The sequence below is a fragment of the Phyllobates terribilis genome, unplaced genomic scaffold (genome assembly GCF_046119375.1).
Source record: "Phyllobates terribilis strain yellow unplaced genomic scaffold, ASM4611937v1 Scaffold_40__1_contigs__length_11209783, whole genome shotgun sequence".
Classification (NCBI taxonomy): Eukaryota; Metazoa; Chordata; class Amphibia; order Anura; family Dendrobatidae; genus Phyllobates; species Phyllobates terribilis.
The window spans coordinates 9,795-151,957 of NW_027362800.1; positions in this window are offsets into that span (position 1 = coordinate 9,795).

The window sequence follows — 142,163 nt, forward strand, 5'->3', positions numbered from 1 at the left end:
ATCGGGTTTTTATGATTGACAGCTGTCACACACTAAAAGACTCATATTTTGTAAAATCTAGTTTTTGCATATTTTGAGAGCTATAATTTTTCTATATTTTGGCCGAAAGAGTTATGCGATGGCTTGTTTTTTGCGGGATGAGTTGACGTTTTTATTGGTGCCATTTTCAGGCATGTGATATTTTTTGATCGCTTTCTATTCCAGCTTTTGGGAGGCAGAATAAACAAAAACCAACAATTCAGGAATTGTTTTTTTTTTTTACATTTTTTATTCTACTCCGCGAGTGGTAAAATTGATAAGGTAGCTTTATTCTTCTGGTCAGTACGTTTACAGCGGTACCACATTTATATAGTTTTTCTATGTTTTGGCGCTTTTACATAATAAAAGCTATTTTATAGAAAAAATTATTTTTTTGCATCGCTTTATTCTGAGAGCTATAACTTTTTGATTTTTCAGATGATGGAGCTGTATTGCGGCTTGTTTTTTGTAGGACAAGATGATGTTTTCAGTGGTACCATTTTTATTTATATTCGTCTTTTTGATCACGTGTTATTCCATTTTTTGTTTGGCGGTATGATGATAAAGCATTATTTTTTGCTTCGTTTTTTATTTCTTTTTTTTACCATGTTCACTGAAGGGGTTAACTAGTGGGACAATTTTATAGGTCAAGACGTTCTGGACGCGGCCATACCAAATATGTGTACTATTGTTTTGTTTGTTTTTTTTCATAATAATATTTATTGATGGGTACATTATATTTTTATTTTTGGTGGATTATTTTTTTAATTTTGTTTAATATTTTTACAATTTTTTTTTAAATTATTTTCACTTTCTGAGAGTTTTTTTAGTTTTTTACTTTGTCCCACTCTGGGACTTTCACTTTTTTTATTCTGATCGCTTGCATAGCATAGGGATGGAGCACCATCCCTGTGCTATGCAGGCAGTCAGTGCTGCACAGAGAGAAGATTGTTTGGTCATGCACTGTGCATGACCAAAAAATCTTCCTGCTGTCTGGTGACCCGGATGTTGTCATGAAGACATCGGGTCGTCATGGCAACACCCGGGAAGCCATGGCAGACAGCACTGGAGGCCGGAAGAGGAGGTGAGTATTGCGATCACCTCCCCTTAGCCACCGCAATGCTGTGATCGACTTCGGGACCGCTCCCTGCACATAGTATTGGGTGTCAGCTGTAACAATCAGCTGACACCCGGCGGCGATCGCGCCCGCGCAGCCTGTGTGCGCACGCGATCGCGATGACGTACTAATACGGGTCAGGCTCTTAAGTCCCAGGGCACAGATGCGTATTAGTACGTCATGGGATTTAAAGGGGTTAAACATAATGTATCACAGAGCCAAAAGCGTAGAAGATTGTGGGAGAGTATCTTATTCAGATCCATGTGACAATTCTGTACATATACTTACTACATGGATGTATGGTGGGGCCATCCTAAGGGCTTCCACTGAGACCAGGGTCGGTCTGGCCTGGCGGGAAATCGGGAAATTTCCCGGTGGGCCCCGATATGAGAGTGAGAAAATTGGTGGCGGGGCCCTTTAAAAGCGCGGCTGAATCAAATGTAGTGTCGCGCGCACGGCACATTCATTGGTGACAGCGGGCCTGCAGTGACGTGCATGCAGCATACTTACCACGTGAGTCTCTGACACTGAGAGGACGGATTCTTTCTGGGCGGTGACACGCACCGCGCTCTGCTTTCCCGCTGGCTGGCAGACTGTGGTGTCAGGTGACACTGACGCCGCTCTCTTCTGGCCTCTGATACGCGCGCCCGTGCTCTGCAGTGCTCTCTCTCTGCTCCAGGGCCGGCCTCTGAGACGCCGGCGCCACCGAAGCCGACGTCTCGCTCTGCTCTCCCTGCTCCCGGGCTTCTAATACGTCCCATCCCGGCTCCATATCTGCCCTGGCCTGCTCCCCTGTAGTAATACTGGCTCCCGGGTGGTGGCACCGCCCCCTTCTCTCCTACTCTGACTCTGGTTTTTTTTATACCGGTTCCGGGGCTGGATATGTGGACGGTGACCTGCAGCACTCTGCAGTTCAACTCTCCAACCAGGCCTGGCCTGGAATTGGAAACAAGACTGCAGGCCTACAGCTGTCACTGCTTCAATTTCATATCAAGAGCACCGTGCCAAATATTCAATAACGTTTTTATGGGTGAGTCATATGCCTGTGTGTGTGTTACTTTGTATATGCCTGCTGGTGCGTGTATATGCCTGCAGTTCATGTGTGTATATGCCTGCGTGTGTGTGTACAGTGTGTGTGAAAATGCCTGTGTGTGTACAGTGTGTGTGTATATACCTGCGAAGCGTGTGTATATATGCTTGCGTGTGTGTGTGTATATGCCTGCCTGTGTGTATATGCATGTGTGTACAGTTTGTGTATATGGCTGTGTGTGTACAGTGTGTGTGTATATGCCTGCCTGCATGTGTGTGTATATGCCTGCATGCATGTGTGTGTGCGTGTGTGTGTGTGTATTTGAGTGCCTGCATGTCTACATGTGTATATGTGTCTTCACACATGTATGCATGCTTCCCTGCGTGTCTGCATTTTTGTATGTGATTGGTTGAGTGTGTCTGAGCATGACTGCTATTTACGGGACTGGAGATATCCGTGTCCACCTGTGTGTCATCCGTGTGACACATACCAGCGCTTGGGAATCAATGTACAGTTAGCGCTGTTCCCAAGAGCTGGGTGCTGCCCTCATCATAGATCCCTGCCTGCTGCGATCAGCAGCAGCAGGGTCAATGATGAGAGTAGTAGTCTACTCCCGCCGTGTCCAACTGTAAAAATAGGAATAAAATAAAGACATCCTTATACTCACCTCTCCTAAGTGTCACCCGCTGTAATCCGTGCGAGCACTCACGCCGAGGAGAACAACTTCTGCAGCGAGCGGACCCCAGAGCTGTGCTCAGTGATTGACAGGGCACCCCTTGTTGAGCGCAGCTCCGGGGCCCGCTCGCTGCAGGAGTCATTCTCCTCGGCGTGAGCGCTCACACGGATTACAGCGGGTGACACTTAGGAGAGGTGAGTATAAGGATTATTTTTATTTTATTCCTATTTTTACAGTTGGACACAGCGGGAGTAGACTACTACTCTCATCATTGACCCTGCTGTTGCTGATTGCAGCGCCGGCAGGGATCTATGATGAGAGCAGCGTTCAGCACCCGGTGCTTGGGAAGAGCGCTGTCATCAGTGTGTGGGACGTTTTGCGGGAGGTGCAGCTGGTAAAAACATTCATTTGAATGGGTCTGCGTGTACCAATGTCTCTGGTACTTGTGGAAACTGTCATCGCATGTACTGACGTGTGAAAGAGCCCTTAGTATGTGTGTGTGTAAGCACGCTTCTGCATGTCTGTGTGGTCTTCCGAAGATTTATTATATTTGGAGAGAGATGGGAGAGAAATTTTAGGAGACAGAATGGGGAGATGTGTGAAATAACTAGGGGAGGTGTGGGAATGGGTGCGGGAACAGAAGGGGGATGTATGAGGAAACAGTACGGAGAGTGGGGGAATAGTGTGAGGAGACAGTATGGAGGGAGAAAAGTGTGAGGTGACACAGCACAGAGACTAGGTAGTGTGGGGGAAGGTATGGAGATGCGGCAGTATGGGGGAAACAGTGTGAGGGCACAGAAAGGGGGGAACAGTATGCTGAGGAGGGGGAGTGTGATGAAGGGGCACAGTATAGAGACTGGGCAGTATAGGGGGGACACAGTGTGAGAGGACAGTGTGAAGAGGGGGCCCAGTATGGTAAGGAGAGGACAGTGTGGAGAGCAGGTACCATAAGAGGGGTAGAGTGTATGTCATGTTTTGTGCAGGGAGCATTGTAAGAGTTAGGTTTATTCAGGGGCTCAGTGTAGATATTTTTATTCAGGAGCATTATAATGACTCTATCTTTAAGGGCATCGTGTGGGAATGAGCTGCAGAAGACCGGAGAAGATGGAAGTCTGCAGAGACGAGCTGTGGATGAGAAAAGTCCTCAAGGGGTCTGGACAAGATGGAGGCGAAAAGAAGGAGAACGACTCTAATCAGAGAAGACATTCTCAGGTAAGATACCTGGATGTAAATGTTCATTTGTGATCCTGCCTGTGTCTCGCCAGTACTGTGGTTCCTGTATGGTCCACAGTCTGATGATGACTGATAACTCCCAGTATCTCTATTGTTAATTACATACTGGGAGTTGTAGGTTTATGCGATACAAAGATATATGGGGCTGACCTGATATTACAAATGATGGTGGTTCAGATGATGTATTCATGTACTCATGTGTTTGTGCGCGTCTGTGTGTTTGTGCGTGTCTGCATGTTTGTATGTGTCTGCGTATCTGGAATAATATGTATTTTTGTAAGATGCGTGTATGTAACTGTGCATTGTGGTGTGTAATAACATTCATATGCTTGAGGCACCTTTACTACATCTATTAGGTCTCTTTCACATGTGTTTGTGCGTGTCTGCATGTTTGTATGTGTTTACGTATCTGGAATAATATGTATTTTTGTAAGATGCGTGTATGTAACTGTGCATTGTGGTGTGTAATAACATTCATATGCTTGAGGCACCTTTACTACATCTATTAGGTCTCTTTCACATGTGTTTGTGCGCGTCTGCGTGTTTGTATTTGTTTACGTATCTGGAATAATATGCATTTTTGTAAGATGCGTGTATGTAAGAGTCCATTGTGGTGTGTAATAACATTCATATGCTTGGGGCACCTTTACTAAATCTATTAGGACTTGCTCACATGTGTTAGGGAATTCCATTTGTCTTTCCACATTTAGGAACAGACAAGTGAAATTTGCTAACCTTGTCATAACTGTCACCATTGAGATGTGCTTGTATGGAGCGGGTTCAGGAGCTGAGCCTGCTCCATACCGGGCAGATGTCGGCTTTGTTACATAGCCGGCGTCTGCCTGTAACAGCAGTGATCAGAGCTCGCCTTGATTGCAGCTGTTTTGAGTATTTAAGTGCCCTTTTTAATCACTGACAGCGGCATTTAGATAGCACAATGGCCGGTGCATGCAGTCTCCTGTTCCCTTCTGCCCCCTGTGACGCAGTTGCAGGTTGCTGTTCGGTTGCCAGTAGTGCTGAGTGAGCGTGGTCGGATAAGAGACATTACAGTCACCGCGAACTACAAAGTGAGCGTGCTGCAATAACGTCCGGCACCTTGATTGTGACACTTCCATGGAGCCCAACCTCAGGCTGAGCTTCATTGAATGACTAACATGGCAGCCGTACCTGGCAACTAGTGGTGAGTGAGTTTGGTCGGATAAGGTGTGATCCCAGCATGCTCGGGTGTAATCCGAGTATCTTGTAGTGCTCTGCTAATATGCTCGAGTCCCCGGGGTAGCATGTTTTGCGGTGATAGACAGAAGCAACACATGCAGGGATTACCTAAGAAACCGGCAATTCCTGTATGTGTTGCGTCTGTCTACCTCCGTAAAACATGCTACCCCGAGGACTCGAGCATAGTAGCAGAGCACTACAAGATACTTGGATAACACCCGAGCATGCTGGGATCACACCTTATCCAACCACGTTCGCTCAGCACTAGTTGCCAGGTGCTGCTGCCATGTTAGTCATTCAATGAAGCTCAGCCTGAGGTTGGCCTCCATGGAAGATGTCACAATCAAGGTGCCGGACGTTATTGCAGCACCCTCACCGACCCTATGACAGGAAGCGAGTGGCGGCAGGGAGAATAAAATGTAATTTTCTCCGTGTAGCCAATGCTTTTCCAATAAGCCGTCTAACCAGGCTTTACACCCTATTTACCTGCAGATTACCCCTATATCTGCAGATAAATAGCATTTTTCAAGGTGACAAGTTACCATTAAAGGGACTCTGGCAGTACGGAATGACTGTTCGAAGAAAGTCCTGCCGCTTGGTGCTCCACAGCGCGGCCAAACATGTAATTATAGTACATTATAGAAAAACATAACAAGTAATAAAACCGTTTAGGTGGGCTGTAGTGTGGGCCCCTAGAGTCAGTTCCCCTGGTGGGCCCTAGGCACCCCAGTCCGACCCTGACTGAGACCCCATCAATTCTCTGGAAGAAGGGGTGTTCTCGGATGTTACCATTGACTCCTAATCTCTGGACAGGATCTTCCTGGAGGAGCTGTTCAATGATGTCCTTGGCGCCGGAGGATGATTCATCAAAGAGTGAGGGATGGTAGTTACACTCACTGGTAAGCATTTCGTTTAAGATGACTCCAAACGAGTACCAGTCTACTCCGGCGTTATACTCCTCCTTGTCCATGATCTGCCATAGAGAAGCATTATTAGTAGTGCTACCTCTTGTATATCACCGTTCTTACATGTCACTCATATTGTTATGTGATTCTATATTAAATGACAGTAAGTCTTACTACTTAATCAAGAGACAAAAAGGATCTTTCATAATTATGCTCCATAAATGAAATTAATAAATGATATGAAAAATCAGAATGAATGTAATATATACGATTGTGACAACGCTCAGCTCAGTGTGCTACCAGCTCAAACTTTAACCCCTTCAAAATTGGGCGATTTTCAGTTTTTCCTCCCTTTTTACAAGAGCCATAACTTTTTTATTTTTCCATCCACATAACCGTATGAGGGCTTGTTTATTGCAGGATGAGCAGTAGTTTTGAATGACGCCATTCATTTTATCATGTGATGCACTTGAAAGTGGTAAAAAAATTCCAAGCATGTTAAAATTGCAAAAAAAGTGTAATTTTACAATTTTTGTTTTATTTACCATGTTAACTATACTGTATGTTAAATCTGACCTGGCTTTATGATTATCCAGGTGAGTACAATTACGCAGATACCAAACACATGATGACATTTTTATTGATATCATTTTGAGGCAGATACAATGTTTTGATCGCCTTTTATTGCATTTTATTACAATGTTGCGGCGGCCAAAAAAACTTAATTCTGGTGTTTTGATTTTTTCTTTACTGATCAGATTAATTTTAGATTTTGAGTGATCGGACTTTTACAAACACAGCAATACAGAGATACCAGATATGTGTATTTTTATTTTTTTTTAATTGTTTTATTTTTAATGGGGTAAAAGGGGGGTGATTTGAACTTTTCTGTATTTTTTAGTTTCCTTATATTTTTAAAAACATTTTTTTTTACTTTTTTTCCTATATTTATCAGTTGCCTTAGGGGAATTGAAGCTTTGACTGTCTGACTGCTGATGCACAGCTATGTATAGCTAAAATTACAATCTCCTATGAATGCCAGCTAAACGGTGGCCTTCACAGGAGTACTGTCATGACAAGCACGGAGATCTTCAGCGACCCCCGAATGCCATGGTAACCCATCAGCACCCCGTGATCATGTCAGGGGCGCACCGATGGGCATGTAGAAAAACGCGCCCCCCCGCCAGCCATGTTAAATGCCACTGTCAGAGATTGACAGCGAGATCTAACATGTTAATGGCTGCAGGCGGAGTAGTGTTACACCAGCAGCTGTTAAAGATTAAATCAACCATCATCCGCAGGAAAAGATGCGGGCTCGGCGTGCGACCTCGCATCAAAGGCAGGGACATGACATATGACCGACATGTACGCCATATGTCATGAAGGGGTTAAGGAGCGATCTGGGACATAGCTGATAATACTGAGGTGGCGGCTTGTCTTGTATTATATACACAGAGCAGCTTAGTCCGATGTACTTGATATTTCAGATACTTGTTATCTAATAAATGTAATAAGTGCACATAAAATAATAGATTTTCCTGTATCATTATTGCACATGTTATTGCCACTTTAGGACATCTCTGGTCCGGATAACTCAGCATTACACCTGGTTGGTCATAGTTCACCATCCATGTAGACATGCAGGCTAGGAGGAATAGGAGACGATGCTCCTCCCATTTGGCGATTGTGCGGCTCACAGTAGTGAAGCACTCAGAGGTCACACATTTTTTCCCTGTTCTGTGGATGGGTGATATATTGAAAATACTTTCAATGGATTTCTAGTGCTCTAATATTGATAACCAGAACAGGTCATCAATATAAGATTGGTGGGGCCAACGCCCGGCAGTCCCACTGATTAACTGTTATTTCCTCCGCCAGTGGTTGGATATAACCAATAAACAGACATCACAGCACCGGTCACTGGTTAGTGGCGGCTGCTGGTACTACAGATTAGCCCCTATGGAAAGAAACACGGGCTGATCTACATTTCTTGGCACTGACCACTAAACAGTACGGAGGTGCGATGTTCTGCTCTGTTTCCATCAGGTTGCAGCCAGGGGTAAGAACAGCTGATCAGTGTGATCCGATCCTCAATGATTTTATATTGATGAACTCGCCGAAATAAAGCTCATCAATGTGAAAGTATCCGGAATCCTTCTAAATACAACAGATAAAAGCCTTCTATTCTCCCCTCAGGAGCCGTGTAACCCATGGTCCCAGCGAAAGTGGTGGCTGTCCGCTCTCCGTGCATGTTCTCAAGTGCAAGACCGTAATCCATGATCTTAATGTGGCCGTATCAGTCACCAGGAGGTTCTCGGGCTTCAGCTCTCTGTAAGAAAAAGAAAATTACCCTAAGTAAGTGTTCTTCTTCTATCTGTGGTGAAATGATGATATAGGAGAATAAACCTATTTTCTCTCCCTGCTGTACTTTCCTCTGAGATAACTCCTTTACTATATGCCCTGTACCACCGCAGGGATCACTGTATTCCATGTGACCGCCGCTCATCTGCAGCTTCCTGACAGTGATACCATATAGGACTACTAGACACCAGCTACAGGCATCAGTCTGCAGGTCACCAGGGTGGAGGGACTGACTGCAGCTGAGCTTTAAAGGGGTTTTCCCATCAATAAAAGGTAATTTTAATCATTCGATTTTAGAATAATAATAATTTTCACAATTGGATGTGATTAAATAAAATGTTCCTGTGCTTATCAGCAAATGATTATTTCTTTGAAGTAAAACATTGTTTAAAAAAAACCAGGCTGAGTGTGATCTGACAAAACATCGGATATCACTGGAACCAATATTATTTAATGGGCTCGTGTACATGTCTGATTTTTTTCCTTGGACCAATTGCAGAATGCCCAAGTTGGATCCAATCAACGGATCACACTCGGCCATGCAAGTCTATGAGTCCATGGAAAACATCAGACTGCACTCGGATGACATCTGAGTGCAGGCCGATTTCCACAGACTGACAGAATGGAAAAGATGGAGACATTTCTTTTTCCATCTTCTTCACATCAGAAAAAATTGGATGACACTATGATCAAATTCTTTTCAGAGTTTAATCAAAATGTGATTTGTATAATGGTCTGGATTCTCTTAGATGAGAGAATATACGCTGGTGTGACTCAGCCTCACACTGACTACATTACCTGTGGATGACGCCCTTAGAATGGAGGAACTGGATCCCACACACTAGTTCGGCGGCATAGAATCTGACAAAGAGAAAATGAATAAGTATCAGATCCCACAGATTGTAAACTTAGGAATTCATATGAGTCAATAGGAGCATTATTCTATATTATTCCCTCTATGTGACTGCCGAATCGTGATGGTGTAAACAGCGCACAATGTCAATATTGCAGTCTCGAGAATGCACGTATGCAAATTACATACTTATGATTAGATGCCGACTATACTCCTGCACGTCTCTCAATTCTCTCCTATTTGAAGAAGCCGGGTGAGACTAGTTGGCATGTGATCACAAGTATGAAAATTGAACCCGTAATCACAGGATCGCCCACCTGAACGGGGTATACAGGGAAATCTTGACTGTGTGCACGTTGCATACTTTCACAGTTTGTCAGTCTGCAGTCACATAGAGAGACTGCTGATTTTTCTTCTGAGACTGGACAACTCCTTAAACACATTACCTGGCACTGGTGATGTCAAGCGGCCCCTTCCTGTGTAGAAGTTGGTAAAAGTCCCCGCAGCTCATGTATTCCATACCAAGAAAAACATTCATCTGTAACATGGAACATTAGCATTTATTATACAGCAAAGACAAATACACATTTCACTACTTGAAGGGGTTTTCCATCCAAGAAAGTTAAAGCATATTGGTAAGATATGTAGTCACTGAATACAAAAGGTGGCCTAACTGCTGTGACCACTAAAATTCTAAACAATGATATCTAATATATAAATACATGTAGAAATTCTTGTTTCAGCCAATGTTTGGTAATTATTTTTCTTTTAATTATAGACATAGGCCCAGATTCATAATTTGAATAGTTTTAATCACTTTCCTTTTTGGTCTTGTGGTATTTGTTGCTGACTTTTGGTGCCAAATTCTTCAAAATGGCGCACACAATTCAAGAATTTGGTACAAAGTAAAAAATGCTCGTTTTCTGCCTTGAAGTGTTTTTTGCAACTTTTTGGCCCCAAAAATCACACATTTTCGAATAGGTCCAAAAATATGGCAAAAAACCTGGCATACTCAAAAAATACGCCAAAGGGGATTGAAATTAAGACTGCGTCATATTTGCAACTTAAAAAAATCACAATTGATGAATCAGGTAAAAACATCTGGAATCACTAAACTCTGCCCACAAAGTGAAAAAAGCAGAAAAGCTGATATAAAATAGACTGCAAAAAAGGCGCAAATAGAGTAATGAATTGGGTGCAAATAAAAAAAAGGCGAAAACTCACAAAACCAGACGTAAAGGCAATGATGAATCAAAGCCTTAATCTTATCTCTCTGCTTTGTATAGGGCTGCCACACAGTAACTGTTTTCTGTGTATCACGCTTCCCAAAAAGTGGAATTAAAGATAGTTATAAAGTGTTGTGTACTCCCAAATAATACCAACGTAAAGCGCAAGCTGTGCAAAAAAACAGCTGTTAACAACAACAATGTTATGAGTCTTGTAAAACACCAACACAAAAAAATGTTTTTTGTTTTGTTTTATTTTTTCAGTATGCTAATGTAGCAAAACATAAAAATCATATAAATCTGGTTTCACCATTATCATAAAAGTTATCATATTATGTAAGTGCCATAAAACCCTCAAAATACCAGCAAACTTGCTATTTTTTTCAATCCAACCTATAAAAAATGCATACACCTTATCCAATACAATGTGCACTCTATAACGGTGCAGTTAAAAATACTACGCTTCATGCAAAATTAAATATAGACCTTCAAAGAACTACGGTGACAGAAGAATAGAAAAGTCACAGCTTTTAGACTGCGGAGATGAAAAAACAACTGAAAATGCTGCTCTCTTACAGCCTCTGCTGCTTCTTTATGGGGATAAAGGGGTTGTTCAGGTTAGGAAAAAATTGCTTTTCTTCCAGAAAAAAAGTGCTTCTGCCCATGAGCTGTGCCTGGTATTTCAGCTCAGCCACATTCAAGACTATACAGAGCCATTTTGGTCTGAACATTAATACCCCCTCTATATCACCTCTGTAGAGTTTGTCTCTGGCAGAGGTATTGTCCATTGATCAGTGAAGCTTGGTTGCATTCAGTGACATTTCTTAAAGGAGTTTTCCACTCTCATGATGTACCTAGCATTAGAATAGGTCATTAATATCAGATTGGTGGGGTCCGATCAGCTGTTACCATCTCCGCCAAAAGCCGGATGTAAACAGTGTAGGGAGCTAACAAGGTTTAGTGGTCGCTCTTGGTACTGCAGGACAGCCCCTATTCAGACAAATAGGTCATCAACATCAAAGTAGTGGCAAGACCATTCAGCACTAAGCAGTCACAATTCTACCTTGGTCTGGAATCCAAAGTCCGCGTGGACGAGGAAGGGGCTTCCAGATGCCAGCTGAAGAACTCGCCTCTCCACCATCACATCCAGCCTATCACCTCCGGCTAGCAGGGCTCTTTTGCTGATGATCTTAACAGCAAATTCTTGATGGGTTATAGTATCTTCCGCCATCAGGACCTTTCCAAAGCTTCCGAAGCCGAGCACATGGTGGAATAATAATCTCTCCTTGATGGAATGAGAGATTGTGCCGGAGCTGGATGGCCGAACACCACTGCATCCTATCAGGGGAGAAAAATGACAAATATCACAATAAATCTAACATTTACAGGCCATTATTCAGACTGAGGAAATCTTCTGTTCTAAGTAAAGCTTGTATTTCATTTTATGACTTGTGTTAATGGATTTTATTAATACGCAACTTAGTATTCCTGTAAGCAATCTACATAGGTTTGTCTGATAGAGAGAAGTTATAGAATGATTATTTCCATTATACACTTGGCTGTGATGAGGTTGATCAATATGAACATTTAAAGGGTTTTTCCATAATGACACTTATCACTAGAGACAAATCGCATGGATTTTACCGAGACATTCGATTTAGAGTGAATTTATTCTCTGCAAATTCAATTTCCTTTATTAAGCTCTGGGATACTGGGGTATGGGAAGACTCCTAAAGCATAGTAAAGGTAAGATGTCGAAAAAAAAGACCGAAAAAACTAATATTCACCTCACTTCTCACCTTTTCCGCTCTCTGACCTTCAAGGATTTTGGCCCTGCTCCTTACCGCCATTATGCGCTGATGGAACCCGGTCATCTTCACACTAGGCCAGGACTTCCAGCCATAACTAGGCCTGGGATGTCCCTGCGCATGCAAAGAAATGTCCTGGTCCTACTAGCAGCTGGAATTCCTGGTCCAGAGTCATGAAGCAAGTGATGATGTTACGACATGTGCCATGACCTTACGACAAGCACTCTAGACCAGGACTTCCAGACACAGGGACTTCCAGGGTCTACTCACAATCTAGCGGGAAGATGTGTCAGTGCACGGTCATGGTAAGTAAAGGAGTTGAGGACCGTACTGGGGACCACGAGCAGCAGAGACATTCGTTTTTTAACCTTTTGTATAGTTCAACAAGATGGTGGCGACCATTTTGCTGAATTCCTACAGAGCAAACTACAATATGTAAAAGAATACTGATATTTTGTAAAAGTCAACTTCACTTGAATAAATTCTCCCAACTCTAATTATCACCTATATTATTCTGGGACCCTTATGATCACTAGAACAGGACATCTGCAGGTGACCTGCGTGTGTGTGGTGGGGGGGGGGTTGATAGGGTGATGGTGAAACATGCATATTGTTATTTTCAACTCAATATTTATGGGACTGACGGAAACAGCAAAGTGCTACAGTATTCTGCTGGCAACTGTAGATGGGAGATCTGAAAAGATGTTTCACCATGTTGTACCTCTCTGTAGGGCTCTAGCAGCAGTTTACTGTTAACAGTGCTAACAAATGCTTTCTGGGAGTTCCCTAAGACTAGGCATATGGACGGGCATGTGGATGGGCATCAGGAAGGATGCTACAACTGTCTCTCCAGAGCAGAGATGTGGTAAAGCACTTACTGCAGAATGCCAAGAGCATTTCAGAGTCACAGAATTCCCAAAAATCGGAAGCATTATACCCCAGATTAAAGCTACATTTTCTCAGTCACAATGCTGCTAAAAACTTTAATTTGTAGACGGACCTGCTGATAGTCTTCTTTTTAGAAAATCACTCTAGCAATTTTTTTTCCATATACAAAGATTACTTGCCATCAGTATTCTAGCGGTTTAACCAGTTTACAACCAGTCTGTTTCCCCCCATTCCTGTCATACATGCACATTTAAGGGCCCAAAAAAGAATGTTCTCACTTAGATATTTAAAAGTTTTGCCTTTTTTTTGCAATACATGGGGCTTAATTTTCAATGCATTTTTATATGAATTTTTTCTTTGCTTATGACGCGCCCCCAGGGCCGTGGGGTACTCGGCAGCCGGGCCTCTTGTCGCTGCTGGCGGGGGATATCATGGTGGCTGGCCCGGTCCATGACCCACGGCGGTCAGTGCAAAAAGGGGATATAATTGTTAGGGACAGTTCGTGACGCCACCTGTGGTGCCTGGTGAGGATCACCAGCGCTGCAGCAGTCCTCTGAGGCAGGTGTTAGGGCAGCTTGAGATGGAACGGCTCCCCACAGGTGGAGCAGGCCTCAGGGCAGTGAAATGAGAGCGTGGGTTGCGCTGGGCGTTGTAGTGCAGGAATCGGAATGGTGCCGGTGAAAGAAGGGACAGAGGCAGTACAGTGCAGTCATCCAAGATTTTTACTCACAGTTCTTTAGACGGTCCACAGGTGCACTGTACAGGTGCAAGCCTCCCACGTCGCACTGCGTTCACCGGGCAGGGGTTCAGTCCTTCCTCAGGCAGCTTGGGAGTACCTGGCAGAACCCCACTTTCTTGTGTGCCTTTCTAGACCGACTTCACGCTGGGTCTTTCTCCCTCCTGCCCTGAGCTTCCCCACTCTGTATCCTATTCCGGTACTCTGAAGCCCCTCCTGTCCGTCGGAGTTGCACAGACCTGCTTGACCTTACTTGGATTGGAATGGGGGTTTTGACTACTGGCTATAGAAGCCAGAAGCCTCCGGTTTTTCCAGCCGAGGCTTGAAGCTGCACGACTGGGCCAGGGGCCGGCCCCCTTCTTGCGGCCTAGATCCTCCTGACACTTGGCAGGTTCGGGGTGTACGGGTGCCGCATGCACTCGCCGTACCCCCTAGGATCCCTTCTGCAGAATGGAGCTTACTCCCTGCTCCCCTCCTGGGCCTCTGAGACTAGGCCCTGCTTGGGGAGCAGAGCTCTGACTGAGACTCTGCTCCCTGACAGTCCTCCTCTGACTGAACACACTCTCTAAGATGGCTTCTCTATTTATACCTCCTTCTACAAGTGCTTCCTCTAACTACTTCCTCCACCCACACCCACTACTGGTTCCCCCTACCTTTGGTTCCCCCCACTCCAGCCAGGGACAGGGCTCAGCAGAAAACTACATTGCGTCTTGCCCCTCCTGCTGGCCCGGAGCAGTGTAGTGTTGGATGCAGGTGTTTGGGGTTCCGTGCAGCACTCCCTCCTTACCTGAGTGAAGGGAGACACCACACCTCGGGGTGAGGTGCAGTACTGCAGTACCTTTGTGGCAACTGAACCCTAAGGGGCGCCACACTTATATCAGGGGAAAAATGTAAATAAAAATAGGAAATGTGTCTATTTTTCACTTTATTTAAACAAAGGACAAGTAAAACATTTCAAATTGCATTCCCCTTTACATAGAAATGATTTTTAGATATTGAACGTATTTTTCTTTTCAATGGAGGCAGGGCTAGATACAGTGATTCAGACTGGCTGGGTCACTTTTTTTAGTTTTTTCATTATTTATGCTTTTTTTTCTATTTTATTTTTGCTTTTTTCATTTATTGTTTCATATATTTTACACACTCTGTCCCCCATAAGGCCTTAAAAGACCTTACAACCCAGCAGCTCTTGTTCCTTCCCTACAGCTAGCGATCACATGTTTCCTGGATCTGGAGGAGGCAGCATGGTAATTGCTTCCTAATTTCTTGTTAATCTGTAACACAAGTGCTGGTATAGCACTGTGAATACAGCCAAACAGATGGTAAGTCTGAGCATGCTCGTTACTCGAGATTTACGAGCCTGCTGAAGATAATATGTGTTCACCCGAGATGCTCATCGAAAAGGTTAACAGAACATACTCGCTCATCACTAATGGTAAGTATGGTAATAAGCCATGTATTGCCTTATGTCTTGGAAGTCTGGCTGTGTACAGCACTCCCCCACTCACAGATTCACGATCTTGTACAAGCTGCTTACAATCCACTGACGTTTTAGAACGTCAATGCAGAGTAATGAGTGGACTGTCCAGAAATGTATAATCTATGGGTCATCCAGAAGTACAGTACAGACCAAAAGTTTGGACACACCTTCTCATTTAAAGATTTTTCTGTATTTTCATGACTTTGAAAATTGTACATTCACACTGAAGGCATCAAAACTATGAATTAACACATGTGGAATTATATACTTAACAAAAAAGTGTGAAACAACTGAAAATATGTCTTATATTCTAGGTTCTTCAAAGTAGCCACCTTTTGCTTTGATGACTGCTTTGTACACTCTTGGCATTCTCTTGATGCGCTTCAAGTGGTAGTCACCGGAAATGGTTTTCACTTCACAGGTGTGCCCTGTCAGGTTTAATAAGAGTGATTTCTTGCCTTATAAATGGGGTTGGGACCATCAGTTGTGTTGTGCAGAAGTCTGGTGGATACACAGCTGATAGTCCTACTGAATAGACTGTTAGAATTTGTATTATGGCAAGAAAAAAGCAGCTAAGTAAAGAAAAATGAGTGGCCATCATTACTTTAAGAAATGAAGGTCAGTCAGTGCGAAAAATTGGGAAAACTTTGAAAGTGTCCCCAAGTGCAGTTGCAAAAACCATCAACCGCTACAAAGAAACTGGCTTACATGAGGACCGCCCCAGGATAGGAAGACCAAGAGTCACCTACGCTTCTGAGGCTAAGTTTATCTGAGTCACCAGCCTCAGAAATCGCAGGTTAACAGCAGCTCAGATTAGAAACCAGGTCAATGCCACACAGAGTTCTAGCAGCAGACACATCTCTTCAACAACTGTTAAGAGGAGACTTTGTGCAGCAGGCCTTCATGGTAAAATAGCTGCTAGGAAACCACTGCTAAGGACACGCAACAAGCAGAAGAGACTTGTTTGGGCTTAAGAACACAAGGAATGGACATTAGACTAGTGGAAATCTGTGCTTTGGTCTGATGAGTCCAAATTTGAGATCTTTGGTTCCAACCACCGTGTCTTTGTGCAATGCAGAAAAGGTGAACAGATGGACTCTACATGCCTGGTTCCCACCGTGAAGCATGGAGGAGGAGGTGTGATGGTGTGGGGGTGCTTTGCTGGTGACACTGTTGGGGATTTATTCAAAATTGAAGGCATACTGAACCAGCATGTCTACCACAGCATCTTGCAGCGGCATGCTATTCCATCCGGTTTGCGTTTAGTTGGACCATCATTTATTTTTCAACAGGACAATGACCCCAAACACACCTCCAGGCTGTGTAAGGGCTATTTGACCAAGAAAGAGAGTGATGGGGTGCTATGCGAGATGACCTGGCCTCCACAATCACCAGACCTGAACCCAATCGAGAAGGTTTGGGGTGAGCTGGACCGCAGAGTGAAGGCAAAAGGGCCAACAAGTGCTAAGCATCTCTGGGAACTGCTTCAAGATTGTTGGAACACCATTTCTGGGGACTACCTCTTGAAGCTCATCAAGAGAATGCCAAGAGTGTGCAAAGCAGTCATCAAAGCAAAAGGTGGCTACTTTGAAGAACCTAGAATATAAGACATATTTTCAGTTGTTTCACACTTTTTTGTTAAGCATATAATTCCACATGTGTTAATTCATAGTTTTGATGCCTTCAGTGTGAATGTTCAATTTTCATAGTCAAGAAAATACAGAAAAATCTATAAATGAGGTGTGTCCAAACTTTTGGTCTGTATTGTATATACCCCCCAACATTTGGACTATAAGACGCACCCCCTTTTATGCCCATAGCAGCCAGAGATGCAGATGTGTTATGTGCAGCACGAGACGGGGCATTATCATGCATGAAAATGATCTTGCTGCGGAATGCACGGTTCTTCTTCTTGAACCATGGAAGGAAGTGCTGTTTGAGAAACTCAACATACATTATGGAGTTCATCTTTACCCCTTCAGGGATCTTAAAAGGGCCGACAATCTCTCTCCCCATGATTCCAGCCCAAAACATTACTCCACCTCCTCCTTGTTAGCGCCGTAGCCGTGTTTGCATGGGGTGTCCATCAACCAGCCATCCTCCACTCCATCCATCTGGACCATCGAGATCATTTCATGCATGATAATGCCCCATCTCATGCTGCACATAACACATCTGCATCTCTGGCTGCTATGGGCATAAAAGGGGACAAACTTATGGTGTGGCAGCCATGCTCCCCTGACCTCAACCCCATTGAGAACCTCTGGAGCATCATCAAAAGGAGTGTCTATGATGGCGGGAGGCAGTTCACATCTAAGCAACAGCTCTGGGAGGGTATTCTGTCCTCATGCAAAACAATTGAAGCAGAAACCATCCAAAACCTGACAAATTCAATGGACGAGAGAGTTCAGAAGCTCATTTCGAACAAGGGGTCCTATGTGCAAATGTAACATCACCTAGAATAAAGTTTTGAGTTGAAAACTGTTTGATTTCAGTTTGTAATAACCTGCTAATGGTTATAATTTCAAAAATGACCATTTTTTTGTTCTTTATTAAAATGAAAAGGTTGAAAACTCTGCTTTGCATAATTTGGAACATGCATTTTGAGTGCAGTTTGAGTATTTTATTTTTTTTAAAATATACTGTTATCATAGACAGTTTGTACAAAAACCTTTCAATTGTACTTTAATAGTTATTTGACTGGAAAATTACAATGACTGCAATTCATATAGGTAATTTGGGAAAATCTGAGAAAATATTATTTGCATAATAATTTGAAACACAGTGTAAACTTGATTATGATGTAATGTATAATAAAATTCTATGCAATTTATCATATATTGACCTTTTTGAATTGGTATTCCCTGTATGTAGCATGGAGTGCACACTCATCTCCTTCGCCCTGTAACATAATTTTATTCCTTTCCACCCTTTTCTTTCCCCTCCACATAATTTTTTATAACACGTATAACATGTTTTGTGTTTTTAATTGATTTAATAAAGAGATACATATTTTACAATATACTCTTGTTGCCTAATTTATAGATATAATTTTCTAGGTTTATATTATCATATTAGCCCTAATCTATTGCTCACTGTTGTTTCCAGGGACTTATAGGGACTTTGAGGGATAGACGACTTGTGAGTGGGGGCGCCATTGTCGTACTATATTTAGGGTGCCAACCCCTGCAGTCAGGAATGATCATCATAGGGGACAATAGGAGCAGACTAATTCTGCACATTCATTATTTTTCACTTTGATCTTCAGATTGTTTCTTTGTATGGATAATTTTAATTATCTTTAATAAAGGTTGCATGTTAAGGGTTTTTTATGCAAATTATATGGTTATACCCTTTGTTTGATACGCTGTTAGTTGGTTAAAAAATGTAAAAAAATAAAAAGTTCAAATCACCCCTCTTTGCCCCATTGAAAGATATTAAAAAAAAATAAACATATGTGGAATCGTTTTTTTAGTCCCTGCAGTTCCACAAAAATTAGACCACAGACAAAATAAAGTATAAATGTTGAGTGTCCAAGAACAATTGTGCCAAAGAGAAATAACACGTTACAACGATATATAGATGGAATATATTTATGAATTAAAATAAATAATAATGAAAGTCAAAAAATGGGCAAAGGGTACCCAAACAAAGGTGGCACTTGGGGTAAGTATATGCATAATTGTTATTCCATTGATAGGGCAGTAGAATGAATATGCTCATTAGTGGTAAAATACCACAACTATATAATCAAACATAGGGTATGTACATAAGTAGGAATATGGTAAGTATATATCGTTTAAATAGCAGCAAAAAGTACTTTATGTACAACCCTAAAAATTTGGGGGGCCAAACTTCAGAATTTTTTCACCACTAAAATAATTAAAAACTGGACATGTTGGGTATTGCCGTAATCGTATTGATGAGGAGAATAATATTGCAAGGTAATTTTTACTACAATATGTAAACACAATTCCCATAAAACAATGTCATATTGCATTTCTTTTCCACAATTTCACTGCACTTGGAATTGTTTCCCTTTTTCCAGTACACTAGTGGTGAAATGAATGGTGTCATTCAAAAGTAAAACTCGTCCCGCAAAAAAATAAGCCCTCATATGTCTATGTGGACAAAAAAATTGTTATGGCTCTGGGAAGAAGGGGGTGAAAACATAGAAACACAAAAGCGGAAATTAGCTGTGGCGTGAAGGGGTTAAGTCTGCACCAAATCTGCAAGTCACAAATAAGCAACGTGTGAATGAGACTTCAGGATTCTCATTCACTTTGCTGGCATCTGGAAATCCTTCAGGTTTTGTGACAAATCTGCACTGAAAAAAAAAGCAGCATAAAGCATCGTGTGCACACAGCCTTACAGTAGGAGTGTCTATTTACCCATAACAACCAATCAGAAATCAGCTTTCATTTTACCAAAGCAGGTTGAGAAATGAAACCTGAGCTCTGGTTGGTTGCTATGGACAACAAAGACAATGTAATGAACAGTTTTGATAAATAATGATGCTCTGAGACTCCACATTATACATCAGGGGACAGCAGCTCCATGTCACCGATCTATCACTGCTGTCAGGAGATGGGATCAAGAACAATTGATAAGAATCTAGCAATATGGGTGATGTGCTCCGCATTACAGGAACCATATAGGAGAAGAGCTCAATATGGCGGATAACGCAGACATGGCACATCTGCTACAGCAGGTACACAAGGCAGACACAAGGATTTCTAATTGTACGGCGTACGGTGCTGAGAAGCAACTGCAATACTCATGAAATAAACCTAAAAAGAGACGGACAATCCTTTACAAGTATCACTAGGATTATTATTATTCTTTATTATTATGGCGCCATTTATTCCCTGTCGCTTTACATGTGAGAAGGTGTATACATAGTAAAGACAAGTACAATAATCATGAACAATACAAGTTAGCGACTGGTCCAGGAGGAGAGAGGACCCTACCCGCGAGGGCCACAGTCTACAAAGGGATGGGTGAGGATACAGTAGGTGAGGGTAGAGCCTGTCATGCAGCGATGTGGTGGAGCGGTGGTTACTGCAGGGTGTAGGCTTGTCGGAAGAGGTCGGTCTTCATGTTCCTTCTGAAGGTTTCCACAGTAGGCGAGAGTCTGATGTGATGAGGTAGAGCTTTCCAGAGTAGGGGGGATGCACTGGAGACATCTTGTATGCGATTGTGGGAAGAGGCAATAAGAGGGGAGTAGAGAAGGAGATTGCAACATTCTAACATTTGCACACATTTGGCAACTTTTTGGGACCGTTTTCTGCAGAAAGTCATTTAAGGGGTTGTCCACTACATGTCAACCCCTTCTGGAATGCTACAGTGCCCCAAATAAAGTAAAAACACTTCATATTTACCTCAGTGCCAACATCGTTGGAATGGCGCTATTCCAGGAGGTATGTGTTTTATTTTATTTGAGGCACTGCAGCACTTAAAGGTACTATGTCACCAAGGTTTTGAAACCTAATCTGAGATATAATATATATAGAGATATAGATATATAATATACAGAGATAAATGTTTCACTCATTGGGATGCTTGCTGTAGTTTTGATAAAATCACAGTTTTATCAGAAGGAGATTATCACTACTGCTGCCAGGTAGTTATCTATATTCATGAGCTCTGTATAACCCCACCCCCACCACTGATTGGGAGTTTTCTGACTATGCACAGGGTACACACACAGAAAGCTGCCAATCAGTGTTGTTAGCTGGGTTATACAGAGCTCAGCATTCAGAGAACTGGTAAATTTGTAGCAGAGAAAACTGTGATTTTGTCAAAATTATACCATGCAATCCAATGAATAGTACATGCTTAGTAGAAGGGTCTCTGCCCCTATATCATGCTGCTCTCATATAGGGTACCATAAAACTGCTGCCAGATTCCCTTTGAAAAGGTGTCAGCATTTTCCATGTCTTGTGGTAAATTTCGGCAGAACTGAACCTGGACATTACACAATGATAAGAACATTTGGTGACTTTATCCCTGGATTACATGTGGAGGTATAAAACATGCACAATAACGTTCCCTATAATTACTAGTTACATTTCTCTTTTTACCTGAGCCTCCCACGTCTTCTTTCTTCTGGCTATTGGCCTGGATTGATGGTGTCTTTCCTTCCTCTGAACAGTCCAGGCTGATTCTTCTGTTCTTCGGTAATTTTCTCTGGACAATGATGTCTTCATCTGCTTGTGCCATCTCTGGGGTGGGAGACATCTTCCGTCCTGAGTCTGGTTTCTTCCTCTTTTTTCCCTTCCTTTGGGGCTTTTTGATAGAAGGCTTCTCATCAGCCGATGAGCCCAAATGTCTTCTGTTCTTCAATCCTTCACTCTGGGCAATGAAGTCCTCATCCACTCGCTCCATCTCTGGGGTGGGAGACATCTTTCGTCTCGAGTCTTTTTTTTTACCCTTTCTTCCTCTCCATTTGGATTTTTTGATTGAAGACTCCTCATCAGCCGATGAGTCCAAGTGTCTTCTTTTTCTCTCTCTCTTCTTCCCTACAATCTCCTCTTTTTCCATATCATAGATTTGCTCACAGTCCGCAGACAACTTCTTCACTATCACCAGTCAACTCCAACTGTCACTTTCCTCAACTGTCAACTGAGCGCACAGGCACCTGGATGGAACTGGTCATGTGATCAGTAACTGACCAATAAGATTCCAAGGTATATGCTACAGTATAAGTATGGGAATCTATCAGTTTGATATAAGGGTTGTAATAAAATTAAATCTGTTTTTGTTCTACTGTTTTTAGTTAGTTGAAACTTTATCTTTTCCATTTCCATCACTTCAGTATTGTCTCACAGATAATTTTAGGATTTTAGGGCCCATTTTAACAATATGCTGTATTATTTATCCACATCGATGAACTACATACCTGACCATTGTACTTATTGAGAAACAGTTGAGATCTCTATATTATTTGTATCGAGTGGCTACAAACAAAGCAAACAAGATGAATTTCTCATCCACTGCTGTACTCAGCATAAGCAGCGGCTGAAATGACAAATGTTTGTTTTGATTGCTGTCTATGCAGAGCGCAGAAGTCTATGACAAACTCATTTTGACTTCAGTGCTATGTATAAGCAGTGACCAAGATGACAGAAAATGAGCAATAAATTATTGAAGGTAGCTCTACTCATGTGCAGTGCATATAAGCAGTGTTCATTCATTCTCTACTCATTTTCTGTTGTCCCAGTCTCTGTCTACGTAGAGGGAACCACTTGAGATGAGTTTGCCATAGGCTGTTGTGCTCTGCTTAGGCAGAGACTTATATGAGAAAGCTCACTTCATTATACTAAGCTTTGTAATTTCCATCTTTGCTTATGTAGACCAGCAGCCACTGGCAAACTCATCTCCCCTTCTGCGTTCTGCATAAATAGCGTTGGGTGGGCATTCGCTTTGCTACTCAACACGGTCTTCATTTATTACATAGAGCTGCTTTTATAGTTTTACATTTTTACTAACCCGAACTAGTGTTACAAGCAGGTGAAGAGACTGGTTTAGGATTAAGCTAATGGTTAGGGCTAGGAATAGGGCTAAGGTAATAACATTGTTCTATAAAAAATGTATTAAGAAAATAGAAAGCATACAAATAAAATAATGTATTGCGTTTTATATTTTTAAAATTCGAGAGATGACTTCAGCAAAAAACAGAAAAAAAATTAAGAAATGAAATTGCAAAGTATAATTACATCAGTATTCTCCTTAAATTACAATACACGTGCAATACTGGGCTTTTGGAAAGGACTCACGGAGTGCTATTGGTTCACGGGTTAGGGGGCATATACTTGTCTTGTCCTGGGTGCTCGCAACCCATGCTGTGACAGTGTGCTATCAGCAGAGTGCACAGCAACCAGAAAGTTTTTTAATTTACTTTTTTTTTCTGCATTTTTTCATCTGTAGCCTAAAAGACAACAGGTAAATATTAAATGCACTACAAACATCAGGCTTTTTTATTGTGTGATAGCTCACTGTAGGTGTGTTTTTGAACAAGCCCTAATGAGTATGAGTATGCATATGATGATATGGTGAGTATGTGTTATTGTTTTTTTTCATGTATATGGTATATTTGTATGTATATTGGGGGCTATTTGGCACTCACACTGTATATATGGAGGCTATGTGGGGTTCACACTGTATATATGGAGGCTATGTAGGGCTCACACTGTATAGATGGAGGCTATGTGGGGTTCACACTGTATATATGGAGGCTATGTGGGGTTCACACTGTATATATGGAGGCTATGTAGGGCTCACACTGTATAGATGGAGGCTATGTGGGGCTCACACTGTATATATGAAGGTTATGTGGGGCTCATACTGTATATAGGAGCCCATGTGGAGGCTCATACTGTATATAGGGGGCTATGTTGGGGCTCAATCTGTATATACAGAGGCTATGTGGGGCTCATGCTATATATAGGAAGCTATGTGAGGGCACATACTAGATTAGGAGGCTATGTGAGGGCTCATACTGAATGTAGGAGGTTATGTGGGGGTTCATACTGTATGTAAGAGGCTATGTGGGAGCTTATACTGTGTATAGGAGGCTATGTGAAGGCTCATCTTGTATATAAGAGGCTCCTTGGGGCTCACACTATATACAGGGAGGCTATGTGGGGGCTCCTGCTGTATATATAGAGGCTATGTGGTGCTCATACGGTATATAGGAGGCTATTTGGGGCTCATACTGTAAATAGGAGGCTATATATATGGGACACACTGTATATGCAGGCTATGTGGGGCTCACACTGTATATATGGAGGCTGTGTGGGGGTTCGTACTGTATATGGGAGGTTATGTGGGGGCTCATACTGAATGTGGGAGGCTATTTGGGGACTCAGACTGAATGTAGGATTCTATGTGGGGGTTCATACTGTATATAGGAGGCTATATGGGGGCTCATACTGTATATAGGAGGCTATGTGAGGGCTCATATTGTTTATAGAGAGGCTATGTGGGGCTCATACTATATATAGGGGGCTATGCTGGAGCTCATATTGTATATAGGAGATAACCGGGGCTCATACTATATAGGGTGGTCCAAAAGTAGGTGCACAGAAAGTGTAATAAGGTTATGAAGGGGGAGGTTTATCAAACATGGTATAAAGTGAAACTGCCTCAGTTGCCCTTAGCATCCAATCAGATTCCACTTTTCATTCCTCACAGACAAAGTTTATAGTCGAAAACCAAAAAGTGTCAGTGATTTGAAAAATTACATAAGAGATGCATTTCAAGAAATTAATACCCAAAGAGACTTGTGCAAAAAAAAATTGTCGAAGCGTAAGAGGCAGACTTCAAAGCTGTGCAAATTGTAATGGAAAACAGTTTGAGCACCTGCGTTGATAAAATTTAAGGGGTTTTGCATTATTGTTCAGAATAAAATTTAATTGTCAATGTTATGCTTGTGTTAGTAAATATAATTTTATATATAAATCAAAATAAATGTTATTATTTTCTGTCCACCTACTTTTGGACCACCCTGTATATAGGGAGCTGTGTGTGAGCTTTTACGGTATTGAGGTGTGCAGTAGCCCTCTTTTCCTTCTGCTCCAATATGACCACAGGTAATATTTATCCATTGTGATTAGTGATGAGCGAACGTGCTCGCCACTACTCGGTACTCACCGGAGCACCATGGTGCTCGACAAGCTCGGCGAGTATTTCCGGGTTGCTCGGGCGGGAACTCGGGTCCACTCCCTGCATGTTTGGCGCTCTTTAGAGAGCCAATGAACATGCAGGGATTGCCTGCCATGCACTGTAATGCCGTAGCCATGTTGGTTGTGGGCATTACAGTGATTGGCTGGCCGCACAGCGTCATCAGGTCTATATCAGACCTGGCGCCGCCATGCTCGTCACAGTCACTCCGGATCAGACAGTGTAGGGAGAGCGGCTGCTTTGTCAGGGAGAGATTTGATCGTGTATTAGGTAGTGTAGGGAGAAAAACCGTACATTACACATATCCAACTTAACAAACAGTCCTTCTGAGGACTAATCCATCTGCAGAGATATCAGGCAGGCAGGGTGTATAGGCAGGCAGTGTATATAGCAGACTGCAGTGCATATAGCACAAGAGGCTCCATTCCAGGTCTGTCGGCTGCTGCTGTTAAATATTTCTGGAAATAGGCCCAGGTCTCAGGGGCCAGGAATAATTTTTTTTGCATCTTAATCCTCATCATTTGCTTAAAAAGCAATCCAGAGAACACGGTTTTTCTGCACCATTTGCTTGTTGGCACTGCAGAATACAACCAGGTCCTTTCCATATTACAGCGCTAAAAATCCATCTATTTAAAACTGTGTTTTCTCCGTCACACGGATTACATATACGTTTTCAGAAAATACTGCCAATTCTGGCCTCCATTAAATTTTTTTTTCAGTGTGTCAGCAAAGTTTTTGACACTGGTTTGCTGTTCAAAACAGTTAACTACAGGCCAGGTATTTAAAACTATGTTTTCTCCGTCACACGGATCACATATACGTTTTCAGAAAATACTGCCATTTCTGGCCTCCAGTAAAAAAAAATTTCAGTGTGTCAGTGAAGCAATTGAAACCAGATTGCTGTTCAAAATAGTTACCTACAGGCCAGGTATTTAAAACTGTGTTTTCTCCGTCACACGGCTCACATATACGTTTTCAGAAAATACTGCCATTTCTGGCCTCCATTAAAAATTTTTTTCAGTGTGTCAGCAAAGTTTTTGGCACTGGTTTGCTGTTCAAAACAGTTACCTACAGGCCAGGTATTTAAAACTGTGTTTTCTCCATCACACAGATTACATATACGTTTTCAGAAAATACTGCCATTTCTGGCCTCCATTAAAAAAAATTTTCAGTATGTCAGGACAGTTTTTGACACTGGTTTGCTGTTCAAAACAGTTACCTACAGGCCTGGTATTAAAAAGTGTGTTTTGCTTCGGCCTGCCCTTGCCTTGGCTCCGGCCTGCCCTCGCTCTGGATCCGGCCTGATCTCGCAATGGCTCTGGCCTGCCCTTGCCTTGGCTCTGGCCTGCTCTTGCCCTGGCTCCAGCCTGCTCTCGCCTTGGCTCCGGCCTGCCCTCACTCTGGCTCCGGCCTGCCCTCTCCTTGGCTCCGGCCTGCTCTTGCTCTGGCTCTGGCATGCCTTCGCATTGGCTCCGGACTGCTCTTGCTCTGGTTCTGGCCTGCCTTGGCCGTGGCTCCAGCCTGCACTCGCTCTGGCTCCGGCCTGATATCACTTTGGCTCAGGCCTGCCCTCGTCCTGGCTCCGGCCTGCTCTTCCTCTGGCCTGCCCTCGCCTTGGCTCCAGCCTGCTCTCGCTCTGGCTCGGTCCTGCCCTCGCCCTGGCTCCGGCCTGGTCTCGCTCAGTCTCTGGGCTGCCCTTGCTCTGGCTCCGGTCTGCCCTTGCCCTGGCTCTGGCCTGCTCTCGCTCTGGCTATGGCCTGCTCTTGCTTCGGCTCTGACCTGCCCTTGCCTTTGCTCCGGCCTGCTCTAGCTCTGGTTCTGGCCCGCCCTCGTCTTGGCTCCGGCCTGCTCTTGATCTGGCTCTGGCCTGCCCTCGCCTTGGCTCCGGCCTTCTCTCGCTCTGGCTCTGGTCTGCCCTTGCCTTGGCTCTGGCCTACTCTCGCTTTGGCTCCGGCTTGCCATCGCTCTGGCTCAAGCCTGCACTTGCCCTGGCTCCGCCCTGCCCTTGCCTTGGCTTCAGCCTGCACTCGACCTGGCTCCGGCCCGCCCTCGCTCCGGCTTTGGCCTGTTCTCTCCTTGGCTACGGCCTGCTCTTGCACTGGCTCAGGCTTGCCCTCGTCCGGGCTCTGGCCTGCTCTCGCTCTGGCTCTGTCCTGCTCTCGCACTGGTTCCGGCCTGCTCTCGCCTAGGCTCCGGCCTGCTCTCGCCCTGGCTCCGGACTGCTCTCGCACTGGCTCCGGACTGCTCTCGCACTGGCTCCGGCCTGCTCTCGCACTGGCTCCGGCCTGCTCTCGCACTGACTCCGGCCTGCTATCTCTCTGTCTCCGGCCTGCCCTCGCTTTGGCTCATGCCTGCTCTCGCTCTGGCCTGCCCTAGCCTTGGCTCCGGCCTGCCCGCGGTCTGGAACTGGCCTGCCCTCGCCCTGGCTCCAGCCTGCTCTCGCTCTGGCCTGTCCTCTCCTTGGCTCCGGCCTGCTCTCGCCCTGGCTACGGCCTGCTATCTCTCTGGCTCCGGCCTGCCCTCGCCCTGCATCCGGCCTGCTCTCGCCTTGGCTCCGGCCTGCTCTCGCCTTAGCTCCGGCCTGCTCTCACCCTGGTTCCGGCCTGTTCTCGCCCTGGTTCCGGCCTGCTCTCGCCCTGGTTCCGGCCTGACCTTGCCTTGGCTCATGCTTGCTCTCGCTCTGGCCAGCACTCGACTTGGCTACAGTCTGCTCTCGCTCTGGCTCCGGACTGCCATAGCTCTGGCTCCGGCCTGCCCTCGTCTTAGCCCCGGCCTGCTCTCGCCCTGGCTCTGGCCCGCCCTCGCCCTGGCTCCGGCCTACTCTCTCTCTGGCTCTGGCCTGCCCTCGCCCTGGCTCCGGCATACTCTCACACTGGCTGTGGCCTGCTCTCGCTCTGGCCTCGCCCAGTCTCGGTCCTGATCTAGCCCTTGTTCCAGCCTGCCCTTGCCTTGGCTCCGGCCTGCTCTCGCTCTGGCCTGCCCTTGCCTTGGCTCTGGCCTACTCTCGCTCTGGTTCTGGCCTGCTCTCGCTCTGGCGTGCCCTCGCCTTGGCTCCGGCCTGCTCTCGCTCTGACTCTGGCCTGCCCTCGCCTTGGCTCCAGCCTGCTCTCGCCGTGGCTCCGGCCTGCTCTCGGTCTGGCTCTGGCCTGCCCTCGCCTTGGCTCCGGACTGCTCTCGCCTTGGCTCCGGCCTGCTCTCTCTCTGGCTCCGACCTGTCCTCGCCGTGGCTCCGCCTGCCCTTGCTCTGGCTCCCGCCAGCCCTCGCCTTGGCTACGGCCTGCTCTCGCCCTGGCTCCGGCCTCCTCTTGCTCTGGCCTGCCCTCGCCCTGGCTCCGGCCTGCTCTTGCTCTGGCTTGCTCTAGCTCTGGCTCTGGCCTGCCGTCGTCTTGACTCCGGCCTGTTCTCGCCCTTGTTCTGGCCTGCCCTTGCCTTGGCTCCGGCCTTCTCTCGCTCTGGCTCTGTCCGGCCCTTGCCTTGGCTCTGGCCTACTCTCGCTCTGGCTCTTGCCTGCCCTCGCCCTGGCTCCGGCCTGCTCTCGCTCTGGCGTGCCCTCGCCTTGGCTCCGGCCTGCTCTCACTCTGACTCTGGCCTGCCTTGCCCTGGTTCCGGCCAGCCCTCGCCTTGGCTCCGGCCTGCTCTCGCCCTGGCTCCGGCCTGGTCTTGCTCTGGCTCTGGCCTGCCCTCGCCCTGGATCCAGCCTGCTCTCGGTCTGTCACTGGCCTGCCCTCGCCTTGGCTCCGGCCTGCTCTCGTCTTGACTCCGGCCTGCTCTAGTTCTGACCAGTCCTCGCCCTGGCTCCGGCCTGCCCTTGCTGTGGCTCCCGCCAGCCCGCGCCCTGGCTCCGGCCTGCTCTTGCTCTAGCTTGCCCTGGCTCTGGCCTGCTCTTGCTCTGGCCTGCACTAGCTCTGGTTCTGGCCTGCCCTCGTCTTGACTCCGGCCTGTTCTCGCCCTTGTTCCGGCCTGCCCTTGCCTTGGCTCCGGCCTTCTCTCGCTCTGGCCGGCCCTTGCCTTGGCTCTGGCCTACTCTCGCTCTGGCTCCGGCCTGCCATCGCTCTGGCTCCGGCCTGCCCTCTCCTTAGCTCCAGCCTGCTCTCGCCCTGGCTCCGGCCTGCTCTCGCTTTGGATCTGGCCCGCCCTCGCCCTGGCTCCGGCCTGCTCTCTCTCTGGCTCATGCCTGCCCTCGCCCTGGCTCCGGCATACCCTCACTCTACCTGTGGCCTGGTCTCGCTTTGGCCTCGCCCTGTCTCGGGCCTGCTCTAGCCCTTGTTCCGGCCTGCCCTTGCCTTGGCTCCGGCCTTCTATCGCTCTGGCATGCCCTTGCCTTGGCTCTGTCCTACTCTCGCTCTGGTTCTGGCCTGCCTCGCCCTGCTTCCGGCCTGCCCATGCTCTGGCTCCGGCCAGCCATCGCCTTGACTCCGGCCTGGTCTCGCCCTGGCTCCGGCCTGGTCTCGCTCTGGCTCTGGCCTGCCCTCGCCCTGGCTCCGGCCTGCTCTTGCTCTGGCCTGCCCTAGTTCTGGCTCCGGCCTGCTCTTGCTCTCGCTCTGGCCTGCCCTCGCCCTGGCTCCGGACTGCTCTCGCTCTGGCCTGCCCTCGCCCTGGCTCCGGCCTGCTCTTGCTCTGGCCTGCCCTCGTCTTGATTCCGGCCTGTTCTCGCTCTTGTTCTGGCCTGCCTTTGCCTTGTCTCCGGCTTGCTCTCGCTCTGGCTCAGGCCTGCTTTCGCTCTGGCTCTGGCCTGCCCTTGCCTTGGCTCCGGACTGCTTTCTCTGTGGCTCTGGCCTGCTCTCTCTCTGGCTCTGGCCTGCACTCGCTTTGGCTCTGGCCTGTTCTCGCTCTTGTTCTGGCCTGCCTTCGCCTTGTCTCCGGCTTGCTCTCGCTCCGGCTCAGGCCTGCTTTCGCTCTGGCATGCCCTTGCCTTGGCTCTGTCCTACTCTCGCTCTGGTTCTGGCCTGCCTCGCCCTGCTTCCGGCCTGCCCTTGCTCTGGCTCCGGCCAGCCATCGCCTTGGCTCCGGCCTGGTCTCGCCCTGGCTCCGGCCTGGTCTCGCTCTGGCTCTGGCCTGCCCTCGTCCTGGCTCCGGCCTGCTCTTGCTCTGGCCTGACCTAGCTCTGGCTCCGGCCTGCTCTTGCTCTCGCTCTGGCCTGCCCTCGCCCTGGCTCCGGACTGCTCTCGCTCTGGCCTGCCCTCGCCCTGGCTCCGGCCTGCTCTTGCTCTGGCCTGCCCTCGTCTTGATTCCGGCCTGTTCTCGCTCTTGTTCTGGCCTGCCTTTGCCTTGTCTCCGGCTTGCTCTCGCTCTGGCTCAGGCCTGCTTTCGCTCTGGCTCTGGCCTGCCCTTGCCTTGGCTCCGGACTGCTTTCTCTGTGGCTCTGGCCTGCTCTCTCTCTGGCTCTGGCCTGCACTCGCTTTGGCTCTGGCCTGTTCTCGCTCTTGTTCTGGCCTGCCTTCGCCTTGTCTCCGGCTTGCTCTCGCTCCGGCTCAGGCCTGCTTTCGCTCTGGCCTGCCCTTGCCTTGGCTCCGGACTGCTTTCTCTCTGGCTCTGGCCTGCTCTCTCTCTGGCTCTGGCCTGCACTAGCTTTGCCTCTGGCCTGCTGTCGCCCTGGATATGGCCTGCTCTCGCTCTGGCCTGCCCTCGCTCTGGCTCCGGCCTGCTCTCTCTCTGGCCTGCCCTCGCCCTGGCTCTGGCCTACTCTCGCTTTGGCCTGCTCTCGCTCTGGCTCTGGCCTCGCCCTGTCTCCGGCCTGCTCTCGCCCTGGTTCCGGCCTGCCCTTGCCTTGGCTCTGGCCTTCTATCGCTCTGGCTCTGGCCTGCCCTTGCCTTGGCTCCGGCCTGCCCTTGCTCTGGCTCCGGCCTGCTCTTACCTTGGCTCAGGCCTGCTCTCGCCCTGGCTCCGGCCAGCTCTCTCTGTGGCTCTGGCCTGCCCATGCCTTGGCTCCGGCCTGCTCTTCCTCTGGCTCTGGACTGCCCTCGTCTTGACTCTAGCCTGATGTCGCTCTTGTTCTGGCCTGCCTTTGCCTTGGATCCAGCCTGCTCTCGCTATTGTTCTGGCTCTGGCCTCGCCCTGTCTCCGGCCTGCTCTCGTCCTGGTTCTGGCCTGCCCTTGCCTTGGCTCTGGCCTTCTATCACTCTGGCTCTGGCCTGCCCTTGAATTGGCTCTGGCCTACCATCGCCTTGGCTCCGGCCTTCTCTCGCCTTGGCTCCGGACTGCTCTCGCTCTGGCCTGCTTTCGCTTTGGCCTCGCCTTGGCTCCGGCCTGCTCTGGCTCTGGCCTGCCCTCGCCTTGGCTCCGACCTGCTCTCGCTCTGGCCTGCCCTCGCCTTGGCTCCGGCCTGCTCTCGCTCTGGCCTGCCCTTGCTCTGCCTCTGGCCTGCCCTCGCCTTGGCTCCGGCCAGCTCTCACCTTGGCTACGGCCTGCTCTCGCTCTAGTTCCGGACTGCCCTTGCCCTGGCTCCGGCCTGCCATCGCTCTGGCTCCGGCCTGCCCTCTCCTTAGCTCCAGCCTGCTCTCGCCCTGGCTCCGGCCTGCTCTCGCTTTGAATCTAGCCCGCCCTCGCCCTGGCTTCGGCCTGCTCTCTCTCTGGCTCATGCCTGCCCTCGCCCTGGCTCCGGCATACTCTCACTCTACCTGTGGCCTGGTCTCGATTTGGCCTCGCCCTGTCTCGGGCCTGCTCTAGCCCTTGTTCCGGCCTGACCTTGCCTTGGCTCCGGCCTTCTATCGCTCTGGCCTGCCCTTGCCTTGGCTCTGTCCTACTCTCGCTCTGGTTCTGGCCTGCTCTCGCTCTGGCCTGCACTCGCCCTGACTCCGGCCTGCCCTCGCCCTCACTCCGGCCTGCTCTGGATCTGTCTCTGGCCTGCCCATGCCTGGGCTCCGGCCTGCTCTCGCCATGGCCCTGGCGTGCTCTCGGTCTGGCTCTGGCCTGCCCTCGCCTTGGCTCCGGCCTGCTCTCGCCTTGGCTCCGGCCTGCCCTTGCTCTGGCTCCGGCCAGCCATCGCCTTGGCTCCGGCCTGCTCTCGCCCTGGCTCCGGCCTGCTCTTGCTCTGGTCTGCCCTCGCCCTGGCTCCGGCCTGCTCTTGCTCTGGCTCTAGCCTGCTCTTGCTCTGGCCTGCCCTCGTCTTGACTCCGGCCTGTTCTCGTCCTTGTTCCGGTCTGCCCTTGCCTTGGCTCCGGCCTTCTCTCGCTCTGGCCTGCCCTTCCCTTGGCTCTGGCCTACTCTCGCTCTGGCTCTTGCCTGCCCTCGCCCTGGCTCCGGCCTGCTCTGGCTCCGGCGTGCCCTCGCCTTGGCTCCGGCCTGCTCTCGCCCTGACTCCGGCCTGCATTCGCCTTGGCTCCGGCCTGCTCTCGGTCTGGCTCTGGCCTGCCCTCTCCTTGGCTCCAGCCTGCTCTCGCCTTGGCTCCGGCCTGCTCTCGCTCTGGTTCCGGCCTGCCCTTGCTCTGGCTCTGGCCTGACCTCGCCCTGGCTCCGGCCTGCTTTTGCTCTGGCCTGCCCTCATCTTGACGCCGGCCTGTTCTCGCTCTTGTTCTGGCCTGCCCTCGCCTTGGCTCCGGCCTGCTCTCGCCTTGGCTCCGGCCTGCCCTTGCTCTGGCTCTGGCCAGCCCTCGCCTTGGCTCCGGCCTGCTCTCGCCCTGGCTCCGGCCTGCTCTTGCTCTGGCCTGCCTTCGCCCTGGCTCAGGCCTGCTCTTGCTCTGGCTCTGGCCTGCCCTCGTCTTGACTCCGGCCTGTTCTCGCCCTTGTTCCGGTCTGCCCTTGCCTTGGCTCCGGCCTTCTCTCGCTCTGGCCTGCCCTTCCCTTGGCTCTGGCCTACTCTCGCTCTGGCTCTTGCCTGCCCTCGCCCTGGCTCCGGCCTGCTCTGGCTCCGGCGTGCCCTCGCCTTGGCTCCGGCCTGCTCTCGCCCTGACTCCGGCCTGCTCTGGATCTGGCTCTGGCCTGCCTTCGCCTTGGCTCCGGCCTGCTCTCGGTCTGGCTCTGGCCTGCCCTCTCCTTGGCTCCAGCCTGCTCTCGCCTTGGCTCCGGCCTGCTCTCGCTCTGGTTCCGGCCTGCCCTTGCTCTGGCCTGACCTCGCCCTGGCTCCGGCCTGCTTTTGCTCTGGCTCTGGCCTGCCCTCATCTTGACGCGGGCCTGTTCTCGCTCTTGTTCTGGCCTGCCTTCGCCTTGTCTCCGGCCTGCTCTCGCTCTGGCCTGCTTTCGCTCTGGCTCTGGCCTGCCCTTGCCTTGGCTCCGGACTGCTTTCTCTCTGGCTCTGGCCTGCTCTTGCCCTGGCCTGCACTCGCCCTGGCTCCGGCCTGCTCTCGCTCTGGCGTGACCTCGCCTTGGCTCCGGCCTGCTCTCACTCTGACTCTGGCCTGCCTCGCCCTGGTTCCGGCCTGCCCTTGCCTTGGCTCCGGCCTTCTCTCGCTCTGGCCGGCCCTTGCCTTGGCTCTGGCCTACTCTCGCTCTGGCTCTTGACTGCCCTCGCCCTGGCTCCGGCCTGCTCTCGCTCTGGCGTGCCCTCGCCTTGGCTCCGGCCTGCTCTCACTCTGACTCTGGCCTGCCTCGCCCTGGTTCCGGCCTGCCCTTGCTCTGGCTCCGGCCATCCCTCGCCTTGGCTCCGGCCTGCTCTCGCCCTGGTCCGGCCTGGTCTCGCTCTGGCTCTGGCCTGCCCTCGCCTTGGCTCCGGCCTGCTCTCGCCTTGGCTCCGGCCTGCTGTCTCTCTGGCTCCAGCCTGCTCTCACCCAGGCTCCGGCCTGGTCTCGTTCTGGCTCTGGCCTGCCCTCGCCCTGGCTCCGGCCTGCTCTTGATCTGGCCTGCCCTCGCTCTGGCTCCGGCCTGCTCTTGCTCTGGCTCAGGCCTTTCCTCGCTCTGGTTCCAGCCTGCCCTTGCTCTGGCTCCGGCCAACCCTCGCCTTGGCTCCGGCCTGCTCTCGCTCTGGCCTGCCCTCGCCCTGGCTCCGGCCTGCTCTCGCTCTGGCCTGCCCTCGCCCTGGCTCCGGCCTGCTCTTGCTCTGGCTCTGGCCTGCTCTTGCTCTGGCTCTGGCCTGTCCTCGTCTTGATTCCGGCCTGTTCTCGCTCTTGTTCTGGTCTGCCTTCGCCTTGTCTCCGGCTTGCTCTCGCTCTGGCTCAGGCCTGTTTTCGCTCTGGCTCTGGCCTGCCCTTGCCTTGGCTCCTGACTGCTTTCTCTCTGGCTCTGGCCTGCTCTCTCTCTGGCCTGCACTCGCTTTGGCTCTGGTCTGCTGTCGCCCTGGCTCGGGCCTGCTCTCGCTCTGGCTCCGGCCTGCTCTCTCTCTGGCCTGCCCTCGCCCTGGCTCTGGCCTACTCTCGCTCTGGCCTGCTCTCGCTCTGGCCTCGCCCTGTCTCCGGCCTGCTCTCGCCCTGGTTCCTGCCTGCCCTTGCCTTGGCTCTGGCCTGCCCTTGCCTTGGCTCTGGCCTACCCTCGTCTTGGCTCCGGCATGCTCTTGCCTTGGCTCAGGTCTGCTCTCGCTTTGGCTCCGGCCTGCCCTCGCCCTGTCTCCGGCCTGCTCTCGCCCTCGTTCCGGCCTGCCCTTGCCTTGGCTCTGGCCTTCTATCGCTCTGGCTCTGGCCGCCTCGCCCTGGTTCCGGCCTGCCCTTATTCTGGCTCCGGACAGCCCTCGCCTTGGCTCCGGCCTGCTCTCGCCCTGGTCCGGCCTGGTCTCGCTCTGGCTCTGGCCTGCCCTCGCCCTGGCTCCGGCCTGCTCTCGGTCTGGCTCCGGCCTGCTCTCTCTCTGGCTCTGACCTGTCGTCGCCCTGGCTCAGGCCTGCCCTTGCTATGGCTCCCGCCAGGCCTCGCCTTGGCTACGGCCTGCTTTCGCCCTGGCTCCGGCCTGCTTTTGCTCTGGCCTGCCCTCGCCCTGGCTCCGGCCTACTCTTTCTCTGGCTCTGGCCTGCTCTAGCTCTGGCTCTGGCCTGCCCTCGTCTTGACTCCGGCCTGTTCTCGCCCTTGTTCCGGCCGGCCCTTGCCTTGGCTCTGGCCTACTCTCGCTCTGGCTCTTGCCTACCCTCGCCCTGGCTCCGGCATGCTCTCGCTCTGGCGTGCCCTCGTCTTGGCTCCGGCCTACTCTTGCTCTGGCCTGCCCTCGCTCTGGCTCCGGCCTGCTCTTGCTCTGGCCTTTCCTCGCCCTGGTTCCGGCCTGCCCTTGCTCTGGCTCCGGCCACCCCTCGCCTTTGCTCCGGCCTGCTCTCGCCCTGGCTCCGGCCTGCCCTCGCCCTGGCTCCGGCCTGCTCTCGCTCTGGCCTGCCCTCGCCCTGGCTCCGGCCTGCTCTTGCTCTGGCTCTGGCCTGCTCTTGCTCTGGCCTGCCCTCGTGTTGATTCCGGCCTGTTCTCGCTCTTGTTGTGGCCTGCCTTCGCCTTGTCTCTGGCTTGCTGTTGCTCTGGCTCAGGCCTGCTTTCGCTCTGGCTCTGGCCTGCCCTTGCCTTGGCTCCGGACTGCTTTCTCTCTGGCTCTGGCCAGCTCTCTCTCTGGCTCTGGCCTGTACTCGCTTTGGCTCTGGCCTGCTGTCGCCCTGGCTCTGGCCTGCTCTTGCTCTGGCACTGGGCTGCCCTCGCTCTGGCTCCGGCCTGCTCTCTCTGGCCTACTCTCGCTCTGGCCTGCTCTCGCTCTGGCTCTGGCCTCGCCCTGTCTCCGGCCTGCTCTTGCCTTGGCTCTGGCCTTCTATCGCTCTGGCTCTGGCATGTCCTTGCCTTGGCTCTGGCCTACCCTCGTCTTGGCTCCGGTATGCTCTTGCCTTGGCTCAGGCCTGCTCTCGCTTTGGCTCCCGCCAGGACTCGCCTTGGCTACGGCCTGCTCTCGCCCTGGCTCTGGCCTGCTCTCTCTCTGGCCTGCCCTCGCCCTGGCTCTGGCCTACTCTCGCTCTGGCCTGCTCTCGCTCTGGCCTCGCACTGTCTCCGGCCTCCTCTCGCGCAGGTTCCTGCCTGCCCTTGCCTTGGCTCTGGCATGCTCTTGCCTTGGCTCAGGCCTGCTCTCTCTCTGGCTCCGGCCTGTCCTCGCCCTGGCTCAGGCCTGCCCTTGCTCTGGCTCCCGCCAGGCCTCGCCTTGGCTACGGCCTGCTCTTGCTCTGGCCTGCCCTCGCCCTGGCTCCGGCCTGCTCTTGCTCTGGCTCTGGCCTGCTCTAGCTCTGGCTCTGGCCTGCCCTCGTCTTGACTCTGGCCTGTTCTCGCCCTTGTTCCGGCCTGCCCTTGCCTTGGCTCCGGCCTTCTCTCGCTCTGGCTCTGGCCGGCCTTGCCTTGGCTCTGGCCTGCCCTCGCCTTGGCTCCGGCCTGCTCTCGCCCTGGCTCCGGCCTGGTCTCGCTCTGGCCTGCCCTCGCCCTGGCTCCGGCCTGCTCTTGCTCTAGCCTGCCCTCGCTCTGGCTCCGGCCTGGTCTTGCTCTGGCTCAGGCCTTTACTCGCCCTGGTTCCGGCCTGCCCTTGCTCTGGCTCCGGCCACCCCTCGCCTTGGCTCCGGCCTGCTCTCGCCCTGGCTCCGGCCTGCTCTCGCCCTGGCTCCGGCCTGCTCTCGCCCTGGCTCCGGCCTGCTCTCGCTCTGGCCTGCCCTCGCCCTGGCTCCGGCCTGCTCTTGCTCTGGCCTGCCCTCGTCTTGATTCCGGCCTGTTCTCGCTCTTGTTCTGGCCTGCCTTCGCCTTGTCTCCGGCTTGCTCTCGCTCTGGCTCAGGCCTGCTTTCGCACTGGCTCTGGCCTGCCCTTGCCTTGGCTCCGGACAACTTTCTCTCTGGCTCTGGGCTGCTCTCTCTCTGGCTCTGGCCTGTACTCGCTTTGGCTCTGGCCTGCTGTCGCCCTGGCTCTGGCCTGCTCTTGCTCTGGCACTGGGCTGCCCTCGCTCTGGCTCCGGCCTGCTCTCTCTGGCCTGCCCTCGCCCTGGCTCTGGCCTACTCTCGCTCTGGCCTGCTCTCGCTCTGGCCTCGCCCTGTCTCCGGCCTGCTCTCGCCCTGGTTCCGGCCTGCCCTTGCCTTGGCTCTGGCCTTCTATCGCTCTGGCTCTGGCATGTCCTTGCCTTGGCTCTGGCCTACCCTCGTCTTGGCTCCGGCATGCTCTTGCCTTGGCTCCGGCCTGCCCTCGCTTTGGCTCCGGCCTGCCCTCGCCCTGACTCCGGCCTGCCCTTGCTCTGGCTCCGGCCTGCTCTCGCATTGGCTCCGGCCTGCTCTCGCCCTGGCTCCGACCTGCTCTGGCTCTGGCCTGCCCTCGCCCTGGCTCCGGCCAGCTCTCTCTGTGGCTCTGGCCTGCCCATGCATTGGCTCCGGCCTGCTCTTCCTCTGGCTCTGGACTGCCCTCGTCTTGACTCTAGCCTGATCTCGCTCTTGTTCTAGCCTACCTTCGCCTTGGCTCCAGGCTGCTCTCGCTCTTGTTCCGGCTCTGGCCTCGCCTTGTCTCCGGCCTGCTCTCGCCCTGGTTCTGGCCTGCCCTTGGCTCTGGCCTTCTATCACTCTGGCTCTGCCCTGCCCTTGAATTGGCTCTGGCCTACCATCGCCTTGGCTCCGGTCTTCTCTCGCCTTGACTCCGGCCTGCTCTCGCTTTGGCCTCCCCTCGCCTTGGCTCCGGCCTGCTCTGGCTCTGGCCTGCCCTCGCCTTGGCTTCGACCTGCTCTTGCTCTGGCCTGCCCTCGCCTTGGCTCCGGCCTGCTCTCGCTCTGGCCTGCCCTGGCTCTGCTTCTGGCCTGCCCTCGCCTTGGCTCCGGCCAGCTCTCACCTTGGCTACGGCCTGCTCTCGCTCTAGTTCCGGACTGCCCTTGCCCTGGCTCCGGCCTGCCATCGCTCTGGCTTCGGCCTGCCCTCTCTTTAGCTCCGGCCTGCTCTCGCCCTGGCTCCGGCCAGCTCTCGCTTTGGATCTGGCCCGCCCTCTCTCTGGCTCATGCCTGCCCTCGCCCTGGCTCCGGCATACTCTCACTCTACCTGTGGCCTGGTCTCGCTTTGGCCTCGCACTGTCTCGGGCCTGCTCTAGCTCTTGTTCCGGCCTGCCCTTGCCTTGGCTCCGGCCTTCTATCGCTCTGGCCTGCCCTTGCCTTGGCTCTGTCCTACTCTCGCTCTGGCTCTTGCCTGCCCTCGCCCTGGCTCTGGCCTGCTCTCACTCTGGTTCTGGCCTGCCCTCGCCTTGGCTCCGGCCTGCTCTCACTCTGGCTCTGACCTGCTCTCACTCTGGCTCTGGCGTGCCCTCACCTTGGCTCCGGCCTGCTCTCGCTATGACTCTGGCCTGCCCTCGCCCTGACTCCGGCCTGCTCTGGATCTGGCTCTGGCCTGCCCTCGCCTTGGCTCCAGCCTGCTCTCGCTCTGGCCTGCCCTCGCCTTGGCTCCGGCCTGCTCTCGCCTTGGCTCCGGCCTGCTCTCGCCTTGGCTCCGGCCTGCTCTCGCCCTGGCTCCGGCCTGCCTTTGCTCTGGCTCCGGTCAGCCCTCGCCTTATCTCCGGCCTGCTCTCGCCTTTGATCCGACTTGCTCTTGCTCTGGCCTGCCCTCGCCCTGGCTCCGGCCTGCTCTTGCTCTGGATCTGGCCGGCTCTTGCTCTGGCTCTGGCCTGCCCTTGTCTTGACTCTGGCCTTCTCTTGCTTTTCTTCTGGCCTGCCTTCGCCTTGGCGCCGGCCTGCCCTTGCACTGGCTCAAGCCTGCTACATCAGGCTCCGGCCTGTGCTTGCTCTGTCTCCGGCCAGCCTCGCCATGACTCCAGCCTGCTCTCGCCCTGGCTCCGGCCTGCTCTTGCTCTGGCCTGCCCTCGCCCTGGCTCCGGCCAGCTCTCGCTCTGGTTCTGGCCTGCCTTCCTTCGCCTTGGCTCCGGCCTGCCCTCACTCTGGCTCAAGCCTGCTACATCTGGCTCTGGCCTGCCCTTTCCTTGGCTCCGGACTGCTCTCCCTCTGGCCTGCTCCTGCCTTGGCTCCAGACTGCTTTCGCTCTGGCTTGCTCTCGCTCTGGCTTGGGCCTGTCTTTGCCTTGGCTCCGGCCTGCTCTCGCTCTGGCCTACTCTTGCTCTGGCCTACCCTGGCTCTGTCTCTGGCCTGGCTTTGCTTTGGCTCCAGCCTGCTCTCGCTCTAGCTCCGTACTGCCCTCACCCTGGCTCCGCTATGCCATAGCTCGGGCTCCGGCCTGCTCTCGCCTTCGCTCCGTCCTGCTCTCGCCCTGGCTCTGACCTGCTCTCGCTCTGGCCTGCCCTCGCTCCGCCTACTCTCTCTCTGGCTCTGGCCTGCCGTCGCCCTGGCTCTGGCCTACTCTCGCTCTGGCTCTGGCCTCGAACTGTCTCCGGCCTGCTCTCGCCCTGGTTCCGGCCTGCCCTTGCCTTGGCTCTGGCCTTCTCTTGCTCTGGCCTACTGTTGCTCTGGCTCTGGCCTGCCCTCGCCCTGGCCCCGGCCTGCTCTCGCTCTGGCCTGCTCTCGCTCTGTCGTGCCTCGCCTTGGCTCCGTCCTGCTCTCGCTCTGACTCTGGCCTGCCCTGGATCTGGCTCTGGCCTGCTCTTGCCCTGGATCCGGCCTGCTCTTGCTCTGGCCTGCCCTTTCCTTGGCTTCGGACTGCTCTCGCTCTGGCCTGCTCCTGCCTTGGCTCCGGACTGCTTTCGCTCTGGCTTGCTCTTGCTCTGGCTTGGGCCTGTCTTTGCCTTGGCTCCGGCCTGCTCTCGCTCTGGCCTACTCTTGCTCTGGCCTACCCTGGCTCTGTCTCTGGCCTGGCTTTGCCTTGGCTCCAGCCTGCTCTCGCTCTAGCTCCGTACTGCCCTCACCCTGGCTCCGCTATGCCATAGCTCGGGCTCCGGCCTGCTCTCGCCTTCGCTCCGTCCTGCTCTCGCCCTGGCTCTGACCTGCTCTGGCTTTGGCATGCCCTCGCTCCGCCTACTCTCTCTCTGGCTCTGGCCTGCCGTCGCCCTGGCTCTGGCCTACTCTCGCTCTGGCCTGCTCTCGCTCTGACCTCGAACTGTCTCCGGCCTGCTCTCGCCCTGGTTCCGGCCTGCCCTTGCCTTGGCTCCGGCCTTCTCTTGCTCTGGCTCTGGCCTGCCCTTGCCTTGGCTCTGGCCTACTCTTGCTCTGGCCTGCCCTCGCCCTGGCCCCGGCCTGCTCTCGCTCTGCCTCTGGCCTGCTCTCGCTCTGTCGTGCTCTCGCCTTGGCTCCGTCCTGCTGTCGCTCTGACTCTGGCCTGCCCTCGCCCTGGCTCTGGCCTGCTCTGGATCTGGCCTGCTCTCGCCCTGGCTTCGGCCTGCTCTTGCTCTGTACTGCCCTCGCCTTGGCTCCAGCCTGCTTTCGCCTTGGCTCAGGCTTGCTCTTGCTCTGGCTCCGGCCTGCCCTCGCCCTGGCTCCGGCCTGCCCTTGCTCTGACTCTGGCAAGCCCTCGCCTTGGCTCCGGCCTGCTCTCGCCCTGGCTCCGGCCTGCTCTTGCTCTGGATCTGGCCTGCCCTCGCCCTGGCTCCGGCCTGCTCTTGCTCTGGCCTGCCCTCGTCTTGACTCCGGCATGCTCTCGCTCTGGTTCTGGCCAGTCTTCGCCTTGGCTCCGGCCTGCTCTCGCTCTGGTTCAGGCCTGCTCTCGCTCTGGCTCTGGCCTACCCTTTCCTTGGCTCTGAACTGCTCTCGCTCGCTCTGGCTTGCTCTCGCTCTAGCCTGCCCTTGCCCTGGCTCCGGCCTTCTCTGACTCTGGCCTGCCCTCGTCTTGACTCCTGCATGCTCTCGCTCTGGTTCTGGCCTGCCTTCGCCTTGGCTCAGGCCTGCTCTCGCTCTGACTCTGGCCTGTACTCGCATTGGCTCCGGCCCGCTCTCGCCCTGACTCCGGCCTGCACTCGTCCTGGCTCCAGCCTGCTCTCGCTCTGGCCTGCTCTCGCCCTGTCTCCGGCCTGCTCTCGCTCTAGCTCTGGACTGCCCTCGCCCTGGTTCCGGCCTGCCATCGCTCTGGCTCCGGCCTGCCTCGCCTTGACTGTTGCCTGCTCTCGTCCTGGCTCCGACCTGTTCTCGCTCTGTTTCTAGCCTGCCCTCGCCCAGGCTCCGCCTGCTCTCTCTAGCTCTGGCCTACTTTCGCTCTGGCCTGTTCTCGCCCTGGTTCAGGCCTGACCTTGCCTTGGCTCCGGCCTTCTCTCGCTCTGGCTCTGGCCTGCCCTCGCCGAGGCTCCGGCCTGCTCTCACTCTGGCCGACTCTCGCCTGCCCTCGTCCTGGCTCCGGCCTGTTTTCACTCTGGCTCTGGCCTACCCTCGCCTTGGCTCCGGCCTGCTCTCGCGTTAGCTCCGTACGTCTCTCGCTCTGGCTCCGGCATGCCCTCGCCCTGACTCCAGCCTGCCCTTGCTGTGGCTGGGGCCTACTCTCGCCTTGGCTCCGACCTGCTCTCGCTCTGGCCTTCCCTCGCCCTGGCTCCGGCCTCCTCTCTCTCTGGCTCTGGCCTGCCCTTGCCTTAGCTCCGGCCTGCTCTCGCTCTGACTTTGGCCAGCCCTCGCCCTGGCTACTGCCAGCCTGAGCTCATCCTTGCTCCGGCCTGCTCTCGTTCTGGCTCTGTCCTACCTTCACCTTGGCTCCGGCCTCCTCTCGCCTTGGCTCCAGCCTGCTCTCGCTCGGGCTCCGGCCTGCCCTCACCCTGACTCCAGCCTGCCCTCCCCCAGACTCCTGCCTGCCCTTCCTCTGGCTCCGGCCTGCCCTCGCCCTGATTCCGGCGTGCCCTTGCTCTAGCTCCAGCCAGCCCTTGCATTGGCTCCGGCCTGCTCTAGCCTTGACTCCGACCTGCTCTCGCCCTGGCTCCGGCCTGCTCTCTCTCTGGCCTGCCCATGCCTTGGCTCCGGCCTGCTCTCTCTCTGGCTCGCCCATGCCTTGGCTCCAGCCTGCTCTCTCTCTGGCTCTGGCCTGCCCTTGCCTTAGCTCTGGCCGGCTCTCGCTCTGACTCTGGCCTGCCCTCGCCCTGGCTCCGGCCTGCCCTCGTCCTTGCTCAGGCCTGCTCTCGTCCTTGCTCAGGCCTGCTCTCGCTCTGGTCTACCCTCGCCTTGGCTCCGGCCTGCTCTTGCCTTGGCTCAGGCCTGCTCTCACTCTGGCTCAGGCCTGCTCTCTCTGGCTCTGGCCTGCTCTCTCTCTGGCTCGGGCCTGCCCTTGCTCTAGCTCCGGCCGGCCCTCGCATTTGCTCCGGCCTGCTCTCGCCCTGGCTCCGACCTGCTTTCGCTATGCCCTGCCCTCGCTCTGTCTGCGGCCTGCTCTCTCTCTGGCTCTCGCCTGCCGATGCCTTGGCTCCGGCCTGCTCTTCCTCTGGCTCTGGCCTGCCCTCGTCTTGACTCTGGCCTGATCTCGCTCTTGTTCTGGCATGCCTTCGCCTTGGCTCCGGCCTGCTCTTGCTCTGGCTCCGGCCTGCTCTCGCTTTGGCTCTGGCCCGCCCTCGCTCTGGCTCTGGCCTGCCCTCACTCTGGCTCCGGCATACTCTCACTCTGGCTGTGGCCTACTCTCGCTCTGGCCTCGCCCTGTCTCAGGCCTGCTCTTGCCCTTGTTCCGGCCTACCCTTGCCTTGGCTCCGGCCTTCTCTCGCTCTGGCCGGCCCTTGCCTTGGCTCTGGCCTACTCTCGCTCTGGCTCTTGCCTGCCCTCGCCCTGGCTCCGGCCTGCTCTCGCTTTGGTTCTGGCCTGCTCTCGCTCTGGCGTGCCCTCGCCTTGGCTCCGGCCTGCTCTCGCTCTGACTCTGGCCTGCCCTCGCCCTGACTCCAGCCTACTCTGGATCTGGCTCCGGCCTGCCCTCGCCTTGGCTCCGGCCTGCTCTTGCCCTGGCTCCGGCCTGCTCTTACTCTGGCCTGCCCTCGACCTGGCTCCGGCCTGCTCTTGCTCTGGCCTGCCCTCGTCTAGACTCCAGCCTGCTCTCGCTCTGGTTCTGGCCTGCCCTCGTCTTGACTCCGGCCAGCTCTGGCTCTGGTTCTGGCCTGCCCTTGCCTTGACTCTGGCCTTCTCTCGCTCTGACTCTGGCCTGCCCTTGACTTGGCTCTGGACTGCTCTGGCTCTGGCCTGCCCTCGCCCTGTCTCCGGTCTGCTCTCGCTCTGGCGTGCCCTCGTCTTGGCTCCGGCCTGCTCTCACTCTGACTCTGGCCTGCCCTCGCCCTGGCTCCGTCCTGCTCTGGATCTGGCCTGCCCTCGCTTTGGCTCCGGCCTGCTATCGCTCTGGCTCTAGCCTGCTCTCGCTCTGGCCAGCCCTCGCCCTGGCTCCGGCCTGCTCTCTCTCTGGCTCTGGCCTGCCCTCGCCCTGACTCCAGCCTACTCTGGATCTGGCTCCGGCCTGCTCTAGCCCTTGTTCCGGCCTACCCTTGCCTTGGCTCTGGCCTGCTCTTGCTCTGACCTGCCCTCGACCTGGCTCCGGCCAGCTCTTGCTCTGGCCTGCCCTCATCTTGACTCCGGCCTGCTCTCGCTCTGGTTCTGTCCTGAACTCGTCTTGAATCCGGCCAGCTCTGGCTTTGGTTCTGGCCTGCCCTTACCTTGACTCCGGCCTTCTCTCGCTCTGACTCTGGCCTGCCCTTGACTTGGCTCTAGACTACTCTCAATCTGGCTCTGGCCTGCCCTCGCCCTGGCTCCGGTCTGCTCTCGCTCTGGCCTGCTCTCGCTCTGGCGTGCCCTCGTCTTGGCTCCGGCCTGCCCTCGCCCTGGCTCCGTCCTGCTCTGGATGTGGCTCTGGCCTGCCCTCGCCTTGGCTCCGGCCTGGTCTCGCCCTGGCTCCAGCCTGCTCTCGCTCTGGCCTGCCCTCGCCTTGGCTCCGGCCTGCTCTCGCCTTGGCTCCAGCCTGCCCTCGCTGTGGCTCCGGCCTGCCCTCGCTGTGGCTCCGGCCTGCCCTTGCTGTGGCTACGGCCAGCCTTCGCCTTGGCTTCGGCCTGCTCTCGCCCTGGCTCCGGCCTGCTCTTGCTCTGGCCTGCCCTCGTCTTGACTCCGGACTGCTCTCGCTCTGGTTCTGGCCTCCCTTCGCCTTGGCTCCGGCATGCCCTCGCTCTGGCTTAAGCCTGCTCTAGTTCTGGCTCTGGCCTGCTCTCGCTCTTGCCTGCCCTCGCCTTGGCTCCGACCTGCTCTTGCTCTCGCTGTGGCCTGCCCTCGCCTTGGCTCCGGGCTGCTCTCGCTCTGGCCCGCCCTGGCTCTGCTTCTGGCCTGCCCTCGCCTTGGCTCTGGCCTGCTCTCGCTCAGGCTCCGGCCTGCCCTCGCCCTGGCTCCGGCCTGCTCTCACTCTGCCTCCGGCCTGCCCTCGCCTTGGCTCCGGCCTGCTCTCGCTCTGGCCTGCCCTTGCACTTTTTCCGGCCTGCTCTCGCTCTGGCTTGCCCTCGTCTTGACTCCGGCATTCTCTCGCTGTTGCACAGTCCTGCTCTCGATCTGGAACTGACCTGCTCTCGCTCTGGCCTGCCCTCACCTTGTCTCCGGCTTCCTCTCGCTCTGGCTCTGGCCTGTCCTCGCCTTGGCTCTGGACTTCTCTCGCTCTGGCTCTCGCCTGCCCTAGCCTTGGCTCTGGCCTACTTTCGCTCTCTCTGGCCTGCCCTTGCCCTGGCTCCAGCCTGATCTCGCTTTGACTCCGGCCTGCCCTCGCCCTGGCTCCGGCCTGCCCTCGTCCTTCCTCAGGCCTGCTCTCATTCTGGTCTAACCTCGCCCTGACTCCGGCCTGCCCTCTCCCTGACTCCGGCCTGCCCTTGCTCTGGCTCCAGCCTACCCTCGCCCTGATTCCGGCCTGCCCTTGCTCTAGCTCCAGCCAGCCGTTGCATTGGCTCAGGCCTGCTCTAGCCTTGACTCCAACCTGCTCTCGCCCTGGCTCCGGCCTGCTCTCTCTCTGGTTCTGGCCTGCCCATGCCTTGGCTCCGGCCTGCTCTCTCTCTGGCTCTGGCCTGCCCTTGCCTTAGCTCTGGCCGGCTCTCGCTCTGACACTGGCCCGCCCTCGCCCTGGCTCCGGCCTGCCTCGTCCTTGCTCAGGCCTGCTCTCGTTCTGGTCTACCCTCGTCTTGGCTCCGGCCTGCTCTTGCCTTGGCTCCGGCCTGCTCTCGCTCTGGCTCCGGCCTGCCCATGCCCTGACCTCGGCCTGACTCGGGCCTGCCCTTGCTCTAGCTCCAGCCTGCCACCGCATTAGCTCCGGCCTGCTCTCGCCCTGGCTCCGACCTGCTCTCGCACTGGCCTGCCCTCGCTCTGGCTCAGGCCTGCTCTCTCTCTGGCTCTCGCCTGCCAATGCCTTGGCTCCAGCCTGCTCTTCCTCTGGCTCTGGCCTGCCCTCGTCTTGACTCTGGCCTGATCTCGCTCTTGTTCTGGCCTGCCTTCGCCTTGGCTCCGGCCTGCTCTTGCTCTGGCTCAGGCCTGCTCTCGCTCTGGCATGCCCTTGACTTGGCTCCGGGAGACTGCTCTCGCTCTGGCCTGCTCTCGCTCTGGCCTCCCCTCGCCTTGGGTCCGGCCTACTCTCGCTCTAGCTCTGGCCTGCCCTCGCCTTGGCTCTGACCTGCTCTTGCTCTGGCTCTAGCCTGCCCTTGCCTTGGCTCCGGCCTGCTCTCGCTCTGGCCTGCCCTGGCTCTGCCTCTGGCCTGCACTCGTCTTGGCTCCAGCCAGCTCTCACCTTGGCTCCGGCCTGCTCTCGCTCTAGTTCCGGACTGCCCTTGCCCTGGCTCCGGCCTGCCATCGTTCTGGCTCCGGAATGCCCTCGCCTTAGCTCCGGACTGCCCTTACCCTGGCTCCGGCCTGCCATCGTTCTGGCTCCGGCATGCCCTCGCCTTAGCTCCGGACTGCTCTCGCCCTGGCTCCGGCCTGCTCTCGCTTTGGCTCTGGCCCGCCCTCGCCCTGGCTCCGGCCTGCTCTCTCTCTGGCTCTGGCCTGCCCTGGCTCCGGCACACTCGCACTCTGGCTGTGGCCTGCTCTCGCTCTGGCCTCGCCCTGTCTCGGGCCTGCTCTAGCCCTTGTTCCGGCCTGCCCTTGCCTTGGCTTCAGCCTTCTCTCGCTCTGGCCTGCCCTTGCCTTGGCTCTGGCCTACTCTCGATCTGGCTCTTGCCGGCCTTCGCCCGGGCTCCGGCCTGCTCTCGCTTTGGTTCTGGCCTGCTCTCACTCTGGCGTGCCCTCGCCTTGGCTCCGGCCTGCTCTTGCACTGACTCTGGCTTGCCCTCGCCCTGACTCCGGCCTGCTCTGGATCTGGCTCTGGCCTGCCCTCGCCTTAGCTCCGGCCTGCTCTTGCCCTGGCTCCGGCCTGCTCTCGGTCTGGCTCTGGCCTGCCCTCGCCTTGGCTCCGGCCTGCCCTTGCTCTGGCTCCGGCCAGCTCTCGCCTTGGCTCCGGCCAGCTCTTGCCTTGGCTCCGGCCTGCTCTCGCCCTGGCTCCGGCCTGCTCTTGCTCTGGCTCTGGTCAGCGATCGCCCTGGCTCCGGCCTACTCTTGCTCTTGCTCTGGCCTGCTCTTGCTCTGGATCTGGTCTGCCCTCGTCTTGACTCCGGCCTGTTCTCGCCCTTGTTCCGGCCAGCCTTTGCCCTGGCTCCGGCCTGCTCTCGCCCTGGCTCGGACCTACTATCGCTCTGGCCTGCCCTGGCTCTGCCTCTGGCCTGCCCTCGCCTTGGCTCCGGGCTAATCTCGACTTGGCTTTGGCCTGCTCTCGCTCTGGCTCCGGACTGCCCTTGCCTTGGCTCCGGACTGCTCTCGCCCTGGCTCCTGCCTGCTCTCTCTCTGGCTCTGGCCTGCCCTAGCCCTGGCTCCGGCCTACTTTCGCTCTGGCCAGCTCTCGCTCTGGCCTCGAACTGTCTCCGGCCTGCTCTCGCCCTGGTTCCGGCCTGCCCTTGCCTTGGCTCCGGCCTTCTCTTGCTCTAGCTCTGGCCTGCCCTTGACTTGGCTCTGGCCTACTCTTGCTCTGGATCTGGCCTGCCCTCGCCCTGGCCTGCTGTCGCTCTGGCCTGCTCTCGCTCTGGCGTGCCCTCGCCTTGGCTCCGTCCTGCTCTCGCTGTGACTCTGGCCTGCCCTCGCCCTGGCTCCGGCCTGCTCTGGATCTGGCTCTGGCCTGCCCTCTCCTTGGCTACGGCCTGCTCTCGACTTGGCTCCGGCCGGCTCTCGCTCTGGACTGCCCTTGCTTTAGCTCCGGCATGCTCTCGCCTTGGTTCTGGCTTGCTCTTGCTCTGGCTCCGGCCTGCCCTCGCACTGGCTCAGGCCTGCCCTTACTCTGACTCTGGCCAGCTCTCGCCTTGGCCCCGGCCCGCCCTCGCCATGGCTCCGGCCAGCCCTCGCCCTGGCTCCGGCCTGCTCTTACTCTGCCTCTGGCCTGCCCTCGTCTTGACTCCGGCATGCTCTCGCTCTGGTTCTGGCCTGCCCTCGCCTTGGCTCCGGCCTGCTATCGCTCTGACTCTGGCCTACCTTTGCCTTGGCTCCGGACTGCTCTCGCTCGCTCTGGCTCTGGCTTGCTCTCGCTCTGGCCTGCCCTTGCCTTGGCTCCGGCCTTCTCTGACTCTGGCCTGCCCTCGTCTTGACTCCGGCATGCTCTCGCTCTGGATCTGGCCTGCCTTCGCCTTGGCTCCGGCCTGCTCTCGCTCTGGCCTGTCTTCGCATAGGCTCCGGCCCGCTCTCGCCCTGGCTCCGGCCTGCTCTCGCTCTGGCCTGCTCTCGCCCTGGCTCCGGCCTGCTCTCGCTCTAGCTCCGGACTGCCCTCGCCCTGGCTCCAGCCTGCCACCGCTCTGGCTCCGGCCTGCCCTCGCCCTGGCTCCGACCAGTTCTCGCTCTGTTTCCGGCCTGCCCTCGCCCAGGCTCCACCCTGCTCTCTCTCTGGCTCTGGCCTACTCTCGCTCTGGCTCTGGCCTGTTCTCGCCCTGGTTCCGGCCTGACCTTGCCTTGGCTCCGGCCTTCTCTCGCTTTGGCCTGCCCTCGCTGAGGCTCCGGCCTGCTCTCGCTCTGGCCTGCCCTCGTCCTGGCTCCGGCCTGCCCTCGTCCTCGCTCCGGCCTGTTTTCACTCTGGCTCTGGCCTACCCTCGCCTTGGCTCTGGCCTGTTCCCGCCTTAGGTCCGGCCGGCTCTCGCTTTGGCTCCGGCATGCCCTCGCCCTGACTTTAGCCTGCTCTCGCCTTGGCTCCGACCTGCTCTCGCTCTGGCCTTCCCTCGCCCTGGTTCCGGCCTGCTCTCGCTCTGGCTCCGGCCTGCCCTCGCCCTGACTCCGGCCTGCTCTCGCTCTGACTCTGGCCTGCCCTCGCCCTGGCTACTGCCTGCCCTTGCTCTAGCTCCGGCCTGCCCGCGCATTAGCTCCGGCCTGCTGTCGCCCTGGATCCGACCTGCTCTCGCTCTGGCCTGCCCTTGCTCTGGCCTGCCCTCGCTCTGGCTCTGGCCTGCTCTCTCTCTCTGGCCTGCCCTCGTTCTGGCTCCGGCCTGTTTTCACTCTGGCTCTGGCCTACCCTCGCCTTGGCTCCGGCCTGTTCCCGCCTTAGCTCCGGCCGGCTCTCGTTCTGGCTCCGGCATGCCCTTACCCTGACTCTAGCCTGCCCTTGCTCTGGCTCCGGCCTGCCCTCGCCCTGATTCCGGCCTGCCCTTGCTCTAGCTCCGGACTGCTCTAGCCTTGACTATGACCTACTCTCGCCCTGGCTCCGGCCTGCTCTCTCTCGGGCTCTGGCCTGCCCTTGCCTTGGCTCCGGCCTGCTCTTGCCTTGGCTGCGGCCTGCTCTCGCTCTGGCTCTGACCTGGCCTCGCCCTGACTCCGGCCTGCCGTTGCTCTGGCTCCGGCCTGCCCTCGTCCTGACTCCGGCCTGCCCTCGTCCTGACTCCGGCCTGCCCTCGTCCTAACTCCGGCCTGCCCTCGCATTAGCTCCGGCCTGCTCTCGCTCTGGCCTGCTCTCGCCTGGCTCCGGCCTGCTCTCTCTCTGGCCTGCCCTCGCCCTGGCCTACTCTCGCTCTGGCCTGCTCTCGCTCTGGCCTCACTCACCCTGTCTCCGGCCTGCTCTCGTATTGGTTTCGGCCTGCCCTTGCTTTGACTCTGGCCTTCTCTCGCTCTGGCCTGCCCTCGCCCTGGCTCCGGCCTGCTCTCGCTCTGGCCTGCTCTGCTCTGGCGTGCCCTCGCCTTGGCTACGGCCTGCTCTCGCTCTGGCCTGCTCTCGCTCTGGCGTGCCCTCACCTTGGCTACGGCCTGCTCTCGCTCTGTCTGGCCTGCCCTCGCCCTGGCTCCGGCCTGCTCTGGATCTGGCTCTGGCCTGCCCTCGCCTTGGCTCCGGCCTGCTCTCGCCCTGGCTCCGACCTGCTCTCGCCCTGGCTCCGATCTGCTCTCACTCTGGCTCCAGCCTGTCCTCGCCCTGGCTCCGGCCTGCCCTTGCTCTGACTCCGGCTAGCCCTCGCCTTGGCTCCGGCCTGCTCTCGCTCTTGCTCTGGCCTGCCCTCGCCCTGGCTCCTGCCTGCTCTTGCTCTGGCCTGCTCTTGCTCTGGCCTGCCCTCCCTCGTCTTGACTCTGGCCTGATCTCGCTCTCCTTCTGGCCTGCCTTCGCCTTGGCTCCAGCCCTGCTCTTCGCCCTGGTTCCGGCCTGCTCTCGCTCTGGCTATGGCCTGCCCTCGCCCTGGCCTGCCCTCGCCCTGGCTCCAGCCTACTCTCGCTCTGGCGCTGGCCTGCTCTCGCTCTGGCCTCGCCCTGTCTCCGGCCTGCTCCCCCCCCTGGTTCCGGCCTGCCCTTGCCTTGACTCCGGCCTTCACTCGCTCTAGCTCTTGCCTGCCTTTGCTCTCGCCAACTCTCACTCTGGCTCTGGCCTGTCCTCGCCCTGGCTCCGGCCTGCTCTCGCTCTGGCGTGCCTTCGCCATGGCTCCGGCCTGCTCCTGCTCTGACTCTGGCCTGCCTCGCCCTGGCTCCGGCCTGCTCTGGCCTGCCTTTGCCTTGGCTCCAGCCTGCTCTAGCCCTGACTCTGGCCTGCCCACGCCTTGGCTCCAGCCTGCTCTACCCTTGTTTCCGACCTGCTCTCGCCCTGGCTCCGGCATACTCTCGCTCTGGTTCTGACCTGCTCTCGCTCTGGCCTCGCCCTGTCTCCGGCCTGCTCTCGCCCTTGTTCCGGCCTGCCCTTGCCTTGGCTCCGGCCTTCTATCGCTCTGGCTCTGGCCTGCCCTCGCCTGGCTTCAGCCTGCTCTCTTTCTGGCCTGCCCTCGCCCTGGCTCCGGCCTACTCTCGCTGTGGCCTGCTCTCGCTCTGGCTCTGGCCTCACTCATCCTGTATCCGGCCTGCTCTCGTCCTGGTTTAGGCCTGCCCTTGCCTTGACTCTGGCCTTCTCTCGCTCTGGCCTGCCCTTGCCTTGGCTCTGGCCTACTCTCGCTCTGGCCTGCCCTCGACCTGGCTCCGGCCTGCTCTCGCTCTGGCCTGCTCTCGCTCTGGCATGCCCTCGCCTTGGCTACGGCCTGCTCTCGCTCTGTCTGGCCTGCCCTCGCCCTGGCTCCGGCCTGCTCTGGATCAGGCTCTGGCCTGCCCTCGCCTTGGCTCCGGCCTGCTCTCGCCCTGGCTCCGACCTGCTCTCGCCCTGACTCCGGCCTGCTCTCGCCCTGACTCCGGCCTGCTCTCGCCCTGACTCCGGCCTGTCCTCGCACTGGCTCCGGCCTGCCCTTGCTCTGACTCCGGCTAGCCCTCGCCTTGGCTCCGGCCTGCTCTCGCCCTGGCTCCGGCCTGCTCTCGCCCTGGCTCTGGCCTGCTCTCTTTGGCCTGCCCTCACCCTGGCTCCTGCCTGCTCTTGCTCTGGCTCTGCCCTGCCCTCGTCTTGTCCGGCCTGATCTCGCTCTTCTTCTGGCCAGCCTTCGCCTTTGCTCCGGCCCTGCTCTCGCATTGGCGCTGGCCTACTTTCGCTCTAGCTTCGGACTGCCCTCGCCCTGGCCTGCCATCGCTCTGACTCCGGCCTGCTCTTCGCCCTGGCTCCGGCCTGCTCTCGCTCTGGCTAAGGCCTGCCCTCGCCCAGGCTCCAGCCTACTCTCGCTCTGGCTTGCTCTCGCTCTGGCCTCGCCCTGTCTCCGGCCTGCTCCCCCCCCTGCCCTTGCCTTGGCTCCGGCCTTCTCTCGCTCTAGCTCTTGCCTGCCTTTCCCTTGGCTTTCGCCTACTCTCGCTCTGGCTCTGGCCTGTCCTCGCCCTAGCTATGGCCTGCTCTCGCTCTAGCGTGCCTTCGCCATGGCTCCGGCCTGCTCTTTCTCTGACTCTGGCCTGCCTCGCCCTGGCTCCGGCCTGCTCTGGCCTGCCCTCGCCTTGGCTCCGTCCTGCTCTCGCCCTGGCTCTGGCCTGCCCTCGCCTTGGCTCCAGCCTGCTCTACCCTTGTCTCCGACCTGCTCTCGCTCTGGCTCTGGCATACTTTCGCTCTTGTTCTGACCTGCTCTCGCTCTGGCTCTGGCCTCGCTCTGGCTCTGGCCTCGCCCTGTCTCCGGCCTGCTCTCGCCCTTGTTCCGGCCTGCCCTGGCTCCGGCCTTCTCTCGCTCTGGCCTGCCCTTGTCTTAGCTCTGGCCTGCCCTCGCCCTGGCTCCGGCCTTCTCTCGCTCTGGGCTGCCCTTGCCTTGGCTCTGGCCTACTCAAGCTCTGGCCTGCCCTCGCCTTGGCTCCAGCCTGCTCTGGATCTGGCTCTGGCCTGCCCTCGCCTTGGCTCCGGCCCGCTCTCGCTCTGGCCTGCCCTCGCCTTGGCTCCGTCAAAAATCTCGCCTTGGCTCCGGCCTGCTCTCGCCCTGGCTCCGGCCCGCACTTGCTCTGGCTCCGGTCAGCCCTCGCCCTGGCTACGGCCTGCTCTTGCTCTGGCTCCGGCCTGCTCTCGCCCTGGCCTGCCCTCGCCCTGGCTCCGGCCTGCTCTTGCTCTGGATCTGGCCGGCTCTTGCTCTGGCCTGCCCTTGTCTTGACTCCAGCCTGCTCTCACTCTTCTTATGGCCTGCCTAGGCCTTGGCTCCGGACTGCTCTCGCTCTGGCTCTGGCCTAGTCTCGCTCTGGCTATGGCCTGCCCTCGCCTTGGCTCTGGCCTGCTCTCGCTCTGGCCTGCCCTCGCCCTGGCTCCGGCCTGCTCTCGCTCTGGCCTGCCCTCGCCCTGGCTCCGGCCTGCTCTCTCTCTGGCCAGCCCTCGCCCTGGCTCCGGCCTACTCTCGCTCTGGCCTCACACTGTCTCCGGACTGCTCTTGTCCTGGTTCCGGCCTGCCCGTGCCTTGGCTCCGGCCTTCTCTCGCTCTGGCCTCCTCTCGCTCTGGCGTGCCATCGACTTGGCTCCGGCCTGCTCTCGCTCTGTCTGGCCTGCCCTCTCGCCCTGGCTCCGGCCTGCTCTGGATCTGGCTCTGACCTGCCCTCGCCTTTGCTCCGGCCTGCTCTCGCCCTGGCTCCGACCTGTTCTCGCCCTGGCTCTGGCCTGCTCTCACTCTGGCTCCGGCCTGTCCTCGCCCTGGCTCCGGCCTGCCCTTGCTCAGACTCCGGCTAGCCCTCGCCTTGGCTCCGGCCTGCTCTCGCCCTGGCTCTGGCCTGCTCTTGCTCTGGCTTTGGCCTGCCCCCGGCCTGGCTCCTGCCTGCTCTTGCTCTGGCCTTCCCTCGTCTTGACTCTAACCTGATCTCGCTCTTGTTCTGGCCTGCCTTCGCCTTGGCTCCAGCCTGCTCTCGCTCTGGCTCTGGCCTGCCCTAGCTCTGGCTCCGGACTGCTCTCGCTCTGGCCTGCTATCGCTCTGGCTCTGGCCTGCCCTCGCCTTGGCTCTGGCCTGCTCTCGCCTTGGCTCTGGCCTGCCCTCGCCTTGGCTCTGGCCTGCCCTCGCCTGGCTCCGGCCTGCTCTCTCTCTGGCCTGCCCTCGCCCTGGCTCCGGCGTGCTCTCGCTCTGGCTCTGGCCTCACTCACCCTGTCTCCGGCCTGCTCTCGTCCTGGTTTCGGCCTGCCCTCGCCTTGGCTCTGGCCTTCTCTCGCTCTGGTCAGCCCTTGCCTTGGCTCTGGCCTACTCTCGCTCTGGCCTGCCCTCCTCGCAGTGCTCTCGCTCTGGCCTGCTCTCGCCCTGTCTCCGGCCTGCTATTGCGCTGGCCTGCCCTCGCCCTGGCTCTGGCCTGCCCTCGCCTGGCTCCGGCCTGCTCTCTCTCTGGCCTGCCCTCGCCCTGGCTCCGGCGTGCTCTCGCTCTGGCTCTGGCCTCACTCACCCTGTCTCCGGCCTGCTCTCGTCCTGGTTTCGGCCTGCCCTCGCCTTGGCTCTGGCCTTCTCTCGCTCTGGTCAGCCCTTGCCTTGGCTCTGGCCTACTCTCGCTCTGGCCTGCCCTCCTCGCAGTGCTCTCGCTCTGGCCTGCTCTCGCTCTGGCTCCGGCCTGCTCTCGCCCTGTCTCCGGCCTGCTATTGCGCTGGCCTGCCCTCGCCCTGGCTCCGGCATTCTCTCGCTCTGGTATCAGCCTGCCCTCGCCTTGGCTCCGTCCGGCCTGCCTTTGCCATGGCTACGGCCTGCTATCGCTCTGGCTCCGGACTGCCTTTGCCTTGGCTCCAGCCTGCTCTCGCTCAGGCTCTGGCCTGCTCTCGCTGTGGCTCTGGCCTGCCTTCGCCTTGGCCAGAACGAGATTTGGCCAGAGCTAAGGCAAGGGCAGCCCAGAGCCAGAGAGAAAGAAGGCAGGCGCCATGGGAAGGGCAGCCGGAACCAGGGCGAGAGCAGGCCAGAGCAGGGCGAGAGCAGGCCGGAGCCAAGGCGAAAGCAGGGCGAGGGCAGGCCAGAGCCAGAGTCAGATCAGGCCGGAGACAAGGCGAGGGCAGGCCAGAGCCAGAGCGAGGGCAAGCAAGAGCCAGAGCAAGAGCAGGCCGGACGGAGCCAAGCAAGGGCAGGCCAGAGCCAAAGCGAGAGCAGTCCGGAGCCAAGGCGAGGGCAGGCCAGAGCCAGAGCGGGAGCAAGCCGGAGCAAAGGCAGGGGCAGGCCAGAGACAGAGCGAGAGCAGGCCAGAGGCAGAGTGAGTGCAGGCCGGAGCCAGGGCAAGGGCAGGCCGGAGCCAGAGAGAGAGTTGGCCAGAGCCAAGGCAAGGGCAGGCCGGAGCCAGAGCAAGAGAAGGCCGGAGCCAACGCAAGGGCAGGCCGGAGCCAAGGCAAGGGCAGGCCGGAGCCAAGGCAAGGGCAGGCCGGAACCAGGGCAAGAGCAGGCCAGAGCCAGGGCGAGAGCAGGCCGGAGCCAGGGCGAGAGCAGGCCGGAGCCAGGGAAAGAGCAGGCCGGAGCCAGGGAAAGAGCAGGCCGGAGCCAGGGCGAGAGCAGGCCGAAGCCAGGGCGAGGGCAGGCCCAAGCCAGAGTCAGAGCAGGCCGGAGTCAAGGCGAAGGCAGGCCAGAGCCAGAGCGAGGGCAGGCCAGAGCCAGAGCAAGAGCAGGCCGGACGGAGCCAAGCAAGGGCAGGCCAGAGACAAAGCGAGAGCAGTCCGGAGCCAAGGCGAGGGCAGGCCAGAGCCAGAGCGGGAGCAAGACGGAGCAAAGGCAGGGGCAGGCCAGAGCCAGAGCGAGAGCAGGCCAGAGGCAGAGTGAGTGCAGGCCGGAGCCAGGGCAAGGGCAGGCCGGAGCCAGAGAGAGAGTTGGCCAGAGCCAAGGCAAGGGCAGGCCGGAGCCAGAGCAAGAGAAGGCCGGAGCCAAGGCAAGGGCAGGCCGGAACCAGGGCAGGAGCAGGCCAGAGCCAGGGCGAGAGCAGGCCGGAGCCTGGGCGAGAGCAGGCCGGAGCCAGGGAAAGAGCAGGCCAGAGCCAGGGAAAGAGCAGGCCGGAGCCAGGGCGAGAGCAGGCCGAAGCCAGGGCGAGGGCAGGCCCAAGCCAGAGTCAGAGCAGGCCGGAGTCAAGGCGAGCGCAGGCAAGAGCCAGAGCGAGGGCAAGCCAGAGCCAGAGCCAGCTCGGGCAGGCTAGAGTCAGAGCGATAGCAGGCCAGAGCAAGGCGAGAACATGCCGGAGCCAGGGCGAGGGCAGGCCAGAGCCAGAGAGAGGACAGGCTGGAGCCAGGGCGAGGGCAGGCTGGAGCCAGGGCGAGGGCAGGCCGGAGCCAGGGCGAGGGCAGGCCGGAGCCAGAGCGAGAGCAGGCCAGAGCCAAAGAGAGAGCAGGTCGGAGCAAAGGCGAGAGCAGGCCGGAGTCAAGGCGAGGGCAGGCCGAAACCAGCGCGACGGCAGGCCGGAGCCTGGGCAAGAGCAGGCCGGAGCCAAGCCGAGGACAGGCCAGAGCGAGAGCAGGCCGGAGCCAGGGCGAGGGCAGGCCCGAGCCAGAGTCAGAGCAGGCCGGAGACAAGGCGAGGGCAGGCAAGGGCAAGAGCGAGGGAAGGCCAGAGCCAAAGCGAGCTCGGGCAGGTTAGAGCCAGAGCGATAGCAGGCCAGAGACAAGGCGAGGGCAGGCCAGAGCCAGAGCAAGAGCAGGCCGGAGCCAAGGCAAAGGCAAGCCAGAGCCAGAGCGAGAGCAGGCCGGAGCAAAGGCAAGGGCAGGCCAGAGACAGAGCAAGAGCAGGCTGGAGCCAGGGCAAGGGCAGGCCGGAGCCAGAGCGAGAGTAGGACAGAGCCAAGGCAAGGGCAGGCCAGAACCAGAGCAAGAGAAGGCTGGAGCCAAGGCAAGGGCAGGCCGGAACCAGGGCGAGAGCAGGCCGGGACCAGGGCGAGAGCACGTCGGAGCCAAGGCGAGAATAGGCCGGAGTCAAGGCGAGAGCAGGCCGGATCCAGAGCGAGGGCAGGCCGGAGCCAGTGCAAGGGCAGGACGGAGCCAGTGCAAGGGCAGGCCAGAGCCTGAGCGATGGCAGGCTGGAGCCAGAGGGAGAGCAGGCCAGAGCCAGAGCGAGAGCAGGCCGGAGCCAGAGCGAGAGCAGGCCGGAGCCAGAGCGAGAGCAGGCCAGAGCGAGAGCAGGTGGAGCCATGGCGAAGGCAGGCCAGAGCCAAGGCGAGGGCAGGCCGGAGCCAGAGCGAGAGATGGCCGGAGCCAGAGCGAGAGATGGCCGGAGCCAAGGCAAGGGCAGGCCAGTACCAGGGTGAGAGCAGGCCGGAGCCAGGGCGAGAGCAGGCCGGAGCCAAGGCAAGAGCAGGCCGGAGCCAAGGCGAGAGGAGGCCGGATACAGAGCGAGGACATGCCGGAGCCAGGGCGAGGACAGGCCAGAGCCAGAGAGAGGGCAGGCTGGAGCCAGGGTGAAGGCAGGCCGGAGCCAGAGCAAGAGCAGGCTAGATCCAGGGCGAAAGCAGGCCGGAGCCCGTGCGAGGGTAGGCCGGAGCCAAGGCGAGGTCAGGCCAGAGCCAGAGAGAGAGGAAGCCGGATCAAGGGCGAGAGCAGGCGGGAGTCAAGGCAAGGGCAGGCCAGAGCCAGAGAGAGAGCAAGCCGGAGCAAGGGCGAGAGAAGGCCGGAGCCAAGGCGAGAGCAGGCCAGATCCAGGGCGAGAGCAGGCCATATCCAGGGCGAGAGCAGGCCGGAGTCCGTGCGAGGGCAGGCCAGAGCCAGAACGAGAGAAGGCCGGAGCCAGAGCAATGGCAGGCCGGATCCAGAGCGAGAGCAGGCCAGAGCAAGAGCGAGAGCAGGCCAGAGCCTGGGCGAGAGCAGGCCAGAGCGAGAGCAGTCGGAGCCATGGTGAGGGCAGGCCGGAGCAAAGGCGAGGGCTGGCCAGAGCCGGAGCGAGAGCAGGCCGGAGCCAAGGAGAGGGCAGGCCGGAGTCAAGGAGAGGGCAGGCCAGAGGCAGAGCCAGGGCAGCCCAGAGACAGAGCGAGAGCAGGCCAGAGACAAGGCGAGGGAAGGCCAAAGCAAGAACGTGACCAGGCTGGAGACAAGGTGAGGGCAGGCCAGAGCCAGAACGAGAGCAGGCCAGAGCCAGAGAGAGAGCAGGCCAGAGCCAGAGCGAGATCAGGCCGAAGCCAGGGAAGGACGGAGCCATAGCAAGGGCATGCCGGAGCCAGTTAGAAGGCAGGCCGGAGCCAGGGCGAGGGCAGGCCGGAGCCAGGGCGAGAGCAGGCCGGAGCCAGGGCGAGAGCAGGCCGAAGCAAAAGCAAGAGCAGGCCGGAGCCAAGGCGAGGGCAGGCCAGTGGCAGAGCCAGGGCAGGCCAGAGCCAGAGCGAGAGCAGGCCGGAGACAAGGCGAGGGCAGGCCAGAGACAGAACGAGAGCAGGCCAGTGCCAGAGCAGGCCGGAGCCAAGGCGAGGGCAGGCCGGAGCCAGGGCGAGGGCAGTCCGGAGCTAGAGCGAGAGTAGGCCGGAGCCAGAGCAGGCCGGAGTCAAGGCGAGGGCAGGCCGGAGCCAGGGCGAGGGCAGGCCGGAGCCAGAGCGAGAGCAGGCCGGAGCCAGGGCGAGGGCAGGCCGGAGCCAGAGCGAGGGCATGCCGGAGCCAGGGCGAGAGCAGGCCGGAGACAAGGTCCTCAGGTCGGAGCAAAAGCAGGAGCTGGCCGGAGCCAAGGTGAGGACTGGCCAGGGCCAGAGCAAGGGCAGGCCAGAGCCAGGGCGAGGGCAGGCCGAAGCCAGAGCGAGAGCAGGCCGGAGCCAGGGCGAGAGCAGGCCGGAGCCAGAGCGATGGCAGGCCGGAGCCAGGGCGAGGGCAGTCCGGAGCTAGAGCGAGAGCAGGGTCGGAGCCAAGGAGAGGGCAGGCCAGAGGCAGAGCCAAGGCAGGCCAGAGCGAGAGCAGGCCGGAGCCAAGGCGAGGGCAGGCCATAGCGAGAGCAGGTTGGAGCCAAGGCCCTGAGGGCAGGCCAGAGCTAGAGCGAGAGCAGGCCAGGGCCAAGTCGACGGCAGGCCAGAGCCAGATCGAGAGCAGGCCAGAGCCAGAGCGAGAGCATTCCGGAGCCAAGGAAAGGGCAGGCCACAGCCAGAGGTAGAGCAGGCTTGAGCCAGAGCGAGGGCAGGCCGGAGCCAAGACGAAGGCAGGCCAGAGCCAGAGCGAGAGCAGGCCAGAGAGAGAGCAGGCTGGAGCCAGTGCGAGGGCAGGCCAGAGCCAGAGAGAGAGCAGGCTGGAGCCAGTGCGAGGGCAGGCCAGAGCCAGAGAGAGAGCAGGCTGGAGCCAGTGCGAGGGCAGGCCAGAGCCAGAGAAAGAGCAGGCTGGAGCCAGTGCGAGGGCAGGCCAGAGCCAGAGCGAGAGGAGGCCGGAGCCAGGGCGAGAGCAGGCCGGAGCCAAGGCGAGGGCAGGACAGAAACAGAGCGAGAGCAGGCCACAGCCAAGGCAAGGGCAGGCCAGAGCCAGAGAGAGAGCAGGTCAGAGACAGGGCGAGAGCAGGCTGGAGCCAATGCGAGGGTTGGCCGGAGTCAGGGTGAGGGCAGGCCGGAGCCAAAGCGAGAGCAGGCCAGAGCCAGAGCGGGAGCAAGCCGGAGCAAAGGCAGGGGCAGGCCAGAGCCAGAGCAGGCCAGAGGCAGAGTGAGTGCAGGCCGGAGCCAGGGCAAGGGCAGGCCGGAGACAGAGCGAGAGTTGGCCAGAGCCAAGGCAAGGGCAGGCCGGAGCCAGAGCAAGAGAAGGCCGGAGCCAAGGCAAGGGCAGGCCGGAACCAGGACAAGAGCAGGCCAGAGCCAGGGCGAGAGCAGGCCGGAGCCAAGGCGAGAGCAGGCCGGAGCCAAGGCGAGAGCAGGCCGGAGCCAGGGCGAGAGCAGGCCGGAGCCAGGGCGAGAGCAGGCCGGAGGCAGGGCGAGAGAAGGCCGAAGCCAGGACAAGGGCAGGCCCGAGCCAGAGTCAGAGCAGGCCGGAGTCAAGGCGAGGGCAGGCAAGAGCCAGAGCAAGGGCAAGCCAGAGCCAGAGCCAGCTCGGGCAGGCTAGAGTCAGAGCGATAGCAGGCCGGAGCAAGGCGAGAACATGCCGGAGCCAGGGCGAGGGCAGGCCAGAGCCAGAGAGAGGGCAGGCTGGAGCCAGGGCGAGGGCAGGCCGGAGCCAGAGAGAGAGCAGGTCAGAGCCAAAGCGAGAGCAGGTCGGAGCAAAGGCGAGAGCAGGCCGGAGTCAAGGCGAGGGCAGGCCGAAACCAGCGAGAGGGCAGGCCGGAGCCTGGGCGAGAGCAGGCCGGAGCCAAGGCGAGGACAGGCCAGAGCGAGAGCAGGCCGGAGCCAGGGCGAGGGCAGGCCCGAGCCAGAGTAAGAGCAAGCCGGAGCCAAGGCGAGGGCAGGCAAGGGCAAGAGCGAGGGCAGGCCAGAGCCAAAGCGAGCTCGGGCAGGCTAGAGCCAAAGCGATAGCAGGATGGAGCCAAGGCGAGGGCAGGCCAGAGCCAGAGCGAGAGCAGGCCGGAGCCAAGGCAAGGGCAAGCCAGAGCGAGAGCAGGCCGGAACAAAGGCAAGGGTAGGCCAGAGACAGAGCGAGAGCAGGCCGGAGCCAGGGCAAGGGCAGGCCGGAGCAAGAGCGAGGGCAGGCCGGAGCCAGAGAGAGAGTAGGCCAGAGCCAAGGCAAGGGCAGGCCAGGACCAGAGCAAGAGAAGGCCGGAGCCAAGGCAAGGGCAGGCCGGAACCAGGGCAAGAGCAGGCCGGGGCCAGGGCGAGAGCACGCCGGAGCCAAGGCGAGAACAGGCTGGAGCAAAGGAGAGAGCAGGCCCGAGCCAGAGTCAGAGCAGGCCGGAGTCAAGGCGAGGGTAGGCAAGAGCCAGAACGAGGGCAAGCCAGAGCCAAAGCGAGCTCGGGCAGGCTAGAGCAAGAGCGATAGCAGGCCAGAGCCAAGGCGAGAACATGAAGGAGCCAGAGCGAGGGCAGGCCAGAGCCAGAGAGAGGGCAGGCCGGAGCCAGGGGAGGGCAGGCTGGAGCCAGGGCGAGGGCAGGCCGGTGCCAGAGCGAGAGCAGGCCAGAGCCAAAGCGAGAGGAGGCCGGAGCCAAAGCGAGAACAGGTCGGAGTCAAGGCGAGGGCAGGCCGAAACAAGCGCGAGAGCAGGCCGGAGCCAAGGCGAGGACAGGCCAGAGTGAGAGCAGGCCGGAGCCAGGGCAAGGGCAGGCCCAAGCCAGAGTCAGAGCAGGCCCGAGCCAAGGCGAGGGCAGGCAAGGGCCAGAGCCAAAGCGAGTTCGGGCAGGCTAGAGCCAGAGCGATAGGACGGAGCCAAAGCGAGTTCGGGCAGGCCAGAGCCAGAGCGAGAGCAGGCCGGAGCCAAGGCAAGGGCAAGCCAGAGGCAGAGCGAGAGCAGGCCGGAGCAAAGGCAAGGGCAGGCCAGAGAAAGAGCGAGAGCAGGCCGGAGTCAGGGCAAGGGCAGGCCGGAGCCAGAGCGAGAACAGGCCCTCGAGAGCAGGCCCGAGCCAGAGTCAGAGCAGGCCAGAATCAAGGCGAGGGCAGGCAAGAGCCAGAGAAAGGGCAAGCCAGAGCCAAAGCGAGCTCGGGCAGGCTAGAGCCAGAGCGATAGCAGGCCGGAGCCAAGGCGAGATCATGCCGGAGCCAGGGCGAGGGCAGGCCAGAGCCAGAGAGATGGCAGGCTGGAGCCAGGGCGAGGGCAGGCCGGAGCCAGAGAGAGAGCAGGCCAGAGCCAAAGCGAGAGCAGGCCGGAGCCAAGGCGAGAGCAGGCCGGAATCAAGGCGAGGGCAGGCCGAAACCAGCGCGAGAGCAGGCGGGAGCCTGGGCGAGAGCAGGCCAGAGCCAAGGCGAGGACAGGCCAGAGCGAGAGCAGGCCGGAGCCAGGGCGAGGGCAGGCCCGAGCCAGAGTCAGAGCAGGCCGGAGCCAAGGCGAGGGCAGGCAAGGGCCAGAGAAAGGGCAAGCCAGAGCCAAAGCGAGCTCGGGCAGGCTAGAGCCAGAGCGATAGCAGGATGGAGCCAAGGCGAGGGCAGGCCAGAGCCAGAGCGAGAGCAGGCCCGAGCCAGAGTCAGAGCAGGCCAGAATCAAGGCGAGGGCAGGCAAGAGCCAGAGAAAGGGCAAGCCAGAGCCAAAGCGAGCTCGGGCAGGCTAGAGCCAGAGCGATAGCAGGCCGGAGCCAAGGCGAGATCATGCCGGAGCCAGGGCGAGGGCAGGCCAGAGCCAGAGAGATGGCAGGCTGGAGCCAGGGCGAGGGCAGGCCGGAGCCAGAGAGAGAGCAGGCCAGAGCCAAAGCGAGAGCAGGCCGGAGCCAAGGCGAGAGCAGGCCGGAATCAAGGCGAGGGCAGGCCGAAACCAGCGCGAGAGCAGGCGGGAGCCTGGGCGAGAGCAGGCCAGAGCCAAGGCGAGGACAGGCCAGAGCGAGAGCAGGCCGGAGCCAGGGCGAGGGCAGGCCCGAGCCAGAGTCAGAGCAGGCCGGAGCCAAGGCGAGGGCAGGCAAGGGCCAGAGCTCGGGCAGGCAAGAGCCAAAGCGAGCTCGGGCAGGCAAGAGCCAGAGCGATAGCAGGCCAGAGCCAAGGCGAGGGCAGGCCAGAGCAAGAGCAGGCCGGAGCCAAGGCAAGGGCAAGCCAGAGCCAGAGCGAGAGCAGGCCGGAGCAAAGGCAAGGGCAGGCCAGAGACAGAGCGAGAGCAGGCTGGAGCCAGGGCGAGGGCAGGCCGGAGCCAGAGAGAGAGTAGGCCAGAGCCAAGGCAAGGGCAGGCCAGAACCAGAGCAAGAGAAGGCCGGAGCCAAGGCAAGGGCAGGATGGAACCAGGGCGAGAGCAAGCCGGGGCCAGGGCGAGAGCACGCCGGAGCCAAGGCGAGAACAGGCCGGAGCCAAGGCAAGAGCAGGCCGGATCCAGAGCGATGGCAGGCCGGAGCCAGTGCAAGGGTAGGCCAGAGCCTGAGCGATGGCAGGCTGGAGCCAGAGGGAGAGCAGGCCAGAGCCAGAGCCAGAGCGAGAGCAGGCCGGAGCCTGAGCGAGAGCAGGCCAGAGCGAGAGCAGGCGGAGCCATGGCGAAGGCAGGCCAGAGCCAAGGCGAGGGCAGGCCGGAGCCAGAGCGAGAGATGGCCGGAGCCAAGGCAAGGGCAGGCCAGTACCAGGGTGAGAGCAGGCCGGAGCCAGGGCGAGGGCAGGCCAGTACCAGGGTGAGAGCAGGCCGGAGCCAGGGCGAGAGCAGGCCGGAGCCAAGGCGAGAGCAGGCCGGAGCCAAGGCGAGAGGAGGCCGGATACAGAGCGAGGACATGCCGGAGCCAGGGCGAGGACAGGCCAGAGCCAGAGAGAGGGCAGGCTGGAGCCAGGGTGAAGGCAGGCCGGAGCCAGAGCAAGAGCAGGCTAGATCCAGGGTGAAAGCAGGCCGGAGCCCGTGCGAGGGCAGGCCGGAGCCAAGGCGAGGTCAGGCCAGAGCCAGAGAGAGGAAGCCGGATCAATGGCGAGAGCAGGCGGGAGTCAAGGCAAGGACAGGCCAGAGCCAGAGAGAGAGCAAGCCGGAGCAAGGGCGAGAGAAGGTCGGAGCCAAGGCGAGAGCAGGCCAGAACCAGGGCGAGAGCAGGCCGGAGTCCGTGCGAGGGCAGGCCAGAGCCAGAAAGAGAGTAGTCCTGAGCCAGAGCAATGGTAGGCTGAATCCAGAGCAAGAGCAGGCCAGAGCAAGAGCGAGAGCAGGCCAGAGCCTGGGCGAGAGCAGGCCAGAGCGACAGCAGGCGGAGCCATGGTGAGGGCAGGCCAGAGCAAAGGCGAGGGCTGGCCAGAGCCAGAGCGAGAGCAGGCCGGAGCCAAGGAGAGGGCAGGCCGAAGCCAAGGAGAGGGCAGGCCAGAGGCAGAGCCAGGGCAGCCCAGAGACAGAGCGAGAGCAGGCCAGAGACAAGGCGAGGGAAGGCCAAAGCAAGAACGTGACCAGGCTGGAGACAAGGTGAGGGCAGGCCAGAGCCAGAACGAGAGCAGGCCAGAGCCAGAGAGAGAGCAGGCCAGAGGCAGAGGAAGATCAGGCCGGAGCCAGGGCGAGGGAAGGACGGAGCCATAGCAAGGGCATGCCGGAGCCAGTTAGAAGGCAGGCCGGAGCCAGGGCGAGGGCAGGCCGGAGCCAGGGCGAGAGCAGGCCGAAGCCAGAGCAGGAGCTGGCCGGAGCCAAGGCGAGGGCAGGCCGGAGCCAGAGCAAGGTCAGGCCGGAGCCAGGGCGAGAGCAGGCCGAAGCAAAAGCAAGAGCAGGCCGGAGCCAAGGAGAGGGCAGGCCGGAGCCAAGGCGAGGGCAGGCCAGTGGCAGAGCCAGGGCAGGCCAGAGCCAGAGCGAGAGCAGGCCGGAGAAAAGGCGAGGGCAGGCCAGAGACAGAACGAGAGCAGGCCAGTGCCAGAGCGAGAGAATGCCGGAGCAAGGGCGAGGGCAGGCCAGAGCGAGACCAGGACGGGGACAGGGCGAGGGCAGTCCGGAGCTAGAGCGAGAGTAGGCCGGAGCCAGAGCAGGCCGGAGCCAAGGCGAGGGCAGGCCGGAGCCAGAGCGAGAGCAGGCCGGAGCCAGAGCGAGAGCAGGCCGGAGCCAGAGCGAGGGCATGCCGGAGCCAGGGCGAGAGCAGGCCGGAGACAAGGTCCTCAGGTCGGAGCAAAAGCAGGAGCTGGCCGGAGCCAAGGCGAGGACTGGCCAGTGCCAGAGCAAGGGCAGGCCAGAGCCAGGGCGAGGGCAGGCCGAAGCCAGAGCGAGAGCAGGCCGGGGCCAGGGCGAGAGCAGGCCGGAGCCAGAGCGATGGCAGGCCGGAGCCAGGGCGAGGGCAGGCCGGAGCTAGAGCGAGAGCAGAGTCTGAGCCAAGGCGAGGGCAGGCCAGAGGCAGAGCCAAGGCAGGCCAGAGCGAGAGCAGGCCGGAGCCAAGGCGAGGGCAGGCCATAGCGAGAGCAGGTCGGAGCCAAGGCCCTGAGGGAAGGCCAGAGCCAGAGCGAGAGCAGGCCGGAGCCAAGTCGACAGCAGGCCAGAGCCAGATCGAGAGCAGGCCAGAGCCAGAGCGAGAGCAGTCCGGAGCCAAGGAAAGGGCAGGCCACAGCCAGAGGTAGAGCAGGCTTGAGCCAGAGCGAGGGCAGGCCGGAGCCAAGGCGAAGGCAGGCCAGAGCCAGAGCAGGCCAGAGCCAGAGAGAGAGCAGGCTGGAGCCAGTGCGAGGGCAGGCCAGAGCCAGAGAGAGAGCAGGCTGGAGCCAGTGCGAGGGCAGGCCAGAGCCAGAGAGAGAGCAGGCTGGAGGCAGTGCGAGGGCAGTCCAGAGCCAGAGAGAGAGCAGGCTGGAGCCAGTGCGAGGGCAGGCCAGAGCCAGTGCGAGGGCAGGCCAGAGCCAGAGCGAGAGGAGGCCGGAGCCAGGGCGAGAGCAGGCCGGAGCCAAGGCGAGGGCAGGACAGAGCCAGAGCGAGAGCAGGCCAGAACCAAGGCAAGGGCAGGCCAGAGCCAGAGAGAGAGCAGGTCAGAGCCAGGGCGAGAGCAGGCTGGAGCCAATGCGAGGGTTGGCCGGAGCCAGAGCAAGGGCAGGCCGGAATCAGGGTGAGGGCAGGCCGGAGCCAGAGCGAGAGCAGGTCAGAGCCAAGGCGAGAGCAGGCCGGAGCCAAGGCGAGGGTAGGCCAGAGCCAGAGAGAGAGCAGGCCGGAGTTAAGGCAAGGGCAGGCCAGAGCCAGAGAGAGAGCAGGCTGGAGCCAAGGCATGGGCAGGCCAGAACCAGAGAGAGAGCAGGCCAGAGCCAGGGTGAGGGCAGGCCAGAGCCAGAGAGAGAGCAGGCTGGAGCCAAGGCGAAGGCAGGCCAGAACAAGAGCGAGAGAGATCAGGCCAGAGTCAAGACGAGGGCAGGCCAGAGCCAGAGGAAGAGCAGGCCGGAGCCAAGGCATGGGCAGGCCAGAGCCAGAGAGAGAGCAGGCCGGAGCCAGAGCGAGAGCAGGTCGGAGGCAGGGCGAGAGCAGGCCGGAGCCAATGCGAGGTCTGGCCGAAGCCAGAGCAAGGGCAGGCCGGAGTCAGGGCGAGGGCAGTCCGGAGCCAGAGAGAGAGCAGGCTGGAGCCAAGGCGAAGGCAGACCAGATCAAGAGTGAGATAAGGCCAGAGTCAAGATGAGGGCAGGCCACAGCCAGAGCGACAGCAGGTCGGAGGCAAGGCGAGAGCAGGCCGGAGCCAATGCGAGGGCTGGCCGGAGCCAGAGCAAGGGCAGGCCGGAGCCAGGGTGAGGGCAGGCCGGAACCAGGGCGAGGGCAGGCCGGAACCAGGGCGAGGGCAGGCCGGAACCAGGGCGAGGGCAGGCCAGAGCCAGGGCGAGGTCAGGCCGGAGCCAGGGTGAGGGCAGGCCGGAGCCAGGGTGAGGGCAGGCCGGAACCAGGGCGAGGGCAGGCCGGAACCAGGGCGAGGGCAGGCCAGAGCCAGGGCGAGAGCAGGAAAGAGCCAGGGAGAGAGCAGGCCGGAGCAAGAGCGAGAGCAGGTCGGAGCCAGGGCGAGAGCAGGCAAGAGCCAGAGCGAGAGCACGCCGGAACCAGGGCGCGGGCAGGACAGAGCCAGAGCGAGAGCAGGCCGGAGCCAGGGCGAGGGCAGGCTGGAGCCAGAGCGAGAGCAGGCCGGAGCCAGAGCAGGCCGGAGCTAGGGCGAGAGCAGGCCGAAGCCAGGGTGAGGGCAGGCGGGAGCCAGGGCGAGGGCAGGCCGGAGCCAGGGAGAGGGCAGGACGGAGCCAAGGTGAGGGCAGGCCAGAGCCAGAGCGAGGGCAGGCCAGAGACGGCGCGATAGAAGGCAAGAGTCAGAGCAGGCCGGAGCCAGGGCGAGGGCAGGCCAGAGCGAGAGCAGACCGGAGCCAGAGCGAGAGCAGGAAGGAGCCAGAGCGAGAGCAGGAAGGAGCCAGAGCGAGAGCAGGCCGGAGCCAGGGCGAGGGCAGGCTAGAGCCAAAACGAGTGCAGGACAGAGCCAGGGCAAAGCCAGGCCGGAGCCAGGGCGAGGGCAGGCCGGAGCCAGAGCGAGAGGAGGCCGGAGCCAGAGCGAGAGCAGGCTGGAGCCAGGGCGAGGGCAGGCTGGAGCCAGGGCGAGGGCAAGCCGGAGCCAAGGCGAGGGCAGGCCAGAGCCACAGCGAGAGCAGGCCGGAGCAAAGGGCGAGGGCAGGCCAGAGCCAGAGCGAGGGCAGGCCAGAGACGGCGCGAGAGAAGGCAAGAGCCAGAGCAGGCCGGAGCCAGGGCGAGGGCAGGCCAGAGACAGAGCAGGCCAAAGCCTGGGCGAGGGCAGGACAGAGCCAGAGAGAGAGCAGGCCGGAGCCAGAGCGAGGGCAGGCAAGAGCCAGAGCGAGAGCACGCCGGAACCAGGGCGCGGGCAGGACAGAGCCAGAGCGAGAGCAGGCCGGAGCCAGGGCGAGGGCAGGCTGGAGCCAGAGCGAGAGCAGGCCGGAGCCAGAGCGAGAGCAGGCCGGAGCTAGGGCGAGAGCAGGCCGAAGCCAGGGTGAGGGCAGGCGGGAGCCAGGACGAGGGCAGGCCGGAGCCAGGGCGAGGGCAGGACGGAGCCAAGGTGAGGGCAGGCCAGAGCCAGAGCGAGGGCAGGCCAGAGACGGCGCGATAGAAGGCAAGAGTCAGAGCAGGCCGGAGCCAGGGCGAGGGCAGGCCAGAGACAGAGCAGGCCAAAGCCTGGACAAGGGCAGGCCAGAGCCAGAGAGAGAGCAGGCCGGAGCCAGAGCAAGGGCAGGCCGGAGCTAGAGCGAGGGCAGGCCGGAGCCAGAGCGAGAGCAGGCCAGAGCCAGAGCGAGGGCAGGCCGGAGCTAGGGCGAGGGCAGGACGGAGCCAAGGTGAGGGCAGGCCAGAGCCAGAGCGAGAGCAGGCCAGAGCCAGAACGAGATCAGGCCGGAGCCAGGGCGAGGGCAGTCCAGAGCCAAAACGAGAGCAGGCCAGATTCAGGGCGAGAGCAGGCCGAAGCCAAGGCAAGGGCAGGCCAGAGCGAGAGCAGACCGGAGCCAGAGCGAGAGCAGGAAGGAGCCAGAGCGAGAGCAGGAAGGAGCCAGAGCGAGAGCAGGCCGGAGCCAGGGCGAGGGCAGGCTAGAGCCAAAACGAGTGCAGGACAGAGCCAGGGCAAAGCCAGGCCGGAGCCAGGGCGAGGGCAGGCTGGAGCCAGAGCGAGAGCAGGCCGGAGCCAGAGCGAGAGCAGGCCGGAGCTAGGGCGAGAGCAGGCCGAAGCCAGGGTGAGGGCAGGCGGGAGCCAGGGCGAGGGCAGGCCGGAGCCAGGGCGAGGGCAGGACGGAGCCAAGGTGAGGGCAGGCCAGAGCCAAAGCGAGGGCAGGCCAGAGACGGCGCGATAGAAGGCAAGAGTCAGAGCAGGCCGGAGCCAGGGCGAGGGCAGGCCAGAGACAGAGCAGGCCAAAGCCTGGACAAGGGCAGGCCAGAGCCAGAGAGAGAGCAGGCCGGAGCCAGAGCAAGGGCAGGCCGGAGCTAGAGCGAGGGCAGGCCGGAGCCAGAGCGAGAGCAGGCCGGAGCCAGAGCGAGGGCAGGCCGGAGCTAGGGCGAGGGCAGGACGGAGCCAAGGTGAGGGCAGGCCAGAGCCAGAGCGAGAGCAGGCCAGAGCCAGAACGAGATCAGGCCGGAGCCAGGGCGAGGGCAGTCCAGAGCCAAAACGAGAGCAGGCCAGATTCAGGGCGAGAGCAGGCCGAAGCCAAGGCAAGGGCAGGCCAGAGCGAGAGCAGACCGGAGCCAGAGCGAGAGCAGGAAGGAGCCAGAGCGAGAGCAGGAAGGAGCCAGAGCGAGAGCAGGCCGGAGCCAGGGCGAGGGCAGGCTAGAGCCAAAACGAGTGCAGGACAGAGCCAGGGCAAAGCCAGGCCGGAGCCAGGGCGAGGGCAGGCCGGAGCCAGAGCGAGAGGAGGCCGGAGCCAGAGCGAGAGCAGGCTGGAGCCAGGGCGAGGGCAGGCTGGAGCCAGGGCGAGGGCAGGCTGGAGCCAAGGCGAGGGCAGGCCAGAGCCAGAGCGAGAGCAGGCCGGAGCAAAGGGCGAGGGCAGGCCAGAGCCAGAGCAAGGGCAGGCCAGAGACGGCGCGAGAGAAGGCAAGAGCCAGAGCAGGCCGGAGCCAGGGCGAGGGCAGGCCAGAGACAGAGCAGGCCAAAGCCTGGGCGAGGGCAGGACAGAGCCAGAGAGAGAGCAGGACGGAGCCAGAGCGAGGGCAGGCCGGAGCTAGAGCGAGGGCAGGCCTGAGCCAGAGCGAGAGCAGGCCGGAGCCAGGGTGAGGGCAGGCCGGAGCTAGGGCGAGGGCAGGACGGAGCCAAGGTGAGGGCAGGCCAGAGCCAGAGCGAGAGCAGGCCAGAGCCAGAATGAGATCAGGCCGGAGCCAGGGCGAGGGCAGGCCAGAGCCAAAACGAGAGCAGGCCAGATTCAGGGCGAGAGCAGGCCGAAGCCAAGGCAAGGGCAGGCCAGAGCGAGAGCAGGCCGGAGCCAGAGCGAGAGCAGGAAGGAGCCAGAGCGAGAGCAGGAAGGAGCCAGAGCGAGAGCAGGAAGGAGCCAGAGCGAGAGGAGGCCGGAGCCAGGGCGAGGGCAGGCTAGAGCCAAAACGAGTGCAGGACAGAGCCAGGGCAAAGCCAGGCCGGAGCCAGGGCGAGGGCAGGGGGGAGCCAGAGCGAGAGGAGGCCGGAGCCAGAGCGAGAGCAGGCCGGAGCCAGGGCGAGGGCAGGCTGGAGCCAGGGCGAGGGCAGGCCGGAGCCAAGGCGAGGGCAGGCCAGAGCCAGAGCGAGAGCAGGCCGGAGCAAGGGCGAGGGCAGGCCAGAGCCAGAGCGAGAGCAGGCCAGAGACGGCGCGAGAGAAGGCAAGAGTCAGAGCAGGCCGGAGCCAGGGCGAGGGCAGGCCAGAGACAGAGCAGGCCAAAGCCTGGGCGAGGGCAGGCCAGAGCCAGAGCGAGAGCAGGCCTGAGCCAGAGCGAGGGAAGGCCGGAGCCAGAGCGAGGGAAGGCCGGAGCCAGAGCGAGAGCAGGCAGGAGTCAGGGTGAGGGCAGGCCAGAGCCAGGGCGAGGACAGGACGGAGCCAAGGTGAGGGCAGGCCAGAGCCAGAGCGAGAGCAGGCCAGAGCCATAGAATCATAGAATGGTAGAGTTGGAAGGGACCTCCTGGGTCATCTGGTCCAACCCCCTGCTCAAAGCAGGATTCACTAGATCATCTCAGACAGATGTCTGTCCAGCCTCTGTTTGAAGACGTCCATTGAAGGGGAACTCACCACCTCTCGTGGCAGCCTGTTCCACTCATTAATCACCCTAACTGTCAAAAAGTTTTTTCTAATATCTAATCTGTCTCCTCCCATTTAGTTTCATCCCATTGCTTCTAGTCTTTCCTTGTGCAAATGAGAATAAAGATGATCCTTCTACAATGTGACAGCCCTTGACATATTTGTAGACAGCTATTAAGTCTCCTCTCAGTCTTCTTTTTTGCAAGCTAAACATTCCCAAATCCTGCAACCGTTCCTCATAGGACATGGTTTGCAGTCCAGTCACCATTCTGGTCGCTCTTCTCTGAACTTGCTCCAGTTTGTCTATGTCTTTTTTAAAATGTGGTGCCCAAAACTGTGCACAGTATTCCAGATGAGGTCTGACCAAAGAGGAGTAAAGACCAATAATGACTTCACGTGATCTAGACTGTATGCTTCTGTTAATACATCCCAGAATTGTATTTGCCTTTCTTGCTGCTGCATCACACTGTTGACTCATGTTCAGTCTATGATCTATTAGTATACCTAAGTCTTTTTCACATGTACTGTTGCTTAGCTCTATTCCTCCCATTCTGTATATGCTTTTTTCATTTTTATTGCCCAGATGTAGTACTTTGCATTTTTCCCTGTTAAAAACCATTCTGTTGGTTGCTGCCCACTGCTCCAGTTTATTTAGGTCTTTTTGAATCCTCTCTCTCTCTTCTCTAGTATTAGCTATCCCTGGAGCTAGTTCAGAGAAGAGCGACCAGAATGGTGACTGGTCTGCAAACCATGTCCTATGAGGAACGGTTGCAGGATTTGGGAATGTTTAGCTTGCAAAAAAGAAGACTGAGAGGAGACTTAATAGCTGTCTACAAATATGTCAAGGGCTGTCACATTGTAGAAGGATCATCTTTATTCTCATTTGCACAAGGAAAGACTAGAAGCAATGGGATGAAACTAAATGGGAGGAGACACAGATTAGATATTAGAAAAAACTTTTTGACAGTTAGGGTGATTAATGAGTGGAACAGGCTGCCACGAGAGGTGGTGAGTTCCCCTTCAATGGACGTCTTCAAACAGAGGCTGGACAGACATCTGTCTGAGATGATCTAGTGAATCCTGCTTTGAGCAGGGGGTTGGACCAGATGACCCAGGAGGTCCCTTCCAACTCTACCATTCTATGATTCTATGATTCTACAGCATTTCCCTGATCCACCCAGTCAGTGATTCTGTCATAGAAGGAAATTAAGTTAGTCTGACATGACTTGTTAGTTATAAACCCATGCTGACTCTGGTTAATCACTTCATTCTTATCCAGGTACTTACATACATGTTGTTTAATAATTTGTTCAAAGATCTTTCCTGGTATAGAAGTCAGACTCACCGGCCTATAGTTCCCTGGGTCCACCTTCTTCCCCTTTTTGAAGATAGGAACAACATTTGCTCTTCTCCAGTCTTCTGGGACTTCTCCTGTTCTCCAAGAATTTTCAAAGATTATGGAGAGTGGTTCTAAAATTTCTTCTACGATCTCCTTCAGTACTCTGGGGTGTAATTCATCTGGACCTGGAGACTTGAACTCATTTATGTTAGCTAAATATTCCCTCACAATCTTTCTGCTTACAGATAACTTGGATTCTTCTATTCCTTTAAAAGGACAGTGAAGATCAGTTGATGTTACATTTTCTTTCTGAGAGAAAACAGATGCAAAATAGGAATTAAAAAGTTTGGCCTTCTCAACATCCTCTCTTACCATTTCTCCATTTTCATCCTGTAAAAATCCTATAGCATCTTTGACTTTTCTTTTACTTTTGACATACCCCCAAAATCCTTTTTTATTGCTTTTGACATCTCTTGCAAGCCTTAATTCATTGTCAGCTTTAGCTAACCTGATACATGCCCTGCAGGATCTGCAGACTGCATTATAATCTTCTTTAGATATGCCTCCCTCTTTCCATTTAATAAACATTTCTTTCTTTCTTTTTAGCATGTGTTTAAGTTCTGTGTTCATCCATCCTGGTTTCCTTAAATGCTTCCCATTCTTCCTACTTTTCGGGATTGTTAACGATTGTGCTTTGAGAATCTCATTTTTAAAAATTTCCCATCCTTCCTGGACATTTTTGTCCTTAAGGACATCCAGCCATTGGATCCCTCCTATTCTCTTTCTGAGTCTCTTAAAATCTGCCTTTCTAAAATCTAACCTTGAAGTTTGAGTCTTCACATGTCTTCCTCCTCTAGTTATCCAAAATTCTATTATAGCATGATCGCTGCCTCCTAGGGTCCCAGCCACTTTTACCTCCTCAACCATTTCCTCCTTGTTTATAAGGATTAGATCCAAAGTAGCAGATCCCCTTGTTTTCTCCCCTACCTTTTGGAAGATAAAGTTGTCAGCAAGAGAGGATAAGAATTTGCTTGACCTGTTAGTTTTACTTGAGAGAGATTCCCAACAAATGTCTGGATAGTTGAAATCTCCCATGACCACTACGTCATATTTTTTTGAGAACTTGGTCATTTGATACATAAAGAGTTCATCCATATCTTCAGCTTGCCCAGGTGGCCTGTAGTAAATGCCTACAATGGTGTCCTTTCCGTTGTTCTCTCCTTGTATTCTTACCCAAACAGTTTCCACAGAACTCCCAGTCTCTGAAGCTTCAATCTCTGTGCAGATATACACTTTTCTAACATACAATGCGACACCTCCTCCTCGTTTATCAAGTCTGTTTCTTGCAAATAAGTTGTATCCTTTTAGCCTTTTATTCCAATCATGTGTATCGTCCCACCAAGTTTCAGTGATTCCAATGACATCATATTTCTTTTCCTGCGTTAGTAGTTCTAATTCTCCTTGTTTGTTGCCCATGCTTTGTGCATTTGTATAAAAACATTTTAGTTTGTGATTGGTTTCTCTTCCTCCCATATTTTTATTATTTAAATTGTTTTGTCTTTGTTCTTCCTTTCCACTTCCAGTAGCAGAGATCTCAATAGTATTTGTCAGCTGTATGGCTTTTTCTGGCCTTTTGCTTCCCTTCCCACATTGTTCTAGTTTAAAGCTCTCCTGATGAGTGCAGCAAGGCAATTTCCAAATACATGTTTTCCAGTCTTCGTAAGGTGCACCCCATCTCTAGCAAGTAGTCCATCGTATAGGTAATTCATTCCGTGATCCAGAAATCCAAATCCTTGTTGACGGCACCATCGACGTAGCCAGTTGTTCACCTGTAGAATCTTATTCCACCTCATTGTTCCATGGCCATCCACTGGGAGGATGGATGAGAAGACCACCTGCGCTCCCAATTCTTTCACTTTCTTGCCCAAGTCTTCAAAGTCACTGCAGATGGTTTCCAGGTCCTTTCTTGCGGTGTCATTTGTCCCCACATGTATTAGCAGGAATGGGTAGTGATCTGTAGGTCTGAAGAGTCTTGATATCCTGTCAGACACATCTTTAATTTTTGCTCCTGGAAGACAGCACATTTCTCTTGAGGTTATGTCTGGTCTGCAGATAGCAGCCTCTGTTCCTCTTAACAGGGAATCCCCCATGACCACCACTCTCCGTTTTTTCTTCACAACATTCTTCTTTCTCCATCCAGGATTCTGAGGGCTTACAAGGTTATTCATTGCTGGCAAAGTCTTATCTTGCTGTATTTCTTCATGGTTCTCCTGCGAGAGAGCCTGGTACTGGTTCCTGAGCAGTATAGGTGCTGACTGCCTCTCTATCCTCCTGCTTCTCTGGGTCACATGCTTCCATTCCTCTGTTTCCTCAGGTGCAGTTCGAATTTCTTCTCTTTCTGAATCATGAAGAGATAATTCTGCTCTGTCTAAGAACTCTTCACCTTCCTTAATGATTTTCAAGGTAGTTAACCTCTCTTCTAGATTTCGCAACTTTTCCTCCAACAGGGACACAAGCTTGCATTTCTGGCATGTGAAGTTTGGCTTTTCCACTGGCAAGTCTGTGAACATGTAGCAGGATATGCAGCTCACCAAATGGCTCCTGGACTCTTCCATGTTCTTACTGTTAATGTTCTGAAAACAGTGAAAAAAGCTTCAAAAAAAAGCTTCAAAATGCGCGCGCCAGTAGGCGCGCGGTTTACCGGTGTCCTCTTTTCAGCTCCAACAGCCAAAATCCAGTGTTCTTTGAGCTCACGGAGACTCTTCACTTACCCCAAAATGCAGTGGGAATATGCAAATTATCTCCTCAGGACTCCTCCCCTGGTTTACCGATGTCCTCTTTTCAGCTCCAACAGCCAAAATCCAGTGTTCTTTGAGCTCACGGAGACTCTTCACTTACCCCAAAATGCAGTGGGAATATGCAAATTATCTCCTCAGGACTCCTCCCCAGAACGAGATCAGGCCGGAGCCAGGGCGAGGACAGGCTAGAGCCAAAACGAGAGCAGGCCAGATTTAGGGCGAGAGCAGGCCGAAGCCAAGGCGAGGGCAGGCCAGAGCCAGAGCAAGGTCAGGCCGGAGCCAGGGCGAGAGCAGGCCGAAGCAAAAGCAAGAGCAGGCCGGAGCCAAGGAGAGGGCAGGCCGGAGCCAAGGCGAGGGCAGGCCAGTGGCAGAGCCAGGGCAGGCCAGAGCCAGAGCGAGAGCAGGCCGAAGACAAGGCGAGGGCAGGCCAGAGACAGAACGAGAGCAGGCCAGTGCCAGAGCGAGAGAATGCCGGAGCCAGGGCGAGGGCAGGCCAGAGCGAGACCAGGCCGGAGAATGGGCGAGGGCAGTCCGGAGCTAGAGCGAGAGTAGGCCAGAGCCAGAGCAGGCCGGAGCCAAGGCGAGGGCAGGCCGGAGCCAGAGTGAGAGCAGGCCGGAGCCAGGGCGAGGGCAGGCCAGAGCGAGAGCAGGCCGGAGCCAGAGCGAGAGCAGGAAGGAGCCAGAGCGAGAGCAGGAAGGAGCCAGAGCGAGAGCAGGAAGGAGCCAGAGCGAGAGCAGGAAGGAGCCAGAGCGAGAGCAGGCCGGAGCCAGGGCGAGGGCAGGCTAGAGCCAAACCGAGAGCAGGCCAGATTCAGGGCGAGAGCAGGCCGAAGCCAAGGCAAGGGCAGGCCCGACCCAGAGCGAGAGCAGGCCGGAGCCAGAGTGAGAGCAGGCCGGAACCAGGGCGAGAGTAGGCCGGAGCCAAGGCGAGGGCAGGCCAGAGCCAGTGCGAGACCAGGCTGGAGCCAGAGCGAGAGCAGGACAGAGCCAGAGCGAGAGCAGGACAGAGCCAGGGCAAAGCCAGGTCAGAGCCAGAGCGAGAGCAGGCCGCAGCCAGGATATTTCAAAGCAAGCAGACCTCTAATATGGGCCATAGAAGTATGTATAGATTTACATTTCTATAACCTTTATGCCCATATTAGAGGTCTGATAAGTCCTAGGGAGTGACAGATTCCCTTTAAAGCTTGTGTCGTGGTTGGCCTCTAGCCCGGTGTCTCATGTGTTGGGTTTGCCCACTCAGGGTCCTCCTGAAGGAGGAAGTAGGATTTCTCTTTTTATTTTGTGCTTTTGGCTTCTTGCCCAGTGATAGGGGCGGATCTCATCCTCTCAGGCATAGCCCAACCCTAACCCTAGCCCTAACCCTAACCCTACCACAACCCTACCACAACCCTAAGCCTAGAGTTTATATTTTACGCCGTTTAGACAACTTTATTCTTCGAGTCAGTGCGATTACAGCGATACCAGAATCATATCGGGTTCTTATGATTGACAGCTGTCACACACTAAAAGACGCATTTTTTCGTAAAATCTAGTTTTTGCATCGCCATATTTTGAGAGCTATAATTTTTCCATATTTTGGCCGACAGAGTCATGTGACGTCTTGTTTTTTGCGGGATGAGTTGACGTTTTTATTGGTGCCATTTTCAGGCACGTGACATATTTTGATCGCTCTCTATTCCGATTAATGGGAGGCAGAATAATAAAAAACCAACAATTCAGGAATTGTTTTTTGTTTTGCTTTTTATGCTGTTCCGCGTGTGGTAAAATTGATAAGGTAGCTTTATTCTTCGGGTCAGTAGGTTTACAGAGGTACCACATTTATATCGATTTTCTATGTTTTGGCGCTTTTACACAATAAAAGCTATTTTATAGAAAAAATATTTTTTTTGCATCGCTTTATTCTGAGAGCTATAACTTTTTTATTTTTCGGCTGATGGAGCTGTATGGTGGCTTGTTTTTTGCGGGACAAGATGACGTTTTCAGTGGTATGATTATTATTTATATTCGTCTTTTTGATCGCGTGTTATTCCATTTTTTGTTTGGCGGTATGATGATAAAGCATTGTTTTTTGCTTCATTTTTTATTTATTTTTTTTACCATGTTCACTGAAGGGGCTAACTAGTGGGACAGTTTTATAGGTCAGGTCATTCCGGACGCGGCGATACCAAATTTGTGTACTTTTATTGTTTTTTTTTTCATAATAATATTTATTGATGGGTACATTATATTTTTATTTTTGGTGGATTATTTTTTTTATTTATTTTCTTCACTTTCTGACACTTTTTTTACTTTTATTCTTTGTCCCACTATGGGACTTTCACTTTTTTTATTCTGATCGCCTGTATAGCATAGGGATGGAGCACCAGTCCTGTGCTATACAGACTGTCAGCGCTGCAAATGCAGAAGATACTTTGGTCATGCACTGCGCATGCCAAAATATCTTCCTGCTGTCTGGTGACCCAGATGTTGTCATGACGACATTGGGTCGTCATGGCAACATCCAGGAAGCCGCGGCAGACATCGCTGGACGCCGGCAGGAGAGGTGAGTATCCCGATCACCTCCCCTTGCCCCCGCAATGCTGCGATCGACTCAGCTGCGACAATCGGCTGAAGCCCGGCGGCGATCGCGCCCGCACAGCCTGTGTGCGGGCGCGATCACAAAGACGTACTAATACGTATCAGGCTCTTAAGTCCCATGGCGCAGATACGTATTAGTACGTCTTGAGCTTTAAAGGGGTTAAACTACAACTCCAATGTCAGCCCCTAATTCAATAGGAACCAAAGATCTGAGAACAGAGAATGATAATAAAATAATTTGTCCACATAAATGGCAAAACTACCCAAAAATGGAGCCCCATAAAGATGTCCCAACTTGACCTCCCCCACCCACCTAATATCAACTGATCGTCAGCAATTTCTCATTTAGACAAGGGGTTGTCCTGAAAATGTCTTATTACAGAGTGTTCCCGGCAATCCATGATAAATCCGGTGGATACATTATAAGTATACCAAAGCTTAAAAGTAAAGAGCTACTTACCTGGACTCGTCCTCTTCCAGCTGTCAGGTTATAGTGACACAAGATGGCAGCAGTGTAGAAATTTATACATTCTATTCCAATTGTGATGTCTATGATGTCATGTGCCTTGTGATGTCATAATAGCTATCACTGTCATTTCAAATTTACAACCGCAAGAAAAAGTTGATTTCATGGTTTAAGAAAAAATATGGTGGGTAATTGCAGCCTGTGATTATTTTACATATTGTTATTAATATTTGTCATGTCCTTCACTGCTGCCTCCTGCACTGCTTTTTATATACTGTTTATTTTAATAATGGACAATTCACAAGCCCTGCATGTAGAATATATAGTTAATGGCCTCTGTTGAATGACTATTAGAGCAATAAGATATACTCTATGTCTACAATCTTTTGGCTGAGTCTAAGGGCTCATACTCATCTGCGTTTAAATCACACGAGTGCAATCTGATAAAAAAAAATTGGATTGCACTCTGACTCCTGTTATTGAATGATTATGTGTTCATCTGTGATTTTTTTTTTCCCAGCTCGGATCGAACTGAGAAAAAGAAATCACAGCATGCTGCAAGTGGCTGCATATATCAGACGAGACTCGCCAATGCAAGTCAATGTGTGCGAGAAAAAAAAAGCACAGCAAACGGACCATGCTTATGCCATCCATATAGCGTCCATATAATACGCATCTATGTAACACCTTTCAGTGACTGTGGCGGCATCTCAGCACACAAATCCTGTATCTCAGATCTTTGTCTGGCCTTGTCTTCTGTGTTTTGGCCATCATGCCAACAAGACAAGGGTGATTGGGGCAAGAGACATGCTGGTGAGGGGGTTGTTGGCTGCCGTGATGCTGGTAATGGAGGTGGCTGCCAAGATGCTGGCACTGAAGGTGGCTGCCGTGATGGTGCCACTGTAGTTGGTGGTGGTTGCTGTGATGCTGTGACTGGAGGTGGTGGTGATGGCTGCTGTGATGCTGGTACTGGAGGTGGTGGTGATTGCCGTGATGCTGGCACTGGAGGTGGTGGCTGCCGTGATGGTGGGTCTGCTGAGTGCCCTTCTTGGGGGGTCTAATGACCGGGTTTGGTTGTCCTCAGAAAGTTGCCACCTTTCAAGGAATTAAAAGATGGCCATTGGTGAATTTGGTGGCGCAGCGGCAGACGAAACAATTTGGAGGGCAGCCCTGGTCTGGAGCCTCAATAAAAAGGGAACGTGCCTGAAATAACGGGCCAGGCTTAGACAAAAACTCTCATCATCATCACTCACAGGTATTCCCATGTCACGTACGCCAGTGATGGTGGGGCGGTAGCGATGCTGGCTTATTGGTGCATGAGGGGAGGTGTCGAGGGGCTGTGGTGTACTGGTGCTCTCCGCAGGCTCTTCTTCTTTCTGGCCCCCAGCTCCGGCCTCCATTTCAGATTCCTCTCTGACTTCCAGCACCTCCGGGCTACAGGTATTTCCCTTTTTGGTCCAGTCAGATCTGTAAGGTCAGGGATGACAGAGAAAAAAGCATTTTTAATATGCAAAATAATAATCAAACCATTACAACAAATAAAACTAAAAAAGATAGCCACTTACGGGTGAAAATCTAGGACTAGGGTCAAAAACTGGAGCCGGTCATAATATAGGTATGGCCTTTCTTTTTAAGAGCCACATCACCACTCTTCCTACCCTGTTGTCGCTCGCGGCGGCACTGGTCCCGGCAACTGCTCCATAATCTTGTCACTACACCCACTGGAAAGAAAAGTGGAAGAGATTATATACAATTTTTATAGGTAACGGATGCTGTATGTAATAACATGTATAGTGTGTATTCTAATATCACTGCTAGCAGGGGCTGGCTGGCAAATTTTAGCCTGGGGGCAAGCACACAGCAGTGGTCCATGAGAAGCGGCCCATCCTTAAAGGTCGTTTTCCCACAAACAATAGTATATTTTAATCAATAGATCTTGGAGTAATAATAATTTCCACAATTGGATGTGATATAATAATGTCCCTGTGCTGAGATAATGTTATAAATGTGCCCCTGCTGTGTACTGTGTAATGGCTGTGTCTGACCGTGCAGGAACATGGTCTGATCATACCACATCTCCTGGGCAGGGGGGGAGAAAAAGAGGATACAGGCAGGATAGCAGGGGATCACAGAGGATTCTTTTTGTGAGTAAAACATTTCAATGCCTGTTTTTAAACAATATTTTAGCTCAAAGAAAGACTCAGCTGTGATCCCCTGCTGTAATGTATATATACTCTCTTTATATATAGATGATTAGCGTGCACACAGTCTGTAGGTCAAGGTGCAGGTACACGGGATGTGGAATCCCCAGAATCAGCGTAGATTAAATCACCGCACATTCTAGTTTTATGACGCAAACTAAAGTCTATTTGAAGACATGCAATAAGACACATTTAAGGTGCAGGGAATAATGCAACAGTAAATGAACGTTTTGACCCATCGTTTGCATCTTGAAACTAGAGTGTGCAGTGATTTAATCGATGCTATATACTCTTTTGCTTCCCCCCCTGCCCAGTAGCTGTGGTATGATCAGACCATGTTCCTGCACAGTCAGACACAGCCATTACACAGTACACAGCAGGGGCACATTTATAACATTATCTCAGCACAGGGACATTTTATTTAAACACATCCAATTGTGGAAGTTATTATTATTATTCCAAGATCTATTGATTAAAATATACTTTTGTTCGCAGAAAACCCCTTCAACATGTTTATTACCAGCTGCTTCATAGGCTATATTCACACAAACGTATTGTCTAAGTGCTGCCCGTGGAGAAAAATGACAGCACTTGGTCCAGTTCAGGTGAGCATTTAAAACTGGTAATACATAAGCATAATATGTACAATGTCTGACCACTACAACACGGATTTAGGTTGTTAGAGGTGTAATGCAAGTAATCCAAGGTACGCTGTGCTTTTCTACACTCCTAAACAGAGTAAGGCTAAGTGCCCACAATGCAGAAATGCTGAGAATTTTTCCAGAGCGTTTCTGCATCTCCCTGGCAGAAAAAACGCATGCGGATTCTATGAGTTTTCCTGCCAGGGACAAGCAGAAGTGAAGCGCTCTTCACATGCATTTCCGCATGCGGGTTGTCAAGCGCTTTGCAAGCGATTTTAGCATCACTTGGAAAGTGCTTGACAACTTGGTCACACTATATAAATCCATGCAACCGGTATGGATTTATATAGTGTGACCGTAAAAGAATGGTAAAAAATAAATACTATACTTACCTTCTGACGGCCCCTGGTCTCCTTATCCGATGCGTCCGGTCTTCCCGGTGTCTCGCGGTTGTGTAAAAGGACCTGCCATGACGTCATTTAGTCATGTGACGGGTCAAGCGACCGCCGACGTCCTTTTAGACCAACATGAGCTGCCAGGAAGCCAGGACGCATCGCTATGGAGACCGGGGGCCATCAGAAGGTAAGTATAATGTATATTTTTTATTTTAATTCTTTTTTTTTACAGGTACTATGGTACCCGGGTCTGGAGGAGAGTCTCTTCTTCTCCAAATCCAGGTACCATCCGCACATTGAATCGCTAAATATCCGCATGTGCACATGTAGTCATGCGGATATTATGCAATTCAATGCAAGTCAATGGCGGCGAAAACGCTGCGATTACACAAAATAATTGGTAGTGCGGCGGATTTTTCCGCATTGATAATCCACAGCGGAAATTTCCGCAGCATGTGCACAGCAGATGCGGATTATCATTGGGGAACATAGCAGACCTTCTACCAAGCGTTTTTTAAGCGTTTCTGCAGCGGAATTGCCGTTGCGGAAACTCTTAAAAAACGCATAGTGGGCACACAGCCTAAAGGTGGCCACACATAAGCACAGGTCTGCCAGATAGATACCTAGGAATTATTATTTTGTGTATTATTTCCTACATACTTGATCGAGCAAGTCATCAATGTAAAAGTCAACTCCACATTATAGTATATGATGTACGAGTCACTAATTATCATGTGTGTCCCATCTGATGTCTGTGCACACAGTGAACATATTATACCACATACAATACAATATACATAGGAGAATATATGACTGATATATAGAGATGAGCAACTTCATTTGCAGGACCCTGATCCAATGGTCAGATGAATATTCAGTGGCTGCTGGATAGGAGCCCTGACAGCCTCCTACCTGACACCATTCTCTTTCTCTTCCTTTGATTTGTAGCCAGGCACAAGGTCATGTATGTGTCACGCCAAAAAGATGACATCATGCAAAGACTATAATCAAAAGAGGAGTCAGAGATGCCGGCAGGCGGGAGGAGGCTCGCGGGGCTCTGGTCTGGTGGCCACAGACTACTGACGGGACTGTTTGACCAGTGTCCTGCGAATCAATTCGCTCATCTGTACTGGAATAAGATATATTATGACTACATACATCAGATATTACATACAGAATAGCATGTGACAGTTATATACCACACTATGAGCACAGACATCAGATATTACACCAGTGACATATTATCCTCTGTATAACATTGGATGCCTGTATCAAAGTCCATCACATCCAGTATGCAGCATAATATGTGATGGTATGCGATATACTGGGATACAGACATCACATATTCATACCTCTCAACTTTTGAAGAACAGAAAGGGGGACAGAAAGAGGCTATAAGCGGCAAATTTTGGCCTCGCCCCTGGTCACACCCCAATCCACGCCCATTTACCATTATCTTTCTCGCCCGGCAGGAGGAGTTGTCAGAGGGGCGCTGGTAGTGAGGGAAATTCAGCAGACGGCCGAGACTGCAAGGCCCAGACCCAAATCCAGGACTGTCCACTGTATCCAGGGCAGCTGGGACTAGAGATGAGCAGATGGATTCCGGGGCCTCCAGTCGGGCGTCCAGGTCAGTGCTACCTGGCGGCTGGACTGGAGGCCATCAGTCTCTTATCTTCCGGGCAGTGCGGCCTCATCTGTGAGTCCTGCTCATCTCTTGTTGAGACCTGAGGATTATTTTTTGTTCCCTCATTCACAGTCGGAGCCGCCAGAACTTTCTCATCTTTATGTAGATTCATTATACGACATCTGGCTTTCTTGTGGTGGATCTTACTGTATATTGGGGGCTATGCGAGGGCTCATACCGTAGGTAGGGGTGGTGTGTGCTAATACTGTATGTACGGGATTGTGTGGGGGCTCATACTGTATATAGGGGGATGTCAGCATACTTAAAACAGCTCAATATTAAGTGATAATATAAATATACAAAAAATATATCATTAATAAGTTAATATTAATATTGAGCTGAATTAATTTGAACCTATTAGTTCGGGCTCCACAACAGTCACGGTCTCTCATGTGGCCCCTTGGGAAAATTAATCTCCCACCCCTGCCTATTTCAAAGCGCTATGTTAAAAATCACACAGACATCATACACACAGCGGGCACAACCATCACACAGACATCATACACACAGCGGGCACAACCATCACAGACATCATACACACTGCGGGCACAACCATCACACAGACATCATACACACAGCGGGCACCACCATCACACAGACATCATACACACAGCGGGCACAACCATCACACAGACATCATACACACAGCGGGCACAACCATCACACACACATCATACACACAGCGGGCACAACCATCACAGACATCATACACACAGCGGGCACAACCATCACACAGACATCATACACACAGCGGGCACAGCCATCACACAGACATCATACACACAGCGGGCACAACCATCACACAGACATCACACACACAGCGGGCACAACCATCACACAGACATCATACACACAGCGGGCACAGCCATCACACAGACATCATACACACAGCGGGCACAACATGACATGTATATATTCCCTTCTTCTCCATCATGTCTCCAGTGGCAGTGGTGGGGCCTGGTGTTTGCAATCAGCAGCAGAGTATGGGCTGTACGCAGGAGAGCTGTCAGCCCTGCAGTGTCCCTAAATCCCCTTCCCATCCCCCCTAGTCCCGACTGCAGAGCTGCTGGTGACATTGCATGAGCCCCCTCCCATCCTGTAATAACAGCAGCCACAGATGGGAGAGGCTGCGGGTCTCCCCCTCACCTCAGGACCGCACCTTGTTGTCATGTCCTCCGCAGACTTGGCCCCGCCCCCTGACCCCTCACCTCCTCATGCTGTGCGGTCTCTGCACAGTAGAATTCCTCTGCCCTGATGCCGGGGAGGAGCAGAGAGCGGGAGGCGGAGCTACAAGGGGTCACACACAGCATGGAAAGCCTGCGTGTCTGGAGGAAAAGCCCAGTGCCCAGCAGCGCCCCTGCCGGGAGAAGAGCTGAGCCGGGCCGGGACTGAGCCCTCAAATCGGGACAGGCCCAGGGAATAGGGGAGGCTTGTTAGCTCTGGATATTATACCCGCCTCCTATTATCCTGTATATAATATGGGATGTCTGGGCCTATAGTATATATATTATACCACCTACAGGCTAATATGTAACTAGTGCACATTACACCTTGAGTACAGCCATTAGATATTACACCAGTCACTTCTTCTCCTCTGCACCATCTGATGTCTGTGCACAGTATATGACATCCAGTATACAGGAGAATATGTGATGGGATATAGGACATACTGTTATACAGACATCAGGTGCTATATACTGGATAATAAATGATGGTATATATCAGGGGTGGGCAATTCATTTTCCAGAGGGGCCACATGAGAGAACGTAACTGTTGTGGGGGCCTGAACCAATAGGCTGAAAGGCTGAAATTAGTTCTGCACAATATTAATATTAACTACAATTAATATAAAATAATATTTATATCACTTAATATTGAGCAGAATTAAGTATGCCAACATCCCCCTATATACCGTATGAGCCCACACACAGCCCCCTGTATACAGTATGAGCCCACACACATCCCCCTATATAGCATATGAGCACACACACAGCCCCCTGTATACAGTATGAGCCCACACACATCCCCCTATATACCATATGAGCACACACACAGCCCCCTGTATACAGTATGAGCCCCCACACAGCCCCCCTATATACCATATGAGCCCCCACACAGCCCCCCTATATACCATATGAGCACACACACAGCCCCCTGTATACAGTATGAGCCTCCACACAGCCCCCCTATATACCATATGAGCACACACAGCCCCCTGTATACAGTATGAGCCCCCACACAGCTCCCCTATATACCATATGAGCACACACACAGCCCCCTGTATACAGTATGAGCCCCCACACAGCTCCCTATTTATTTATTTATTTTACTAACCATATTTTGCAGATTATAAAATGCACCATATCATAAGACGCACCCCAAATTTTGGTGAGAAAAATAGGAAAAAAATGTTTTTAATAAAATAGTGGTGCTTCTTATAGTCTGCTTTTACGGTAGATTACCCAGGGAAGGGGGCTGCTGTGGTGGAGCAGAGTCGCTGCTCCAGGAAGCTGGCAGCGGCAGGAGTGGGGTGATGCTGTGGACCCCAGGCTGGGAGGGGGATGCTCGACGATGAGCCGGGCTCCGTGCTTTCACAAAATGCCGGCGGATCCCCTGTACTTCCCGTGGTTTTCAATGCTGTAGACTTAGGGAAAATGGCCACCGGAGGCGGCACATGCTTAGGTTGACACCTCGGGAGACAAGATCTCGGTGTCACGATCTCAATCCGCACATGCACCGCCTCTGGTGTCCTTTTTTCCCCAAGTTCACCGCATTGAAAACCATGGAAAGTGCGGGGGCTCCTCCGACATTTTGTGAAAGCACAGAGCCCGTCGCACAGCCAGACACCCACCTTCCCAGCCTGGGGCCCGCAGCATCGCCTCACTCCTGCCGTCACCAGCTTCCTGCAGCAGCGACCCTAAAATGCCGCTCCCAAATGCCCCGGTAAACTACATTCAGATTATAAGACGTACCCCCATTTTCCCAAAAATTTTTGGAGGAGAAAAGTGCGTACTATAATCTGAAAAGTAGAGTATATAGTGCTATTAATTCCACAGCAGAATACAGACATTATTCCTACATACAGTATGCACCCCACATAGCCCCTATATACAGTGTAAGCCACCGCATAGCCCTTATATACAGTGTGAGCCCTCATATTCCATCCTATATACAGTATTAGCCACCACATAGCCCTTATATACAGTGTGAGCCTTCATATTCCATCCTATATACAGTATTAGCCCCCACACAGCCCCCCTATATACCATATGAGCATACACACAGCCCCCCTATATACCATATGAGCACACACACAGCCCCCTATATACCGTATGAGCCCCCACACAGCCCCCCTATATACCATATGAGCACACACATAGCCCCCTGTATACAGTATGAGCCCCCACACAGCTCCCCATTTATTTATTTATTTTACTAACCATATTTTGCAGATTATAAAATGCACCGTATCATAAGACGCACCCCAAATTTTGGTGAGAAAAATAGGAAAAAAATGTTTTTAAGAAAATGGTGGTGCTTCTTATAGTCTGCTTTTACAGTAGATTACCCAGGGAAGGGGGCTGCTGTGGTGGAGCAGAGTCGCTGCTCCAGGAAGCTGGCAGCGGCAGGAGTGGGGTGATGCTGTGGACCCCAGGCTGGGAGGGGGATGTTCGACGATGAGCCGGGCTCCGTGCTTTCACAAAATGCCGGCGGATCCCCTGTACTTCCCGTGGTTTTCAATGCTGTAGACTTAGGGAAAATGGCCACCGGAGGCGGCACATGCTTAGGTTGAGACCTCGGGAGACAAGATCTCGGTGTCACGATCTCAATCCGCACATGCGCCGCCTCTGGTGGCCTTTTTTCCCCAAGTTCACCGCATTGAAAACCATGGAAAGTGCGGGGGCTCCTCCGACATTTTGTGAAAGCACAGAGCCCGTCGCACAGCCAGACACCCACCTTCCCAGCCTGGGGCCCGCAGCATCGCCTCATTCCTGCCGTCACCAGCTTCCTGCAGCAGCGACCCTAAAATGCCACTCCCAAATGCCCCGGTAAACTACATTCAGATTATAAGACGTACCCCCATTTTCCCAAAAATTTTTGGAGGAGAAAAGTGCGTACTATAATCTGAAAAGTAGAGTATATAGTGCTATTAATTCCACAGCAGATTACAGACATTATTCCTACATACAGTATGCACCCCACATAGCCCCTATATACAGTGTAAGCCACCACATAGCCCTTATATACAGTGTGAGCCCTCATATTCCATCCTATATACAGTATTAGCCACCACATAGCCCCCTATATACCATGAGACCCACATAGCCTCCTATACATATTATGAGCCGCCACATAGCCTCCTTTGTACAGTATGAGCCCGCATATAGCCTCCTATATATAGTATGAGCCCCCTATGTACAGTATGAGTCCTCATAGCCTCCTTTATACAGTATGAGCCCCCACATAGCCTTCTACTGTATACATATTATTAGCCGCCACATAGCCTCCTATGTACAGTATGAGTCCCACATAGCCTCCTTTATACAATGTGAGTCCCCACATAGCCTCTCTATATATTGTCAGACCCCACGTGGCCTCTTATATACATTATGAGATCCGCATAGCTTCCTATATACAGTGTGAGCCCCCACATAGTCTCTCTATATGCAATATGAGCCCTCAAATAGCCTCCTATATACAGTATGATTCCCTCATAGCCTTCTATATACAGTGTAAGGCCCCACATAACCTCTTATATACAGTGTGAGGCCTCACATAACCTCCAATATACAATGTGAGCCCTCACATAGCCTCCTATATACTATATGAGCCCTCACATAGCCTCCTATATACTATATGAGCCCTCACATAGCCTCCTATATACTATATGAGCCCTCACATAGCCTCCTATATACTATATGAGCCCTCACATATCCTCCTATATACAGTATGAGTCCTCACATAGCCCCCTATATGCAGGCACACATTCCATGCACATACGAAAAAAAAAAAGAAGACATACTCACCTCGCTCTCATTCCCCCGCGGTCTGTTCTTTTCTCCGGTGCACTGAGTCTCCACACAGCAGATGTGATGTCGTGATTAGTGTTGAGCCACCCCCGTAGTGTTCGAGTTCGGTTCGGTTCGTCGAACACCCGTGTGTTCGCCGAACTGTTCGTCGAACTGTTCGTCGAACACCTTCGAACACCGTTAAAACCAATGGCAGGCAAACAAAAACACATAGAAACACATAGAAAACACCTTCAAAGGTGTCCAAAAGCTGACAAACTGCTCAGAAGACACAACTAACACATGGAAAAGTGACAAGTACATATAGTCATGCGAAAAGAAAAGAGGTGGAGGAATAAAAGGAGGGGAAGACACAGATATAGGCATGTCATGCCCTTCTAAAATCCAAACAGTGAGAAGCCGACACGTTCAGTCCGCTCCTGCCCGTGCCACCTCCGTGTCGCCGGGTTTGTGCCAGAGCCGCGGTGAACCCTGACGGCCAGCCCCCCTCTCCCAATACTGGTGCCTGTCCGCTGGTGGGTCGAGCGAGCCCCCCTGTGGTGGAGGCAGCTCTAAGCTTTTTAATTTAAATTGTCTCTCTAATTTGAATGAATACACTTTAAATCCATTTACAAGGATCTATTGGAGGGCAAGTCTCATGCCAGCAGCCGCGTAATTCCAGCTCCAGTAGCGTCCACTAAAGCTGCTGCAGTTAAAAAGCTTTTATAAGGATCGAGCTCGGCTGTCCACCGCAAGGCATCCTACTGCCAGTCCCAGCCCCTATGCCTTGGGGTGCCTCCTGATGCTCTTCACTGAGTATCCCGTGGTCCCGAAGCATTTCCTTTGAAAAAATTAAGTGTCCAAACTACAGGTGGTGTAGCTTGCTTAACAGCCGGGATAATCCGCTGACTAGCAGACACTGCTACTAGGCACAAAGTATTTCCTGGGCTAGATGCAGTTAAAAATTTGTAATTAGATACTCTCGTTGGATGCTGAGAAAGCATTCCATAGAGTCTCCTGCCACGCCATATATGATTCTCTTAAAAAGCTTGGGGTAGGGGTCTAGGGGACCCTTTTATAGCCAAAATCACGGCCCTGTATCACAATACGTCACCTAGGCTGAAGATAAATGGAACTGTAGCACCCTGAGGGCTCGGTTGCTACAGAGGTATTGCACCTCACCCAGAGGTGTGATATCTCACTCTCAGGTAAGGATGGAGTGTGGATCAGGACCCGACACCTGCATGCATTACACCACATTGCCGTGGGACAGGGCGACCAATATGCCTCTGAGATGGGCACGACAGTCCCTGTCCCTGGCTGGAGTGGGGGGAGGGAACACTGAGGAAGGGGAACCCTGTAGTGCAGGAGCAGGGAGGAAGCAGTTCCTGGGTGCATTGAGAAGGGAGTATAAAAGGTGGGCACCATCTTAGTTCAGTGCAGAGAAGTGTGAGCAGAAGTGGCAGGGAGCAGGGGCTCTGCATGAGCTCTGCTCCGGAGGCGGGCCTAGTAACAGAGGCCCAGGCCTGTAAGAGGGAGAAGGAAGGAAGAGGAGCGGAGAAGGCTCCAGGAACGAGGAATGAAGGGATCCCAGGGGTGCGGACGGGCGAGTCGCCACCGCACGCCCGAATCCACCTGCGTGGAGGGGTCAGGCCAAAGGGGGAGACCGGTCCCCGAAACTAGTGGAGGCAGGAAACGACCCTCAGCTAGAAACCGGAGGCTGTGACATTTTATGTGGCGCAGCCGCTCGCTACACCCGCTAGGAAGGCACCACATAGGGTCAGGGAAACTGGCGACAAGTTTACCAAGAGGAGGCCCGAGGCAGCCGGACAGAAGGGTTGGTAAGAAAGGCCAGACAAAGGACACACAAAGGGGGTCCTGTGAAGCGCTCCAAAGTTATCTGGGAGTTGTCTGAGCCCCTCACCTGGTGAGCACAGTACGACGTGGGCAGCCGTTACCTGCAGACGTGGTCTGGATAATAAGAACTGTGAGTAAAGGCCCTGGACTGCATCACTGACTCCGTGTCATTACTGCTGCTGCCCTGCACCATCACCCCCATCCTCCGCATACACTGCCCTGAGGCTATACTCCTCCCGTGGGGAGTTATGCTACGCTCTGCTGCACCCACAACACCAGCCTCAGCGGTCTGCCCTGCAGCGGCGGTTCACTCTGACCGCAATCCACGGGTGGCGTAGTCGGACATTTAAACATCAAAACCACATAAATAGTTCCGCCACTGGTTTGACCACCCTGAGCCACGGAACCGGGTCGCCGCCACGAAGACTACAACCACCAGCATCCACCAAAAAGGGTCCGGCTCCGGGTGTCCCAAGGCCCAGGGGGTGCATCAGAACATTGTCATCACCTTTCACAATCACCAATGGGACAAGGCAGGGATGTCCTCTGTCCCCTCTCTTATACATCCTAGTGACGGAGCACCTGCTCTCATCAATTCGCCATAACCCCAATATTAGGTGGATTGAGGTGGGAGGCACCGAGTACAAGTGCTCTCTATTTGCTGATGATGTCCTAGTATATATCACTCAATCACATATATCCATCCATGCTGTTATGGCTGAAATAGATCACTTTGTTACATGGTCAAATTTTAAAATCAATGCAGCGAAGTCTGAGGCCCTCGATGTCTCCCTCCCCAAATCCATATAGGATTCCATCCAGTCCAACTTTCCCTTTGCCTGGCCCTCACAGGGTATCAAATACTTAGGAATTCCTATTCATAGAGACCTCTCCCATCTATGTTATCTTAATTTTGGGCCCTTTATTGAACAACTCCATACAGACCACGGTTGGCAAGTTAGAACTGTAAGATTCACTATGTGAACCACTGGTGTTTTGTGGAAAAGCACATGTACACTGTGTTCCAAATTATTATGCAAAAAGTGTTTAGGAGTGATAAGGGAAGAATTTGTTTGTTTGTCAGTTAAACTCATTGATGGTGATGTGTGTCAGGGCTCTTTATATCACTGTAAGCAATTGCAGACACCTGTGCTAATTAGTTTGGCAGGTGTGTCCAATGAAAGGCAAGACTACTTAAGAAGGCTGTCTCACATTATTAAGCAGCCTACATTTTCTGCCAAAATGGGAAAGTAAAAGGATGTGTCGGCTGCTGAGAAGCAACAAATTGTGGAGTGTTTAGGTCAAGGCATGACTACAATCAACATTGTGCGATGATCAGGATGAAGTGTCTTGGCAATCAAGAAGTATGTAGCTGATTCACAGTACACACGTGTGCGTGCTGATAAGGGCAAATTGAGGACTCTTTCCTACAGGCAATTACGTCAGGTTAAAAGAGCAGCGGCAAAAAAGCCTTGTCATAGCAGCAGACAAGTTTTTGAAGCTGCTGGTGCCTCCAACGTCCCCCGAACAACAAGATGCAGGGTCCTTCAGAGGTTTGCAGCTGTGCATACGCCTTCCTGTCGACCTCCTCTATCCACTTCACACAAGCAGAAACGGCTCCAGTGGGCCAAACATTACATGAAGACTGATTTCAAAACTGTTTTGTTCACGGATGAGTGCCGTGCAGCGCTCGATGGTCTAGATGGATGGAGTGGAGGATGGCTGGTTGATGGACACCCCACGCAAACACGGCTACAGCGCCAACAAGGAGGAGGTGGAGTAATGTTTTGGGCTGGAATCATGGGGAGAGAGATTGTCGGCCCCTTTAGGATCCCTGAAGGCGCTAAAGATGAACTCCATAATGTATGTGGATTTTCTCAAACAGCACTTCCTGCCATGGTTCAAGAAGAAGAACCGTGTATTTCACAGCAAGATAATTTTTTTGCATGATAATGCACCATCTCATGCTGCACATAAAACATCTGCATCTCTGGCTGATATGGGCATAAAAGGGGACAAACTTATGGTGTGACCCCCATGCTCCCCTGACCTCTACCCCATTCAGAACCTCTGGAGCATCATCAAAAGGAGTGTCTATGATGGCGGGAGGCAGTTCACATCTAAGCAACAGCTCTGGGAGGGTATTCTGTCCTCATGCAAAACAATTGAAGCAGAAACCATCCAAAACCTGACAAATTCAATGGACGAGAGAGTTCAGAAGCTCCTTTCGAACAAGGGGTCCTATGTGAAAATGTAACATCACCTAGAATAAAGTTTTGAGTTGAAAACTGTTTGATTTCAGTTTCTAATAACCTGCTAATGCTTATAATTTCAAAAATGACCATTTTTTTGGTCTTTATTAAAATGAAAAGGTTGATCGAAAAGTTTGGGGGATCTAAGAGTGTGGCAACCCAGTAGTCATGATTACTTCGAATTCTGACAATATGAGGGTCATGTTGCAGGTAGTGCAGCAAGAAGGCACTTATGTGTCTTGCGCATCTCGGAGCCCCAAAATTATTTTCCGAGCTAGATGCAGCTAAAAATTATTATTAATTTTAAATCTGGTGGAGCTTAGTATAGATGGCCTAATAGGATCAGTGCTGCACACTGCTACAAAGCCCAAATTATTTTCCAGTCAAGATACAGATAAACATGATTAGTAATTTTAAATCTGGTGGAGCTTATTATAGATGGCCTAATAGAATCAGTGCTGCACACTGCTACAAAGCCCAAATTATTTTCCAGCCAAGATACAGATAAACATGATTAGTAATTTTAAATCTGGTGGAGCTTAGTATAGATGGCCTATTAGAATCAGTGCTGCACACTGCTACAAAGCCCAAATTATTTTCCAGCCAAGATACAGATAAACATGATTAGTAATTTGAAAGCTTAAAACGGTTGGTAGGGTGATTTTAACCAATCATCAAGCTTTTACTCTCCCCAGGATGACACAGGGGTAGAAAAGTCGTTTCGGATCCATGATTTGTTCATCTTTATGAACGTGAGTCTGTCTACATTATCAGTGGAGAGCCGCGTGCGCTTATCTGTCAGCACACCACCAGCAGCGCTGAACACACGTTCGGACAGAACGCTGGCTGCGGGGCATGACAAGATCTCCAAGGCGTAAGTGGCTAGCTCCGGCCATTTATCCAGATTGGAAGCCCAAAAAGAGCAAGGGTCCAGTGACACAGTCATGGCTTCAATGTTTACTTGGAGATACTCCTGTACCATCGTCTCTAGGCGTTGACTATGTGTCAGACTTCTTGTCTCCTGTGGCCTTGCAAAGGATGGGCTAAAAAAGTGGTGAAATGATTCTGCAAAATTGATGTTACCAGCAGATACTGTGGTTCTGTTACGGTTTGAGTGCTGAACACTTGACGGTCCCACGGTTGGCAAGTTGGAACTGTGAGATTCACTACGTGCACCACTGGTGTTTTGTGGAAAAGCACATGTAAGATTCTGCAACAGTCTCTGCTGATACTCCTGTATGCGTGCATCCCTTTCTATGGCAGGAATAATTTCTGCAAATTTACTTTTGTACCGGGGATCTAACAGTGTGGCAACCCAGTAGTCAGGATTATTTCTATTTCTCACAATTCGAGGGTCATGTTGCAGGTAGTGCAGCAAGAAGGCACTCATGTGTGTTGCGCATCCAGGAGCACCAAGTCCCTGTTGTGTTGGTGGCGAGGTAACAATCATGCTTCCTTCCTCTGTCCTCTCCCCCCAACCTCGCACAACAGAAATGTGATCAAGGTCTCCCTCATCTGATGAGTCTTCCATCAGTTCGTCCTCCACTTCTTCCTGGGCTCCTGCACCTTCCTCACTAGTTTGGCTGCTACCATGCGCCCTGGTAAAACCATCTCCCCCACCCTCACATGCCTGCCGCCTTGGTGCTGCCGACCGTCTGGACCTTGCAGATGTTAGCCCTTCCGCATACAACTCCTCCTCCTCTACTTCCTCCACCTCCTCTTGTGCCACCACCTGACTCCGAATTCTGTTTAACATGTGCTCCAGCATGTAAATCACCGGAATAGTCATGCTGATAATGGCATCGTCAGCACTAAACATCTTCGTCGCCATTTCAAAACTGTGCAGAAGGGTGCATAGGTCCCTGATCTGAGACCACTCCTCCAGCGTGATTTGCCCCACCTCTGGATCTCGTTGGCCCAGGCTATACGTCAGAACGTATTGCACCAGGGCTTGTCGGTGCTGCCACAGTCGCTGCAACATGTGCAGAGTTGAATTCCACCGGGTAGGCACATTGCATTTTAGCCGATGAAGTGGCAGGCCCAACGACTTCTGTAGAGATGTAAGTCGCTGAGCTGCGGCATGCGAACGGCGGAAGTGAGCACACAGCGACCGTGCCCTCTGCAGAAGGCCATTTAGTCTGGGATAGTGGGCTAAAAATTGCTGGACAACCAGGTTCAACACGTGAGCCATACAAGGCACGTGTGTGACATTGCCCCGGCGAAGGGCCGCACCCAGGTTTGCAGCATTGTCGCACACGGCCTTCCCTGGTTTCAGGTCCAGTGGAGACAACCATTCATGAAATTGGTTCTCCAGAGCTGACCACAACTCCTCAGCTGTGTGACTCACATTTCCCAGACATTTCAAAGTAAAAACCGCCTGATGACGTTGAGCCCTACTGCCAGCATAGTAAGGAGGTGTGCAGGATCCCTTCTGCGCAGATAGAAAGCTTGTGGCATGACCAGACAGGCTTTGGGTGCAGGTGGAAGACCGAGAGGAGGTTGAGGAGGCAGAAGCAGTGGAGGAACTTTGACATAAAGAGGATTGACGCACAACTCGTGGGGACGGCAAGACTTGGACAGCAGCCCCTTGTCCTGCTGTCACCATAGTTACCCAGTGCCCAGTCAGCGACATGTAACGCCCCTGTCCATGCCTACTCGTCCAAGTGTCTGTGGTGAAATGCACCCTGTCACACACAGAGTTTCTCAAAGAAGCGGTGATGTTGTGTGCGACATGCTGGTGGAGCGCAGGCACACCTTTCTTTGAGAAGTAGTGCCGACTGGGCATCTGGTACTGGGGCACTGCGACGGACATAAGGTCTCGAAAATCCTCTGTGTCCACCAGGCGGAAAGGCAGCATTTCTGTAGCCAAGAGCTTGCAGATGGTGAAATTCAACCTCTTAGCTTTCTCATGGCTAGGAGGAAATGGTCTTTTACTTGTCCACATCTGAGGGACCGAGGGCTGGCTATTGTGCTTAGACGGGGTTGATAAGGGTGTCCCCGGCAAACTGCCGGTCTGTGAGGAAGATGCAGGCGGACATGTTAGGTTGCCTTGATCCAAAGGTGGTGCTATCGATGTCGGACAGCGCTCAACACCAGCTGGTGTTACCACCTCCAAAGAAAATGATGACCTGCCAATCACGCTGGCTGTTGCGGGTAAAGAGGTGGCAGGTCTGCGCCCCAAAACAGGTGTGACTGCTGTCCCCCCAGTCACAGAGGATGAAGAGGCCGCAGATGCACAAGATATGGCAGACGGTGGTTGGCCCGGCCGGCTAGGCCGCATTGTAGCACACTGAGCTTCCCACTGCAACTTATGCTTCATGTCCATGTGCCGGTTCATGCATGAAGTACTCAAACTATGTATTTTTTGGCCTCTACTTAGCTTTTGCTGACAAATGTTACAGATAACACAAGTTGGGTCATCTTTATCGATCTGAAAAAATGCCCAGGTAATGCAAGGCTTAGCACCCATGCGACCTGAAGAGCCACCACGACTTGTGGTGAGAGGCAGAGTTGTGTTTGAGGATGCAGTTGTTGACGTGCTTCCAGTACTACGTCTCTGTCCAGGAAGGCGCAACCTGACCTCGTCGTCACTAGCATCTTCCTCCACCTCCTCTGCTGACCTCATCTCTTGGCTGACTGTGGGTTGACAGTAAGTGGGATCTCCAACCTCATCATCATCACCCTGTGCGTTATCACACCCGTCGTCCTCAGAGCCAACCTGTTCCTGCCCTGACAAAAAACTAAAGTTGTCGCTCCAATCAGGTATTTGAGTCTCATCATCGTCTTCCTCATTGTCTCCACCAACAGGAGTTACAGTTTGGGAATGAGGGTCTACATTATGGTCAGAACCTTCTGCGTCTGGTCCTGGATCCGACTCATAAAGATTCTGGGCATCAGTACAGATCATTTCCTCGTCTGGATTCACAGAAGCGCTGGAGTCGACCTCTGATTCCCAGGCTATAGTATGAGTAAACAGCTCTGCAGACTCAACCATCTGTTCTACCTCATACTCAGACGGGCAGCTGGAGATTTGGGAGCTGTGAGGAAGCAAGTGCGATTGGGGTGACACCTTTGAGGACTGGAGTATTTGTGATGTTGAAGTTGATGTGGAGGAGAGCCCACTTAAAGGAGCACTTGATATCCGTTGAAGCACCTGCTGTTTTTGTGCCTCATCTGGAATTTGTAGCGATTGGCGTGGCCGTAAGAAAGGGATCTTATCACATTGTCCGCTAAAAGAAGTAGACATTTTAGTTTGGCTGGAAGATGGTCTTTCTTCTGCAGATGTTACTGTTGCTTTAACACCTACCCCACGGACACAACCTTTTTTCCCCTTCCCAACACGCCTATTCCCCTTTCCACCAGCAGCAGGCCTTTTTCCACTCATTTTGGTGGTTAACTAATTCACAACTCTGGAGTTGTTTGCACAAAAAAACAATGGATGGGAACCGAGCAGAGCTGAGTGGCCAAACTGTGGTATTAGGCCAAAACTATTGGCTGGGTTAGAAGCAGAAAAAAATTATATTCAATTTGCAACCTGATGGAGGTCAGTATAGATGGACTAATAGAACAAGTCCTACACACAGCTAGAAGCCCAAATATTTTTTCAGAGGTAGATGCAGAAAAAAAATATATTCAGTTTGCAACCTGATGGAGGTCAGTATAGATGGACTAATAGAGAAAGTCCCACACACTGCTAGAAGGCCAAATATTTTTTCAGAGTTAGATGCAGAAAAAAATTATATTCAGTTTGCAACCTGATGGAGGTCAGTATAGATGGACTAATAGAACAAGTCCCACACACAGCTAGAAGCCCAAATATTTTTTCAGAGGTAGATGCAGAAAAAAATTATATTCAGTTTGCAACCTGATGGAGGTCTGTATAGATGGATTAATAGAACAAGTCCCACACACTGCTAGAAGCCCAATATTTTTTTAGAGGTAGATGCAGAAAAAAAATATATTCAGTTTGCAACCTGATGGAGGTCAGTATAGATGGACTAATAGAACAAGTCCCACACACTGCTAGAAGCCCAAATATTTTTTCAGAACTAGATGCAGATAAAAATTATTTTTAATTTGCAACCTGATGGAGGTCAGTATAGATGGACTAATAGAGAAAGTCCCACACACTGCTAGAAGCCCAAATATTTTTTCAGAGCTAGATGCAGAAAAAAATTATATTCAATTTGCAACCTGGTGGAGGTCAGTATAGATGGACTAATAGAATGATGCTATGCCCAAAAGATTTTACTTCACTAGGTGCAGTAAAAAAAATGGTATTCTATACACAGGTGGTATATCTTGCAACACAGATAGGCTACTCCACTGACTAACACACTCTGCAATAGGCCAAAAAGGATTAGCTTTGCTAGATTCAGCCAAATGCTGTGAAAAAAACTTGCACAGCACTGGCACAGACCTGCCTGGCAAAAACTGATAGGAACTGATGTAACCTAGTCCTGAAAAGGACTCCAATTACAATTAGTCTTTACTCCCACAATCTATCTATTTAAGAGCACAGACCTGCCTGATAAAAGTCGTAGGAAATGCTGTAACCTAGTCCTTAAAAGGACTGCAATCACAACTATTCCCTACTCCCAAGCTATCTGTAGATTTGTGCGAAAATTGGCTTGAAATTAACAAGGTATAGCGCACGCAGCAACAGCGGTGCCGTCTAACACGCAGCTGCAGCAGTGAGAAAATGGTGGCGACGGGGAAAATGGCTTGGTCTTATAGAGCAAGGACATGTGACATACACTGCCAATGACACATGCCCTTGCTTGTGTGAAAAAAAGCACTTCGCTCCGTGTGTGCGCTGCTGATAGGCTGACAGATTGCACCTCCCCACTGCAAATGCGGGAAAGAGAAAAAAAAATGGAGATCTTCATTATTCCTGCAGAGATCCATCCCCTGCCCCTCCCCCCGCCCCGCTGTACACTCAAACTGCGTATTAACATTAATTTTCATCATTACTGAGAAAAAATCCAGTTATGATTTTGGTGCACGAACAGTTATCGAACATAACCTCGAACAGCCAAATTTTTCTCAAATCGTTCGTGTTCGCCGAACGGCTCGAACACCGCCCAAAACAGCTCGAATTTGAGATTGGCGAACAGTTTGAGTAGAACAACGCTCATCTCTAGTCGTGATGTCATCATGTTGGCTGTGTCAGTCGCAAAAGCTGATCTGTGGAAGTAGGAGCCAGTGGCTCCGTCTTCCACCAATGTATTCACCACACTGCAGATAGCAGTGATATTGGGATAGGGGAGAGTATGGTGTGGCCCGTGCACCACAGTTTTCAGCCCTTCGGCTGTCTCAGTCCGCGGGCTGAACTTTGTAGTTACAGTATTATATATACCAGACATGGGTAGAGTTCAGATATACTATACACACATTACCTGTACATAACATCTGTTCACACAGTATACCACATGCATACAATATATATTAGAATACATGACTAGTACAGTGCCTACAAGTAGTATTCAACCCCCTGCAGATTTAGCTGGTTTGATAAGATGCAAATAAGTTAGAGCCTTCAAACTGCAAACGAGAGTAGGATTTATGAACATAAGCATAAATCTTACAAACCAAAAAGTTATGTTGCTCAGTTGAATTTTATTAAATTTTAAACATAAAAGTGTGGGTCAATTATTATTCAACCCCTATGTTTAATATTTTGTGGAATAACCCTTGTTTGCAATTACAGCTAATAATCGTCTTTTATAAGACCTGATCAGGCCGGCACAGGTCTGTGGAGTTATCTTGGCCCACTCCTCCATGCAGATCTTCTCCAAGTTATCTAGGTTCTTTGGGTGTCTCATGTGGACTTTATTCTTGAGCTCCTTCCACAAGTTTTCAATTGGGTTAAGGTCAGGATACTGATTAGGCCACTCCAACACCTTGACTTTTTCCCTCTTGAACCAGGCCTTGGTTTTCTTGGCTGTGTGCTTTGGGTCGTTGTCTTGTTGGAAGATGAAATTACGACCCATCTTAAGATCCTTGATGGAGGAGCGGATGTTCTTGGCCAAAATCTCCAGGTAGGCCGTGCTATCCATCTTCCCATGGATGTGGACCAGATGGCCAGGCCCCTTGGCTGAGAAACAGCCCCACAGCATGATGCTGCCACCACCATGCTTGACTGTAGGGATGGTATTCTTGGGGTCGTATGCAGTGCCATCCAGTCTCCAAACGTCACGTGTGTGGTTGGCACCAAAGATCTCGATCTTGGTCTCATCAGACCATAGAACCTTGAACCAGTCTGTCTCAGAGTCCTCCAAGTGATCATGAGCAAACTGTAGACGAGCCTTGACATGACGCTTTGAAAGTAAAGGTACCTTACGGGCTCGTCTGGAGCGGAGAACATTGCAGTGGAGTACGTTACTTATGGTATTGTCTGAAACCAATGTCCCCACTGCCATGAGATCTTCCCGGAGCTCCTTCCTTTTTGTCCTTGGGTTAGCCTTGACTCTTCGGACAAGCCTGGCCTCGGCACACGAGGACACTTTCAAAGGCTGTCCTGGCTGTGGAAGGCTAACAGTAGTTCCATAAGCCTTCCACTTACAGATGATGCTCCCAACAGTGGAGACAGGTAGGCCCAACTCCTTGGAAAGGGTTTTGTACCCCTTGCCAGCCTTGTGACCCTCCACGATCTTGTCTCTGATGGCCTTGGAATGCTCCTTTGTCTTTCCCATGTTGACCATGTCTGAGTGCTGTTCACAAGTTTGGGGAGGGTCTTAAATAGTCAGAAAAGGTTGGCAAAAGAGATCTTTAATCCACACATGTGAAGCTCATTATTCTTGGTGCCTGAACTACTTCTTAATACTTTAGGGGGACCAAACAGAATTCTTGTGGTTTGAGGGGTTGAATAATAAATGACACTCTGAATTAACTTTTAACGCTTTAAAAAAAAAAAAAAAAAAAAAAAAAAAACAATATTTGCTGCAGTGCATTTCCCACTTCCAGGCTGATCTACAGTACAAATGTCACAATGCCAAGTTAATTCCGCATGTGTCAACCAGCTAAATCTGCAGGGGGTTGAATACTACTTGTAGGCACTGTATATAATATACTGTCACTATAGACATCTGATGTTGTATAGTAATGTGTATTTTTTTAAAACATCTGATGTGTGTATCACAGTAGATGATAGGCTAATCTGTATACTAGATGTGGTATATTATGTACAGGGATATACACTGCACTGCAGCCTTGCAGCGCTGGGGTCCTGGGTTCAAATCCCACCAAGGACAACATCTGCAAGGAGTTTGTATGTTCTCCCCGTGTTTGCGTGGGTTTCCTCCGGGTTCTCTGGTTTCCTCCCACACTCCAAAGACATACTGATAGGGAATCTAGATTGTGAGCCCCGATGGGGACAGCGACGATAATGTATGTAAAGCGCTGCGGAATATGTTAGCGCTATATAAAAATAAAGATTATTATTACTGAACACACCTGGACCTGCCTACAGGACCTCACATATTATATATGGGGCCATATAGTAGAATATGAGGTGCTGTAGGTTCAGCTGTAATCAGTCGGTGCAGGGTCTTGTATTGTGATGTCTGTGGTCTCTGCTGGGACTAAGTGTGATTTATTGCACCAGACTGAACTTTTTGCACTGACAGGAGGACCCTAATCTGCATGAAAGTTCAGCCTCCTGCAATAACTCACACGGAGCCCCAGCAGCTGGCCCTCTGATTGGACAATATAGAATCCTGGGTGGATTTATGAGAAGGTGAGCACAGTCCCGCTTCCCCCTCACTGCAGACCCCCTGACCTCATACTGACTGAGACCACTGAAGTCTCCGATCCACAGGCTCCTGTCCGGCTGACTGAATCAGTTCCAGGTTCGCTGTGTGACGTCACTTCAGCAGACTCAGCCACACAGCGTGCAGGGGGTGTATCTGCATCTCTGCCATGTGGTCGGGTCGGCAGCTGAACATATTTAAAGGTACAGTGCAGTCCCCTGGCAGCCCTGAGCAGCTGCTTGGGAACTGGTCTGGGGGGGCATTTGCCCCTCTGCCCCCCAGCCCAGCCCGCCCTTGACTGCTAGTATGATGGTGACTTTTCTTTGTCTTTTTTTTGTGTTTATTCTGGCTTGCCAAATTTTCGCTTTTGGTGGCGATATGTTTTGGAAAAAAATTAGACACATAATGTTCTGGCTTCAATAGTTATTTGTGTTAAACCTCACCTACAAAATAACCCATATTCAGACAATCCTAATATACCGTTTGTATTTGCCATACTTATATCATCTTGAACCTGCTGTGAGCCGCCTTCCAAATTAGGATATAGTTGGCAGCAAATCTAGTTCCACGGACCGGCCATACCTACCAAACCCTCCGCACCATGGTGTATTTCTACCCTTTACTCCACTTCCCTCACTTACTCATGTTGCTGATCCCCCCACATTTTTCAGCACCCAGTCCTGGCCCTGATTACAGTTCTGCACCTTATTATAATTTGTAATGTTTATTTGTTTTATTTTGCATGTTTTGGCGCATGACAGAAATATTTCTTTTTGATCATTTTTTAAATAAATTAAGTTTGTTTTTTCCTATCTGCTTGTTTTATTCTTTGCCACCTTATACAAAAAGGTAGTTAAATGTAATGTTCAAGGATACAGTGGGTACTGAAAGTATTCAGACCCCTTTACATTTTCACTCTTTGTTTCATTGCAGTCATTTGGTAAATTCTAAAAAGTTCATTTTTTTTCTCACTAAAGTGCACTCTGCACCCCATCTTGACTGAAATAAACAGAAATGTAGAAATTTTTGCAAACTTATTAAAAAAGAAAAACTGAAATATCACATGGTCATAAGTATTCTGACCCTTTGCTCAGACACTCATATTTAAGTCACATGCTGTCCATTTCCTTGTGATCCTTTAATTGGAGTCCAGCTGTGTTTAATTAAACTGGTAGGACTTGATTTGGAAAGGCACACACCTGTCTATATAAGACCTCACAGCTCACAGTGCATGTCAGTCCAAATGAGAATCATGAACTCAAAGGAACTGCCCAAGGAGCTCAGAGACAGAATTGTGGCAAGGCATAGATCTGGCCAAGGTTACAAAAGAAGTTCTGCATTACTCGTGGTTCCTAAGAGCACAGTGGGCTCCATAATCCTTAAATGGAAGAAGTTTGGGACCACCAGAAGTCTTCCTAGACCTGGCCGTCCAGCCAAACTGAGCAATCATGGGAGAAAAGCCTTGGTGAGAGAGGTAAAGAAGAACCCCAAGATCACTGTGGCTGATCTCCAGAGATGCAGCAGGGAGATGGGAGAAAGCTCCACAAAGTCAACTATCACTGCAGCCCTCCACCAATTGGGCCTTTATGACAGAGTGGCCCGACAGAAGCCTCTCCTCAGTGCAAGACATATAAAAGCCCACATAGAGTTTGCTCAAAAACACATGAAGGACTCCCAGACTATGAGAAAAATAAGATTCTCTGGTCTGAAGAGACGAAGATAGAACTTTTTGGTGATAATTCTAAGCGGTATATGTGGAGAAAACCTGGCACTGCTCATCACCTGCCCAATACAATCCCAACAGTGAAACGTGGTGGAAGCATCATACTATGGGGGTGTTTTTCAGCTGCAGGGAAAGGACGATGGTTGCAATTGAAGGAAACATGAATGCGGCCAAGTACAGAGATATCCTGGATGAAAATCTCTTCCAGAGTGCTCTGGACCTCAAACTTGGCCAAATGTTCACCTTCCAAGAAGACAATGACCCTAAGCACTAAGCTAAAATAACAAAGGAGTGGCTTCAGAACAACTCTGTGACCATTCTTGACTGGCCCAGCCAGAGCCCTGACCTAAACCCAATTGAGCATCTCTGGAGAGACCTGCAAATGGCTGTCCACCAACGTTCGGCATCCAACCTGATGGAACTGGAGAGGATCAGCAAGGAAGAATGGCAGAGGATCCCCAAATCCTGGTGTGAAAAACTTGTTGCATCATTCCCAAGAAGACTCATGGCTGTACTAGCTCAAAAGGGTGCTTTTACTCAATACTGAGCAAAGGGTCTGAATACTTATGACTATGTGATATTTCAGTTGTTCTTTATTAATAAATTTGCAAAGATTTCTACATTTCTGTTTTTTTTCAGTCAAGATGGGGTGCAGAGTGCACTTTAATGAGAAAAAAAATTAACTTTTTAGAATTTACCAAATGGCTGCACTGAAACAAAGAGTGAAAAATTTAAAGGGGTCGGAATACTTTCCTTACCCACTGTATATGATTTTCACAATAATCTTGGGGAAATTAAATTTATTAGAAAGATTTTGAGAAAGGGGGACTTCAAATACATAAGTAGGGCCATAGCAGTGATGACTTAGCCCAGGAACTTAGGACCTTATATTGTCTATTCATATATAGTTTAGTCTACATTTTGGCGTTGTTTTACATCCTTACAAATTTAGGTGTTTATTTTTGAAAAAATGGGATGGGGTCCATTTAATTTTCTTAACAGCTGAGGGAAAGCAGTGGGCAATCTGGGAAGGGGCCGCTATTCATGGATCTTCCCAGCTTATTAATAACAGCTCACAGCTGTCTGCTTAGCCTTTAATGGTATTAAAAAGGGGGTATCTCCCAAAAAATTATGTGGTGTCCCACCTAGTTATAATAACCAGCAAAGGCTAAACAGACACCTGCAGGCTGATATTAAAAGGCTGGGAAGGGACCATGGATATTGGCCTCCTCCCTGACTAATAACATGAGCCCTCAGCCACCCCAGAAATTCTGGTGCTTATTCTCGGCTCTTCCCACTTGCCCTGGTGCATTGGCAAGTGGGGTAATGGTTTTGGGGTTGATGTCAGCTGTTTGATGTTTGCTGACATGAAGCCCAGGGGTTAGTAATGGAGAGGCGTGAATAAGACATCCCGATAACTAACGCCATTAGTTCAAGTAAAAAAACTCACACAGAGCAAAGACATTTGTTTGAACAAAACACTCAATGACCCTCTTTTACACATTTCTTAAGATCCACATAAAAATAAAAAAACAAAGGCACACCTAAGGATGAGGAACTACCAGCAAGCAAAAAAGAAAAGAGTACCCAGAAACACCCAGAAGCGACAAGAAAAAGGACAGCCAAGCAGGGAAGAAGAGTGGTGGTGGTGGGAGACTCACTACTGAGAGGAACAGAAGCAGCTATCTGCAGACCGGACATAACCGCAAGAGAAGTATGCTGCCTCCCAGGGGCGAAGATCAAGGATGTTGTTATGTTCTGCTACCAGAGCTAAGGAAAGAGAGGAGATCTGTCCCTACGATAGAACTCAGCTGAATCCCTACGATGTAACAGGGAACCTGATCCTGCGATCAGACCTGCTAAAGTCTGAAAGCTAGTCTGTACGGAGACCTATAGATGTGGGGAAGGAATCCCTACAAGTACTAAGGACTGGGAGGAAAATGGGACACCTCCTAACAGAAATAGTAGCAGACAGACGAACAAACAAAATATATAGAACATAGAGGTCCGTAGACCAAGCAAACTAACAGAGTTAGATACAGAGCACAGGCTAGCTAGAAAGTAGTTATACAATGAAGTCCAGCAAAGCCAGAAGGGCGGAGCAGGATTAAATAGGCCAACAAGGTCATGTGACCAGCAAAGGAAAAAACCTAAGAGCAAGGTTCTAACAGATGTTACCGATAGGATACCGAAGCTCATCAGTTCCAAGGATATCCACCCATTTCTTCTGATACATGTTGGCACCAATGACACGGCAAAGAAGGACCTACCGACAATCTGCAAGGACTTTGAAGCATTGGGGAAGAAAGTAAAAGAACTGGATGCGCAGGTAGTTTTTTCTTCTATCCTTCCAGTAGACGGGCATGGCGTCAGGAGATGGAACAGGATCCTTGATGTGAACAACTGGCTGAGACGATGGTGCAGACAACAAGGATTTGGATTCCTGGACCACGGTGTGAATTACCTCTATGACGGACTCCTTGCTAGAGATGGACTACACCTCAACAAACCCGGGAAACACACATTCGCCAGGAGACTCGCAACACTCATCAGGAGGGCGTTAAACTAGAAGAAGAGGGGATGGGAAGAAAAACGCCGGACACGAACATGCAACCAGAGAACATACTAATGAAAGATATGAAGTGCGACAAAGAAGGTCCAAGACAAGATGCTTGGAAGGGAGGTAAGAAAATTTCAAATACAATCCACAGGGAGAAGATTGGAACAAAACAAAATCGTGTAAACTGGGTGCTAGCAAATGCCAGGAGCCTGACAAACAAGATGGATGAACTGGAAGCAGAAATATCTACAGGTAACTATGACATAGTGGGAATAACCGAGACATGGTTAGATGAAAGCTATGACTGGGCAGTTAACTTACAGGGTTACAGTCTGTTTAGAAGGGATCGAAGAAGTCGGAAAGGGGGTGGAGTCTGTCTATATGTAAAGACGTGTCTAAATCCTACAATACGGGAGGATGTATGGGAGGGAAATGAGGAGGTCGAGTCCTTATGGGTGGAGATACATGGGGCAAAAAACAATAATAAAATTATCATAGGAGTCTGTTATAAACCACCAAATATAGCAGAAGCCACGGAAAGTCTATTAATGAGACAAATAGACGAAGTAGCAAAAAATAATGAGGTGATTATTATGGGGGACTTCAACTACCCCGATATAGACTGGGAAACCGAAAGCTGTAGATCTCAGAAAGGAAACAGGTTTCTGTCAATTATCAAAGACAATTATTTGTCACAACTTGTGCAGGAACCAACTAGAGGGACGGCCCTTTTAGACTTAATATTAACTAACAGGCCAGACAGAATAACTGAGGTGCAGGTCGGGGGGCACCTGGGAAATAGTGACCACAACATTATACAATTCCACATGTGCTTCAGTAGGTGCCCAGCAAGGGAGTCACAAAAACACTGAACTTCAGGAGGGCAAAGTTTGATCAGCTAAGAGATGCCCTTCACCTTATAGACTGGGATAGTATCTTTAGTAATAGGAGCACGGATAGAAAATGGGAAATTTTCAAAACAGTCCTACATAGTCACTGTAGAAGGTACATACCTTATGGGAATAAAAGGGCTAGGAATAGGAGGAAGCCAATGTGGCTAAATAAGGAAGTCAAGAGGGCAATGAAAAACAAAAAAAGGGCTTTCGGTAAACTTAAACAAGAAGGCAGCGAGGAAGCGCTAATATCTTATAGGGAAAAAAACAAAATCTGTAAGAAACAAATAAGAATAGCAAAAGAGGAGACAGAGAGACTAATTGCCAAGGAAAGTAAAACGAATCCCAAACTGTTCTTTAACTATATAAACAGTAAAAGGATTAAAACTGATGGAGTTGGCCCATTGAAAAATAACCTGGGTAAAATCATAGAGGGCGATGAGGGTAAAGCAAACCTACTCAATAGCTTCTTCTCCACTGTTTTCACAAAAGAAAACAATTTATCGGAGGAAATGCAGAGTGATAAAGTAAACCCTCTGCTAAATATCACCCACCTAACCCAGGAGGAAGTTCAGAAACGCCTAAATAATATCAAAATAGACAAGTCACCAGGCCCAGATGGCATACACCCCCGGGTACTAAAAGAATTAAGTAATGTGATAGACAGGCCGCTGTATCTTATATTCAAGCACTCTTTATGGACAGGGACTGTCCCACTAGACTGGCGCCAAGCAAATGTGGTACCAATACTCAAAAAGGGGTCTAAAAGTGACCCTGGGAACTATAGAGCAGTCAGCTTAACGTCTGTTGTGGGTAAATTGTTTGAAGGATTTCTTAGAGATGCTATTGTAGAATATCTTAATGATAATAACTGTCTAACTCCATATCAACATGGATTCATGAGGGATCGCTCCTGCCAAACAAACCTGATGGCCTTCTACGAGGAGGTGAGCTCACAGCTGGACCGGGGAGAGTCAGTGGATGTTGTATACCTTGACTTCTCCAAAGCGTTTGATACCGTGCCACACAAAAGGTTGGTATATAAAATGAGAATGCTTGGTCTGGGGGATAATGTGTGCAAGTGGGTAAATAGCTGGCTGAGTGATAGAAAGCAGAGGGTGGTTATCAAGGGAGTAAGCTCAGAGTGTGTCAGGGTTACTAGCGGGGTGCCTCAAGGGTCTGTCTTGGGCCCTATATTATTTAATATATTTATTAATGATCTAGTGGAAGGGTTGCATAGTAAAATAGCAATATTTGCAGATGATACTAAACTTTGTAAAGTAGTTAATACAGATGAGGATAGGGCACAGCTACAGGAGGATTTAGATAAATTGGGGAGTTGGGCCAAAAAATGGCAAATGGGGTTCAATGCCGATAAATGTAAGGTCATGCACATGGGAAAGAAAAACAGCAGTCACCCATACATATTAAATGGGAAACCGTTGGGGAAATCTGACATGGAGAAGGACCTGGGCGTCTTGGTTAATAGCAAATTAAATTGGAGTGGTCAGTGTCAGGCAGCAACTGCGAAGGCAAATAGAGTCATGGCATGCATCAGAAGAGGAATAGGGGCATATGATGAGAACAATGTTCTTCCTCTGTATAAAGCGCTGGTAAGGCCGCACTTAGAATATTGTGCACAGTTCTGGGCTCCGGTGCTCAGGAAAGACATATTGGAGCTAGAGAGGGTACAAAGGAGGGCGACTAAGGTAATAAAGGGAATGGAGGGACTAGAATACCCAGAGAGGTTGTCAAAATTAGGCCTATTTACGTTGGAAAAGAGAAGGCTTAGGGGAGACCTCATAAACATGTATAAATACATCAGGGGGCAGTACAGAGATCTCTCCCATGACCTGTTTATACCAAGGATGGTGACAAAGACGAGGGGGCACACTATGCGTCTGGAGGAAAGGAGGTTCCTGCACCAGCATAGAAGAGGATTCTTTACGGTCAGAGCCGTGAGACTCTGGAACTCTCTGGAAGAGGAAGTGATGTCCAACTCACTTAATGAGTTCAAGAGAGGCCTGGACGCCTTTCTTGAGAACAATAAAATTACATCTTATGCTTAGTGATAGTTAGTTAATCCAGGGATTTAATCTGACTGCCAGATTGGAGTCGGGAAGTGAATTTTTCCTCAATGATGTAAATTGGCCTATACCGCATGGGTTTTTTTTGCCTTCCCCTGGATCAACACTGCGGAATAGCTGCAGTGCACAAGAAATAGGCTGAACTCGATGGACGCTTGTCTTTTTTCGGCCTTATAAACTATGTAACTATGTAAAGTAATTCTCACCTGTCCGCAGATAATCCATACTGATGATGTCGAACAATGATCCCCAGATCTGCTACATCCGATTGGTGTGTTGAGCGGTTGCATGAGTATGTAACTGCTCAGCACGCCAGCTGGAACTCACTGACAGTAGCCTGAGGACGTTCCTGCAGTGACGAGCGATGCCGTCAATAAGGTTGCAACTTGAAAACGCTTTGCTATTTTCTTATAGCCTACTCTTACTTTGTGGGCCTCCACCATTTTCATTTTCAGAGTGCTAGGCAGCTGCTTAGAAGAACCCACGGCTGCTGTTTTTTGGCACAAGGTTAGAGGAGGCTGGATTTTTATAAAGTTGGGAAATTTGTATCACCTGGCCTTTCCTAATGATAGTGAACAAGCCATAACCTTTAGGATATGTGCAGATGGTCGGTGTTGGCTGCGCTTTGAACGCAGCATACTTTATGCTGCGTCCAAAGCGCTGCACGCAAGTGAATCCGCATGTGTTCAATGAACCATGCGGATTCACCACATCCTATACATTACAGTGATATAATTTCTCTTGCGGAGACTAGGGTCTCTGCAAGAGAAATTGACATGCTGCGGTCTGTGAAGACGCACTGCATGACCGTCTCCACGGGTGAGCTGCAGGAGCACGGAGACGCATAGTGGACATGGGATTTGTATAAATCCCATCCACTATGCTGTAACATCTGGCCGCTGCAGATTGCACGCAGCGCAAGTGTGCTGCATCCAATCCGCAGTGTTTACTGACCATGTGCACGCACTCTAACAGGCTAATTAAGGTCTGAAACCTTGGTCAAAGTTTTCTGAGCACACAAATCTCCAAGGGTGCCCAAACTTTTGCATCAGCCCATTTTCCTTTGTGTAATTTTTAAAATGTAATAAATTACAAGATTTTTTTTGCCTAAAATACAAAGGAAATGTGTCATCTTTAACTATATCCCTTTTATAGAGATCATTTCATCTTCAACTTGCTTTACTGTTCACAATAACAGTAATTTTTTACCAAGGGGCCTAAACTTTTACATGCCACTGTAAGAGAAACACATCGCTATTTACATTACTCGTAAAACCGCATGGCACTGTACATATAAAGGGATTATTGCCTTCAAGGGTAGGAATGCTGCAGAACAGTCCATCACTCTTACATTCCCTCTTTGGACATGGTCATCCTCGACCATTCTGGAACCTGGAAGACAACACACAGCATATATAGTGGGGGCCCTTGAAAACGCACACTGCAGTCGAAATACTCGCTGCCTCTGTCAGGCCTGAGGCTGTGGTACTAACCGTGGAGGAGTCATTGCTGGACATGATCTTCCCGCTGAGGGCTGAAATATCGGATGTCACATCTGGTCATCTGGTCAATGACTTTGTGGCACCCCGGAGGGTTCAGTCGCCACAGAGGTACTGCACCTCACCCAGAAGTGTGTCATCTCCTTCTCTCAGGTAAGGAAGAAGTACTGCCGGCGGCACGGTGGCGCAGTGGTTAGCACTGCAGCCTTGCAGCGCTGGGGTCCTGGGTTCAAATCCCACCAAGGACAACATCTGCAAGGAGTTTGTATGTTCTCCCCATGTTTGGGTGGGTTTCCTCTGGGTTCTCCAGTTTCCTCCCACACTCCAAAGACATACTGATAGGGAATCTAGATTGTGAGCCCCGATGGGGACAGCGACAATAATGTATGTAAAGTGCTGCAGAATATGTTAGCGCTATATAAAGATTATTATTATTAAAGATTATTACTGCCCGGGACCCCAACACCTGCACTCAATACTGCACTACTCCAGGCCGGCTGGAAGGGCATTATGCACTTCTTTTGCTGCCCTGTCCCTGGCTGGAGTGGGGGGAACCAAGGAGAGGGGGAACCAGTAGTGGGTGTGGGTGGAGGACGTAGAACAGGGGAGCACTTAGAGAATAGATATAAAAAAGGAAGCCATCTTAGTTGGAGCAGTGCAGTTCAGCCAGTGAGTAGCAAGGAGAGGAGGGGAGCAGAGTCTCTTCAGGAGCTCTTCTCCATTGTGGGCCTAGTGAGAGAGGCCCAGGAGAGGAGTGGGAGCAAGGGAGGAATGCTCCGGGAACAGAAGGGATCCCAGGGGGTACGGTGAGTGCAGGACGGCACCCATACGCCCGAATCTGCCAAGAATCAGAGGGATCAGGCCGCAGGAAGGGAACTGGTCCCTGGACCAGCTGTGTTACTCCAGGTCTCGGCTGGAAAAACCGGAGGCTTCTGCACTTCCATGATGCAGTTGCCACAGCCTCACGCTAGTCGCCGTGAAGGGCATCAAGTAGGTCCGGGAACTCCAGGTTGCCCAGAAGGGACTTCAGAGCACCCGATCGGGACTGTGTGTGGGGAGCGCAGGGCAGGAGTGAGAAGACCCAGCGCGTGAAGTCAGTCAAAGAAGGAACATAAGAAAGGGGGTCCCGTTAAGTGCTTCTAATCTACCTGAAGGAGTGCTGAACCCCTGCCTGGCAAACGCAGTGTGACGCGGGAGTCTGACACCTGGACAGTGTACCCGAGGAACCTAAAAAGAACTGTGAGTAAACTCGGATGACTGCACTCCACTGTCTCTGTCAGTTATTTCCATCACGCTACCGCGCCTGCACTACAACGCCCAGCATTACCATCTGCAACTACCCTGCCCCGGGGGCCCGCTCCGCCTGTGGGGAGCTGAAACATCCCAGCTGCCATCCCATCACCCCCGGAGGTCTGTAGCAGTGCCGGTATTCATTACTGGGAACCACAGGTGGCGTCACGAGACAAACTGTTAACAAACCCCCTTTTAAAGAGCGACCCCAGAGGATGGGCCCGGGAGCCGACTGCGGTGACATCCTACAAAGAAGGTAAAGGCCCGGGTACCAAGTTTCCCCCCATATCCCCCCTGGGCGGGTCAACTTCACCACCTCCTGGGTGCTCGAGTTGGGCCCTCACCCATTTCTCCCACTCCTTCTTACCCTCAATGACCTTCACCACCCATCTGGCCTTAACAGGGTCCAGGGCTGGTGTCTGTTCCATGTACTGCTGTGGCCAGGGGATGAGGGCTGTTTCCCAGGCTGATAACACTCCAGGATGCTGAGGTGTACTTACCACCAGGGCTGCCAGCATAGCTTTCAGTCACCCTGCCTGGTCGCAGGATCTTGGCCACGCTGACAGTGCTTCCTCCGCCTTGGAATCGGGTTCTGGTTTTGGGGACTGCAGGCGAACCTTTGTCTTGAGGTCAGGCATTGGATCATGGGCCTTCCCTGGACCTGGGTTGGTGCCTCTACTGATGACAGTTCACCCAGCTGCATCTCTTGCTCCAGCTGCGTCATCTTCCTTTTCCACTTGACCTTTCCGGGTACACCGCGGAGCACAATGCCGTAGCACTGACCATCACTTTCAATAGGTAAACCGTAGCACTCCATCTTCTCTTGCCACTTTACCTCCTCACCAACAATGGTCCCAGCCCACTCTGCCGTGGGTGTGCTCTTACGTTGCTCTGCCCATTCTTGGGGGAGGCCACTTCTGGCTCACCTGCCCGTTTCCTGGGAGTCTCCACCCGTTCTCCCTTGGCTTGCTGCAATGGGCATGGTTTCTTTTTCTTCCACCGTGCCCTTCTTACGCACACGATGGGACGGGTCCGTCTCACTCTTTCGTGTCACTCACCGACATCTTGCAGTCTCTATCCATTAACCCTATCCTAAAGACTAAACCTATTATTCTCATCTTATCTCCTGTACCGTTGCTAAGCCACTTAACTATATGAACAGTACTTCGCTGTTATAAGTTTTGTCCAAATAGTGTATATACGAGTACTTATATATATCAGTTTATCATAGTGTAAAGCGTTAGAAGTTTCGCACTCCTAATTAGAAGATGTAGTGCATAGAAGGAATATCAATAAGATCCAGAAAGGAAACCTTTGGCACTGTAGATATGACACTTGAGATGCAGAGTAAATTCATTAGTACATTTATTCGCAACCGACATATAGTTTATCATATACTTATCTTTTTTTTAAATCTTTAGATATTATTAATAAAGTGTTTAATTGAAAATATAATGAATAAGGTTAATGTCAGATGAAACACATTGATGAAATGATATGTAAAATTAGACTGAGAATGGAGTGGTAATGGTGGACATTAGGACCCTGCGCTCTCATGAGCAGCATAGCTGAGCTCAACGTTCCTTCCAGACACTGGTGGACTAAACGTGCACAGATACCGTATTACGGAGATCTCCCCTCCTTTATCAGTGGCACCAGGAATTTTATGTGACAGTAACTGGAGGTGGCTATGACCACTACGCATGTAGCCTTACAAGGTTGGTTTTATCTCGTCACATCTTGCATTCAGTGACACACTCCTTCCTGCTTTATTGCTGATGTTTAGGAGTACGGGGGCGACTTGCATAGTGACATGCTTCTGTACATGACACGGATGAGATGGTGTTTTGTTCCTACAGATGGCTGTGATCTCACCCGTACTATAGTGATGGAATACATCAGCCGCCCATCAGATGACAGCTGCAGTGATACAGAATGAGGGGATAGCACTTATGTTATCAGACATCAGCCACAACATGTGAGAACCGCTCATATGTTTAAAGGGAACAGACAAGTCCACCATGTACGAGGGTGTGTCTTCAATAACCAATCACAGATCCATGGGCTCCAATCAGAAGGGGTTTTACATCGCAGGCAGTAGTAAAGGGCGCAATGTCCCGCATAGCAGCATTGGTGGTGCCAGACTGCTGTCATTCAGGTGACGCACACTGAAGCCCTGGTTCCTGATCTACAAGCTGCAGGGATATAGCAGAGCACATCCCATTCATAGCATGATGCTATCTGCTGAGGGACAATAGAAGACAACTACAGCACATCTAGCATCTCTGCTCAGCAGCGGGGGTGAGCTCCTGTGTTCTCTCCCTTCTATAGTACTGGTTCAGCACCACAGTGGTTGGCAGCTCTCCTCTGGGCACTACAGTCCTAGATTCAGCACCACAACGGTGGGCAGCTCTGATCTGGGCAGTACTGTCTAGATTCAGCACCACAGCAGTGGACAGCTTTTATATGGGAAGAACTGTCTAGATTCAGCACCACAGCAGTGGACGGCTTGTAACCAGGACATTATAGTAACATTTGGTTCAATACCACAACGTTGGAGGGCAGTGCCATCCAGGTTCAGCACCACGCTAGTGGACAGCTCTGGTGCTTCTGGATACAACAGTTTCAGCACTTCTGCCTAGGACAGCTCCAGCATCTTCACCTCTACCTTGAAGGTCCCAGTGCCCGCCAGTCTGTCTATCAGCTGTCAACCGGCCGTGCTCATCCGCTGTGCCTTTCAGCTTCAGCCATCAGTCCCATGGGAGTCGCCTGCTCTCACAAGGTCGGTCCCCGAGTGGCACCTGGTTCACCTTCCTGGTCCCTCCTTGGTTCACAGAGTCGACTAAGCCGCTGTGTGGCCAGGGTCGGTCCGGGTAGGCACTTAGTTACGCCCCTCTGATCCCTCCTTGCATCACAGCACAGAGGTTCCACCACCCGGATTCATAACAGAATGCATTTTGTTATATAATAATTTTGTGTTCAAAGATCAATATTACCTACAGAAGAAAGAGGTGGCAATGGCCGCGGTTTGGGCCCCATCTTACGCCAATCTCTCCTTGGGATTTTGGGAGTGTGAATACATCCGATTCCAGAACATTGAACATACATCATTGGGATCAGTGATATCTTGGATGAGATTCATAGACGATGTGTTGTTTATTTTGCAGGGCTCCCATGAGGAACTTGAAAAATTCTTAAAATATCTCAATGACAATGCATTGAATATTAAGCTAACCCATCATATTGATCAAAAGAAAATTGATTTTCCGTATTTGGATATTCATGTTGATGACCATGGACAGTTGCATACAAATATTTATCACAAGATTACTAGTGCCAATGCTTTCTTGCATGCCAAATCAGTCATCTGGCACATGTAATACAGGCAATGCCGTCCGGACAATTTATTAGGGCACATCGTATTTGTGACCAAGACAAAGCTTTTGAAGAATAGGCATGTGATATGACCAGTAGATACTTACAACGTGGTACAAAATGGAAATTATTCAACAGGCCTACTATCGGCCAAACAAGCCAATAGACAATATCTTCTCATTACTAAAAAGAAAAAGGAATCTGATGGGCATGTTCGATTCATCACGAATTATCATTCGAGGTGGAAGGAAATTACTAATATCATCTCCAAATTTTGGCTAATTCTCCAACAGGATCAAACAATACATCCTTTTCTATCAAATCGTCCATTGATTATGGCTAAACATAATAAGACACTACGTGATATACTAGTACATAGTCATCATGTACCTGATACATCTTCATATACACTGCTCAAAAAAATAAAGGGAACACTCAAATAACACATCCTAGATCTGAATAAATGAAATATTCTCATTGAATACTTTGTTCTGTACAAATTTGAATGTGCTGACAACAAAATCACACAAACATCATCAATGGAAATCAAATTTATTAACCAATGGAGGCCTGGATTTGGAGTCACCCCCAAAATTAAAGTGAAAAAACACACTACAGGCTGATCCAACTTTGATGTAATGTCCTTAAAACAAGTCAAAATGAGGCTCAGTATTGTGTGTGGCCTCCACGTGCCTGTATGACCTCATTACAACGCCTGGGCATGCTCCTGATGAGGTTGCAGATGGTCTCCTGTGGGATCTCCTCCCAGACCTGGACTAAAGCATGCGCCAACTCCTGGACAGTCTGTGGTGCAACGTGACGTTGGTGGATGGAGCGAGACATGATGTCCCAGATGTACTCAATCGGATTCAGGTCTGGGGAACGGGCGGGCCAGTCCATAGCTTCAATGCCTTCATCTTGCAGGAACTGCTGACACACTCCAGCCACATGAGGTCTGGCATTGTCCTGCATTAGGAGGAACCCAGGGCCAACCGCACCAGCATATGGTCTCACAAGAGGTCTGAGGATCTCATCTCGGTGCCTAATGGCAGTCAGGCTACCTCTGGCAAGCACATGGAGGGCTGTGCGGCCCTCCAAAGAAATGCCACCCCATACCATTACTGATCTACAGCCAAACCGGTCATGCTGAATGATGTTACAGGCAGCAGATTGCTCTCCACGGCGTCTCCAGACTCTGTCACGTTTGTCACATGTGCTCAGTGTGAACCTGCTTTCATCTGTGAAGAGCACAGGGTGCCAGTGGCGACTTTGCCAATCGTGGTGTTCTGTGGCAAATGCCAAGCATCCTGCACGGTGTTGGGCTGTGAGCACAACCCCCATGTGTGGACGTCGGGCCCTCATACCACCTTCATGGAGTCGGTTTCTAACTGTTTGTGCAGACACATGCACATTTGTGGCCTGCTGGAGGTCATTTTGCAGGGCTCTGGCAGTGCTCCTTCTGTTCCTCCTTGCACAAAGGCAGAGGTAGCGGTCCTGCTGCTGGGTTGTTGCCCTCCTACGGCTCCCTCCACGTCTCCTGGTGTACTGACCTGTCTCATGGTAGCGCCTCCAGCCTCTGGACACTACACTGACAGACACAGCAAACCTTCTTGCCACAGCTCGCATTGATGTGCCGTCCTGGATGAGCTGCACTACCTGAGCAATTTCTGTGGGTTGTAGAGTCCGTCTCAAGCTACCACAAGTGTGAAAGCACAACCAACATTCAAAAGTGACCAAAACATCAGCCAGAAAGCATTGGTACTGAGATGTGGTCTGTGGTCCCCACCTGCAGAACCACTCCTTTATTGAGGGTGTCTTGATAATTGCCAATAATTTCCATCTATTGTCTATTCCATTTGCACAACAGCATGTGAAATTGATTGTCAATCAGTGTCGCTTCCTAAGTGGACAGTTTGATTTCACAGAAGTTTGATTTACTTGGAGTTATATTCTGTTGTTTAAGTGTTCCCTTTATTTTTTTGAGCAATGTATATTTGGCTCAAAGGGCCCCAAATGGGGCACATGGAAATGTGGCAACTGCAAAGAGTGCAGATATATTGAAAAAACGAATACCTTTCAGGATTCGATGGGTGAGTAGGCTTACAAGATTCAGTATTTCATTAATTGTAGAACATCTATGGTCATCTATCAAGCCTCATGTTTCTGTGGACTCATCTATATTGGTATGACAACTCGGGAGCTTTGGAACACATCAAAAATATTAGGGCAGCGGAGAAAATCTGTCAAGGTGGGTGCTATTTCTCAACCTAAACCTTTGGCGAGACAGTTTCGGAATTGCTACCCTCATCAATGTCATCTCTTACGTGTCAAAGGGATTGCCCGTCTGTATCCTGGGAATAGGAGGGAAAATCTAGCCAAAAAGCTGGCCCAGACTGAATAAATAAATAATAAATAAAAAAGTAAATGGATCACCACTCTAAGAAGTATGACCCCCAGAGGGTTAAATGAACAGTGGGAATTTTCGAGTTTTCTTTAGGTATACACTAGGATTTTTGATATATTCTCATCTTCAGTGTCTTGTCCTTATTATCAATCGAATCATATAATCAATATATATCATAGTGCATTTGATTGAATAAACATATATACATGTATTGCTGGCTTTATTGTACAGTACATATAAGTTTATAGTGTGTTTATTCACTTTTACATATGCACATTATACAGTTCTATGAAAAAGTTTGGGCACCCCTATTAATCTTAAGCTTAATGTTTTTTTAAAAATTGGTGTTTTTGCAACAGCTATTTCAGTTTGATATATGTAATAACTGTTGGACACAGTAATGTTTCTGCCTTGAAATGACATTTATTGCACTAACAGAAAATGTGCAATCTGCACACTGGGATGTTTTCGTTGAACTGCGACCTTTGGTCGTGTTTCGGTGATGCACATTCGGTCGCAGACGGGACGGCTATCCGGACGCGTGGGACAGTAGAGGCGTCCGATAATATGGCGTCCTTGATTTGTAAGTAACCACAGCTGTAATCACCCTATGAAACATCGCCTCTTCCTCCTCCACCTCACTTCCTAATGAATCGGTAGCGAAACGTTTGTTGAAGCATGTGGAAGGGGTGAAGATGTGCTTTTGGATAGTACGTAATAATATGCACAAATGTAACTTTTTATGAACTTATTTCTGTATTCTTTTTTGCATTATGACATTTGATATTGCATAGTGATCACTGTTACTGTTCATCCTATGATTTGGATAGGCATAGTTCCATACATATATAAATTTTCCTTTTTGCTTAAATAATTTAAATACATTTGGATATGCACATACAGTATATATATATATATATATATATATATATCTATATATACATATATATATAACATGCACAATGCACTTTTGGGATAAAATTCATTTTATAAATAGCAGATTTTTGTGCGACACATGGTCGGGTGTGCCGCGGGGAAAGTTCCCCAAACTATGGTGCCCCCTGTGTTTTGTTTCCCGGCAATGCGCTCGATGCGCAGTCACGCCTTCTTACAATGTAGGAGACGTGTACAATAACACATGCGCAAGCTTTGAACCTCGCGCGACTTAATGACGTCACCGAGGCCGGCGCGTCATCCTGAGAGCGGAGAGACTCCCGCATTTGCCCGCTGCCAAGGTAATGCCCGCCAATAATGCTGACTATATGAGCTTTTGCCTGAGTATATGAACTGTTGGCAGAATACTCAGCATATGAGCTGGTACTTTTAGTACTCCAGTAGTATACTGCATATAACAATGAGAAATGTAAAATGAGAAATACTATAGTCATGAGGCTGGAGTACTACAAGTACCAGCTCATATGCTGAGTATATGAGCTGGCACTTGTACTCTGGCCTCATGGCCATAGTACTTCTCATTTTACCCCTTTATATTGCAGTATATGAGCCACATAATAATCAGCACCATATACTGTGGCGCTGTACAGTGCACATCACCACAGTATATGATGCTGATAATCATGTGCTCATATACGTGGGACTGTATTTATGAGGTTACATGGGATTGAATATATGAGGGGGTTATCCTTTTTTATTTCACTTTTTTAAAATAAATAATTTATTGAAAGGACCTCTGCCAGGCATATTTCACTCTTGAGGGCTAAAAAAGTAGCTCTTGTGGTGGTAAGAAGCTGATTTAAAACCCCCAAGAGTGAACTCCGTGAGAGTTGTATGTATGGAATAATAAATGATATTAGTACCGTTCTTCAGCAGTCATGTCCTGCTTGAATTGACTCTAGTGGCGTAGCACTTGGCAGCCGGCTCTATTCTACTTATAGAGAAAGCTGAGTGCTACGTCACTAGTGTCAATTCAAGCAGGAAATGCAGACCGTAGTAATATAAGTTATTATCACACACATACAGCTCTCGCGAAGTTCACTCTTGGGGGGTTTAAATCAGCTTCTTGTCACCACGAGAGCTGCTTTTTAAGCCCTCAGGAATGAAATATGCCTAGCAGAGGTCCTTTAAGTGTGGCAGATAATGTAATACTCTTCTATTTTAGTGTGTGGCTGCGCACACTATCTCAGCAGTGATGGAGAAGTATTTGAGAATGGAAAAGGCAAATGCCGAACAGGACCCTGGACACAATTCTAACCCAAATGAAGGCCCTAGTATGAGAGTTCGACAAAAGAAAAAAGACAAGACGGTGAGCTCAAGGCAATACAGTGAAAGCTATCTTTCATTTGGATTTACTTCCACTGGGGATGCGACAGCACCAAAACCACTGTGCTTGGTGTGTGGTGAGAAGCTTTCCAATAGCGCTATGGTGCCAAGCAAACTTAAACGCCATCTCCAAACGAAACACCCTTCCGTTCAAAATAAACCGATGGAGTATTTTGTACGCTTACGTACAAACAATGAGAAAGGGGCAACTTTTTTGAGAAAAAGCACAAAGGTAAATGAGAGAGCCCTCAAAGCTAGCTACCTTGTTGCTGAACTCATAGTTAGATCAAAAAAGTCCCACACTGTGGCAGAAACATTAATACTACCAGCTTGTAAAGCTATTGTAAATGAGATGCTTGGCCCTGAAGCAGCTAAAGAGATGGCTAAAGTGCCTCTCTCTGATAACACAATTGCCAGACGGATTGATGACTTGTCTGCGGACATTGAAACAGTTGTTTTGGAAAAGGTGCGCATCAGTAAGAAATTTGCCTTGCAACTTGATGAGTCGACGGATATCAGTGGACATTGTCAGTTGTTGGCCAATGTGCGTTTTGTGGATGGTGAAGCCATTAGAGAAAACTTCCTATTTTGCAAGGCACTGACAGAAAAATCAACAGGAGAGGCAATATTCCAAGTCACATCGGAATATCTTGATAAAAGTGGACTTACATGGGAAAACTGCACAGGTGTCTGCACTGATGGAGCCGCAGCCATGGTCGGGCGCATCAAAGGCTTTGTAAGTAGGGTTAAAGAAAGAAACCCAGATGTTCTTGCTACCCACTGTTTCTTGCACCGTGAGGCCCTCGTTGCAAAGACCTTACCAGCAGATCTAGCTCCTGTGTTGGATGATGTTGTGCGCATAGTGAACTTTGTGAAGACGCGACCTTTGAGATGTTGCTTATTTGCGTCTTTGTGTACAGAAATGGGAGCGGAACATAAAATCTTATTGCTCCACACGGAGGTCAGGTGGCTGTCACGCGGCAAAGTGCTGGCCCGTGTGTATGAGTTGCGAGAGGAACTTAAAATATTTCTTACAAACGAGAGGTCCGATTATTCAAAGCTGCTTGCAAGTGATGAGTGGTGTGCAAAGCTGGCATACCTGGCTGATATATTTCAATATCTGAATGAACTAAACACACGGATGCAAGGTCGAAATGAAAACCTGCTTACAAGCACTGATAAAATGAACGGATTCCGTTTAAAGGTGCAGCTCTGGCAACAACATGTGCAGGGTGGCAACCTTCAGATGTTCCCACTCACCGAGAAACTGCATGATGACAATACTGCTGCAATGTGCGAAGCGATTGGCAGACATTTGAAAACTCTTGAGGAGAAGTTATCGTTCTATTTCTCTTCAGCCTTCACAGAATGCCTTGACTGGGTTAGGGACCCATACAGCTCATTATCCGTTGCTGGAAAAGACATGACTTTAAAGGAGCAAGAGGAACTCGTTGAACTGAAGCAAGATCGCGGTTTAAAGCTAAAGTTTGCTGATCTTCCTTTGGACAGTTTTTGGTTATCTGTTGCCAAGGAGTTCCCCATTCTGGCCAACAAAGCTATTTTGACATTGCTCCCATTTTCAACCACATATCTATGTGAACTGGGCTTCTCAAGCTTGACTGCGATAAAAACTAAAAACAGGGAGAAACTGAGAACTGTTGAGGAAGAGCTTCGTGTGTGTCTTTCCACCATTCCTGCCAGGATATCCCTTTTGTGTTTATCGAAACAGGCCCAGGTTTCACACTGAGTGAGTAAAATAAATTTAGAATCTATATTATTAACTATATGTATAATATGACTGTTTTAGTGTCATTTTGTGCTATTTTGGTTGGTGGTGTGCCCCAGGATTTTCTAAGTATAAAAAGTGTGCCGCGGCTCAAAAAAGGTTGAAAATCACTGGTTTAGACTATGAGACGCACCGGACCATAAGAAGCACCTGGGTTTTAGAGGAGGAAAATAGAAAAAAAATATGTGGTCATGATGCACTGTTAAGGGGGAGAGCATCTGCTGCTGACACTGTTATAGGGGTAATGTCCCCCAATTCTGTTAATATCACCCATCCTTGTATATATGCCCCCCGTCCTATTATAAGTGGCCCCATACCCATCCTGGTAAGCATGGCATCCCAATCCCCCATCATGGTATGCATATCACCCCTTTCCCCCCTCCTGGTATGCATGGCACTCCAATTCCCCATCCTGGTATGCATGGAACCTTCAACCCCATCCTGGTATGCATGGTACCCCTCCATCATGGTTGGCAAGGCACACCTCCATCCTGGTATGCATAGCATCTTTCCATTCTGGTATGCATGGCACCCCTCCATCCTGGTTTGCATGGCACCCTTAATCCCCATCCTGGAATGCATGGCACCCCTGATCTCCATCCTGGTATGCATGGCACCCATCCATCCTGGTATGCATGGCATGCCTGATCCCCATCCTGGTATGCATTGCACCCCTCATCCTGGTATGCATGGCATCCCTCATCCTTATCCTGGTATGCATGGTACACCTCATCCATATCCTGGTATGCATGGCACCCCTCAACCTGGTATGCATGGCACCCCTAATCCTTATCCTGGTATGCATGGCACCCCTCATCCTTATCCTGGTATGCATGGTATCCCTCATCCTTATCCTGGTATGCATGGCACCCCTCATCCCTATCCTGGTATGCATGGTATCCCTCTTCCTGGTATGCATAGCACTCCTCATCCCAATCCTGGTATGCATGGCACCCTTCATCCCTATTCTGGCATGCATGGCACCCCAATCACCCATCCTGGTATGCATGGCACCCCTCATCCCTATCCTGGTATACAAAGCCCCCCTCATCCCTCTTCCTGGTATGATTGACACCCCTCATCCCTCTTCCTGGTATGCATGGCACCCCTCATCCCTATACTGGTATACACAAAAGAAATAAACACTTCTACTCACATTCCTCCACTCTGCTCCATCGCTGCGTCCTGTTTGCCAGCACTGATCTCACCGTGTGAGCCGTGCATGACTGCTATGTGCCCTCACAAATAGAGATGAGCTGCGGGAATAGTCACTGCTCCCACGCCGGGGCTGTGTGCGTGGGGATCAGGAACTTAAATCTCCTTAATAGCCGGCACACAGTGTAGCCGCAGCACGGCTCCTGCTGCTGCCAGGCAATCGCATTTGCTCGCTATTAAAGAGCATAAAAATTCACCCCTCTCCACGGCCATGGGCAGGCACACGCGATTGCCCGGCCGCAGCAGGAGTTGTGCTGCGGCTGCACTGTGTGCCGGCTACTAAGGAAAATTAATATTCTGTGCTCCACACGCCCATGGGCGTGGGGAGCAGTGAATATTCATTTTCTTTAGTAGCGGGCACAGTGTAGGCTACAGCAGGCGGCTCCTTCCTCCTGTGCCCCGCTCCTCCGCTGCTGCCGCTCCTCCCACACCCCTCACCAGCCACAGTATATATACAGTACAGACCAAAAGTTTGGACACACCTTCTCATTTAAAGATTTCTCTGTATTTTCATTACTATGAAAATTGTACATTCACACAGAAGGCATCAAAACTATAAATTAACACATGTGGAATTATATACTTAACAAAAAAGTGTGAAACAACTGAAAATATGTCTTATATTCTAGGTTCTTCAAAGATGCCACCTTTTGCTTTGATGACTGCTTTGCACACTCTTGGCATTTTCTTGATGAGCTTCAAGAGGTGGTCACCGGAAATGGTTTTCACCTCACAGGTGTGCCCTGTCAGGTTTAATAAGTGGGATTTCTTGCCTTATAAATGGGGTTTGGGACCATCAGTTGTGTTGAGCAGAAGTCTGGTGGATACACAGCTGATAGTCCTTCTGAATAGACTGTTAGAATTTGTATTATGGCAAGAAAAAAGCAGCTAAGTAAAGAAAAACGAGTGGCCATCATTACTTTAAGAAATTAAGGTCAGTCAGTCCGCAAAATTGGGCAATCTTTGAAAGTGTCCCCAAGTGCAGTTGCAAAAACCATCAAGCGCTACAAAGAAACTGGCTCACATGAGGACCGCCCCAGGAAAGGACGACAAAGAGTCACCTCTGATTCTGAGGATAAGTTTATCCGAGTCACCAGCCTCAGAAATTGCAGGTTAACAGCAGCTCAGATTAGAGACCAGGTCAATGCCACACAGAGTTCTAGCAGCAGACATATCTCTACAATAACTGTTAAGAGGAGACTTTGTGCATCAGGCCTTCATGGTAAAATAACTGCTAGGAAACCACTGCTAAGGACAGGCAACAAGCAGAAGCGACTTGTTTGGGCTAAAGAACACAAGGAATGGACACCCATCTGTGCTTTGGTCTGATGAGTCCAAATTTGAGATCTTGGGTTCCAACCACCGTGTCTTTGTTCGACGCAGAAAAGGTGAACGGATGGACTCTACATGCCTGATTCCCACCGTGAAGCATGGGGGAGGAGGTGTGATGATGTGGGGGTGCTTTGTTGGTGACACTGTTGGGGATTTATTCAAAATTGAAGGCATACTGAACCAGCATGGCTACCACAGCATCTTGCAGCGGCATGCTATTTCATCCGGTTTGAGTTTAGTTGGACCATCATTTATTTTTCAACAGGACAATGACCCCAAACACACCTCCAGGCTGTGTAAGGGCTATTTGACCAAGAAGGCGAGTGATGGGGTGCTACGCCAGATGACCTGGCCTCCACAGTCACCAGACCTGAACCCAATCAAGATGGTTTGGGGTGAGCTGGACCGCAGAGTAAAGGCAAAAGGGCCAACAAGTGCTAAGCATCTCTGGGAACTCCTTCAAGATTGTTGGAAGACCATTTCCGGTGACTACCTCTTGAAGCTCATCAAGAGAATGCCAAGTGTGCAAAGCAGTCATCAAAGCAAAAGGTGGCTACTTTGAAGAACCTAGAATATAAGACATATTTTCAGTTGTTTCACACTTTTTTTTGTATATATACATACCCCACATTCAGACTATAAGACGTACCCCCCCACTTTCCTCCAAAATTTTGTCTTATAGTCCGAAAAATACGGTATATAACATGCATTATGCATATTTATTGGATTATATCCATTGGATGAATAGTAATTTTTTTGGACATAGAAATACCGCATTTTTTGGACTATAAGACGCACCGGACTATAAGATGCACATAGGTTTTTGAGGAGGAAATTAAAAAAAAACTGTAAGCAAAAAATGTGTTCATGATGCACTTTTAAGGGGGAGGGGGTCTTCTTCTGACACTGGTATAGGGGTAATGTCCCCCAATTCTGACAATATCCCCCATCCTGCTATATATGCCCCCCCCCCTTCCTTTTATACGTGGTCCCCATCCCCATCCTGGTATGCCTGGAATCTCTCCATCCTGGTATGCATGGCACCCCTCATCCTTATCCTGGTATGCATGGCACCCCTCATCCTTATCCTGGTATGCATGGCACCCCTCATCCCTATCCTGGTATGCATGGCACCTCTCATCCCCATCCTGGTATGCATGGCACAGCAATCCCCATCCTGGTATGCATGGCACCCCTCATCCCTCTTCCTGGTATGCATGGCACCCCTCATCCCTGTCCTGGTATGCATGGCACTCCTCATCCCTGTCCTGGTATGCATGGCACCCCTTCCTTACCCTTGTATGTATGGCCCCCTCATCCTTATCCTAGTATGCATGGTCCCCCTAATCCCCACCAGGCTGCACATAAAAATATAAACACTCCTACTCACCTTTCTTCTCTCCTCCAGCGCAGCGTCCTGTATGCCCTCACTGATTTCTCCATGTGAGCCGCGCATGACATCACTGCCATGCACGGCTCACAAGGAGAGAGATCAGCTACCGGAAGTCACTGCTCCCCACACCGGGACTGTGTGCACGGGGAGCAGTGACTTCATGCTCCTTAATAGCAACCACACAGCGTACCCGCAGCACGGCTCCTGCTGCTGCCGGGCTATTGCGTGTGCCAGCTTATTAAAGGGCATGAATATTCACCCCTCCCTACGCCCATGGGCATGGAGAGAGGTTTAATATTCATGACCTTTAACAGCGGGCACAGGCGATTCCGGCAACAGCAGGAGCCGCGCTGCGGCTACACTGTGTGCCACTATTAAGGAGCATGAATATTCAGTGCTCCCCATGCCCCATGGGGGTGAGGAGCAGTGAATATTAATTTTCTTTAGCAGCGGGGACAGTGTAGGCTGCAGCTGCCTCCTGTGCCCCGCTCCTCCGCCGCTACCACTCCCCCTGCACCCCACACAATGTATATATATACCCCCCCAACATTTGGACTATAAGACGCACCCCCCATTTTCCTCCAAAATTTTGGAGGAAAAAAGTGCGTCTTATAGTCCGAAAAATACGGTATATAAACTCAGCCTAAAATCTTTTAGGCTTAATATAATACTTGTTTGTGCAATATATCATTTTTTTTGGTCTGTTTTTTATTAAAAATTAAATTATATTGATATTTATCAGTGGGACCAATGAAGTTATCACACTAATTTTTTCGCATATGCACTTTAAACTTGATTATGATGTAATGTATAATAAAATTCTATGCAATTTATCATATATTGACCTTTTTGAATTGGTATTCCCTGTATGTAGCATGGAGTGCACACTCATCTCCTTCGCCCTGTAACATAATTTTATTCCTTTCCACCCTTTTCTTTCCCCTCCACATAATTTTTTATAACACGTATAACATGTTTTGTGTTTTTAATCGATTTAATAAAGAGATACATATTTTACAATATACTCTTGTTGCCTAATTTATAGATATAATTTTCTAGGTTTATATTATCATATTAGCCCTAATCTATTGCTCACTGTTGTTTCCAGGGATTTATAGGGACTTTGAGGGATAGACGACTTGTGAGTGGGGGCGCCATTGTCGTACTATATTTAGGGTGCCAACCCCTGCAGTCAGGAATGATCATCATAGGGGACAATAGGAGCAGACTAATTCTGCACATTCATTATTTTTCACTTTGATCTTCAGATTATTTCTTTGTATGGATAATTTTAATTATCTTTAATAAAGGTTGCATGTTAAGGGTTTTTTATGCAAATTATATGGTTATACCCTTTGTTTGATATGCTGTTAGTTGGTTAAAAAAATAAAAAGTTCAAATCACCCCTCTTTGCCCCATTGAAAGTAAAGATATAAAAAAAAAAATACACATATGTGGTATCGTTTTTTTAGTCCCTGCAGTTCCACAAAAATTAAACCACAGACAAAATAAAGTATAAATGTTGAGTGCCCAAGAACAATTGTGCCAAAGAGAAATAACACGTTACAACGATATATAGATGGAATATATTTATGAATTAAAATAAATAATAATGAAAGTCAAAAAATGGGCAAAGGGTACCCAAACAAAGGTGGCACTTGGGGTAAGTATATACATAATTGTTATTCCATTGATAGGGCAGTAGAATGAATATGCTCATTAGTGGTAAAATACCACAACTATATAATCAAACATAGGGTATGTACATAAGTAGGAATATGGGAAGTATATATCGTTTAAATAGCAGCAAAAAGTACTTTATGTACAACCCTAAAAATTTGGGGGGCCAAACTTCAGAATTTTTTCACCACTAAAATAATTAAAAACTGGACATGTTGGGTATTGCCGTAATCGTATTGATGAGGAGAATAATATTGCAAGGTAATTTTTACTACAATATGTAAACACAATTCCCATAAAACAATGTCATATTGCATTTTTTTTCCACAATTTCACTGCACTTGGAATTGTTTCCCTTTTTCCAGTACACTAGTGGTGAAATGAATGGTGTCATTCAAAAGTAAAACTCGTCCCGCAAAAAAATAAGCCCTCATATGTCTATGTGGACAAAAAAATTGTTATGGCTCTGGGAAGAAGGGGGTGAAAAAATAGAAACACAAAAGCGGAAATTAGCAGTGGAGTGAAGGGGTTAAGTCTGCACCAAATCTGCAAGTCACAAATAAGCAACGTGTGAATGAGACTTCAGGATTCTCATTCACTTTGCTGGCATCTGGAAATCCTTCAGGTTTTGTGACAAATCTGCACTGAAAAAAAAAAGCAGCATAAAGCATCGTGTGCACACAGCCTTACAGTAGGAGTGTCTATTTACCCATAACAACCAATCAGAAATCAGCTTTCATTTTACCAAAGCAGGTTGAGAAATGAAAGCTGAGCTCTGGTTGGTTGCTATGGACAACAAAGACAATGTAATGAACAGTTTTGATAAATAATGATGCTCTGAGACTCCACATTATACATCAGGGGACAGCAGCTCCATGTCACCGATCTATCACTGCTGTCAGGAGATGGGATCAAGAACAATTGATAAGAATCTAGCAATATGGGTGATGTGCTCCGCATTACAGGAACCATATAGGAGAAGAGCTCAATATGGCGGATAACGCAGACATGGCACATCTGCTACAGCAGGTACACAAGGCAGACACAAGGATTTCTAATTGTACGGCGTACGGTGCTGAGAGGCAACTGCAATACTCATGAAATAAACCTAAAAAGAGACGGACAATCCTTTACAAGTATCACTAGGATTATTATTATTCTTTATTATTATGGCGCCATTTATTCCCTGTCGCTTTACATGTGAGAAGGTGTATACATAGTAAAGACAAGTACAATAATCATGAACAATACAAGTTAGCGACTGGTCCAGGAGGAGAGAGGACCCTACCCGCGAGGGCCACAGTCTACAAAGGGATGGGTGAGGATACAGTAGGTGAGGGTAGAGCCTGTCATGCAGCGATGTGGTGGAGCGGTGGTTACTGCAGGGTGTAGGCTTGTCGGAAGAGGTCGGTCTTCATGTTCCTTCTGAAGGTTTCCACAGTAGGCGAGAGTCTGATGTGATGAGGTAGAGCTTTCCAGAGTAGGGGGGATGCACTGGAGACATCTTGTATGCGATTGTGGGAAGAGGCAATAAGAGGGGAGTAGAGAAGGAGATTGCATCATTCTAACATTTGCACAAATTTTGCAACTTTTTGGGACCGTTTTCTGCAGAAAGTCATTTAAGGGGTTGTCCACTACATGTCAACCCCTTCTGGAATGCTACAGTGCCCCAAATAAAGTAAAAACACTTCATATTTACCTCAGTGCCAACATCGTTGGAATGGCGCTATTCCAGGAGGTATGTGTTTTTTATTTTATTTGAGGCACTGCAGCACTTAAAGCTACTATGTCACCAAGGTTTTGAAACCTAATCTGAGATATAATATATATAGAGATATAGATATATAATATACAGAGATAAATGTTTCACTCATTGGGATGCTTGCTGTAGTTTTGATAAAATCACAGTTTTATCAGCAGGAGATTATCACTACTGGTGCCAGGTAGTTATCTATATTCATGAGCTCTGTATAACCCCACCCCCACCACTGATTGGGAGTTTTCTGACTATGCACAGGGTACACACACAGAAAGCTGCCAATCAGTGTTGTTAGCTGGGTTATACAGAGCTCAGCATTCAGAGAACTGGTAAATTTGTAGCAGAGAAAACTGTGATTTTGTCAAAATTATACCATGCAATCCAATGAATAGTACATGCTTGGTAGAAGGGTCTCTGCCCCTATATCATGCTGCTCTCATATAGGGTACCATAAAACTGCTGCCAGATTCCCTTTGAAAAGGTGTCAGCATTTTCCAAGTCTTGTGGTAAATTTCAGCAGAACTGAACCTGGACATTACACAATGAGAAGAACATTTCACCATGATTTTGGAACAGATAACTCTGACCACTTTGTATTGGTAAACTGCCTATAACAACTATAATCATCTGCTCAAATATAAAACTGTTTTTTGTAATTTTTTATTATAAAGGTAGATTTGGAATCATTTTGGTGACTTTATCCCTGGATTACATGTGGAGGTATAAAACATGCACAATAACGTTCCCTATAATTACTAGTTACATTTCTCTTTTTACCTGAGCCTCCCACGTCTTCTTTCTTCTGGCTATTGGCCTGGATTGATGGTGTCTTTCCTTCCTCTGAACAGTCCAGGCTGATTCTTCTGTTCTTTGGTAATTTTCTCTGGACAATGATGTCTTCATCTGCTTGCGCCATCTCTGGGGTGGGAGACATCTTCCGACCTGAGTCTGGTTTCTTATTCTTTTTTCCCTTCCTTTGGGGCTTTTTGATAGAAGGCTTCTCATCAGCCGATGAGCCCAAATGTCTTCTGTTCTTCAATCCTTCACTCTGGGCAATGACGTCCTCATCCACTCGCTCCATCTCTGGGGTGGGAGACATCTTTCGTCCCGAGTCTTTTTTTTTACCCTTTCTTCCTCTCCATTTGGATTTTTTGATTGAAGACTCCTCATCAGCCGATGAGTCCAAGTGTCTTCTTTTTCTCTCTCTCTCTTCTTCCCTACAATCTCCTCTTTTTCAATATCATAAATTTGCTCACAGTCCGCAGACAACTTCTTCACTATCACCAGTCAACTCCAACTGTCACTTTCCTCAACTGTCAACTGAGCGCACAGGCACCTGGATGGAACTGGTCATGTGATCAGTAACTGACCAATAAGATTCCAAGCTATATGCTACAGTATAAGTATGGGAATCTATCAGTTTGATATAAGGGTTGTAATAAAATTAAATCTGTTTTTGTTCTACTGTTTTTAGTTAGTTGAAACTTTATCTTTTCCATTTCCATCACTTCAGTATTAAATAACATGCTGATTGTGATGTCATGAAGATGACTTGAATTTCCACCAATCAGAGATCAGCATGTTTCAGGTCACCCAGATAGAACTGTCCATGAAACATGAGTCACGGCCACTGTGAGGTCATAATGCTGATTAGAATTTCCACCAGTCAGAAAACAGAACCGCCCAGAAGAACCACCCAGGAGGTTATCTCACAGATAATTTTAGGATTTTAGGGCCCATTTTAACAATATGCTGTATTATTTATCCACATCAATGAACTACATACCTGACCATTGTACTTATTGAGAAACAGTTGAGATCTCTATATTATTTGTATCGAGTGGCTACAAACAAAGCAAACAAGATGAATTTCTCATCCACTGCTGTACTCAGCATAAGCAGCGACTGAAATGACAAATGTTTGTTTTGATTGCTGTCTATGCAGAGCGCAGAAGTCTATGACAAACTCATTTTGACTTCAGTGCTATGTATAAGCAGTGACCAAGATGACAGAAAATGAGCAATGAATTATTGAAGGTAGCTCTACTCATGTGCAGTGCATATAAGCAGTGTTCATTCATTCTCTACTCATTTTCTGTTGTCCCAGTCTCTGTCTACGTAGAGGGAACCACTTGAGATGAGTTTGCCATAGGCTGTTGTGCTCTGCTTAGGCAGAGACTTATATGAGAAAGCTCACTTCATTATACTAAGCTTTGTAATTTCCATCTTTGCTTATGTAGACCAGCAGCCACTGGCAAACTCATCTCCCCTTCTGCGTTCTGCATAAATAGCGTTGGGTGGGCTTTCGCTTTGCTACTCAACACGGTCTTCATTTATTACATAGAGCTGCTTTTATAGTTTTACATTTTTACTAACCCGAACAAGTGTTACAAGCAGGTCAAGAGACTGGTTTAGGATTAAGCTAATGGTTAGGGCTAGGAATAGGGCTAAGGTAATAACATTGTTCTATAAAAAATGTATTAAGAAAATAGAAAGCATACAAATAAAATAATGTATTGCGTTTTATATTTTTAAAATTCGAGAGATGACTTCAGCAAAAAACAGAAAAAAAATGAAGAAATGAAATTGCAAAGTATAATTACATCAGTATTCTCCTTAAATTACAATACACGTGCAATACTGGGCTTTTGGAAAGGACTCACGGAGTGCTATTGGTTCACGGGTTAGGGGGCATATACTTGTCTTGTCCTGGGTGCTCGCAACCCATGCTGTGACAGTGTGCTATCAGCAGAGTGCACAGCAACCAGAAAGTTTTTTAATTTACTTTTTTTTTCTGCATTTTTTCATCTGTAGCCTAAAAGACAACAGGTAAATATTAAATGCACTACAAACATCAGGCTTTTTTATTGTGTGATAGCTCACTGTAGGTGTGTTTTTGAACAAGCCCTAATGAGTATGAGTATGATGATATGGTGAGTATGTGTTATTGTTTTTTTTCATGTATATGGTATATTTGTATGTATATTGGGGGCTATTTGGGACTCACACTGTATATATGGAGGCTATGTGGGGTTCACACTGTATATATGGAGGCTATGTAGGGCTCACACTGTATAGATGAAGGCTATGTGGGGCTCACACTGTATATATGAAGGTTATGTGGGGCTCATACTGTATATAGGAGCCCATGTGGAGGCTCATACTGTATATAGGGGGCTATGTTGGGGCTCAATCTGTATATACAGAGGCTATGTGGGGCTCATGCTATATATAGGAAGCTATGTGAGGGCACATACTAGATTAGGAGGCTATGTGAGGGCTCATACTGAATGTAGGAGGTTATGTGGGGGTTCATACTGTATGTAGGAGGCTATGTGGGAGCTTATACTGTGTATAGGAGGCTATGTGAAGGCTCATCTTGTATATAAGAGGCTCCTTGGGGCTCACACTATATACAGGGAGGCTATGTGGGGGCTCCTGCTGTATATATAGAGGCTATGTGGTGCTCATACGGTATATAGGAGGCTATTTGGGGCTCATACTGTAAATAGGAGGCTATATATATGGGACACACTGTATATGCAGGCTATGTGGGGCTCACACTGTATATATGGAGGCTGTGTGGGGGTTCGTACTGTATATGGGAGGTTATGTGGGGGCTCATACTGAATGTGGGAGGCTATTTGGGGACTCAGACTGAATGTAGGATTCTATGTGGGGGTTCATACTGTATATAGGAGGCTATATGGGGGCTCATACTGTATATAGGAGGCTATGTGAGGGCTCATATTGTTTATAGAGAGGCTATGTGGGGCTCATACTATATATAGGGGGCTATGCTGGAGCTCATATTGTATATAGGAGATAACCGGGGCTCATACTATATAGGGTGGTCCAAAAGTAGGTGCACAGAAAGTGTAATAAGGTTATGAAGGGGGAGGTTTATCAAACATGGTGTAAAGTGAAACTGGCTCAGTTGCCCTTAGCAACCAATCAGATTCCACTTTTCATTCCTCACAGACAAAGTTTATAGTCGAAAACCAAAAAGTGTCAGTGATTTGAAAAATTACATAAGAGATGCATTTCAAGAAATTAATACCCAAAGAGACTTGTGCAAAAAAAAATTGTCGAAAAGTAAGAGGAAGACTTCAAAGCTGTGCAAATTGTAATGGAAAACAGTTTGAGCACCTGCGTTGATAAAATTTAAGGGCTTTTGCATTATTGTTCAGAATAAAATTTAATTGTCAATGTTATGCTTGTGTTAGTAAATATAATTTTATATATAAATCAAAATAAATGTTATTATTTTCTGTCCACCTACTTTTGGACCACCCTGTATATAGGGAGCTGTGTGTGAGCTTTTACGGTATTGAGGTGTGCAGTAGCCCTCTTTTCCTTCTGCTCCAATATGACCACAGGTAATATTTATCCATTGTGATTAGGGATGAGCGAACGTGCTCGCCACTACTCGGTACTCGCCGGAGCACCATGGTGCTCGACAAGCTCGGCGAGTATTTCCGGGTTGCTCGGGCGGGAACTCGGGTCCACTCCCTGCATGTTTGGCGCTCTTTAGAGAGCCAATGAACATGCAGGGATTGCCTGCCATGCACTGTAATGCCGTAGCCATGTTGGTTGTGGGCATTACAGTGATTGGCTGGCCGCACAGCGTCATCAGGTCTATATCAGACCTGGCGCCGCCATGCTCGTCACAGTCACTCCGGATCAGACAGTGTAGGGAGAGCGGCTGCTTTGTCAGGGAGAGATTTGATTGTGTATTAGGTAGTGTAGGGAGAAAAACCGTACATTACACATATCCAACTTAACAAACAGTCTTTCTGAGGACTAATCCATCTGCAGAGATATCAGGCAGGCAGGGAGTATAGGCAGGCAGTGTATATAGCAGACTGCAGTGCATATAGCACAAGAGGCTCCATTCCAGGTCTGTCGGCTGCTGCTGTTAAATATTTCTGGAAATAGGCCCAGGTCTCAGGGGCCAGGAATAATTTTTTTTGCATCTTAATCCTCATCATTTGCTTAAAAAGCAATCCAGAGAACAAGGTTTTTCTGCACCATTTGCTTGTTGGCACTGCAGAATACAGCCAGGTCCTTTCCATATTACAGCACTAAAAATCCATCTACTTAAAACTGTGTTTTCTCCGTCACACGGCTCACATATACGTTTTCAGAAAATACTGCCATTTCTGGCCTCCATTAAAAAATTTTTTCAGTGTGTCAGCAAAGTTTTTGGCACTGGTTTGCTGTTCAAAACAGTTACCTACAGGCCACGTATTTAAAACTGTGTTTTCTCCGTCACACGGATTACATATACGTTTTCAGAAAATACTGCCATTTCTGGCCTCCACGAAATTTTTTTTCCAGTGTGTCAGTAAAATTTTTGGCACTGGTTTGCTGTTCAAAAGAGTTAACTACAGGCCAGGTATTTAAAACTGTGTTTTCTTCATCACACGGATTACATATACGTTTTCAGAAAATACTGCCATTTCTGGCCTCCATTAAAAAAAAATTTCAGTGTGTCAGCAAAGTTTTTGACACTGGTTTGCTGTTCAAAACAGATACCTACAGGCCTGGTATTAAAAAGTGTGTTTTGCTTCGGCCTGCCCTCGCTCTGGATCCGGCCTGATCTCGCAATGGCTCTGGCCTGCCCTTGCCTTGGCACCGGCCTGCTCTTGCCCTGGCTCCAGCCTGCTTTCGCCTTGGCTCCGGCCGGCCCTCACTCTGGCTCCGGCCTGCTCTTGCTCTGGCTCTGGCATGCCTTCGCATTGGCTCCGGACTGCTCTTGCTCTGGTTCTGGCCTGCCTTGGCCGTGGCTCCGGCCTGCTCCCGCTCTGGCTCCGGCCTGATATCACTCTGGCTCTGGCCTGCCCTCGCCTTGGCTCCGTCCTAATTGCGCTCTGGCCTGCCCTCGCCTTGGATGCGGCCTGTTCTCGCTCTGGTTCCATCCTGCCCTCGCCCTAGCTCTGGCCTGATCTCGCTCTGGCTCTGGCCTGCCCTCGCACTGGCTCTGGCCTGCTCTCGCTCTGGCCTGCCCACGCCTTGGCTCCGGCCTGCTCTCTCTCTGGCTCTGTCCTGCCCTCGTCCTGGCTTCGGCCTGCTCTCCCTCTGGACTGCCGTTGCCTTGGCTCCGGCCTGCTCTCACCCTGGCTCCGGCTTGCTCTCTCTCTGGCCTGCCCTCGCCCTGGCTCCGGCCTGCTCTCGCTCTGTCTCTGGCCTGCCCTGGCCTTGGCTCTGGCCTGCCCTCGCCGAGGCTCCGGCCTGCTCTCGCTCTGGCTGTGGCCTGCTCTCGCTCTGGCTCCGGCCTGCTCTCACCCTGGCTCCGGCTTGCTCTCTCTCTGGCTCTGGCCTGCCCTCGCCCTGGCTCTGGCCTGCTCTCGGTATAGCTCTGGCCTGCTCTCGCTCTGTCTCTGGCCTGCCCTGGCCTTGGCTCTGGCCTGCCCTGCCCTTGGCTCTGGCCTGCCCTCGCCGAGGCTCCGGCCTGCTCTCGCTCTGGCTGTGGCCTGCTCTCGCTCTGGCTGTGGCCTGCTCTCGCTCTGGCTCCGGCCTGCTCTCACCCTGGCTCCGGCTTGCTCTCTCTCTGGCTCTGGCCTGCCCTCGCCCTGGCTCCGGCCTGCTCTCGCTATAGCTCTGGCCTGCTCTAGCTCTGTCTCTGGCCTGCCATGGCCTTGGCTCTGGCCTGCCCTCGCCGAGGCTCCGGCCAGCTCTCGCTCTGTCTCCGGCCTGCCCTCGCCCTGGCTCTGGCCTGCCCTCGCTCTGGCTCCGGCCTGCCCTCGCTCTGGCTCCGGGCTGCCTTTGCCTTGGCTCCGGCCTTCTCTCGCTCTGGCTCTGGCCTGCCCTTGCCTTGGCACTGGCCTAGTCTCGCTCTGGCCTGCCCTCGCCTTGGCTCCGGCCTGCTCTCGCCATGGCTCCGGATTGCTCTTGCTCAGGCTCTGGGCTGCCGTTGCCCTGGCTCCGGCCTTCTCTCGCTGTGGCTCTGGCCCGCCCTCACCCTGGCTCCGGCTTGCTCTCTCTCTGGCTCTGGCCTGCTCTCGCCCTGACTCAGGCCTGCCCTCGTCCTGGCTCCGGCCTGCTCTTGCTCTGGCCTGCCCTCGCCTTGGCTCCGGCCTGCTCTCGCTCTGGCTCGGTCCTGCCCTCGCTCTGGCTCCGGCCTGCTCTCGCTCTGGGCTGCCCTCGCCCTGGCTCCGGCCTGCTCTTGCCCTGGCTCTGGCCTGCTCTCGATCTGGCTCTGGCCTGTTCTCGCTTTGGCTCTGGCCTGCCCTTGCCTTTGCTCCGGCCTGCTCTCGCTCTGACTCTGGCCTGCCCTCGCCTTGGCTCCGGCATGCTCTCGTTCTGGCCTACCCTAGCCTTGGATACGGCCTTCTCTTGCTCTGACTCTGGCCTGCCCTAGCCTTGGCTCTGGCCAACTCTAGCTTTGGCGTGCCCTCGCCTTGGCTCCGGCCTGCTCTCGCTCTGGCCTGCCCTCGCCTTGGCTCCAGCCTTCAATCGCTCTGGCTCTGGCCTGCCCTTGCCTTGGCTCTGGCCTACTCTCGCTTTGTATCTGGCTTGCCCTTGCTTTTGCTCCGGCCTTCTCTCGCTCTGGCTCTTGCCTGCTCTCGCCCTGGCTCCAGCCTGCCATCGTTCTGGCTCCGTCCTGTTCTCGCTCTGGCTATTTCCTGCCCTCGCCTTGGCTCCGGCCTGCTCTCTCGCTCTGGCTCTGTTCTGCCCTCGCCCTGGCTCCGGCCTTCTCTCGCTCTGGCCTGCTCTCGCTCTGGCCTGCTCTCGCCCTGGCTCAGGCCTGCCCTCGTCCTGGCTCCGGCCTGCTCTTGCTCTGGCCTGCCCTCGCCTTGGCTCCAGCCTGCTCTTGCTCTGGCTCGGTCCTGCCCTCGCCCTGGCTCCGGCCTGGTCTCGCTAAGTCTCTGGGCTGCCCTCGCTCTGGCTCCGGTCTGCCCTTTCCCTGGCTCTGGCCTGCTCTCGCTCTGGCTATGGCCTGCTCTTGCTTCGGCTCTGACCTGCCCTTGCCTTTGCTCCGGCCTGCTCTAGCTCTGGTTCTGGCCCGCCCTCGTCTTGGCTCCGGCCTGCTCTCGATCTGGCTCTGGCCTGCCCTCGCCTTGGCTCCGGCCTTCTCTCGCTCTGGTCTGCCCTTGCCTTGGCTCTGGCCTACTCTCGCTTTGGCTCCGGCTTGCCATCGCTCTGGCTCAAGCCTGCCCTCGCCCTGGCTCCGGCCAGCCCTTGCCTTGGCTTCGGCCTGCACTCGACCTGGCTCCGGCCCGCCCTCGCTCTGGCTTTGGCCTGTTCTCTCCTTGGCTCCGGCCTGCTCTTGCACTGGCTCAGGCTTGCCCTCGTCCGGGCTCAGGCCTGCTCTCGCTCTGGCTCTGTCCTGCTCTCGCACTGGTTCCGGCCTGCTCTCGCCTAGTCTCCGGCCTGCTCTCGCCCTGGCTCCGGACTGCTTTCGCACTGGCTCCGGCCTGCTCTCGCACTGGCTCCGGCCTGCTCTCGCACTGGCTCCGGCCTGCTCTCGCACTGGCTCCGGCCTGCTCTCGCACTGACTCCGGCCTGCTCTCGCACTGACTCCGGCCTGCTATCTCTCTGTCTCCGGCCTGTCCTCGCTTTGGCTCATGCCTGCTCTCGTTCTGGCCTGCCCTAGCCTTGGCTCCGGCCTGCCCTCGCTCTGGAACTGGCCTGCCCTCGCCCTGGCTCCAGCCTGCTCTCTCTCTGGCTCTGGTTTGTCCTCTCCTTGGCACTGGCCTGCTCTCGCCCAGGCTCCGGCCAGCTCTCACCCTGGCTAAGGCCTGCTATTTCTCTGGCTCCGGCCTGCCCTCGCCCTGCATCCGGCCTGCTCTCGCCTTGGCTCCGGCCTGCTCTCGCCTTAGCTCCGGCCTGCTCTCGCCCTGGTTTCGGCCTGCTCTCGCCCTGGTTCCGGCCTGACCTTGCCTTGGCTCATGCTTGCTCTCGCTCTGGCCAGCACTCGACTTGGCTACAGCCTGCTCTCGCTCTGGCTCCGGACTGCCATCGCTCTGGCTCCAGCCTGCCCTCGTCTTAGCTCCGGCCTGCTCTCGCCCTGGCTCCGGCCTGCACTCGCTTTGGCTCTGGCCCGCCCTCGCCCTGGCTCCGGCCTACTCTCTCTCTGGCTCTGGCCTGCCCTCGCCCTGGCTCCGGCATACTCTCACACTGGCTGTGGCCTGCTCTCGCTCTGGCCTCGCCCAGTCTCGGGCCTGATCTAGCCCTTGTTCCAGCCTGCCCTTGCCTTGGCTCCGGCCTGCTCTCGCTCTGGCCTGCCCTTGCCTTGGCTCTGGCCTACTCTCGCTCTGGTTCTGGCCTGCTCTCGCTCTGGCGTGCCCTCGCCTTGGCTCCGGCCTGCTCTCGCTCTGACTCTGGCCTGCCCTCACCCTGACTCCGGTATGCTCTGGATCTGGCTCTGGCCTGCCATCGCCTTGGCTCCAGCCTGCACTCGCCGTGGCTCCGGCCTGCTCTCGGTCTGGCTCTGGCCTGCCCTCGCCTTGGCTCCGGCCTGCTCTCGCCTTGGCTCCGGCCTGCTCTCTCTCTGGCTCTGACCTGTACATGCCGTGGCTCCGCCTGCCCTTGCTCTGGCTCCCGCCAGCCCTCGCCTTGGCTACGGCCTGCTCTCGCCCTGGCTCCGGCGTCCTCTTGCTCTGGCCTGCCCTCGCCCTGGCTCCGGCCTGCTCTTGCTTGCTCTAGCTCTGGCTCTGGCCTGCCCTCGTCTTGACTCCGGCCTGTTCTCGCCCTTGTTCTGGCCTGCCCTTGCCTTGGCTTCGGCCTTCTCTCGCTTTGGCTCTGTCCGGCCCTTGCCTTGGCTCTGGCCTACTCTCGCTCTGGCTCTTGCCTGCCCTCGCCCTGGCTCCGGCCTGCTCTCGCTCTGGCGTGCCCTCGCCTTGGCTCCAGCCTGCTCTCGCTCTGACTCTGGCCTGCCTTGTCCTGGTTCCGGCCAGCCCTCGCCTTGGCTCCGGCCTGCTCTCACCCTGGCTCCGGCCTAGTCTTGCTCTGGCTCTGGCCTGCCCTCGCCCTGGCTCCGGCCTGCTCTCGGTCTGTCACTGGCCTGCCCTCGCCTTGGCTCCGGCCTGCTCTCGTCTTGACTCCGTCCTGCTCTAGTTCTGACCAGTCCTCGCCCTGGCTCCGGCCTGCCCTTGCTCCCGCCAGCCCTCGCCTTGGCTACGGCCTGCTCTCGCCCTGCCTCCGGCCTGCTCTTGCTCTCGCTTGCCCTGGCTCCGGCCTGCTCTTGCTCTGGCCTGCACTAGCTCTGGTTCTGGCCTGCCCTCGTCTTGACTCCGGCCTGTTGTCGCCCTTGTTCCGGCCTGCCCTTGCCTTGGCTCCGGCCTTCTCTCGCTCTGGCCGGCCCTTGCCTTGGCTCTGGCCTACTCTCGCTCTGGCTCCGGCCTGCCATCGCTCTGGCTACGGCCTGCCCTCTCCTTAGCTCCAGCCTGCTCTCGCCCTGGCTCCGTCCTGCTCTCGCTTTGGATCTGGCCCGCCCTCGCCCTGGCTCCGGCCTGCTCTCTCTCTGGCTCATGCCTGCCCTCGCCCTGGCTCCGGCATACCCTCACTCTACCTGTGGCCTGGTCTCGCTTTGGCCTCTCCCTGTCTCGGGCCTGCTCTAGCCCTTGTTCTGGCCTGCCCTTGCCTTGGCTCCGGCCTTCTATCGCTCTGGCATGCCCTTGCCTTGGCTCTGTCCTACTCTCGCTCTGGTTCTGGCCTGCCTCGCCCTGCTTCCGGCCTGCCCTTGCTCTGGCTCCGGCCAGCCATCGCCTTGGCTCCGGCCTGGTCTCGCCCTGGCTCCGGCCTGGTCTCGCTCTGGCCTGCCCTCGCCCTGGCTCCGGCCTGGTCTTGCTCTGGCTCTGGCCTGCCCTCGCTCTGGCTCCAGCCTGCTCTTGCTCTCGCTCTGGCCTGCCCTCGCCCTGGCTCTGGACTGCTCTCGCTCTGGCTCTGGCCTGCCCTCGCCCTGGCTCCAGCCTGCTCTTGCTCTGGCCTGCTCTTGCTCTGGCTCTGGCCTGCCCTCGTCTTGATTCCGGCCTGTTCTCGCTCTTGTTCTGGCCTGCCTTTGCCTGGTCTCCGGCTTGCTCTCGCTCTGGCTCAGGCCTGCTTTCGCTCTGGCTCTGGCCTGCCCTTGCCTTGGCTCCGGACTGCTTTCTCTGTGGCTCTGGCCTGCACTCGCTTTGGCTCTGGCCTGTTCTCGCTCTTGTTCTGGCCTGCCTTCGCCTTGTCTCCGGCTTGCTCTCGCTCTGGCTCAGGCCTGCTTTCGCTCTGGCTCTGGCCTGCTTTCTCTCTGGCTCTGGCCTGCTCTCTCTCTGGCTCTGGCCTGCACTAGCTTTGCCTCTGGCCTGCTGTCGCCCTGGATCTGGCCTGCTCTCGCTCTGGCCTGCCCTCGCTCTGGCTCCGGCCTGCTCTCTCTCTGGCCTGCCCTCGCCCTGGCTCTGGCCTACTCTCGCTCTGGCCTGCTCTCGCTCTGGCCTCGCCCTGTCTCCGGCCTGCTCTCGCCCTGGTTCCGGCCTGCCCTTGCCTTGGCTCTGGCCTTCTATCGCTCTGGCTCCGGCCTGCCCTTGCTCTGGCTCCGGCCTGCTCTTACCTTGGCTCAGGCCTGCTCTCGCCCTGGCTCCGGCCTGGTCTCGCCCTGGCTCCGGCCAGCTCTCTCTGTGGCTCTGGCCTGCCCATGCCTTGGCTCCGGCCTGCTCTTCCTCTGGCTCTGGACTGCCCTCGTCTTGACTCTAGCCTGATCTCGCTCTTGTTCTGGCCTGCCTTTGCCTTGGCTCCAGCCTGTTCTCGCTCTTGTTCTGGCTCTGGCCTCGCCCTGTCTCCGGCCTGCTCTCGCCCTGGTTCTGGCCTGCCCTTGCCTTGGCTCTGGCCTTCTATCACTCTGCCTCTGGCCTGCCCTTGAATTGGCTCTGGCCTACCATCGCCTTGGCTCCGGCCTTCTCTCGCCTTGGCTCCGGCCTGCTCTCGCTCTGGCCTGCTTTCGCTTTGGCCTCCCCTCGCCTTGGCTCCGGCCTGCTCTGGCTCTGGCCTGCCCTCGCCTTGGCTCCGACCTGCTCTTGCTCTGGCCTGCCCTCGCCTTGGCTCCGGCCTGCTCTCGCTCTGGCCTGCCCTTGCTCTGCCTCTGGCCTGCCCTCGCCTTGGCTCCGGCCAGCTCTCACCTTGGCTACGGCCTGTTCTCACCTTGGCTACGGCCTGCTCTCGCTCTAGTTCCAAACTGCCCTTGCCCTGGCTCCGGCCTGCCATCGCTCTGGCTCCGGCCTGCCCTCTCCTTAGCTCCAGTCTGCTCTCGCCCTGGCTTCGGCCTGCTCTCTCTCTGGCTCATGCCTGCCCTCGCCCTGGCTCCGGCATACTCTCACTCTACCTGTGGCCTGGTCTCGCTTTGGCCTCGCGCTGTCTCGGGCCTGCTCTAGCCCTTGTTCCGGCCTGACCTTGTCTTGGCTCCGGCCTTCTATCGCTCTGGCCTGCCCTTGCCTTGGCTCTGTCCTACTCTCGCTCTGGTTCTGGCCTGCTCTCGCTCTGGTTCTGGCCTGCTCTCGCTCTGGCTCTGGCCTGCTCTCGCTCTGATTCCGGCCTGCCCTCGCCCTGACTCCGGCCTGCCCTCGCCCTGACTCCGGCCTGCCCATGCCTGGGCTCCGGCCTGCTCTCGCCATGGCCCCGGCGTGCTCTCGGTCTGACTCTGGCCTGCCCTAGCCTTGGCTCCGGCCTGCTCTCGCCTTGGCTCCGGCCTGCCCTTGCTCTGGCTCCGGCCAGCCCTCGCCTTGGCTCCGGCCTGCTCTCGCCCTGGCTCCGGCCTGCTCTTGCTCTGGCTCTGGCCTGCCCTCGCCCTGGCTCCGGCCTGCTCTTGCTCTGGCTCTAGCCTGCTCTTGCTCTGGCTCTGGCCTGCCCTCGTCTTGACTCCGGCCTGTTCTCGCCCTTGTTCCGGTCTGCCCTTGCCTTGGCTCCGGCCTTCTCTCGCTCTGGCCTGCCCTTCCCTTGGCTCTGGCCTACTCTCGCTCTGGCTCTTGCCTGCCCTCGCCCTGGCTCCGGCCTGCTCTGGCTCCGGCGTGCCCTTGCCTTGGCTCCGGCCTGCTCTCGCCCTGACTCCGGCCTGCTCTGGATCTGGCTCTGGCCTGCCTTCGCCTTGGCTCCGGCCTGCTCTCGGTCTGGCTCTGGCCTGCCCTCTCCTTGGCTCCAGCCTGCTCTCGCCTTGGCTCCGGCCTGCTCTCGCTCTGGTTCCGGCCTGCCCTTGCTCTGGCTCTGGCCTGACCTCGCCCTGGCTCCGGCCTGCTTTTGCTCTCGCTCTGGCCTGCCCTCATCTTGACGCCGGCCTGTTCTCGCTCTTGTTCTGGCCTGCCTTCGCCTTGTCTCCGGCCTGCTCTCGCTCTGGCCTGCTTTCGCTCTGGCTCTGGCCTGCCCTTGCCTTGGCTCCGGACTGCTTTCTCTCTGGCTCTGGCCTGCTCTTGCCCTGGCCTGCACTCGCCCTGGCTCCGGCCTGCTCTCGCTCTGGCGTGCCCTCGCCTTGGCTCCGGCCTGCTCTCACTCTGACTCTGGCCTGCCTCGCCCTGGTTCCGGCCTGCCCTTGCCTTGGCTCCGGCCTTCTCTCGCTCTGGCTCTGGCCTTTGCCTTGGCTCTGGCCTACTCTCGCTCTGGCTCCGGCCTGCCCTCGCCCTGGCTCCGGCCTGCTCTCGCTCTGGCATGCCCTCGCCTTGGCTCCGGCCTGCTCTCACTCTGACTCTGGCCTGCCTCGTCCTGGTTCCGGCCTGCCCTTGCTCTGGCTCCGGTCTGCTCTCGTCCTGGTCCGGCCTGCCCTCGCCTTGGCTCCGGCCTGCTCTCTCTCTGGCTCCGACCTGTCCTCGCCCTGGCTCAGGCCTGCCCTTGCTCTGGCTCCCGCCAGGCCTCGCCTTGGCTACGGCCTGCTCTCGCCCTGTCTCCGGCCTGCTCTTGCTCTGGCCTGCCCTCGCCCTGGCTCCGGCCTGCTCTTGCTCTGGCTCTGGCCTGCTCTAGCTCTGGCTCTGGCCTGCCCTCGTCTTGACTCCGGCCTGTTCTTACCCTTGTTCCGGCCTGCCCTTGCCTTGGCTCCGGCCTTCTCTCGCTCTGGCCAGCCCTTGCCTTGGCTCTGGCCTACTCTCGCTCTGGCTCTTGCCTTCCCTCGCCCTGGCTCCGGCCTGCTCTCACTCTGGCCTGCCTCGCCCTGGTTCCGGCCTGCCCTTGCTCTGGCTCCGGCCAGCCCTCGCCTTGGCTCCGGCCTGCTCTCACCCAGGCTCCGGCCTGCCCTCGTCCTGGCTCCGGCCTGCTCTTGCTCTGGCCTGCCCTCGCTCTGGCTTCGGCCTGCTCTTGCTCTGGATCAGGCCTTTCCTCGCCCTGGTTCCGGCCTGCCCTTGCTCTGGCTCCGGCCAACCCTCGCCTTGGCTCCGGCCTGCTCTCGCCCTTGCTCCGGCCTGCCCTCGCCCTGGCTCCGGCCTGCTCTCGCTCTGGCCTGCCCTCGCCCTGGCTCCGGCCTGCTCTTGCTCTGGCTCTGGCCTGCTCTTGCTCTGGCCTGCCCTCGTCTTGATTCCGGACTGTTCTCGCTCTTGTTCTGGTCTGCCTTCGCCTTGTCTCCGGCTTGCTCTCGCTCTGGCTCAGGCCTGCTTTCGCTCTGGCTCTGGCCTGTCCTTGCCTTGGCTCCGGACTGCTTTCTCTCTGGCTCTGGCCTGCTCTCTCTCTGGCCTGCACTCGCTTTGGCTCTGGTCTGCTGTCGCCCTGGCTCTGGCCTGCTCTCGCTCTGGCTCCGGCCTGCTCTCTCTCTGGCCTGCCCTCGCCCTGGCTCTGGCCTACTCTCGCTCTGGCCTGCTCTCGCTCTGGCCTCGCCCTATCTCCGGCCTGCTCTCGCCCTGGTCAGGCCTGCCCTTGCCTTGGCTCTGGCCTTCTATCGCTCTGGCCTGCCCTTGCCTTGGCTCTGGCCTACCCTCGTCTTGGCTCCGGCATGCTCTTGCCTTGGCTCAGGCCTGCTCTCGCTTTGGCTCCGGCCTGCCCTTGACCTGTCTCCGGCCTGCTCTCGCCCTCGTTCCGGCCTGCCCTTGCCTTGGCTCTGGCCTTCTATCGCTCTGGCTCTGGCCGCCTCGCCCTGGTTCCGGCCTGCCCTTATTCTGGCTCCGGCCAGCCCTCGCCTTGGCTCCGGCCTGCTCTCGCCCTGGTCCGGCCTGGTTTCGCTCTGGCTCTGGCCTGCCCTGGCTCCGGCCTGCTCTCGGTCTGGCTCTGGCCTGCCCTCGCCTTGGCTCCGGCCTGCTCTCTCTCTGGCTCCGACCTGTCCTCGCCCTGGCTCAGGCCTGCCCTTGCTCTGGCTCCCGCCAGGCCTCGCCTTGGCTACGGCCTGCTCTCGCCCTGGCTCCGGCCTGCTTTTGCTCTGGCCTGCCCTCGCCCTGGCTCCGGCCTGCTCTTGCTCTGGCCTGCTCTAGCTCTGGCCTGCTCTCGTCTTGACTCCGGCCTGTTCTCGCCCTTGTTCCGGCCGGCCCTTGCCTTGGCTCTGGCCTACTCTCGCTCTGGCTCTTGCCTGCCCTCGCCCTGGCTCCGGCCTGCTCTCGCTCTGGCCTGCCTCGCCCTGGTTCCGGCCTGCCCTTGCTCTGGCTCCGGCCAGCCCTCGCCTTGGCTCCGGCCTGCTCTCGCCCTGGCCTGCCCTCGCCCTGGCTCCGGCCTGCTCTTGCTCTGGCCTGCCCTTGCTCTGGCTCCGGCCTGCTCTTGCTCTGGCCTTTCCTCGCCCTGGTTCCGGCCTGCCCTTGCTCTGGCTCCGGCCAACCCTCGCCTTGGCTCCGGCCTGCTCTTGCTCTGGCCTGCCCTCGCCCTGGCTCCGGCCTGCTCTCGCTCTGGCCTGCCCTCGCCCTGGCTCCGGCCTGCTCTTGCTCTGGCCTGCTCTTGCTCTGGCTCTGGCCTGCCCTCGTGTTGATTCCGGCCTGTTCTCGCTCTTGTTCTGGCCTGCCTTTGCCTTGTCTCCGGCTTGCTGTCGCTCTGGCTCAGGCCTGCTTTCGCTGTGGCTCTGACCTGCCCTTGCCTTGGCTCCGGACTGCTTTCTCTCTGGCTCTGGCCAGCTCTCTCTCTGGCTCTGGCCTGTACTCGCTTTGGCTCTGGCCTGCTGTCGCCCTGGCTCTGGCCTGCTCTTGCTCTGGCACTGGGCTGCCC